Source organism: Cyprinodon tularosa, unplaced genomic scaffold (assembly GCF_016077235.1).
Source record: "Cyprinodon tularosa strain WSP-4 unplaced genomic scaffold, ASM1607723v1 ctg499, whole genome shotgun sequence".
In the NCBI taxonomy this organism is placed as follows: Eukaryota; Metazoa; Chordata; class Actinopteri; order Cyprinodontiformes; family Cyprinodontidae; genus Cyprinodon; species Cyprinodon tularosa.
The window spans coordinates 294,043-438,221 of NW_024039228.1; the positions used below are offsets into that span (position 1 = coordinate 294,043).

Consider the following 144,179-nt stretch of genomic DNA (forward strand, 5'->3'; position numbering starts at 1 on the left):
TATTGACAATTAGGAGGACCGCTTATTTAGATGATCCACTGGAAATAAAAGATCGTCCTCTATACCTTTAAGTCATATTCCAGATATTAAATAAAATAATATTTCCTTAAATTGATATTTACTCATTGTTTCCTAGAAATAAAGCAGTGTACAACAGAGAGCTTATGATTATATATGTTGTATTACTGGGGAACATATAAGCTCAGTTAAAACTAAGAATCGTCATTGAAAAATGTGATTAGAAAAGGTTTCTGTGTTGAAACAAGAATTCCGATTTGTTATTCAGCTTTAGCATGTTTAGCAGCAGTGCTAACGCTTATAATTAACTTGAATATCTTGAATATCTTAATTAAATTTCAATTCAGTTTATTTATATAGCGCCAATTCACAGCACATATCATCTCAAGGCACTTTACTCAATCAATTTTAGAGAAACATTTTAAATGCTAGCCTGTCAGAATTTATTCCAACATTTTAACGCCAAGTTTATTATATTTGATACTTGAGATTTTGAGACCTTTCATTATCAATTTTATATTTTTGTTCTTGAAAAAGCTGACAGATACAATCAGGCCCATGGTTAACCAGAAAATCTATAGTAAATTGTATGGAAATTACTAGTAACTTATCTAATTTAACTTATTAAAAATGTATGTTTTTTTCTTCATTTATCAATGTTTAATGACGACTAGTTAAAAGAAATTTGAATTTTCAGACAATTATTTAATGATTTATGCTCCCAAGGATTAATGTTTTATTGCTCCCAGAAACAGTTTGTTTGAATTCAAACTGTTTTTTGTTAGTGTTTTAACACTGAAGCACTATTAGGATAACCACGATGATGCAATTTAACCAGGAATTCAATGAATTTACTGAAGTGTCATTTATATACAATTATATCTATAAATAATGCACTTGCATTTATACAAAGCAACCTCATTGAATTGTTACCTTGTCAACTGAAACATCATTAGTTCAACTTTTTTATTTTCTTTAGTCCAACTGTTTTTAATGTTCTTTTTTGTTTCTGCATTTTTCCCCCTACTTGCTTTGATTCTGTTTTATTTTCCTATATTTTAATCATGTAAAGCACTTTGCATTGCCTTTGTACTGAATTGTGCTATACAGATAAATTTGCCTTGCCTCGCCTTATGTACCACTTTTGAAAGGAACGCCCTTGTAGTGTTTTGACTCCTCAGTTTGTTTCATTGCATATCTAAACTTAGACAGATTTATTTGTGATTTTGTATACACAGGTGTAAAACAAAAAGACATTTTGTTTAAAACAGCTCTCTGGACAATTTCATTTTTTTTTAAAGTGCAGCCTTGAAAAATAGTAGAAAATATATAAAAACAGTAATAATAAAAACATATGACTGCACATATACAGTTTTAACATTTCAGTTTTTTTTTTTAGCTTAGGATAATCATTTGTACTCTCTTGCTGACTCACATTCTGAGATTTCTCTCATGCTTTGAAGCTCTCCAGAGAGGCTTTAATTGTGTTTTTGATCACACTGAAGGTGGACATAGCTCCAAACTGGCTTAGTTTGACCTTAAATCACAGAAAATCCTACACTTATACAGCATTTAGACTTTCTATGCCTGCTGTAAATAAATTCCAATAAAATGACTGGTTTGGCCCAAATGTAAGGATGGATCAACAAAGTGGTTTCTTGTTAAAAGATAATGTGGGGAAAACTACCTTCATGATGCTTTTAAAGTTTATTGAAGACCAAGGGTTTACTGCTTAGTGTCAACAGCAAAAACTGAAAAATATGAAATTAATTTAAAAGATTGAAGCAAAATGTTTACATTGGTTTAAAAATAATGTTGATTTAGACAATTAATTAAAAAATATATACATTTTGCTCCTGGAATGGTGGACTGACATAGCCAGATCTGCACACACAGGCGGCCCCCCTGCAGTGTCTGTGACAGCTATTGACTTTACTCAATAGATGTTTCCCATTGTGACCCAAGTATAGAGGCTAAATGTCACAGCAGCAGGATTCTGGTCTATTATAGAGCATTATATGTCTCTGAATGGGGATGAGAGGCTAAAATTTGACCTCACAATTGCTCAGCCATTGTCTCTGCTCTCAAAGACTGATGATAATACACTGAGCGTCTCTGCAGCTGCTGCTTCTCTTGACTCCACTGGAGAGCATTTCTTCAAATCCTGGACAGGGTGTTATACTGTGGGCGGGGCCTGGCTATTAGGCGACGCTGCCATTGGTTCTCACGGAGTGTCATCAATGATGCTGCATTCAGCTTTGCTTTTAAATGAAAGTGCAATGAGACCCAACCTGTGGAAACCGCGATGAACAGCTGATCCTTCCATAGTGGATAAACCCTTCCACGATGGTCTCCGTCAGATCATGATGTCTGCTCCTACGCATGGCACTATGTGATTAGTTATTGGACTAACAGAGAAAGGAAGTTATTACAAGAAGAAAGATAATATAAATATATATTATATTGGACCTCAAAATTAAAGATAAGGTGTTTGATTTTCCTTGGATCGGACCGAGCCCACTGTGCGCTGTTCGGTGCGTAACCGACTCTCCATCATGATATTGCCAAGAGCGCTTCTCTTCATTTTGTCTTTCTTTTTGGCTACATTCCTCTGCTACCTGCCTAAAGTCTCAGCGCAGAAGTCTGGATCACGGGTGAGTGGACCCAAGCGTGTCTGCAGACTCGCACTCTGCATATTTTCAGATCATTAACTGGTAAAGCAGTGCGTAAAAGACGCGTTTCCGCTAATATTCATTCAGGTGACTTTTTTTATTTGCCGGTAATTTGAGACGTGATTTATCTTTGTTTTTGTTTTTGTTTTTTTTCTTTACAAAACGTATTAAAAGTGAAGTATAATGGCCCATCATATGATTTTGAACTGGAAAAAAATGAGTCACAAAAACCTCTCTTTTAAAAAATAAATTCATTTACTAGGTGAAAACGATATTATTTTCATTGGATGATGTGTTGGACGACGTTTTAACCCCGAAATCTGTCGCCCTGCGTCTCTTTCTTTAGGTAAGAAATTATCCCACAGCATCACTGGTCCTCCACCGTTCTTAAACCTGGTGTATCCTGTTTTGAGACACATTTATTTCTTGTTTCCATCCAAACCAATGAAGGGTTTCTTAGTCTAATAGAAGCATAAATAGATTAAAATAAGAGTTATTCTAAAATTCTCACTTAGGGTTTTTTCTATTCCGCTTAATTGTTTATTTTAACGCATTTTCTACATCTGTTCGGGCGGTCATTTTTGTAAATTTTTTTATCGGGAGTGGATGATTGCATTATCCACTATACTATTTGGAGTGTTTTTTTTTTTTTAAATATTCTTTTAGTTTTTTGAAACTTTTAGCAGCTGGTAATAAATTCAAGGTCTTTCCAGCCTCAGCCATAACATTAAAGCAGGCTTACCTTGTCGGGTAAAGAAATATGCTCCAGATGCACTTTGAAGGATTTGGAGCTTCAGTTGTTAAAGCTTTATTCAATCATCCTGAACCCGTCTGATTCACACACCCTAAAGGAATTTTTCTGTGCCAATTAGTTTTTGTTTTGGAAGGAAATGGGAGTTCTGAGTTTTTGTCCTGCAGTTTCCTTTAATTTGAAACTGGTTCAAAATCTGTGTAATCCACCAAACCGGCTAATTCTAGACAAGATTTTTCTCCAACATGGTGGATTATAAGGGGACAGCTCTGACCATATATTTCCCTGCTCTTTCTTCCCCCCACCACTCCATCCCTACTCCTGTTCCCTCCTTCTTTTCTCAGACAGATCTTTGTCACTGTTGTGTCTCCTGATCCTGTTTATTCCCCTCTCCCTTCTCATGCACACTGCTTTTCTTGTTCCCCCTCTGTGCTCTTTAGTTCCTTTCCAAATACCCAAGGCACCACCGAAGGCAAAGAGGGAAATACGTGATGCGAACTGGAGAGGACCTGTATTGTTTTGGTTTGCTGATGCACTGTAATATTTGCGGTTGTGGGGGAAGATGACTCATGGCAGGGGGTGAATATGTAATGCCCCCTCACATACTGGAACTATTTCACAACATCTTTGAAACCTCCTTGGGAATCTGCACAATGAATTTAGACTTTATCCATCTATGTTTCTCTTTCTGTAATGGTTTGCTTTGAGTTGTATAATTAGAGCGTCTAAGATGTATTTGATCCTTTTTAGAAGCTTTGGTTGCCCTTAATGTTTTCAGTGTTTTGAAATGAAATCTCATGTTATTGATAACCTGACCGGCCTTCCTGTGATTAGCCGCAACATGCGTTAATGCAAATGAAGCAAAAATAGCTGCCTTCTTCTGATGGTGAGATTCTTTTATGTCCAGCTTTGATAAAGCTTTCTAGAATGCACCTCAGCTAAATCTTAAAAACATAGTTGAGAATAGAGAAAAAAAAAAACTGTTATTAAGAAGGTTGTCACTATAACCATTGGTTGTTATCTCCTGAACTCCTTTTCATTGTAGCCATGCAGGTTAAAAACACACACTCTGATAAAAGGCAAGGTAAATTACAAACCAACTTTGGATTATTCATTCTTTCTTTTTTAGAAATTTCCCTTGAAATTGATGTTATGGCTCACTGCGCAGGGTGGCTTACTGTTTAGGAGAGGCACAAACAGTTATTTGAGTAATTGATTAATCCACTGATTATATCAATAACCTTTAAACTTTTTAAATGCAATGTCAATGCAAGAACCTGTAAGAACAATTTAATTAGATACTTAGAAATACACTTAAGTTCTTTCATAAGAAAGATTTTGTCTTGAATATAAATTGCTTATATATCTTTTACATTTTTGACTTAATTACTGCACGGTAATAAGCAGGTATAATGATTTAGAGTTTGTATACTCCAATTAATTATTATTTGATACCCAAATCAGTTGACATTATACCAATAATCACCTATTTTTATTGATTAAGCCCTAAAACACGTATACCTCATAAGAACGTCAGCATCCAAAATTATGTTTTTTCTTGTTATTTATCTGTTTTTCCATTTCTTTCAGGAAATGGGAAAGCTCTCCTCCTTAATATTTAGACAGTGCAACATGTAAGTAGGTGGTTAGTTAAAAAAAAAAACAATGTTTTATGCAGTTTCACAGTATTTGCAGTAGCATTTTAAAACAAAAAACTACAAAATATTCTCTTGGATCGTAGGAGGCTGTCTGCAAGATCTGGATTCTGTTTATGTTACACAAGTTCAGAAAAGGATCAGACTCATTGCCACGGAGCTCACCTACCAAGGCTATGAGTTGTTTTCCCTGCTTCAACCGGGAGAAATATTCAGGAACATTAGATTTACAAGAAATAGGCTTAAAAACATCTTGTTTCTCAGAACTGTGAGCCTCCCCACCAGACATAAAACAGTAAATTTCCTGACCAACATGTCTTTATAGCAGTGGCGCCTCCAGAAATTTTTCATAGGGGTGGCCAGATGAGGCCACTTAAATTCTTGGGGTGGCACACTGAAGCTAATGGCCATATTTTCAGGATTTTAAGACTTAAATAAACACCTATTGATATATTTTGGGTTATTGTGTGATTTTTAATGTTACTAATGATCTAATGTGCATAGATATAGACCAGGGGTCTGCAACCTGTGGCAAGTGGCTCTTTGGACCTTCCACAGTGGCTCTTAATAACTTTGGCTACACATTATATTTATATTGTGGTAATTAAATGTAATAATGATAATAAATACAGGTTTTAGCAGTTTTTTTTTCTTGGAATAATTGCTATTAATTTTCACAACAGAATGATGGTGAAAGTGCCAGTAATATTTAATTTTAAATAAATATTTTTCCATTATGTTGGAAACTATGATTTATTTTACATCCTTATCCACAAATGTCAGCATCCCATCCATCATCTTTTTTTAAACCTCAAAATAGACATAAAAGGGCGTTTCTTTAACAATGACAACATATTTCCTACAGTAGATCTTTACCTAAAATATAACTTGTCCTTTTTCAAAAGGCCAGGCAACATTTGGGGCTCTGAACAAGTTTAATACAAGTGGACTGAAGGCAAAATGGCTCTTTAGACTGTAAAGGTTGCGGCCCCTGATATAGACCAATAACAGTACAGTTAACATTTTGAGTTGAACAATAATTGCTTTGTATTTTCTAATCACATTAGGAATAAGGTGTTATTTTATTCATTTATTGAAAACTAAATTATACTGGGGAAAAGCAGATACTGGCAGATAAAAATAAGAAATTATATCTTTATTTATGTAACAGGAATTTCCCAACAGGGAACAACGGTCATATAATGATTACAAGGATACAAAAAAAAGATTACAAGAAACACTTATATGTTAACTTATTCTTAATATATGTCCCCATGACAGGTTCTAGGGAAGATGTTTAGTTGTGGCTGCTTGGGCTGTTCTGCTCTTGACTGGGAGATATCTGCAATGAAACAGGAGCAAAAGTCTGTTATTCTGAAATCAAAATGATGACACTAATAATAAATGATAATAATACCAGAATCTCCACCGTAATGAATAATTATAGCTGTATTAATGGCCTACAGGCATTTTGATTCAGAATGAATCAATGAAAACTAACCCATCAACATTTTTCTTTTTAATTAATCAAAATTAATAAAAAAAAAAAACTTTAAGTGAGTCCTTATTGATTTGTGATTTAATGGAAACACAAACAAAACATACATTTCTTTCGAGGATATTACTTTCTAGACAATTCACTAATTTCATTTATTTCATTTTTATGGCCACATGGTCATAACTTCACCTGTTGGTCCAGGAACACCTGCTTTTGCTGAATCCTGCCATGTTTCACTGATCAGTGGTGCTGACTGTTCCTGCTCTGCTGCCTGATGCTTTTCCTCATCACTGTCTACTATCTCTGACTCTGTTTCCTCGTCATGCTGCTCTATCTGTTGCTTCCCTCCATCCACCTCCTCTTTCTCCTCCTTCTCACTCGCTCTCTGTTGATCCCCTGTCATCTCTTTATCTCTTTCCACTGTTATTTTCTTCTTAAAATAAGAAGATATATCTCTGGACTTTCTCTTCATTGTCTGGAAATTGACAAACCATACATAAGCACAAGCTAACAACGTTAGCTACGTAACTCTGTCAAAAAGACACTCAAAGTCGCTGTAACAGGAGCTGATACAGTTCATTTATGCCCCTCTTCTTTTACAAACGAACGATTTGACTTATTTACTTACCGTTAGTCTTGTTCGCTTTCTCTGTGAGTTCTTTTAATCACTGTTGAAGGCGGGCACGCGCTAAACTGTAGCTGTCGGAGAACGCAACTGCTGCTCGATGGGACGGAGTGGGGGCGGGAGGGGGAGAGGGAGGGGAGCGGCTGGTGAGCTACGGTGCGCGAGAAGGTCTAGAAGAGAGGCAGTGTTGCTGGCTCTGCATAATGGGATAAACCTCTAAACTGACGCTACTACCATTTACACTGGCGAGTGGGGTGGCCAGTGGGGTGGCCAGGACATCGCCAGCTGGCCACCCCCTGGTGGCGCCCCTGCTTTATAGGCTGCTCTAACACAACCTGCACTTTATTTGAAAATATCCTCCTACATCCCAATGAACATATTTTCAAACATATTTTTTCAGTTGACGTGCCTTTATCATTTTTATGTGTTTTCTTTTTTATCTTTTACCTCTAAAGTGTTTTAAATTTGTCTGTGTTCTATTTATGTGCATTCTGAGCCAACTTTCCTCATTAAAAATGTAATTAAATATCCAATAACAATTCTGATTCCTATTTTAACTTCTTTTATTGAAAACAGAAAACCACCGCGTATTGTAGCTAGTACTAAAATCACTTGAAATATTCATCATTACTGCCTCAACAAAATATATATATATATATATTTAATATTTCATACCCAAATTAAGAGAAAATACAGAATGAACGTCTTTAAAATCTAGTAATACTTTTTGTGTGCAGAATAATAATAACTTTTTCCATCCTAGACTTCATATTGATGACTGGGCCTCCTTTTGCTTCCATGATATCGGTCATGCAGTCAGAGAGATCTCAAGTTACTGTTAGCACTTTCTTTGATATGTTGTCAAAAAGACTCCAAAAACATGACATATACTTCTGGGATCTTGAAAATGTAGCTATTTGAAATCTTGGACTTTCTTACTGGAAACTGACTGTAGGGATGTAGGTTCACATGTGGGGGCTTAGGTTAGTCATATTGCTAATTTCCTCCAAAGAAAGAAATGTCTGTTTATTGTTGGCAAAAGAGCAAATTTGAGAACAGAATATATGAGTCAAATTACCAAAATGTTATTGTTCACAAAAATACACACAATGTTTTCTTGATGAATCAAATTGTATTTTTTTATAGTAAAGACAAAAAAAGAATAAAAACCTGGCCAGTGAAGAGCCATCTAGTGACACAGCAGTGACTTCCAAAACTGTTTGAGGCTTTCGGTCATGGTCGCTGCAGCGCCAACCTTTTGCGACATGCACATTTCTGATTTGTTTATTGGCATAATTATGTTTAAATTCATGAATAAGCGCATTGCGTTGCTCCACAAGTGCTGGTTTGCAGCTCGAGCCACGTCCTGTCCCCCCCACCTCTGCTGCTCGGTCAGACAGCCCAATCACAGGAACATAGGCTGGGACATTCAATGTTTGCTGTTTACTGCTTGAGTAAGACTCAAACTAACAGCAACAAATCTTCAAAATTGCCAGAATTTTCACTGGTTAGAGCCACTGTTACTTTAAGATGTTCTAATATTTATGTACCGTTTTCAAGTGGTGTCAAAAGAACACAAAGTATAGATTCGGCAGTTTAAAAACACTCTGGTAAAAGTTAAAGTATAAGCTTTACCTCTTTACTCGAGTAAAAGTGAAAAAGTATGTGCTCCAAAAACTACCTAAAGTATAAAAGTATAAAGTAACCTAAAAAAAAAAACAGCCAGATGCCACTTTATGATTTGAAACCTCAATTTTTCGACTATTTCGACAAATTCTTTGAGATGGGCCAAGGATGAGGGAGGTCTTGTTGGTCTCCGTCTCCATCTCCTGATACGCTCTTGCCTGTGTCCAACCTTTCAGACATTTCAATTATTTTTTTCTGAATCCAACATTGTAGCATGGAATCAACAATTCCCATTTTCAGTTTGAAGAACACCTGCTTGCTTCTGAGCATTTCCCTTGGCGTCAGCACAAATTTGACGAATAACTAAGCAATGAGTGTTTGCGTTATATGTCTCATCCAATTACACTAGTTTTCACTAGATGTGGATGGTGCCATCTATCTGCATTGGATGGCGCAAACAAAATAAATATTTATAAACATTAATTCGAAGCCAAGAGTAATGAGTAAAAAATGTAATGAGTAGAAGTCAGAAGTAGGAAGAAAAATAAGTAATGGAGTGAAGTATAGATACCTAAAAAGTGTACTTAAGTACTGTAACAAAGTATTTGTACTTCGTTACTTGAAACCTCTGCCATCTTCATAAAGTTGTTGGAAGGAGCGCTATTGGTCCTGATGTTTGATGATGTTAAATGCCCTTTCTACACAACAACCTTTGATTGGAAAAAGGGCTTGTTTTTTTGTTCCAGTTAGAACATCTACTAACCAGTGTTTTACATATGATCTACATACGCACACCAGGCTAGATGGTTAAAAAACTGTCCTTTAACTGCCACACAACTACTAAGCAGTGTGTTCTTTACAATTCAACAACGTGTGCATGCATAAACACTCCCTGCTTAAAAAGCTGCTAAGCTAAGCATCAGGCTTCAGTATGCTGGCAGGAACTGTTTTCCTGCTTCTCTTGACAATGTAGACAGGGATGTTTTCTAATTTGTGTGACCGAGTGATACGTGTCAAATCTGACCACTTTCAAAAAATAAACCTTACCATTGTGGTGTACCAAATAGTAGAAATTTAGCTAAACTTTTCTTCTTAACATATTTCATTTGTATAGTAGGGTGCTACAAAAACAAAAAAAAATTTTTTTTTGTTTTTTTTTTAAAGAGGACTTTTGCAAGATTTAAGTTGCATTTTCCTATAAGTGCAAGAAGATGTTAAGCATTTTTCTGGACTTTGTTAACAAGTTTTACCCGGCTAATGAGACAGCTGGTGGCGAGTAACCCTGATGGAATGTATTGAAGAATTGGGGATCAAAAATGTCAAATACAGATGCCTATGTATCCCTAATCCTCCTCATCAAATCAACCTGTTAATGTTTGTTAAAAGATGCAACAAACAATCAGTGTGCATACTTTGGTGACAACATCAGTGAGCTCTCATAAAGTCACTGAGAAACTGAGATAAATAACCAGGCTTGGGTGGAAGGGCAGCCAAGAATGCATACTTTCATGTTAGGAGAGTAGAGCCGCAGTTCAGCAGGAAAGCCTTTTTTATTATCGTAATGTAGATCACAGCCTTGCAGGTGTGAAATGCCTGCATCTGTGTCCTAATGGATGTACAGTGTGTGAATATGGTCAGCCGGAGACTCTAATTAGGCTCAGAGCTCTTGTTTTCTATAAAAAAGGCCAAACAAAGATGTGCACATAAGTGAGAGGTTAAAGTTATTCTGAATTGAAAACAATAGTTAAAATATGTCCCCTTTCCAAACTTTACTTTTATAAAGCTTTGATTTGCTCATATAGATTTAAGTAGATTCTGAATATTTATTGTAAAATGTTATTAGAAGAATTTTACATTAGCAATTAGTGCCATTAACACCAATAGCCGGGCTACCTATAAAAGTCAATATCTGTGTATGTTGAACACAGAATAAAGGCCCATCCCTGAAGTCTGAGATTTCCAAAAAGGTGCCAAAATTTCTATATTTACAGACCTTCCTTTTCTGGTATCTGTTGAAATCAACTATAGGGTTTTTTTCTTTCCTTTTTATGTCTGGAAAAATTCAGATATGAAACAACTAAAACAATATGACATTTCGAAATGATCAGCACCTGCCAATGTTTAGCTCTCCTTTGAAGAAGCCTATTTGAATGGTTGATGTCCCTCTGTAGAAAAGCATGAGAGACAACTTTTTCCTTTCTATTACTACTCTTTTAAACACGTCACTGGTAGTTTAGTAGCTTTAGGGTCATCCCCTTGCAGTAACAAATTCAACACTGAAGAGTGTTCAGGTGTTCGGGATACCTGGTAGCATCTCATTTATAGTGTTGACTGATCAGAAAGTTGTTCTTTTTCTGAGTGTTTGATTAATTGGTCAGGTGTAACAGAAAGTTAGTAGTTTTATCTCTAGAAATATATTTATGGCCTGATTGTCTGAGAACTGAGTTCAATAGTTGTGAATCTTGAGTGACTTTAATGCAGTAGGAACTACGGAGTATTTTCAACCAATATGTTTTATTTTGAGGGTTTGTTTTTTCAGGACCCGGAAAGCTTGCTTGTCCAGAGTGTGTTAAATGCAGGACTTAACTGTTACATTACTGTGAAAAGGGGCTTACTTCTATTTGCATATATAAATATGGGTGGTGTCTTCAACTCTATTTTATCTTGTTAATGTAATGAGACTTAAATGATGTGCATCTCTGATTTGAAAATTGTGTTAAATTGCTCTTATACTGCAAATGCAACTCATTGCCTAGCCGTAGTAGGGTTAGGCAATGGGGGTTGGATTCCAGTTTCCTTCTTCCCAGAGGCAGACTGGCCATAGGGAAGGCATTATTATGAGGGGCATCATCAAATGAAAAATCTAATAAAAAAACCCCCAAACATTTCCAGTTTACTTCCGCCGCAAAGCTAACTCCGCTATGTATTTCCGGTTGAGGTTTTCTCTGATTTTACATGTGATAGTAGGGAGCTCATGCAGGTGGAAACAGCACAACTCTTTTATGACTTAATATAACCCTATAAAGAGTTGCTGTCTTCAATCACAACTCAGATCGCAAACCATTACATCTCAAGCTCTCTAAAGACACTTCTGGGAGTTGTTACTGTAGCAAAACCAACAAAAATGTTGGCCCTGTAGGTCTGGATTAGGAACTTGTCTATAAGTGAGATTGTTTTGAGCACCGATACAGAATCTACTCCGTTAACCGTCCATCCTGCAACCTTACAAGGACAAGCCAGCATAGACTAAGGCTGTACAGTGTTTAAGTCTACTGATAGTGTAAATATCATACATACATAAGCTAAAGACAAATATTAATTGTACATGTGGTTAATTTGGTGGAAACAATTTTTTACTATTTCTGACATTCAGTGGTTTTTATATTTTTGTCCTAAACTAAATCTTCAGGATAATCTGTGAAGGTACCTAAAGATAAATGAGATGGGGTTTATCCTATCTCAAATAAAACCTATAAATGCAAACATCCAACAATCTGTCAGGTTTATTTTCTGTATTGCCAAAACAAGAGTTTTCTAATAATTATTTTCAAAATGTGTTCTGAATTTTTTACCTAACATTTCTTATTAAAATAGAAGTGACAAACTTTAGGAGCAATATCAGACCAACATAATGTAGCCTCTTTTTTTTCTAAAGAAAACATGTCTTTTGTTAAGAAAAATGAGATGCTAAGAAAGTAATTTTCAACCCCAAAGCCCCAATTTCTCGTTAAACCTCATAAAATGTTTGCAAATATATCAAATACCTGAGCTAACTGACTAAACAACTATGAAATCCCCCCTAGACAGCAGGGCTCCACTTTGATTTCATTGGACTCTAACAAAGCCCTTGAAGGGCGATATCACCAGGGAACAATCATAATAATTACATATGTTGATTTTTAACGATAACTGCATGATTAGGATTTTATGCCCAATTTCAGGACTCTCTAATCAGACTAATGGAAAGCAGCCATCCTGCTAAGTCAGGCCAGGAGTTCCTGTCAGACATCATCACTATCTTTTCCGACATTTCCTTTCTCCGTAGATCTTGCTGATAGCTGTGGCTTGGTTGGTATTTACATATTTTGCCCTCAATATGAGTTTGAACCTAAATGCACGTGATCTTGCTTGAGAGTAGAAGTGCATGTTGAATGAATTACGTCTCTCTTAAATCCTTCAAATATCTGAAAAGGTTGCAAAGTTTCTGTCTTTTCATCGGAGTTCTGCAAATTAGCCTCTGTTTCAGCCTCATATTAAGGTTTGCTTTGATTTGGATGAGTGTGTGGTCTTAAGCAAGCAATTAGGATTTATAATTCTATGGTAATGTGTGATGGTCACACACACTTTTCCCTCTGCACTTCTTCCAGAATGACAGATACGGCTGACTGTTCTGTAGCCAGGATGTAGCATTAGTGACAGAGAAAGCCGTTAATGGGGGTCAGTCATATCTGAAAACCAAGAACATGTCTCCTCGCCTCTGGATAAACCTTTTTGATTTCTAATTTTTCTCACAACTTCAAGGAAAAATGGGGATGTTATCCAGCTCATTAATCCTATCTTCATCCTTGCATTATTATCAGGTTCAGAACTGTTTTCAGCGTGGCTTAATAGTACAGTGATGTAAGTCATGATTTTAAAACTTCAAGCCAATCGAAATTACATTGGCAAATACTAAGCTGTTAACACTAAAGATTAAAGTATTTAGATTTTAGTTTTGTCCATAACAGGGAAGACAAAGGCATTTTTGAAGTAATTTGAAACCAACTTAAATCCACACTTTTAACAGTCTTTTTTATCTTTGTATAAATGATAAACCTGTTTTTTTTTCATCGAAAACATAAATTTTTTTCCCCATAAAATACAAGCTTTAACTTGAGATTTTGTATATATTATATGATTATTCAAATAATCTGGTGCTTTCTTGTCTGATCTTAAGTTATAGTGGAAGATTTTTGCAAATTTTTGAAAAGATTTGCAGTCTCCACTTACAAAAAAAAAAAGTGCACATGCACAACACTGTACCCGAGTGGGAACGCCTATTGCGAGATCATGCACAAGCCCATTTCTCCTCTGTTTAAAAGTTGCTCTTTGCATTGCTCATACAAGCTTACCTTCCAAAAGAAGATTTGCAGTTTTTCCACTATGTCAGACTCACCACTGGTAAGAAAATGGGGATGAGCACATAGGATGGGCTTACATAAACATATCACCAGAATGATTGACAACCTGGAGGATCACTTATTTTAATGATCCACCTGGAAAAAGCATTTCCTCCTATATACCTTTAAGAAAGCATTTTACCATATTAACCATACAACATTACTCATCAAATCTTAGTGATTAAAATTTACAGTAAGACAGATTGAACGCTATCTACTTAAACACTATTAGTTAGTCAGATTTAATAATTTTCACCAGCCTATCTTCAAACTGTTCAGAGGTGTCCCACAGGAATCCATTCTTTACATAAAAGTCTAAAATCTATTCCTTTACATGAAAGATCTTTCATCTGAATGTTAAATATTGACATTCAAATGTATGCAGAGGACTTACTAATATGTATGCACAATTACAACATAGCTTAGGTCATTGAACAATTAAAAAAATATCCGCAGGATGATTTATTAAAACCTGTTTAAAATGTATTCTTTTTTATTCTTCCTTTGATCTGTTTATCATATCCACTTGCTTGTGATTTGAAGAGTTTTATAAACAGCTGGTGATAATTGGCAAAAGACGGGCCTGTCCAAGTATGCATTTGTTGTTGCATTGATTGTTTTTGCTGTCTTATGAGGATAATTAGTTCACACATTATAGCAGGGATATGGCATATAGCTCCAACTTATACGAACAGCCATTCTTACTGAATAGGGGGAGACTGTTAAAGTATGACAGAGAAACCACTAAGTTATCAGGCATTACAGCTTCAGTTTATTTGGTTCTCGTTCAAAAGACCTCGTGCACAACAGACAGGGTGTAAATAAAGTCATATTTTTGTGTGAGGGCGTCCACGTTAACAGGTAGGATGTGAGCTTGGTAGACGTCAGCTGAGCATTCTGGATAAAATGCAGACACACGATAGTAAAAAGCATGCATTTTGGTTTCTGATGAGTGTCATTCTCTCTGTAACATGAATAGAATCAATCTTGACAGAATTCACTTATTGAATGGAAAAGTAATGCAGTAACTACTGCCGTTACACTCAACACTGGTCAGTAGGCAGCCATTCTTTGTTTTTCTCCAGAAGTTTTCTTATATCATTTCTCTAGAAATACCTGTTCTCATTTTACTGTCTACATGGACACTTCTTTACGCAGGGACCATCCCCACAGCATGTTGCCACCACCCCATGTTTCATATGAGGAATGTGTCACATTATTAATGAGTTGGTTGAATGATTAGTCTGTCTGTTTTCTTATTTTGCATTCATGGAAAGGAATTTAGATTTTGGATTAATCAAAACAGATATTTCTGTTTTGCTTGGTCCAAGAATCTCTAGGTTGACTTTTACATGGTGAAATCTGGTTGCAATCTCTCTGTTCATCTATCACAATCGCGTTATAAGAGGTTGCATTAACAGAGGGTGGCTTGGAGCTCCTCTTAGGTGACAATTGGATTCTAACTCAACCTATGGAAGAAGCTTATCTGGACTGTCTCATGGTTGCACTTTTTATTTATATTTATTTATGTTTTGGATTGGCAAGACCTTTGTTTCAATATAATCTGGTTTCACGGGACTAGAAGTTGTGTGACTTCATTCTTGGTGCTTGTTATTATTATTCTCCGAGATCTTATATAGGAAAGTGTGTTTTACTCCACATTCAATTTTGACTGTATGAGCTGGTTGAATTGTCCTAGTAAAGTGCCTTGAGATGACATGTGTTGTGAAATGGCGCTATATAAATAAACTGAATTGAATTATGCTAGGGTAAAAGAGGTGGATAGTTAAGAAATGATTAAAGGGTAATCATTGAAACCAGATATAACACGCTACTTATGAATAATGTTTTTTTTCTGTTATTATTTAATTTTTTATGACTCTTTCTTTAGTAAATTAGCAAACATGTCTATATTTTTCATACTTTAATATGGGGTTACAGTTTTGTTTGTAAAAAATAATATAATCTGTTCTGGAATAAAGCTGTATAGTATAGGTGAGCTGGCATTTTTATAAAAAATGTAATTCATTCTTTATGCATCTCTGCATGGCCAGCATTGCTTTAAAAAGGTCACTTGACTTTACACTGTGTGCAGAATTATTAGGCAAGTTGTATTTTTCAGAATTATTTTTATTATTGAGCCATTCTAAATCAACCCAAAAGACTCCTTAATATCAAAGTTTCATATTTTCGGAAGTTGATGTGTTTTTCTTTATTTAGATTTGGCCATTTTATGAGGATGTCTGTGTGTGAAGGTAAATATTATTGTGCAGAATTATTAGGCAACGTAGTAAAAGAACAAATATATACCCATCTCACTTGTTTATTTTCACCAGGTAAACCAATATAACAACTCAAAATTCAGAAATATACATTTGCGGCATTCAAAAACAAGAACAAAAACAAATCAGTAACCCAATATAGCCACCTTTCTTCACCATTGCGCTCAAAAGCCTTCCATCCATAGGTTGTCAGTGTGTTGATCTGTTTGCGATCCACATTGCATGCACCAGCCACCACAGCCTCCCACACACTGTTCACAGAGGTGGACTGTTTTTCCTCCCTGTAGATCTCACATTTAATGGACCACAGGTTCTCAACAGAGTTTAGATCAGGTAAACAAGGGGACCATGTCATTATTTTTTGTCCTTTAAGACTTCTTCTGGCCAGCCACGCTGTGGTGTATTTTGATGCGTGTGGTGAAGCATTGTCCTGCATGAATATCATGTTTTTCTTGAATGATGGCGACTTCTTCTTGTACCACTGTTTGAAGAAGGTGTCTTCCAGAAACTGGTCCATCCATCTGGCCCATCAAGACTCACTCTCATTTCATTAGACCAAAAAACCTTGGAGAAATCAGTCTTCAGATATTTCTTGGCCCAATCTTGACATTTTGTCTTGTGTGTCTTTTTCAAAGGTGGCTTTTTTCACCTTTCCTTACCTTGGCCAGGTCCCTGAGTATTGAGCACCTTGTGCTTCTCGGCACTCCGGACATGTTGCAGCTCTGAAATTTGGCACAGCTGGTGGCTGTTGGCTTCCTGGCAGCTTCACGCTTCATTCTCTCAATTCATGGGGAGTTTTTTTGCATCTTCTTTTTTCAACACGCTTCTTGCACCCCTGTTGGCTATTTGCCATGAACCGCTTGATTGTACTATGATCCCGCTTTCCAAAGCTTGGCAATATCCAAACTGCTGCACCCCTTTGAAAGATGTTTGAAGAGACTCATGACCAGAGTTGTAAGGATCAAGTATGAGTCTCAGGTCAGGACAGGGTCAGCACAGGAAGACGGTGCACACATTAATTGGAATGATTCAAGGAGACTGGCAGAGAGAGGCAGGTTTTAATAGATATGATCATAGCTTTTTGGGGGGATGGGGGGTTTGGGTATTGGGGAGATTATAAAGTAGAGCCAGATGTTTCTGATCACTCTATTTGACAGAGAGGAGCAGAGCAGAGAGCAGGAAGCAGCATGTAAGCAGCCAGACAACCAAGCAGAGGCAGGCTGCATGAAAATAGATGCATATTTGACATATACATTTGCGGCAAGGGCTCTTGCCCTTTATTTTACCTGTGCTTTTTGAAAGAATAAACATCACCTCACTGGTTGTTACATTGTTTTTCTTGTATTTATAGACAAACACCAATTAAATGACTCTTAAAAACCTGTAATAGAGCATTCAGTAACCCAGAATATAAAAATCCAAATGGGACATCTTTGGTGTGTTTAAATTTGGTTTGCGCAACAAACCAAATACAAACTAACAGTCAACAAGTTAACCAACCAGTCTACCAGATGCCTATTTTTAGGCTTTTGATAGTTTTGGTGATTTCTTCTTTAGCCAAATGATGTTGTGCAATTTTTATTCTAACTGATAAAATAATATAACAAAAAATAATGGATAATAAACTATTTAGAATTATTATTTAATCATTTTGTGTAATGGATTCTTTCCATTAATTTTTGTGTTCATTGTTTGTACTTTGCTATGTGTATTTTGTCTTAAAGGAGGTAAACAGTTAGAAACTGCTCCTATAGTAGTTCCACTTTGAGTGGATGATGTGTTCAATGAATATCAGAAAATTCTGCTTCAAGTTTGAGGACATAAAAAATATCTGGTAAAAAGCATAAAATAACAAAAAGTAAACATCAATGCTTTTCTTTCAAAGTAAAGGAAAGTGCATTATTTGCAGTGAGAATTGTAAGAGAACTACTAGCTTTGATCCGTAAAAACAAAATAAAAAAATAAAAATAAAAAAATTGTAAAATAACTTGTCATCTCATTATTAAGATAAATCAAATTACAATTTAAAGTTAATGTTGAATATATATATATATATATATATATATATATATATATATATATATATATATATATATATAGAGAGAGAGAGAGAGAGAGATGGCAAAAGTACTTACTTTCCGTACTTGAGTAAAAGTACAGGTCAGTGGCGGCTGGTGAAAAATATTTTTGGTGGGGCTGATATAGCCTAGTGTATGTCTCCAACTAACCCGGAATAACAATTCAAATAAACAATTGGACAATACATACAATTTAACAGTAATGATTTAATTTACTATATAATAACAGTAACAGTGATGATTTGGGTCACTGTGACGGGGTTCTTTGGCCTCCAAGAATCCAGGCTCAGTCGGGTTACCGGTGTTGGTGATTTATTGAGCTCAAAAACTCAAAACAGGGTGCAAAAGAAACTAAACATATACAAGATACTCTGGGCCTCAACCTCCCTCCAGTTACCAGCAATGTAACAAAGAAACAGAAAACAAAAATTGCCGCTTTTCTTCCCACAGCCCTCATTAAATAGTTTAAGCCCCTCACCTCAGGCTCTCTTATTTCTGATTTCTTCTCATTAATCAGTTTTGTCCATATATTACCTCCACAAACAATTGATGTACAAAAACAAATAATTTTTACAACTTAATTCTTTTACACAGATTCATTGACTTATTCAATTACACCAAACTGGGTTTGAACCCAGCAAAGACGCAGCCAGACTGAAGATGACAAGTCCCCGCATAAACACGTACACACCCACACCCCCCCACATACCCACACACACACACACACACACACACACACACACACACACACACACACACACACACACACACACACACACACACACACACACACACACACACACGGCTAACCCCACTGAAATATTAAGTGTGCACCCTCAATACGCCAGCAGGTAACCAGGACAGCTTGTGTGTTTTAAGTTAATAGAGCTACTGATCTCAGCGCGAGTGTATTGGTCCTCACAAACACAGTATAACAGGAATGTGTGTGTGGCGCGCAAAGTTAGAGAGGTTGTTTTAAGCGACGAGGTGGATTCGTCACACTCACAATAACCATGAAATGAAATGTTCATATCATACAACAGGGATGTTCTTCTGGCAAACGGGTAGATAAATAAGGATCTCACCGAATTTGGTGGAAGCTGCATCTCGCTCGTTACATTCGCCATCTTCCCTCTAATTGTCTGCACCTGCGCTTGGGTTCAGAAGAGAAGCCTGTAAAAGCGCAGTATTTTCAGCGCCCCAATACCATAAAGTTCCGAGACGCTGATTGGCCATTAAATTCACCTAGCAATAGTACATGATTGACAGATTCTCTGCAAATGTGGGTCAGTCTGATCACAGCCCCCAGAACAGAGACGGTAGGAGTCTGTCTGTGGAAATCCACAAATTAATGACAGTAGATAGGGAAATGTAGTTTATATAATTTGTTTTGCTTATAGTTACACAGTCTAGAGAGTAAAACAGACATTTATGAGTTAATTTCTAAAAATATATTTTACGTTTCTCTCTTCTTATCAGGGAGGGCGGTGCCCCAGCGCCCCCTATGGGCCGGCCGCCACTGGTACAGGTACTTGTGTTAAAAAATACTCTGGTAAAAGTGGAAGTACTGATTAAACTTCTTTACTCAAGTAAAAGTAACAAAGTACAGGCTTGTAAATTTACTTAAAGTATGAAAGTAAAAGTAGAAACCACTTTTTTCATGCCGTTGCCTACATTTTAAATGGATGTCTGCCAATAGGACTAGATCTCCGTTGTGTTCATTTTCAATCATCTCGTCGTCCATACCTGTACTACTATGCTAACGCCACCGCCACCAAGCTGCAATGATTTGCCGTGAATGAATACCGCCGAATCTGTCGATTCATCTTGTAGTGGTGCGTCAAATGCAACGTAGATTCCCATCCAATTAGATTGAATTTGGTATTGATGACGTGAAAAATAATAACGGTAACTCAATTGAAATGATTCAAAACTAAGTAACGAGCCAATTTTTTAAAATGTAAGGAGTAGAAAGTACAGATATTTGTGTAAAAATGTAAGCAGTACAAGTAAAAAGTCGCCATAAAAATAAGTAGTAAAGTAAAGTAAAAATATCAGAAAAATCTACTTGAGTACAGTAACGAAGTATTTGTACTTCGTTACTTCCCATCTCTGTATATATATATATATATATATATTTATATATGTTGCTGAATATAAAAAGATACTGGAAATGGACATTTTCTTTATTGAAAAACTTGTTGAAAGTGGTATGATCAGGTTGACATAGCATCACATTCTTCTTTGCATCTCTAAGAAGTATTAGATACAGTTTTAGGTTGTTTATCAGACAGTGTGGTATACAAAATAGTTTGCTTAATCTTTACTTATCAGCTGACAGTGTTCATAAATGGTAGCGTATAGGTTGTTTAAATGCATCGAAAGTTTTCTGAATATAATTCTATCAAGAAAAAGCGAGAGTGTGTCAGACTGGCCTGTTGTTGGGAAATGGACTCTGTGTGAGCCATAAGAGTCCCAAATTAGTTCTATTAAATATTTAATTAACTCTCTAATTAATGGCCTTGATCTACCTTTTTATTTTTATAGTAGTCACATCACAGGCAGGACTATACTAAGGTGACAACAACCTTGATCCCCACATCTTCATTACTGGGATTAGTGGCCACAGGTTTTAAACACCTGATATTTAAATCACACAATATTTTTAATAACATTTCGTTTATAATGCCTGAAACTTACCTTCATAAGGAAATGTTTTCAAACATTGCATTCGAAATAGCTTTTAAAATCCTTTAAATATTCTAAATGATTTGTATTATTTCCAAATAATTTCAGCTTTCTTTTGAGGAATATCATTTTAATGTTATAACCTGCTCAAATTAATAATGCAAGCTTACAGGTTTTAGTTTGGATCACTCACTGTCCTGAAATAACAAACAGGTCACTAAAATTTGCTGTTTGATTATCTTGAAACAAATGGATGCTGGAACTAGACAATATACAACATGGATTGTTTACAAATTAAATAAAATTAAATTAACCAGAACATGAAAGAATGCATTTGTGAGGTAATTTCTCTTTGGGACTTGAGGGTTTATAGTTTTAGACTACTGTGAACAGTGGTGAAGACAGACACCATAAATAGCAAAGAACTGCATTCATATTTGAGATAAAGCTAATGAAACCAGTAAAGCAAAGTTTTGTCTATAAACCAATAATTCAGAAAATGAACATCTGAGGTAGCAGCAGACTCTATCCTGTAGAAATCTTAATTAGGCCTACTAAGATATGGAAAACCTATAGGAAGAATGGAGAGAAGATTAATCAGATAATCAGACAAGAGACTCATGTTAACTCTGGTTGAGATGCAGAGATCCACAGCTAAGGATGGAGACACTGAGTAGCATGGTAAATAATTTGCATGGGGAAGGGTTTAGAAAATCTGTAAAAACCGAGATTAGACCACAGCTTTACCTTTTAGAAGGAAAATGACCCTGAACCTACGCCTGGCCACCCAAGTGTTAGATTGGTCCAGTCAACATCCACACCTATGTCTCATTACTACTGTGAAAATACTTAAAAAAAGATGATGTACACAAACAGTCTCTCAAATTACTATTAGCTTCAGTTTTATAAAGAACAACTGGCATGATCTCAGTCTTTCATAAACTAAACCGTATAGACACATACAGTACCCCAAATTTCTACCCATTGGTGAGCTGGAGTTAAACAGAAAGGTGGTTGGAAAAAGCTTTAAAAGGGCGCCTTTATTTTCAACTCTATAGCTATTAGCTTCTAGAAACATGTGCACCGATGTTTGTTTAGCTGCCTTTCTCCATCTTATCTGGAATATACATCTGCAGACACTGTTAAATAAAATACTTTTATTTAAGTAACACCTGATAGGTGTGATAAATCAGAAACTGGGATCAATGGTTTAGTATGTGTTATGATTGTTTTATGGCTTAAAGCTTTCCAAAAGTGAAATGCACTCTGAAATTCTATGAAAATTTACAGATTTGGTTACTACCTGGGTTAAGGATGCATAGCTTTTCCTACCATTAGCCCCATAAGCAGGCATAATAAAATATAATTTTATAATGATATTTGCTTATTTGTCTCAATGCCAAAACTCAGACTCGAACAGATTTGCTGCCAGTGATGGCTACAAAGCCCTTTTTCTAAAGCTGTAATGGTTGCACAACAGGGGTTGCGTTTCACTTATTTTATGAGTGGTGCAGAGAAAGCTCAAGGGGTCTGTGTTTTTCTGGCTTAGATGTGTGGGATACTGTTCGTGCTGGGGGAATTTGGCTTGTTAAACGTGAGAATCTCATTGCTCATTGTTTCCCGGCCGAGACATCAGTACCATGGCGTCTTGATTTGATGTCAGGAAAAGGTGACTATCAAATCATGGCAGTGTCGGGAATCGATGCTTTCTCCCCCTCATGTTTCTTCTTCTGTTATATTTAAAAAGTACTGAAAGGGATGCGTTCATTACCCTCGTTGCTCTGACGTCTTTCATGTCCCGTTTGGCTTCCTGTGATGTTAACCCTAGCTTAATGATCAAGAGCTTAAAAGGTTCACCTTTACATGTTTGGGTAACTAATGTTTTCCTGGCTTCTCCCAAGCCAAATCAAACAATAATAGCTCTTAAAACGTTTTACTGTGTTTAATTTAAATATGTTTGGTTTTGATTATGGGTGGGACTGAACCTCGGCTATTGTTGGCAGAACTGGAGGCAGACCTTTTTTTTTTTTTTTTTTTTTTCCTGACAGAAGATAATACCAGGTTATTTCAGACTTGTTCTAAAGCAGCTGATTGCTGCCAAACTGTAAAGGCCAAGACTTTAATAACAGCTTTAGGTTCCAATTGACCTAGACAGGTGGGGTTTACCACATCAGAGCCTTTTGGAGAATATTCGGTGAGCCTGCAGAAAATAGTAAATAATATAAACACAGTCATGGGAAAGAAATCAGCGATGATGAGTGTTTTTATATAAAATTTAATTTATTAACATCTAATCTCTATTTATATCTCTCTGGAAAGAAAGCGTTTTAAATGCAGATAAAAAAATAACTACCGTACTAACATTTACTTACGTCAACATATTGTCTGTTCTAAGAAATACTTTCTGTTACATCCTACCATTAAGGCAGGTTTCTCCTCTTTGGTTAAAATAACCTCTGCATCTTGTACCAGCCTTGGATGTTAATCTTGGAAAAGTTGGTCTTACTCCTAATTTTTTTGCTGGAGAGGTTGTGTGTGCAGCTTGTTTCAAATCACCTCACATGATCTTAATGAGAATCAGATTTCATTTTTTTTACTTTGCCCACAAGTTTAAATTTCTTAACCAACTCATCCTCTTCCACTTCCACACAAATGAGTTGGTCTTCGTTCCACCAAAATGGCTGATATTGGTATATTAGCAAAGCATATTATGACACATCACTCCAGGCCTTCTTATTGTTTGTGTTTACCATGGCAAGCATTGATTCGGTCTAAATGTTTGTCATTAGGGAAATGTTTACTACCTGCACAACTCCATCATTTTTCTTTTTTCTTAAGGCATCCTTCAGCACCTTTGAAGTCAAACACTCTGGATGCTCAATGCCCCAGGTTATGAGCTGCTCTTTACTCTTCCGTGATAGAGTTTCTTGGCTTTATTTGCTTTAATTAGTTGGAATAAAAAAAAGGTTAACACCTTTTTAAGCAAGAAAATATACCTAAAATGCAATCTGTGCAGTCAGTTTATCAGAATTTTGGTTCTTCTTCAATATTCTGCTCTTATTCACAACTGCAGACCTCCCCATATACTGTACCTGCAGGCAGCGGTGCAGGGAGTTCCTGGTGAAAGCTGTCTGAAGCCAGCCAGGCTGTCAGGGATTTCCCGCTGCCATTTTTTGCGGCTGAAAGTTAATATAAAGTTTTTAAAAGTTTGCTGTAAAAACTGCCAGTACCAGAATATTCAATTCAGTTTATCTATATAGTAACACAATAATAATAACACATCATCTCTAGGAAATTTACAGAGACAATTTGACCAGTTTATACAGTCAGATTGGTTCAAAGTTTTCTATGTAAGGAAAACCAGTTGATTGCATCGACGCATTGACTCGAAAGCAATCCGTCACACCAAGCATTCATGTAGCAACGGCGGAGAGGATAAACTCCCTTTTAATAGGAAGAAAACCTCCAGCACACCCAGATTCAGTGTAAGCGGCCATCTGCCGAGGTTGACTGGGGTTCAAGGAGGCAGAAGCAGACATACAGAGAGAAGCAGTTGAATCTTCAGGTTTTTCAATTTTTATTTAATGTAGAAATTATTAATTTAAAAACTGTTTCCCCATAATTTTAGTGGATGTATAATGATCAAAGCATCCTGTATTTCTTTTTCATTTATAATGCATTATCCTGGCTTTTTAGTAAATGTATAAGGGATATATATATATATATATATATATATATATATATATATATATATATATATATATATATATATATATATATATATATATATATATATATATATATATATATATATATATATATATATATATATATATATATATATATATATATATATATATATATATATATATATCCCCCAGGTTATGACTAGATAGTACTTTTTGCAGTGTTAAAATAACACCTAAGTTAGATTTAACACCAATCCAAGTGCATTTGTTCCCGCTCTGGATTAATGTTAAATTCTTCTCTTTCCATATTGTATAGCTGACTCCTGCTGTTCTTGTAATATATCCGAGTCAATGTGCTTTGACACTGTGGAATTTATTGTGCTGCAATTGAACTTCTCCAACTTTTTGAAAACCTAATAATTCAGATATTTTATTTATTTTCTATTTTTGCACACAGTTTATGCCCCTTCCTATAAGCCCTACTGCAGCATCTTTACAGAGTCAAATAGTGTTACTCACCTTAGTTTGTTTTTTCCCAACCTTAGATTTTTTTTTTTTTCATTTGTATTTCAGAACCCCCCACCATGAACTGAAAAGCTTTTCCGATCCATTTGAGTCTCTAATTTCACTTTTACAGGCAACCGCGGTTGGGACAGTGTGAGTCAGAAATGTGGGAGACTTGGTAAGAGGGGTTTATTTCAACTAACCAGATAATACCGTCTCAAAATGTCACTCAGCACTTTGTTGTGATGAGGAAAGAGGCTGCATCCATTAAATGAGTCATGAGCATGGAGGACAGGTCAGTCTGTGGGAGGAGGACAGACGCCAAGGTTCTAAATCTGGATTTTTTTGTTTTTTAGAATGGCATGGTTTGGACATTGTTAGACCTATTTAATACTTAATCATATATACAAACCTCTTGCTTGGAGCAGTCAGTATATTTTTAGCCATTTCAGTTTTGGAAGGAACAGTTTTTCTTTCTTTCTCATACTCTTAAACAATTTGTTAAAAATCTGATAAATTGCAGATGCATTCCACTTTTCCAGCTGGATATTTCTTGTCCTTTAGCAGAGCCAAGAGGAAGACATATGAGTTAAAAATAAAATAATCTGCTGTGTTTCTCCATGTCCACACTTATTCACTGTGAAAATATCATATTTTAGTTTCACTCGGATTTGTTTGACAAGAGATTTTTTATACTCACTTGAATGCCAAGGCTGGAATCATGCTTAACAGTCTGGCTTGTTCTGGATGTACTATTCAGACAAAAGGTATTCTGTTCCAAACATTCCTCTTATTTAAATTTTTTTACATTGATTTTTTATATGTCACAAACAGAATAAATAAAACTTGCCATAAGGGGTCAAAAACACGGTAAAATAGAGATAATGTAAAGAACCGTTCCTTTTATCTACACCCCTAGCCACCATGCTACCATATCGTTTGATTTTATCTGGCAGATGCTGCACCTCTTGTATCTTCTTTTTATTTTTGAAAGAATCTTATCTATGTTTCAGCTCTTTAAAGTCATTGCACGAAGATTTCTTCCCAGCAAAAACAAAAACAAAAGTGATCCATGTCACTTAAGCTGGAAGCGTCTCAGTTTTCAGTCATGGTAAACGAAGCATCCAGTATATATATATATATATATATATATATATATATATATATATATATATATATATATATATATATATATATATATATATATATATATATATATATATATATATATATATATATATAAATTATTATTTTTTCTCTCTAATAACTTTGGTGTTAAGAACTACCATCAGTGTTTAGGTTGTTTTTTTGTTTGGTTTGGTTTCAACCTGGAGATTTTCGGAGCTTGAATGACATCTTCATTTGATATTTTTAGACGATGACTAGAAGGCTTCAAAACCTTCATTTTTCTGTTTTTAGCCATTCCCATGTGAAGTCCAGATTTGAGAACCATGGCTATTTAAACTTATTGCGACTCAGACATTTTCCCCAATGATTGGGTTGGGACGAGAAGTCATGATTCCTTTAAGGTGTGAAGGCCCTGAAGTAGCTAAGCAGTCTGAGGCCATCATGTTCAAATGTCACTATGATTGTACAACTAATCTTGTTGGAATGTTAAATTTTGTTTAGCTAATATCAAGATAATTTTGGCTAATATGAGATGAAATTTTGTTTTTGTTTTGGTTAGAAACAGTTCTAGCCTTGGGGACTCTCCCATGGATGCGGTTTTTGCCCTGTTTCTTTCTTATTGTTGAATTGTAAACAATGACCTTAACCGAAGTAAGTGAGGCCTGTAGTGCCTCTTAGGTTGTTTCTTGGCTCTTTCGTGGACTTTTGGATGAATTTTTTATCTGCTCTTGGTGTAATTTTGGTGCACCTCTGGGTACCTTGTGTATTCTTATCACCATTTGTAACTATCCCTCTCAGATGACAAGTACAAGTGTTGCCTTTTGAGATCATTTAGCGTTCTTTATGTTGTTCACTTCAGGTTCCCTAAAATTGATGGCTCCTGAAATCAAAACTGATTTTTGTATTTAGTATTTAGTATGACAAAAAGCTAATAGAAAACTTCATGGCAAAGCATAAAATCAGTTAACGTGCATCGAAAGCATGTAATTTACATTCACTTTAAGTTTGTTTATGCAGAAATTTCTCCATAAGTTTATTCCTTTATATTTTAAACTTATTAGACAAAAAGAAGCAGTGACGTTTGTCACGGACAAGTTTGGGTCACGGACCACAGAACCAGGCGCTGTGTCGCATACAAACATCCTCTATGTTACCAGACAGGAGCAAATATCTATCAATAACGGAATAAGGAACATAAAATTTTATTATTAAGTGGATGTTTGTAAAGTGTACTCCTGATTTTATACTTGAGCCAAGCAGCCATGTGCGTGTTAACTAATGCTTTGTAGTGGAATTTCTAAATGTGAAATATGAGTTGCTTATTTCAACAGCTCTATGCATTGCCTTTACAAATTGCTCACATGATTTAATCCTTTTCACATTCTGACACATTTTCACTATTCACTTAAATTGGTTTTATTTCTTTTTTTGTGTGTTCACTAGAGTTAACTAAAATAAAAGAAGGGCACAATTTACGTTTATTTGTGAAAGTAAAATAATTAAATTTAATCTGTGTTTAGTCTAAGAATCAGCCAAGAGGCCATTGATAGCTCTAGAGGTGATGTTCAGGAAGGGAAATCTTTTGACCGATAAACAATTTAATGATATAAAACGAACTTTACCTTTACGTAAGTGTGGCAAGAAGAGCTATGCCCTAACTGTGTTTGGATTGGAGGTTTTTAGTGAAACACGTGTTTTCCTCCAATCATCTAAGACAGAGTGTACAGCAAAGTGTTCCTCTCTATATGCTAAACATTGCCTTGCTAAATTTGCACTGCTCTCCTAATGAAATAGATCACTTTCTCACCACTGAACTCTGTTTTTCCAAAAGGTCAGAATAGGAAGAACTGCATACGCAGTCATATGAGCTGTCATTTCTGAACAGACTAGTTCACCTTTAAAAAGACTTCATAGTAACACTGAAGCAAATGCAGAGAAAAGACCAGATCATGCCTGAAAACTCCAGGTGATTCATCTGTGTATAAAACCCTGTCATGCGCCAACTCATTCGTGACATCTGTGGTTTGGCATCATTACGATCTAAACTGTCTGATAACTCTTTTATATGTTCAGAGAAAATCTGTCTCCAGGCAACATTTCAGATGTTTTCCAAAACACTGTGTTTTATGTTTGTTTGGAGTTTGGGCATCGAAGAAGGGGGGACCAACTCACAGCTAGCGCAACTTCACATGTACTCCTATAGCAGATCGTTTTGCAAGTACCTTGAGATTATCGGATAAGATAAGAATGTTACCCTTTTTTTCCCCTTTCATCTGTTTCAGATCTTATTTTCCATCACCTTCTTCCCTCACTACCTGCCCTTTAAAAGATCTACTGTTTCGGATCCAACCAGCAGTCTGGTTGCATGCAAAATAGTACAGAGGTATTCAAATGCACTAATTTCCCATGGGACAACCAGCTTATTTCAATTATATATTATTAAACAAGATTTTAAACTGCTTTAAAATTGCTTGTGTGACATGAAAGATCAAAGTCGTGTGAAACCTTTGAAGAAGAGCTTTTGCAGGTATACTAAATTCAGGTGCTGGTTGCTCGACACATGCAACCGTTTATGTTTGCCTTGCAAAGGTCTGCACCCCTCCTTAGAGCTTCACTATCTTGTGGACTGCTGGTAAAGCTAGAATGTTTTGTTCTGGCAGAGCGAGCTATGTCCTATCAGTAGATGACTGGCAAAGATCTTGAGAGAGGGAAAGTAGAGACTAAGACTTGTCTTCATCAAACCTGTTGATAAATTTGCCTTCAGGTTGATCCTCAGCACCGACCGGCTCGAAACTTTTTTGTAGTGGCCAAAACAAAGAAAATCATCTGTTGGCAAATGTTTAAGGAATGCAGACACGTTGAGGCATAATCGCAGATGAAAGTGAATGAGTTTAGACAGTAGAGAACAGAATAGAAATGTTTGATGTCTAAATATCTGTAGTTGTATTATTGTTTAATAGGAGTTCAATTAATTTATCATTTTGCTTAATTGGAATGTTTTTTTTTTCTGTGGAAACAGTGGCTGATTGGGGAACGAGACAGTCACTGCGGGGACTATATGCTCACGTACCCTCGGGAAGCATGTGTGTGGCTCCGATGGGCGGACCTACGAGACAAACTGTGAGCTACAGAGGGCCCGCTGCAAAGATAAAACACTGACAATGGCACATCGAGGAAGGTGTCGAGGTGAGAACTTCACAACGTACCTGGGCTGGGCTTTTTTGTTCTTTATTTCTGCAAATAAGGAACAAAAAATGTTAAAAACTCATCTTGCCCATCAATACAAAACCGCTGAAACTAAATTTGAAGATAACTTTAAATTGGTACTTTGTACTATTTAGTCCCAGGTAAAAATATGTAAAAGTCAGTCTATAGAAGATGACTAAGTTGTAGAAATCCAAACCTGAACAATTGGCATAATCTTTTTATTCAATATGTATGTAAAATAAATACATATGTATTGTTTACACCTCTTGTTGTTTTTTTTATGTTTTTATATACAAAAGTTGAAAAAAAATATATAAAAAAGGAAATAACTCAGTAGATGAAATGCCAAAAGCAACATTAAAAGAATATAGCGTTCCTATCAAATACTCCCAAACAGACAATGCAAATGAAAATGTATAGAAAATTCTCCACATAAACTCAAGATTTACCTGTAGCTGTCACAAAAACTAAACTGTATATTTTAAACTGTATCTTAAAAGTTTATGTGCATAAAACCATAAATGGTTTGTTTGTCTTTCAGTGAAGTTTCTGTTGCCGGCGGCTCCAGCGCCTACCTCCCCGTCTGACGGGAGAGACCCAGAGTCTAAAGGTAAGGATTGAGAAACCTCAGACCTTGGCTACTGTTATATTTTACCCCCATGTAGGGGAAAGGTTTATTTGGAGGAATGATGTTTTACTGAAACCCAGAGGTAGTTGGATATAAACCTTACAGAACCACAAAGAAATGTTTTAATGAGTCAAAGCTCCGTTTATTATAGTTTGTCAAACCACGCTCTATGATACTGCTTTATTCAAAAATAACTCGAACATCTCAGGAATTTTTAGAAAATAACATTTGTGCTAAGAAAAGTCCCTTTTCAATTTAGCAACAGAAAACCCATCAACAGAATAGTTTGACAGGTGATAATCTAATGTTACACTCGAATCTGGATGCCAGCCCCTCTCAACAACAACAACAGAGACTGATAGATTCAGATTCATTTATTCAGAGCTGGACCTTGGCATTTTCAATGTATTTTTTTTGTGTTGTGTTGAAGTAATTGCAACTAGTCTGATTAATCGTTACCTATTGTAGATTAATGGTACACAGTCTCTAAAATATGCAATTTGAAAAAACGACCTACGTTCAGCAGTAATTAAAACTTAAAGCTGAAGTCTGCAAGTTTTTAAAAATCACTTTTTTGTCATATTGGCTAAAACTGTCCCGCAGATGCTGTGAGAGGGGTGGGGCTTGGAGGTGGGGCATGAGTGAAGCAGAGAGGGTGGGGGAGTGGCGTGAAACCTGTTTTTCTTCAAATTTTCAGTCGAAGTCTGCTCTCTCCTCAATGTTACAGACTGCAGCTTTAACTCTAAAAAAAATACAAAACATTTTCTACTTTAGTTAAAAATTCTTCATTTCTTTATACACTGGTATACAGTTGTGCTTGAAAGTTTACATAACCTCCCATAAAAAATATAAGAAATTCACACTAGTCATCCAAATAACACAAAACTGCAAAAAGTAATAATAACTTGAAATACATTAAAGGATAACATAGGAAAAATTGAAAAACACAAACTGACCCAGAAAAGTATAGCTCTTCTGCAAATATTTGAACACGTGTCTATCAGCTAGAATTATTATGCTAAATTAGATGCACCTGTTTGAGGTCATTATCTGCATAAGGACACCTGTCCACTCCATACAATTGGTAAGAATCCGAGGCCCAATCCCAAACCAGCCCCTAAGCACTAACCCTCCATTTGCACGTTCCCGAGGAGCGTCCGCCACATTATGTGCCGTCCCAAACCATGAGTGTCCATAGTAGGTCTAACACACTTGATGGTTAGCTACCAGCATATTGTTTGTAACTAATTTATTGTACCACTGGGTGGGGCTACATCTTACACACTGTCCCTCAAAAGAGAAAAACAACAAATCAAACAAAACATTAACAATGGATAGAAAATTGAGGAAGCAGCAATGCAGGCATTTCAACTAATTTCAAGGCATGGCTGCTGAATGCACAAATGAATCTGCAAACACATGCATCTATTAGTGATGCAACACTATATTGCATGGAGCCCCAGTCTGAGGGAGATTGACAGTCATATTTAGCTTCTTCCATTTTCTAATGATTGCTGGACATTTTTTCACCAAGTTCTTCAATTTCGCTGTAGCCGCTTCCAGCCTTAAAGAGGTGTACAATTTTGTTTCTAGTGTCTTTGGACAGCTCCTTGGTCTTGGCGATGTTAGTTGTTGGGCTGACTCCCAAACCGCTCCTTAACCACAAACCCTTAACTATCAAGAGTCACTCTCAATAAAGTCAAACTCACAGCTGTGGAAGGTGCCTGGATTGTATGTGGGGAGTATAAACATGAATTAGATGGCCTCCTTCCTCCAACGAAAGGGAAAGCAGTCATTCCTATAGCAACACAGTGAGTTGCTATTTCAAAGAGGACTCCCAGTTAATGGAGTTCTTTTTTATATTTTTTCAAACTTTTAAATTTTCTTTAATTGCGACACAGATGTAGCAAAGCAGTGGAAGTTACATTCGGGGGGACAAGCTAGTTGCTTGACTGCGATGCCCTGTTCCTCACATAATGCCAAAACAATCTTCACTTGTTATCCTTCCAATTAAATAGTCTTAACCAGTTAAAAGATGAGCTGATGTCATATGGATGTTCGTGCATTGCCACAGAAGTAGAATGTAGATCCATATATGGTCTTTGCTTGTTTTAAACTCAGATGGAGGTAAAAATGTGTAAGGCTGTGAAGTTTGTCCCATTTCAGCTACTATGATGAAAAATAGGAATGCAAGACGGCGGTACACACTGTGTCATCTTCCACTGGGTGTACCGCCCTCTATCTACTTATAAACAACAAATTCTAAGCTAGGAGAAGGCTTTCAGTTCTTATGTGATGTTATTAGTCTGCTTTTAAAAAATGCCTTAAAAAAAGGCACTCGATTACAAGACAAAGTCCAACTGATCTGAGTTACAGTGGTCAGCCGAAACAGGGATGTCTGCAGCACCAAACCAACAACAGCGTTGATGTATTTGCATAAGCAGTGTTTGAGACCATACTGCCTCTGTCACTGTGTTACAGATGCAGGCCAGTCAAAGTGCCTTGTTGAGAGGAACCAGGCTCTGGAGCAGTCCAGGAGGCCTCAGGAGTCCACGTTTATCCCAGAATGCAATGAGGATGGAACGTTTGCCCAGGTGTGTGAGTCTCATACCATTCATACATTTTTCCTTCCTCTTAAACATTTCATTCTTCATCTTTTTTTATGTCATCATCTTCATATTATCAAGGAGTTTGTTTATTGATCTCATGTTCTAACCGTACAGTAAATGCAATTCTAATATAGAATCTATTTGTATCTGCATATGTTTGTCTTGCTTGTGCAGGTCCAGTGCCACACTCTGACAGGTTATTGCTGGTGTGTCACCACTGACGGCAAGCCAGTGAGCGGTTCCTCTGTGCATAACAGGAGGCCTGTTTGTTCAGGTACTTTGAATGGGTGGGGCGTTCTAGTATCAGCTATTTTTTGAAGGAAATGTGCGTTGGTGTTCCAGGTTCATCCTAAAATCCTTATCATTTAACATCTGAATTGATCTTTATCAATTTGATCTTCAAAAAAGCAGTGAGGCCTTGGATTTTATTAATTTTGGACACAAAGAATTTGGCTACATTAGCATTGGTGGTACAGCACATGAGCAATACTGCTTTTGAACTGAGGCGCAACTGAAACATTTGGCCATGAGCAGCTGATATCACTATTTTATAATATTTTACACTATGCAGTTGCTTTGACTGCACTAATGAAAGTCTAATGATGCTGGACTGTTGAATTCTCTGAGAGGCTAACGATTAAACCCTAACTAGGTCTCCAATTCAATCGGCAAACTCCTCTATCATTTGTCTAGGATTTGATTGGGTTGATATTTTTTATATTTAGAAAGAGAAAAAAGGGTGTATGAAAAAAAAAGAAGATACCAAAGACCCTGAGGTCAACAGCTGTACCCTCAAGAGTTAAATCTTTTTTTGCTAGATGCTTAATTTATACTTACAACATTGGACACAACAGGACAAAGTCTTGGCAAAACCAATATATCACTGTAAAATTAAATCAATCTTTACAATGCAGACACACACACTGTACAAAACAAGGCTCAGCAAAAACATGCACAAAAGAGGCAGATATGGATGATCAAGACAACGTGTTTCGCTTCCTTACACAATTACACAGATTTGCTCTATTTATTGTTGTTCTTTACAGAAGTAGTTTCCTTGCTGATCTTATAGCAAAGATCTTTGCACGGTCAATGTTCTGGTAAATTAATGATTAGCCCAGGTCTTCATTTTTTTACTGTTTCTTTTAACCCGGAGAATGAAATGGATAATTACGAAAACCATTTTGTTACATTTTCAACTTGATTTTTAAAAATAATCTGTCTTGTTGATGAAGCCTTTGAACCAGTTCCCAGACAACACTCTAGTAAATGTGTTGTACAGCAGGTGCAGTTCAACAAAAAATGCTAATGGCTGGAACATGCAGGGGCCTCTCCACTCCTTTCCTCTAAATGCTTTCAGCAGGACGGAGCAGGACTCTTTGCACTCATCCTACATGGGAACACTTTATGATAATAGTTTCCTCCATCCAGGGATCATTGCCAGGATTGGGTTGTAGAGCCACTAGAACGAGTGTCAGGTGGAAGTGTTCACATCTCCTTTTGAAGTCGTTTAAACATACTTATGGGTAATAAAAGAAGAGATTTGATAACATTTAACACAGGAAAGCTTAGAATACAGCTTCTATCAGAACATTAAAAAAGACAGGATCAATTCTCTAAATGGAGTCTTAACAGATTTTACTTTTGTGTTCATCTTACTAGTAAATAGTGGTGCAAGATGAAACCACGTTAGGTTTCTGAATACAAAGTCACCAACCTTTTCCACATAAAAAAAAATCTCTAAGTTTTATTTTTTAAATCCAATTATACCATTCAAGCTTTGGTTAAGATTTACCTCTTAAACAATTCCCCTCTTTCTTGATCTGAAAATATTCTTACTCAACTTCTGCCTTTTCAAACCCTCTTATCAAAGTCCAGTGCTTGCAACCATCTAAACCCCTCTATCTGGGTGCATTTCTCAGGAATTCTGTACCTGCTGGGAAAAAAAGGGTTAGGGCACATTTTAAACAAATGCAATGAAGGATGATACTTTGCCTGTTGGTCCTGGAAGAACAATGTTAACATTTAAGGACTGTTCCAAACAGAGCCTGAAAAACAAGCATATTTAAGCAAAACAACCTCAGGTGTGCAGGTGGCGCAGTGGTTGGCAATCATAACCCATCTACGGAGGCCTTAAGGCTGATTTATTCTCAGAAACCAGGTCGTCTGCTTGTGTGTCGCAGTTAACACAAATATGCCCCCGCCCCTTCCGAAGATACTCTGGTGCGCCTCTCCAAAATTGTAGGTGACCGCAGACAGTGCCGTAGACAGGAGGCCTCTGATTGGTTAAATCTACATCTGCTCTACACTATCCGTATTTCCTGTTCGGTACCTTACTGGCTTGTTTTGTTTGTATGACCGCCATTGTGGAAGTCGACTCATGAAGTTGGCCCAGCTTGAAGAGCAAGGTGCGCGAGAACGCTGGGACCCTTTTTCCACCTGGATCCCGGCTATTTTTCCCTCCTCAGTTGTCGCACAAACTTGACCCTTGCATTTTTCCTCTTCCTTACCGCCTTGGCCGTATCCAGATGCACAGATTGATTGTCCTTCATGCGTTGGTGTGTGGAATAACACAGTGCAGACCACGCTTCAATATTGGGCATAAATCAAAAATATCTGCGTCATACCTGCTACAAGTTCACTCTGACACACTGCTGCTGGAGTATAACCAGCCCTTTAGTCCTCGACGCAGCCGACCTGGGTTAGAATCCGCACAGAAAAAGAGGCTTGTCTCTCCCCCTCTCTCATTCCCCTTTTCTGTCAGCCTACTGTCAAAAAATGAGCCACTACTTACGTAAAAACTCAAACAAAAAAAAACTCCTGATTCTCCTGAACTAGGCCTTCAAATGATCAGGCCTGCACACTGACAAATTCATTGTCACTATCTACAAGCAGGGCAAAGTAGGTGACTTCTCTGGTTTGCTAAGAAAAGGAATTGAACTGGAATTGTTTGTCAATTAGTCAAGAGTGAATCATTACATTCAAGAGAATCAGAAGAATTTAGTAGGTCATGAAAAGAAAGCGAGGATCAGATGCATAATGAAAGATGAGTGTTAGTAATGATTAGAGGGGCAAATTAATACGATTTTGCTCAGGCAGTTTCCCAACGGCATTATATACACAGATAAAAATAAATTCCTGCAAATTGGCAGGAGCAGTTCACAACTGAGCTACAACAGTTACCCAACTCTAATTATTAGCTCTGACATGAGGTGAACCACAAAATGGCATATATTTTGTCGTTTTCTGTTTTGTCACATTACAATAAAAAAAATGAGTGTGATATGTGAGTTGACAAACTAATGGCATGAAGTTGAAGGGAAATGTTACAAATAGGAAAAAGTCCTAACTAATAAAATTCTAAAACATGTGGCATGGATCAGCCCTGTCTAACCTGATACCCTAGAAAATTCTGAGCAGCTAATTGGCATCAGAAGGCACCATCTTAAATATAAATTGAGTCCACCTGTGTGTAATATAATCTTGGGCTACATACAGCTTTTTGGTTCGATGTGAGTTAGACAACAAATTGCATCGCAGAGACCACAGAACAAAGCAGAAAGATCAAGGAAGTTTAAAGAGCAGTTCTGTTGTAAAACCAAAAATATCAATCATATTTTTGATGGCAGTGTGGCAGTATCATGCTGTGGAGACGACTTTTAAAAAATCCTCTTAATGCTGGTTCACACAGCAAGATAATTAGTGTGATTTCTGCCCCCATCCATCCCTGCCTATGATTACAAGGATTCCCTGATGATCATATGAGATATTTCAGCCATGTTTGGTGTGTTAGAAGTGACTTGTCTGCTCAGAAGGAAGTCCTGACCTCTTTGGATTATGCAGCTTAATGATGTGATGAGTAGCCTATCACAAAGCAGTTGAATGGTGAAGGAAACCAAACCAACAAGTCACCACTGTATTCTCTCCTTTAAGCGACAACCTTTTCTTTTTGTAATGTTTATTGCTGTTAATCTTGGTCCACAAATTGCTGCCTCCTCCATTTGGCCATTTTTATTTACTCTAAACTCATGTTCGATATTTAGAGGTTTTGTGAGATATTCCATCTGATCTGAACTTTCCTGAATTAAACTTTAGTTTGTGTGGTGTGCTGGCTTGCTGTAGGGTTCCACACCTTTTGTCGGTTATGTTTTCAATATCACCTGAGAGTTTTAAAATCTTGCCGTATGAACCAGGCATTAAAAGCTGCAAAAGGACTTCAGACTCAGGAACGGCTAACGAAGTCCAGATCAAAATCCAACTCAGAAGTGTCTTCAAACGATTTTAACAAATTATTTCCAGTTTCTACATCTGAAATATGAGTAGAGATTACCAAAAAAGATTTGACACCAGTGAAAAGTGTGCCTCAGGACACTGACTCAAAGATGCCCAATACAAACACATACCTACTCTTTTCATACTTAATTTGGTATTTTGAAGTATAAACATTTTGAAATATATCAATTTCCTTCCATCGGACAGTTCTGTACTACTTTCTGTTTGTCTTTTGTATAAAATCCCAACAATTTGTTTTAAAGTTTTTTGTCATAGCTGGACAAATTGGGAAAAGGTTCAAGGGCTGCAGATTAATTTGCAAGATCCTTTTCAGCCCTGTAGGCCCTCGATGACATAAACCACTGCAGACATAGTTCTACTGTAGTGATAGACATCTGAGTGGAAAAAAATAAAGAAAAACACATATTCTCTGCTGTTCACTGGAGACATTATTCCATCTTCTGGTTTAAAAAAAATCTTAAACAAAAACTGATTCGTATTGTGCAATGATGCCTTCATCCCCTCCCTCGCTTCTGCCTTGCATAAGGTCCAATATCTTCATGGTTTCTTGCAAAGGTATGTATGGTGCTGAAACCAGAATCTGGTTGCTGTTAAACTGATCTATAGGCCTCTCTGTCATGCTGGACTCAAACTTTAAATGATGACCCAAATGAATCATCTTGCATACATTTGCAGGAAACTTCAGTGAAAATATGGGAACTCATGCTGGAACGCGTGGATTCTCAGTTAGTAAGTTTTCTTCCAGTTGCTTTCACTCAGCACTCTCCACTTAGCCCTTCTTTTGTAATTGGTTGGGTCAATTGATTACTTTGTCTCTGCAAACAACCATGCATGAAACTGACTATCTGCATGCAATGGAAAAATTCTTTGAAATCAGAATTGTGTAATTTTGTTTTTAATTTTCCAGTAAAATGGCTATTTCAATTAGTAAGGCATAGGTATCAGGCCAGTGAAATAGGTGCAATGTTACAGTGGGGGAGGGGGCTCCAGTCAAGTACTAAGATTCTTCTACAGCAAGACATCGGACAGTATCTGTGACCAGTAGTGTTTCTGTTGGTGAATATCCCGTATTTGCCAACAAGCTTAGTTAGAAATATTGAAAAGAAACCTGAATCAAGTTGAAATATTTTAAGGTGAAGCTCATTTGTTGCTCCCGCTGTCTGTTTTAAGCTTTGCTCTTTGTTTGTGTCTCCACCCCTATCACCTCCCCGCCCTCCAAATGTCACAGGGTCAGTAACTGACAGACCACCTGGGCCCCCAAATGCGGGTAGAAAAGGTGAGTTGAGCTCTGTTGCATGTCCAGTGGTTCTGTATGTGTTGAGGAATGAGTTCAAAATGTCTTTTGACCCAGTTTTGAACACCATTTGTCCAAGTAAATAGTGCCACAAGAGGAAAAGGAATTCTCAGGTATTCACAGTTAAGAATAGTGATGGTAAGAGAACATTTTTGTTTGAAATTTTAACAAAAGAAAAGTAGAGCATCAATCAAGAGTGGATTATTTTGTGGCATTTGTGCACCTTTTTGTGTCTTTTTAGAGTAAAAGTGCCATTGAACAACAACAACAAAAAAATCTGTTAATTAATGTTTATGATGAGATTTGAAAGTAGATTTTCACAGTTACCATTTCTGTGCTTATATGAAACACTATTTATTTACAGTAGTAAATAAGCTAAATCTTTATCATAGTAGTAATAATGATAATAAATACATTTATTCTATTTTCCAAGTTTACTTTTTTCATCCAGGAGGTGCTTTTGGTCTTGTTTCAAGGGTACCTATAGCATGATTGTCATTTGATTAGTCAAAGCTAATTCTTTTGGTGTGTTTAACACTTTAGTTCGTAGCTACCCACAACCTGGAAGAAAGGGAAAGCAAAATGAATAACTATATAAGTATGATTTAAATCCTATTATTTTTTTAATTATGATTTTTACCTGCAAAAGATATTTTTTATGTATTAGCACTTGATCTCCTATGAAGGACTTAGATGTAATATTTGTAGAATGACTTCCATTCAAACGTTTTCTGTTGTTTGCTTTTGACCTAATTATTCCCTAAGCAATTTTCCAGATTCTACGAAACTGCACTGGGGTGGTGAGTATTCTAGGCAGAAAAATCCAGTTAAATTTGATTTATAACAGCTTGGACAACGGCTGTCATCAGTTTACATCAAATTGTCAGGGGTATCAATATTATATTAAAAAGAGACAGTATAAAAGACTCATTTAAATCATCTATTTTGAACAATACGCACCATGAATTTTTGTTTATTAGGAATTAGTATTTGGTACCAAATTTTAATATTTCATGAATCTAAAAGTCAAAACTACAAATGAATTAAGCCTCTTTATCCTTTCTAAACCCTGTTTTAATGTTGGCTAATTTTCATGCTGAAAATGCCAAATGTCAAAGTTTCAATCAACTGTGACCCAAACTGCCCCATCAGAAGAAATGAAGTTAGTTGAAGTTAAACAAATAATCCAGGATAAGAAAAGTGCCAGCCTACGATAAACTGAAGGATACTGAAACGTCATTGTTATTGTAGATCAAATGAGCATAAAGGGGTGCTACTGTCAGGCTCAGAACAAAAGGACTCCGCTTTCGAGGCTGAGAGACAGTAGGTTTCACAAAATGTTTTTTTTAAGATGGAACTGTAGAGAAAGGCATCTAAGGCAGGAATCTCTGCAAGGGGAGAACACAGGTTAGTGACCATGTCTATCTTGCTGAGGTTAATAATGAACGTATGAGTCACCAACCTGCTCTTATAGTTCAGCCCGTGCCCTGAAGACAAAGTTGGTTCCAGCTGGTCGGCTTCCAACAAGACGCAGCGGGCGCCGCCTAGAGAGTCTCAGACGCTGTAGTCCCGGATGTCGGAGAACAGGCAGGAGGTCAGAACCAACCATACGAAAGAAGGCAGGATAATCCAGAGCGTGAAACCAAATCCGGTATTGAGGACGTGCTAAGGATTCAGAACCAGGAGATCAGAGATCTGAAGAGGTACAGAAGGGAAAACCAGGACGGTGTCAGGAGACAGTTCCAGGTTCTCTACATAGGCAGAATCGAGCAGGAGTCTGAAAACAGATCAGGCAAGCAGATCAGAGTGGGAACATACAGGGCCAGAGGTCCAGAGGCAGAACGGGTCAGGATCCGGCAATCAAAACTCAATGACGCTAGAGAACTCACCAAAGGCTTGCATAATCTGCCACTGATGACTGTTTGTAGGATGGTTAAGAGAGGCTGAAGCAGTTGGAATGGTAATGAGAAGGGGGCAGAGCAAGGCAGGTGAATGAAATGGGTAATAAGGCCAGCTCCAAGATCAGGACAGCTACAAAAGAAAGAACACCGGCTTCTTCCACTTCAGCCACACCAAAGTCTGACTACCGTCATTGGATCATGCCAGTTTAAACCCAACATTTAGGCTATGATAAAGACCAAAAACCAGAACCATGCCTTGACATGGTTATAACTACCAGTATTCAGAGTTTATTAATCAATTCTTATCTGGACCCTGAAGAGAGTTGTTTGCACATGAATGCTCCAATCCTACCAGTTAAACTGCAAATTAAATACTTTAAAAATGTCTCATGATGCAGGGGTGAAGAAGTGCAGGTGCACAGCTACATGGTAACAGCAGACACCCTATGAGATGGATTTCTTTCTGCCTTTTCTTTTTCTCGAACGGTGAAAGACTGTAGCAATACCAAAACAGTCTGTCGTGATTCATCCCATAAAAGAGCTTGTAAGTTCGGAAAATTTAGTTCCCCTGAAATAATCTGTTGACCCAGTTAAACAGCCCCAGTGTTGCTGTTGCGTCACAAGGGTTGTGTGTTTGTCTGACACAAGTGGATCCTCCTCACCAGTCTGCTATGGGCTAACCCGAACCACACTGTGTTGATGCCTAAACCTAAACAAATTAGGAGTTAAGCCCTCTGTGGTCACGACAGAAGATGGCCATATAGATTACTTCAGATTACTTTAGGCGAAGTGAATTTAGTACAACTATTGATATTAAAGTACACGTGTAAAAGCAAACTGTGCCAACCTAACGTATGAATTTTCACACTTTTCTTATCTGTAGACTAATCACTAGTACTGGAAGAATGGTGTTAATTTATGTCCTTAAACGAAGAGCTAAATGGTTGAAACTTGGAAACCGTTTTGGTTTCAAGTGGCATAAACAGGTGAACATTGAAGTTGTAGTCTCAACACGTTAGCAAAGAACCCTGTTAAAAAAGCTGTACTATGCAAGGAAACTAACTCCCATTTGCAGTTTTGAAATTATTCAGATGAGATCATTCGACTGAAAATTTTCACTTACTCTTAGTTATCTGGGAAATGGGAAATGTTTATTATTCAGTAGTGCACACAGATTGACACTTGAGTGACCTAGGCTCAAAATCTCTAAGATAAATTATAGGATCTAGTAAAGCTGATACTTGATTTGGACTCCTGTTTGGGAGTCAATACTTCTAAAATCTATGGTTAGTTAGAAACATAGCCTCAGGTATGATCATGCCTTTACAATTAGCTATGAAAATCAGTACCAACTACTTTCCAAAATAGAACATATGGGTATCACAAAGCCCTATAATTATTATTACTTACAGAAACATTTAAAGGTTATATGTCTTTTAAATGTCAAAATTATCTGATTTGAGCTCTGCAAGAGACCTGGTGCAGTATGGGTGGCACCAAAGTTTCTCTAAATAAAACCATGTTACTTCAGAGAGTGAATGCAGCCCAAGTGCTTGCTGATATTTTCCTTTGCACTAGTATTTTTAGTCACCCAACCATCAACTGATTCTTTTATTGTGACAATGGAAGTTGTGTAAATCACCTGCAGCTCACTGTAGGCTGTGAAGAAAAGCTGAAAGTGTATTTGAAAGGAATGTTGAGGCAGTCTGCTGAGTGTGCAGCCCGTTCATGTTGGCGTGTCAGTGATTTATAGATACGGGCTTCCACAGGCACCCATGGGTGGGTGGTTGTCCTGAGATTTTCTGTTATTCCTTCTGTCTGTCTGTTTTTCTTTCTCTCACTCTCTCTTGGCCGGGCCATGTGCAAATCCCAACAATTCAACAGTTCTGGAGAGTAGATTGTATTAATCTCAATAATGGTAGTCTCCTTCCGTTTCTTTCTCACTCTCAACCCAGACGATGGCTCCAAGCCCACACCGACCATGGAGACCCACATCCCCCCCGAGGGTGAGGGTAAGCTTCCTCTAACAGTTCTTCCACCAGTAACGCGGTTTTGAGAGGATCACTTTGACAACTAATGTGCATACCAAAGATTTATAATGACTCTCAAGGGTTAGATACCGCTTCCAGAATTGTTCCTTTGTGTGCTTATGTTCATCATATTCCAGCAAATTGCTGCAGCCACAGCTTGTCATCAAGTTCATATCCAAACCTAAGACGTAGTGTATTCTTTTAAAAAGACACCATTAGATTTAATGCAAATGTGCACATGTTAAAAACTATATTTCATATTTCTGTGAATGCCAGGATTTTTATGCCGTTTTAAAGTTTGTGTTTCTAGGCAAAAGCCTGACTCCGTTTGTTGTCTTTTAAATTTTTAAAGCTGACTAAGTTAGACATTTTTATGTAGCAACCTCAGTTTGTGAGAACTGTGGACCTCTTTTCTGTCATGCTGTCATTGCAGAGATAACTGCTCCAACACTATGGATAAAACATCTGGTGTACAAGGAGAATAGGCAAAACAGCTCATCTTCTAGAAAGCAAGGTGAGATTGGAAAACGTACCCTCTCAGCTGCACAAGTTCTTTACAGAAGATCTGTCTTGATTTGAATGTGCTTATTAAATTACATTCTTATGAACTTTTAACATGGTTTGACAATTTAGATCAGTTTAAGGGAATCCGGAATATAGTTTTTTATTTCTATTTTTCACTTTATGTTCTGGATAATAACTAAAAATCCAACAGGTCTTTTTTCAGATCTTAAAGCTACTTTCATGAAACGTTCCTGGTACTTTATTGGAACTTGAAAGTACCTTTCCTGAGACTTAAGTTACTTTCTTGAAACAGTTTTTTAAACCTGCTTTTTTAGCACTTACCAGGTACTTTTCCAGAACCTTTACGTTACTTTACTTTGTTATTATGGAACGTCCCTGGTATTTTCTAAAACTTTAGTTTACTTGATTTGAGGTCTGAATAGTGTTTTCTAGCTTTGTGAAAGTTCTTGGTATGTTTAAGAAACATCCTGTTTAGGTCCATGAAAGTTCAGGTATCAGGTAAGTTGTGGAAAAAGGTCTTGGGAACTTTTGGAAAAGTAAAAAAAATATATCAGAAATGTTTCAAGGAAATTATGGAAAATAGTGGAATTTCTACTAAAATTCCTAAATGTATCATGTGCTTTTCAGTCATTCAGAGCTGAATGATAGATACTGACAACACATACTTTAATTGGTCCAACGGTTTTTAACGGAAGATAATTTTCTAATTTTAAGACAGTCCACTCTGTGATATCTCTTGATTCGATGCATGTTTCATCTGTTTAATCCCATTGCTCTTAAAACGTTTTAATTCAATTATGGTTCTGTTTTGAATCGAGCTAGGAATGAATATGAGGGTAAAGACAGGACAGATATGTTGGTTAGGCCCCTGTGGAGCCATTGTAAAGAATTAAACTGGTATTACTGAGGCGTGCAAGGAAGCACCACGGACACGATCAGCATCTTGTTATATGTGATAGAGATTGATTGTTCCTCCTAATGATGACAGTAGCAGAAGTGTGTTGATGATGAAGGGCATGCATGTTTCATCACTTGGACCTCAAACCAGACTGGGGGTGTGTCAATTTCAGAGGCTTCATCCTTCAAGGACCCGGTCTATCTGGACTGGATCCTTCGAGGTCCATGTAAAAAAAGAGGCCGGAAGAGTTTGGCTATGTATTCAAACAAGTCAAGCCTTCCCCCGGTTTTCACCGCCAGGGCACTCTGTCCCCTAGCAACTATTACAGTTGACACACAAGGCTGAATTCGAACTCAGCAAGTGTCTAGGTCAACAGTAAATGTTTGCGTTAAGATGTTGCTACACGTTGTGATTTCCTGTAGGGAGATTGTTGCTAGATGGATATGTTAAGAAAAGTGCTCAAAATTAAAGCTAAACTGGGCTTAGGAAACCTAGAACTGTTATAGTTTATAATATTGCTGTTAACCTGACTGGCGACCTGTACAGGGTGTATCCTGTCTCTCGCCCGTAGACAGCTGGAGATAGGCCCCAGCACCCCTTGCGACCCTGCTTGGGATAAGCGTGAATGGATGGATGGATGGATGTCTGTTAACCTTTATTTTCCTCACTCTTTTCTTCTCCTTTATCTTTGTTATGTTCTCACTTCCTGGTCACAAAAAGTATTCCAGCTGTGGGAATGAGGATGGTAAACATCCATCCAACCAAACAAATATGTTAATGGTTTGCAGAGCATAAGCACATGGATGTTGAGTTACAACTGCCTCCCTAATACTGCAGCTGTCCTCTGTGACTGGAGTATTTCAGATTATTATACTGTGATGACAGCTGCCTTTTAATATATACTGTGCAGCTCTGTTTCTAATACGCATCTTCATTTTCAGTAGACTTCAGAGATTTTTTGGAATGTATGCTACAAGCTTTGTTTTTATACAAACACTAAACAGTCTTCTTTTTCTCTCTGAATTTAGTTTTTATTTCCTTACCTTCCATTTCATGCACTGTTAAAAGCAACAGAGGAAACAAGGACTTGATCCACTAACATGTGTTTGTACATATTTTGACTGATCTGAGGAAGAGAGGAAACTGCGGTCTGGCCTGCTGTAAAGATCGTATTAATTCTGAGAGATATTTGCAGTGACAACTCTTTGAAACTGCTGTGGAAAGTCCAGCTTCCTGGTTCCAATTAACATCTGAGCATCATAAAGAGGGATTAAAATATCTAAGCCAGACTGAGGGGGGTTGTCATCGCTTACAAGACATAAATGAAGTGTGTGTTTAAATCTGTAATTCCATACCCTGTTTGTTTTTTTTATTTCCGATTGGAAAAGTGTGTGACAAAGGTGCAGAAGCCAAGTTCAGTGGCCACTGGAAAATAAAGCCAAGCGCAGAAATGGTTAAATATATATACAAAAAATAATGTGTGAGTTTACTGAAAAAACAGTGGCCTGCCTGGTAATCCAGAATTCTGCTTTCGGCATCTTTTAACTTGCATATGTTGTGGAGGATTTTTTGTTATTTCTTTATTAAGGAAAATTATGCATATTATTTTCACTAGTGTTATACAACCCAAACTTATGAAAGGTGTTTAATTTTCTGAGTAAGCATTCCAAGATGATCAAATGTGAGCATTTTTTAAGGGAGAAATTAGGTGAGAAATAACTCTAATCAAACATTTTCTGAGTAGTTTGCTAAACTTGGTTTATTTCTTTAAAAACAAATATCAGTAAATACTCTTAAAATGTCTTGGGGGTGTGGGTGGGTTCTGCATTATTCCAATTATGCTAATATTGCTGTTACACAATTGTTACACAAGTCTGAGATAACAGTTTATTACCAATTTATAGCATATAGAGGGAACGACAATGCTCTTCATGGCTCAAAGATCTGAGAACGTGGTTGCTGAATCCACCAATGAATCAGCATAAGCATGCACATTTTGGCCAATACTGATACAATAAATAGTACGGCCTGGAATATTGTCAGGTATCAGTTTATCTCTACTCCAAAGCTAAAGCTGCTGCCTTGTTGATGTAGTTTGTGGAGCAAAGTCTCTGTTGCACATTCTTTTTTTTTTTTTTTTTTTTTTTACAAACTGATTTAGCTTAAACTGCAGAACACATTCCATCTGGGTTTCATAGACAAATGTCAGAGAACATGATGCCTCAGTTTTTTTACATAAGTGCTTTAAGTTTTTTGTACTTATGCAACTAAACTTTAACCCCTGCCTACCTAAGCTTCGATAGTGAGTTTAAGATTACTAGAAGGGGACAACAGAGCAATAAAGAAAGGAGGTATAAAAGCTGTTTTAAGTGAGACGTGTACACTTTTGAGATGCATGTTGAATCTTTTTTTCAAACTGGGTGCTAATTCTATAAATTAGAATCAAGTTTAACATAGTTAAAAACGTTAAAACCAAAACGGGTTTGGAAAGCATTGGAGTGTTGCAAAACTAGACCTATTTTGTAATGAGTTGGGAGGTAATTCATAAGAAAAAAAGCTTTAAGCTCTAAGTCATCTCTGCTAGTTGAAAGCTGTTCAGTTTATGTTTAGCTAAATAAATTATCTAAATACCAGCCTGATCATTGCTGTGTGTGACCTGTGTTTTTATTGGAAGCACTTTGCTGTTCCCTGCCAGTGTTAGAGGCCAGAGAGGCTACGATTGTTAGCAGTCATCAGTAGAGATGATCTGATTACACAGGCTTTGTGACTAAAAAAAGAAAATGGCAAGTGTTCACATTAAGGCACAACAATCCTCTCTGTTTAAAGTTTTTAATCATTGCTTCTTCCCAATGTTTCTAATTTTACTGGAAAACTCTTGAGTTCTCACCAAGTGAGCTCATGAGTGACATCGCCCAAAAACCGGCTGAGAGGAGTGGAGTAAATGTTTGCTAACAGTGTTTGCTTAAGCAAACAAATGCAAAGTTCATTTTTAAACAGATGGGTCACTGCCAGACTTTGACATCCAAATATCTAATAGAAGTGAACACAGACACCTAAAAATGCACTAATCGTAAATTTTCCATACAAAAGCATCAACTTTTACTTTTATTACTGATCTTTTTTAATTTTATTCGAGTCATTTAGTCTTTTGCTTGTGCGGGATGTACATCTTTCAGGACAAAAAGTGAAGACAGAGAAGGAATAGAAATAAACGATGTGATGAAAAGCTCTAACGAAAGGAGCCGTTTCCGTGACTGAACCCTTAGTCCACTTAAATCTATTGATTTTAAGCTTCTTTTAATAAACCTACTGGCCTCCTTCACACAAATTCCTGACATTTAGAACATTTTAGCTGTTTTAACTGCAGTGGAGGCTTCCTAGAAACAGTATTGCAGTGATTACTGCACAGCTGAAAGCCATTGGAGTGAAGTGAAGAGGAGAAAGTGCTTGGAGATTGGGGGAGGTGTTCAGGTTTAAAGAGAGGGGATCGGGGGAAGAAACAAAGAGGTAAAGAAGATGAAGATCTGGAGAAGAGGAGAGCGCTTTATAGTCTCACCTGGATCTGAGTCTGGATAATCATGGCCAGAATGAATAAAATGGAGCTTATTAAAGGTACTTTAGATGTTCATCTTCCCTCCATTATTAACCTACCAGGATAGAGAGCAAACAGCTCCAGTGACTCCTAGTTGCTCTGGTGTTGGTGTTCCTTAGTGGGATATTTGTTTTCAGAGACTTTGTGTTTCATATATTTAGGTTCTGTGCAGGAAGGCGAAGTAGAAAACAAAAATATTTGGAAATGGAGATATTTATTACAGGCTTCCAGTATTTCCAGCATGAACTGTATTTAATTTATATAATCAGTTCAAAAGCTTTTTGTCTTTGACAATAGTTTTTCAAAAAGGAAAATAAAAAACAGATGAAATATTCTGTTTATATGTGTTATAAACTGAATTTATTTATATCAGGAGGATATATATAGAAGTTTTGGACATGAATGGCTACAGTAAATATTGAATAGATTATTACCTTTTTAGTCGCACTATGGGGAAATTCAGGTGCAACAGCGGCAAAACAGATAAACCTAATAAAGCTTAAGACTTGGTAATATAAAAAAAAACAAAACAAAAAAAAACAGAGACTAAACTTGGCAAAAATGATATCATAACAGAAAGTTTAATATTTTCTATATTTTTCATAAAGTTTGCAGTTATTTCCTGCTGTAATTAAACATTTGTCCATTCTAAATTGCCCAGCTTCTAACATGATGTATGTTTAGCTTCATCCATCTTCCTCTCAGCACTGACCAGTGTTTGTCCTAGCAAATAAAAAAGTTTTCCTCTAGAATAATGCCACCATCACGTTTCATGTTTCATGTTTGAGAAGTAAAAGTATTTGTATTAAAAATATCCAGTACAGTGCTGTCAGTGTGATGCGTTCTTGTACCAAGTGAATAAAGCCTTTTTGTATACAAATGCAGAATATTTATGCGCAGAACTAGATGTGCAATGGACTATTATTAAGCGCAACTTTTAGAAGTGAGACCAAAACAAAGGAGTACTGGCAGCTTGCTCTAAGCTCTGCTTATTTTGGAACATTGAGGTTTGTCATACAAAGGACAAAAAAAATGGAGTAAATCTCACAAAAATGTTTTTAAAAATGGTAATAGTGTAACTCGCTCAGCACTAAACGTTATCAGTTGAACATCACAAATGCTGGAAAATAAAGGCTACATTGAAGTACAGCTGGGACATTAGGTATTATTGTAATATAAAATAATGAAATATGTTTTAGATATGGGCACCTCATCTCAGCATCTCTGAGCTTCCTTTTGGACAAACCTGCTGTTTGCTGACCTAAGGGGCTGAGAAAGTGATAAATTGAATAGCTCTTTGTGAGACCTTTTTAATCCAAAGATTTCTCTGTAAATCCCTCCTTTATAATGCTGTTTGTTCAGTGATGTTCTCTAACAAATCTCTGAGGCCCTTTTGAGGATAGCTGCTTTTATAGTGAGATCCAATTACACAAACCTGAAAGCTGCTCTCTGAATAAGCAAACAGCTAGAACTGTATGGCAAGCCGACCTAACATAAATTCGGTTGTACCGCCTTTACATTCAAGATATCTCAAATAGTTTTATGACTAGACACTTTAGCGATTTAAGATATCTCTAATTATATTTTGACTAGTCAAAATTCCTATTTGGGATTTCTCTAATTACATTGTGACTAGTCGAAATGACGTCAGATTTACCATTAACTTGTATGGAGACGTCAATTTAAGATATCTAGAATGAATTACTGACTATCTGAAATACACATTTCAGATATCTACGATTAAATTATGACTAGTCATAAAGTAATTTCAAGATATCTCAATTTTAGTTTTGACTAGTCATAATTCTAATTAAAGATATCTCAAATGCCACCATAATTCATGATATCTTAAATGTATTTTAGGATAGGAGATATGCAGTTTTGACTAGTGAAAACTCAATTAAAGATATCTTAAAAGCAAATAATGACTAGACAAAACAAAATTAAAGATATCTTGAATTGTAATTTTGACTGTTTGAAATTCCTTATATCTCTAAATGAATTAAAGATATCTTGAATTATTCAGCTTTTCCATTAAAGATATCTTAAATTGACATTCTGACTAGTCAAAATGTGTCATGATCTTTTTAATGGGCTTCAGGGAGGATCATTCCTAAAAAAATCCTCACTGTCAGTTTAATCCAAAGGAGGAAAATCAGCGTGTGACGCTTTAAATGATGAATCAGGTGTCGTAATTTGAGATACAGTATCTTGAAAGGAATTTTGACTAGGTAAAATGTAATTTAAGATATCTTGAATTATTATTCTTCCTAATCAGAATGTAAACACAGATATCTTAAATTACCATACCGGATATGTGGTTTTGTCTAGTCAAAATGTATTTTAAGATATCTGGAACGTAATTATGGATGGTCAGACAAAACCGAATTTATGTTAAAAAAGCTTGCCATAAGAACTGGACTGTGTTTAAGGGCCTCAGAGGGTTCATTACAAATGCAAACATCATTTTTGTATCAGCAACCTTTAATTCTTCAATTTGGCACTAATCTATGTCAGTTTATCGCCCAAAATCTTGTTCGAATTTATCAAAAAATTATCAGATATGTAGGTTAACAGTATTGAAAGAGTATTGTCTGTTTACAGGTACAAATTTGGAGTTGGGTTTTTCTGAAATGTAAACATTTGGTTACAAAATTTTTCCTCGGGCTTTTTATTGACAAGATGAGACATAAATGAAGAATGAAAGAGGGTTGAGAAATAAAGCTCAGTGTAGTTGGAAGTTTATTGATTTCTGGGTGATAAAAAAGGTGAAGGATGAAGCAATCTCCGGGTCAAATACCGTAGGTCCTGATGGTGATCCACATTTGGAGGCATGCTGTAAAAGAAAAAAACTGTGAAAACATGCTGAAAGCATCAATCTGTGTTTGATTGGAAACCAGTGCACCGTACAATAGACGGATGAATGAAACACCACAGACTCATGTCACTTGTCTTTCATGCACGATAACATTGTTGGATTAAGTGTTTTTCATGTATTCAAAACATCCACCTGATTTACCAACTTTTTATCTCTGCCTTTTCCCTCTCTGCTGAAACCCATTTTTCAGAAAAGGTTCCCTCTTGTGACCAGGAGAGACAGAATGCTCTGACTGAGGCTCAGCAAAGTTCTCGAGAGTCCATCATAATCCCAGACTGTGGGTCTGGAGGCCTTTACAAACCAGTCCAGTGCCACCAGTATACTGGTTACTGCTGGTGTGTTATGGTGGATACAGGACGGCCGATCCCTGGAACTTCAACCTTGTAAGATTTATTATCAAAAATACATCGAACAAAATAGCGTTGATGGTTTGATTATTTTTCTTTGTGCTTACTAATGATTCATGTATTTATTTACATCCATAACTGTATAATTACTACAAATGGATTTAGATTCACTTGGCTTCTGTGAAAGCATGAGAAAGTACTGAGTCAGCTCAAGTTCTAATGTTAGGCAAACATAATTGTTGTGGTCCAGTTTTGATGACACAAAAAAAAGTGGAAATCCACAAAGGCCACAGATGCACCATCGACTAATTTTACGCAAGAAAAAAAATGTTCCAGGTAAACTCCTTTAGTTTTCTCAGTTTATTTTTTTCTCAGGCAAGCAAACAAAAAAAGACAAACATTTCCTCCATGTTTCTCTTGCGCTGGTAAAAAACCATAAGCCCACCCAGATGCATGCTGGTCCTACCGTTGACTGCCTATTTATAAAAAAGAATTCACCTAAATTAATCATAACTAACCAAAAACAAAGGAACATGACTAAATAACAAAAAAACATAATCTCATAACAGATATCAAATAATAAAGTAAAATAAACTGCTAGATTATGCACAAAAACAAAAAACATTTTTAATTATTAACAAAAAATAATTGGCTCCTACAATAATTGTAAGCTTAATTTCTCAAAAGAAATGACACATTTTAATGCTAAATTGATAAGAGCAAAAAAAAAAAAAAAAAAAAATATTTATATATATATATATATATATATATATATATATATATATATATATATATATATATATATATATATATATATATATATATATATATATATATATATATATATATATATATATAAAGCTCATTGTAAAATAAGAACATAATATGTATGCATTATGGAATTATCCAGACTAATTTAATCAATGTCAGCAACATTTTATGACACAGCGTCATAATTTAAAGTGTATGGAGTGAAGTTTGTCCCATTATTGTTGCAAGCAAAGATTATGTTTTGTAAACGAAAGAAAATGGAATCCAGAAAAGAAACGTTTAAAAACGTTTTAATCAAATCATACACTGTTTTAATCCGCACATTGACCACAAAAAATGTTGTTGCTACCCTCCATGCAGACCGATTTGAAAAAAGTGCGTTCCAAAAAAGAGGAGAATGTGATCTGTAAAACACAATTTTAAAAGAATGCAAGTCATAAAACTCAACCACTGACAGAGAAATCTGAAAAAAAAAACAAAAATCTTTTAGGAAAAAAATAAATATAAAAAAATTTGGAAAAAAGTTAATTGTCAAAGTTTCATTTCTCGATTGCATTCATTTATTATTTTTTTCTGATTTACAAAATATGCTCTATAAAGATGCCATACTGTATATACCACTGTCACAGAATCATTTAAGGGCTTTTCAAAAGATGTTTTTTTTTTTTTTTTTTTTTGATACTGTAAGAACAATACATACTTTAATATTATCTATGTAGACACTGTCTGAGTTGATGAATGTTCACTCACCAAATTCTGTGAGCAGGACAAAAAAATTCCAGCAATCATTTTTTATTGATTCAGCCAATTATTATTTGACCTATTTTAGGAGATTTGTAATAAATTAAATGAAACCTGGAACAGTTGCTTTTGTTCCCAGAAATCTTCCTTCTATGTGTTTTTTTTTCTGAGCTTCTCTATAACATGGTGAGTGGTTCTTCCTTTAATTAGAGTGGTATTTACTGTGGAGTCAGCCATTGAATGTGGGGTCAAAGCCACTGTTGTAAAAATTAAGGCCGTGGATTTTGGATTAAACTATCAATGAATTGGCAATGTCTATGGAGTCACAATGACTGCACTTTCTAATCTTTTCTAGAGTGACTGTTAAGTCACTGAATCTGAAAGAGCTTTAGCCCACAGGCATTAAGAATTAAAAAAAAAAAGTCTGCTTTCTGCATGCCTCCAGTTGTAATGCTCACAACAGCAAGGAACAAGAATGAACTTTCTTAACAGAAGCAGAAACACTATTCTCATCACAAAAAATGTTCCACTTTATATCTCCTTCTTCCAGACAAACTGATTGTGTTGTCTTTTTTAATGTATCACTTAAGGAATGAAGTTAAAAAACTGAAAACAAATCAAACAAACTAATCAAACAAACTCTCTAGTACACATAAAGGACATTTACCATGTATTTTCATAAAATAAAATGCATCACACAAGAATATGTCTTACCATGGTATTACAAGATTTCATTATAACAGGGTTATACGTGGGATTACATGTCAGTTTTGGCAGATATGGGCTGAAGGGGGAATGAACAGGGGGGATGATGGATGCTGGCCCTGGGTGGCTGGTACCGCCCCTTTGGTCGCCAACTCTACACAGTGGCAAAAAAGGAAATAATAGTTTGATTAAAGCAACTCTCCTTTATATTTATATTTATGCATTAGTTTTTTCTTACAATTGATCTACTCTTTATTTGGCTACTTATATTGTTTTATTAATATTGTTTAGCTTTTATAACATTACCATTTATCATAACTATTATCTTTTTTCTGTTTATTGTACTATTCTATTTTTTTTCATTTATTTATCACATATAACAAGCACACTCTTTCAAAAATATTTTTGCATGTTTTGTCTTGTCTTTTCAACGAATTGAATTTTTGTTGACTTCCTTATTCACATCTCTATAACAACCAGAGGAAAAATTAAATTCAATTCAGTTTATTTCTATAGCGCAAATTCACAACACATGTCATCTCAAGCACTTTACAGTTCACCAGATCATGCAGTCAAATTGATTCAAAGTTTTCTATCTAAGGAAAACCAGTTGATTGCATCGACTCATTGACTTGAATGCAATTCCTCATACTAAGCATGCTTGTAGCGACAGTGGAGAGGAACAACTCCCTTTTAACAGAAAGAAACCTCCAGAAGAACCTGGCTCAGTGTGAGCGGCCATCAGAGGAACAACAATAAATAACTATTTCAGAAGTAAACATAAAAAAATGTTTTCTGATCTAAAGATTTTTTCCATCGCCAGCTGTAAGCGGATTAGTAGAGGCATGCCCTCCACTGCAAACAAGTAAATCAAGAGTACTACCTACCTGCCTGCCTGCCTGCCAGGGCTCTACTTTCCAGTAAATTTCTTACCAAGTTCAAACGGCTCAAGAAAACTACCAAGAAATCCTGGTTCGTTAAAAGGTTCCTGGCATGGAAATGTGCTTGTTGATCATTGAAACAATGGCGACGGCTGTTTACAAGTAAAGTCACTGGTCCAGATATTTTCTAAAACTTCAACACCCTCCCAGCCCATACGCACCATACAAAATTGAGCAGTATGGAAAGTGAAAAATATGCTACACAGACATGACATGGTGGGATGTTCCACATAAATAGCTTAATTTCTCCCACATATCAAGTTTTTCAATACGCCAGAATGTTTTTTAAGGAATCTCTATCAATTTTCATCGAAATTCATGAAAGAAAATCAAAAAGTGCCCCAAGCTTTGGACCCAGGCGGCTCTTAAACGTTTACTTAACAAAGTGAATAATTTCAAGCAATGATGTAAGTATCGGTTAGCTAGGTATAAACACTTAGCCTCTAAAGGCCTTGTGTTTTCAGTTCAGCCTCTGCTGTTTACTTTGCTTTTAGCCATTGGCAGAGATCTATATTTATAGTTGGTGTTGGTCTTTGTCAGAGGGATCTCTAAAACCAGAAATATGATAAATAATGATGCTTTAAACTAATGTTTACTGAAGCAGTATCTTGTTCAGTTTGTGTTGAGAACATGGATATCAGACCTCGAACTGAAAACAAGACAAATAGATGTTTGGATAACTGAAACTGTGTATGAGCACGTAGATAAGAGATGGTTTATGTTTCAGAGGGTAAAATAAAAAGCAATATCCAATTATGCAAAAAGTAAACGTTTTAATAAACAATGTGTCAAATTACAGATCCATCAGATGCCATGCCGTTTTATACAGCAGCATGAAATGGAAACCGAATCCTAGCTGGACCAACCAGGCTGAACATTTTTTTTTTATCAAGAAAACAAGGAAAAATAAGCTTCAGCCGTTTTATTTTTTATTCTCTTACCTAAAAGTGTGTTGCATTTTGCATCTTTCCGATTTCTTTTCTCCATGCAGCAGTGTCCAAAGTTAGGTCACAGGCTGTGCAGACAGTGAAAACAGACATGACAACTCGCTGTTGACTTGAAAGAAGCCAAATGAGGCACACATGCTCCATTTCTCACTGCATTCAAGAAGCACTAGACCAGCCAGGAAAAAAAGGAGTCATACCAGATTTAAAGCCAAATAATTTCATAGGGGTCAGGAAAAAAGGCTCCCTGTTTTTTTTTTTTATTGTAAGATTTAATTAGAGGTTAAGTTAATCTTTGTCAGTTAGATCCATAAGACTATTTTAATACATCTATTTAATAAAAGCAATAGCTGCTTTAAAAAGGATCTGTTAGACTTGAGTGTTTCGCCAGTGATAACAAGAGAATTATTTCACCTTTAGTGAAAAAATCTTTGGTTTTAGGTTTGTTTGGTGTTGTTGAGCTCCTGGATATGATAAGTCACTCCTATTTACTGTGACCATGTTAATCTATCACACATATTCTTCTTTCCTTCTTAGCCTCTGTCTCAAAAATTCCCCCCTTTTTTGTGTCTCTGTAAAAGGTACAAGACGCCAGAGTGTGACGAAGGTGCACGGTCTCATGCCGCAGACACAGAGGATCCATTCAACGACAGACCCTTGCAAGGTTCCCTTCCTCTTTCACACTATTTGCTTTGAGCTCAGTGTTGGATTAACTTTTTCTGAGGTTTCAGAACTGATCAGGAGCCAGACTAAAATTTTAGATAGTAATCTACTGAGCAAAAGTATTCAAGCCCCTTGAACTTTTTCACATTTTAGATTTGTTCTGAGTCTGCCTTCCTGAACATCTTTTTCTTCAATACTTCTCAAAAACCTTTATCTACCTCGACAATCCCGACTTGCAGGTGTAGCAGAAAGGAAACAGAAGTTAGATTAGTATTAAAACAGACTTTTTAAAGACATAATTCATCACAGTTACGGTATGTAGGAAATTAGCTCAGAAAATAGATTTAAATAGTTTGTAATAATCCAAATATCTTAAATAACTGCGGCGATGTCTACTTTTTCTTTTATTCAGTTCAATTGAATTGATTACATTGCCCCAATTCACATCAGCTGTCATCTCAAGGCGTTTTATAGAAAAAATTCAATCAAATCAACCATTAAGATTTTTTTTTTCAAATTAAGATTTTTTTTAAGTATGCAGCCGATAGTTTGGCTGTTGCAGATTCTCCTACCTGAGCTGCAGATTTCTCCAGCTTCTTCGAGTTTCTCTTTGTTGCATCTGATTAATGCTGCTATTGTTCAGCCTGCTAGTTCAGTCAGATGGCCTGTCTGACTGTACATAACTGTGACCTTACCCTGTTCTATAATGCTCCACAACTTAATCCTTGACATTTTTTGTGTGCAGTTAACGACATTTCTTGTTCACTAATGTTTTTTTAGCAATCTCTTTAGGCCTTTACAGATCAACTGGATTTATTTAAGATTATATTAAACTCTGCAGAATTGTATTTCTTAATTGAGTGACTATTGAAGGCAGACGGTTGCAGCGTACAGTATATATATATAAAACAATCTAGTTAGAAATACTATAAATAAGGCATTTGCAAAAAAACGGCAAGAAAAATATCCAAAAAATAATTAAATACCAAAGAACAGTAATCAAAAAACTACATGACTAAATAATTCAGTGGCTCCGGCCAGTAATATGCCGTGCCATTTGCTGGCGAGCCACCGGAACTGCTGCAACGAGCCTTACGTGACGGCTTACGTGATGAAACAAGTTGGTTGCATTACCAGACTTTGTTTTTACCGGTTTCTTGCAAGTTTTACAAATCACTGTGGTTTATTTCTGTCAGACTGGCGAACTAGTAAAACCTTGTTTTGGGACCCTTTCCTCCGCCGCTCTTTGCTGCGACATATTCACCTGCCTTGTGTTGTGGTTTGAGAGGGCTGCTCTTTGTGACACCGTGCCTGGGTCCGCAATTACGATTGGTCGAGAGGAAGTAGTGACTGTAGCATCAACTAATATGACAGATCAATTTGTTAAATCTAAACATTGTGGTCTTCATTATTTCATAAAACCGTGTAAGATGTGAACCTTTAGGAACAGACTTTTTGGGGGAGTATTAAAGAGGTAAAATTAATAAGAGAAAAAAAGTCCTAGGTCAATAAAGTAAAAAAAAAAAAAAGTGATAATGTTATGAGAAAAAGGTCATTATGAGAATTAAGAGGGAACATTTCCAGAATAGTCACAGTTTGCAGAATTATTTCACTCCTGGTGTAATAAGGCCAGGTTAGATTATGTTAAATATTTTTATTCTTTAGGAGAATAAATTCAGGAGAATGAAGCTAAAGGGATACGAAAATAAACTTGTAATATTACAAAAACAAAAATACTATGAATACAAAGTATATTCAGAGATTAAAGTCCCTCTGATACTGTTTAAGTGACTGAGTAACTGCAGATTTGCCACATTTAAGATGGCGGACTCTCTGACGCATTGCAGCATATAGGCAGAATCCACCCAATGACGCATCTACTCTTATATTATGTCTATGATGTAGCCCACATTTTATTCTGACAAGCCATGAATAGGGAGGGAAAGTGAAAACCAGCGCCCCAAGTGGTTGCGCTCCTATTGAAGAGCAGCTCAAGTTATGTGAAGCCAAATCAGCGAAGTTATCCACCAAAAATATTTTTCAATGTGTATACAGTAATAATCTTCTAACTGTGAAAATGTCAGGCCCTATTTTGCCTTATTTAGAAAAAAAAAAAATCGAAATTGCTCCTTTTGTTTCATAAATGGACCACAAAAAAAGTCGTGTGACGTTACTCACTGTAGCATGATTTGTTTATTAGCCTGGTTAGCATGGACAATTACTGAGTCGAAGCACAACACCAGTTATCAGACATAAAGGTAATCACCATGCAGTTTACATCATGCTCCGTTATTACAAAAATATGCCAGATAAGCGCCCAAACCTGTGACGTCACATGCAACTGTAGTTCACCATGTTAAGACAAAAACGCCAAACCATTCAACTGATCCTAAAAATAAGGTATAACCACTAGAAGCAAAAGAGGTGACTCCAGTGGCGAACATATGGAAGGCACTAAATTAGATCCCCATATGCAACGAGATATAGTTTTTCTAAAAAAAAAAAAAATCCCATCCACTCACTGAGCTATATAATACACTGGAGTGCTGATTTTGCCGAAAAACTGAAGTCACTGGCCGCCATCTTGCTACTCCCTAGTCTCACAGAATCCCATAGGATTTGGTTGCAACAACAAGCAATTTCCTGGCTGTGTGAAAACGTTTCACAGGTAATTCTACAGTCAGTGGATGTACTAACACTATCAACTACTAGGAAATTAGGTTCTAAAATATTTTACATGTTATTCATATTAAATATATATATAAATATACAAAAATATTTATTTACATATATGTGTATATATATATATATATATACAAAAATATTTATTTACATATATGTATATACATATATATATATATATATATATATATATATATATATATATATATATATATATATATATATAATGCAAAATATTTCAGCACATGAATTTCTCAGTACTTGATAGTTTTAGAACATAACATAAAAGTATATGGCATTTGACATTTTAAAAGTTTTAAGCACCCCCTGAACATGAGAAAATCCTCGTTATTCGATGCTGTAGCGCACATATTTCCTAGTTACTGGGGGGAAATATGGAGTACCAATATGGCGGCTGGTGGCTTCAAAGTGACTCGTTCTAACAGCTGGCGATTAGCACTCCAATGTATAATATAGCTCAGTGCATCCCCTCTCTGCATGGCTTTGGATGAGGTTCATGCACTAAAATAGGCTATCATAGGCTACTGTAATGGCATAAACATGTTCCATTGATCTACGTTAACACCGCAAACGACATGACATCAACAAAACACATTAGTAGGGTTAGCCTATTTCTAACCCAGTCAGTCAGACCACCTGTTACTCGAATACAAATAACATTAATGAAGTTCAACATATTCTTGCAGCCCACATCACATAACATAGCCTACCTTTTCGTTTTCGAGTTTCTGAATAAACTCTTCGCTGACACCTCTATCTTTCAAGAAGTCCCTCAGGCTACTGTACTTTTGTTAAGGGTTGTAAGCTGTGCTGAATACAACAAGGACTCTCCAAACTTTTTAGACAGTTTTGAAAATAACTGAAAATAACTTTCATTTTCCTTTTTCTTTAATGCTATCTGCTACTCTGAGCTGGTCTATCACATAAAAACCTAGTTAAGGAGTATGTGACATCATGACAAAAAGTAGGACGTTCAAGTGGTATGAATACTTTTGCACTTACTTTTACCCCAAAGAAATTATATAAAAAAAACATCTAACATGAACATTCATGTTAGATGTTTTCTGAAAATAATTTTGGTTACATTAAATTTGATGCAATAGTTTAGAATCTTATGAGTTTAAGATTCATGTATAATTAACATGTTACATTGTCGTGGAAGTTTGGCATGCTGCCTAGAAATGATTTTGCAGATGAGCCAACAAAACCCCAAAGTGATTTCTACAGAACTCTCTCTTTCTTACTTATGCTGCTGTCTTCACTGCTCCGTTAACTTTCCCCCAATGTTTCTCCAGTATTTAGGGGATGCATTGTAACTCATATTTAAATACCCATCTGGTGAGTTTACAGAGTCGAGCATACTCCTGACTGTGAAGCAGATGTGTGGCAGGTTTTATGCAAGGTGCAAGTTTTGTGGGTTTGAGTTGATAGGGGCTGCAGGGCCAAGGGGGCGGTTGAGGGTGTTGAAGACATTTTTATGTACTGTAGAAGGATTTTTCTTAACCACCACAACAAAACCAAACTACTTTGCACAGAAATCCAAATATTATCTGATTTGTTTAAATTACAGTCACAAATTTCAATTGATTTTATGAATTAAATAAACCGATAGGAGGGGATAATTTTGCAGCTTACCTATATAAATTAAACTGGCAAGGAGAGCATCAGGCAGAATTGCAGCGAAATTAGGGAGGACAACAAATATATTAGAGAGTAAGATGTGGTTGGAAGAGACCACAATGAAACTTTTTAGCCTATGAGCCTAGATCCGACATTTGATTTATTTTAAATCATGATTTATTTTAAAACTTGCAAAATTGCACACCCTCCTAAACACACTTTATTTATTCAAATATAAGAAAATTTGATTAGGTCACTTTCACCATCATAAGAGGCAATGTTTATACCAATTTCTGTATGTAAAAAAATATATATTCTAACCTTGCCCAAGCTCAGAATACTCAGTAAGCATTAGAGAAAAAAAGGGGGTAAGGAGGGGATGATGTCCAGTTTAGTTCGGCCTGGGAAACCAGTCCACTCATCCAGGAAAGGAGGGGACAATGAGGGGATGATGTCTTCTTCAGGGAGACTGTCCACTCATCCAACAGGTAGCTCTTGGAGAGACTAGGTATTCTGACGAGAAACAACTGAGGCGGATCTGCAGGATTTAATTTGATCACTTGCAGCACCTTTGAGAGGACGTCTTCTCAGGGCGGCCGCCAATACAGTAGCTCCATAGCAATAGCAGTAGCTGCATAGCTTCCAAAACGCGACCTAACCAGTGGGGCGTGGTTCAGCACTTCGCAGTGACACATCGGCAAATAGTAGTGGGGCCCGGGCCGTTCTTTTGGTGGCAAATGAGGGTCAAACATTCGGAAGAACTGGATAGTGTCTGCTTCAGCATGCGGGTTCGCGATGAAAAACATTGTGTTCAACTTGGTTTGTCAGGAAGTAAGCACTATGTTCACTATGTTCTCAGTTCTCTCTGAATCTCTTGCCACTGAGCACAGACTTTCCCGCAGGAAAGGTGACTATGTAATGTGGCTTCAGTTGAAGACCGATGTGTCTAACCCTTTAGACCTGAGGGGCCAATGGGCAAAGAAAGAGAAAAATGGGGGAGTCCGATCCTTAAATAATCTCTGTCGCAGGGATGTGACGTTAGGGGGTAGTCGCTCTCACTTACATTATAAGACATTTGTTCTTCAACGCTCCCAAAGCTAGCTGCATAACTTGGACCCTTTAATATACAATGGTAAGACCATATCTCCTGGGATAAAGGGTTTTGATCTATCAGCCTTAGTCGGTTGAAAAGTTATTTTAACTTAAATCCAACATTTTAATACTCATAAGGAAGCAGTTAAGTGTACATCATAGAAATTGATACCAAGGACACAGTAGGGCCTGGCATGACGGTGCCATTCAAAGTGTGTTAAATACTGCCAGAGGTTCTTTACTGCCCCTAAACAGAACTATGTTGCAAAGTCATTGACATTTTGCCCCTTACCTGTAAGCTGTGTATATTGGTTTGTGCTTCATAACACCCCAATTTCATGCTTGGATTAAGGCACAGCAAGGCAGGACCTCTCAAAGCTTGTCCTGTTGTTCAAAATGCTAATTGGAATCACCTGGAAAGTGAGCAAAGGCATTGAATTCATACAAGTCTCAGTAAACGACACAAACCACTATGAATGACTGGGATGTCACAAACCCTTTGAAGTCATGAGCTTAAAAAAAGTCTGATAGCAAGAGAGATAAGGCTTAAAAGAGACTAAGAAGAACATTAGCTTACTGTGCAGCTGTGTTTGAACTTACCCTACAAGAGACACAATTAAGAGGGAAATGTTTGCACAGGTTAAGCATGCTGTTAAAACCATACATCTGGGCAATTAAAAGGAGCTAACCGAGGTGTTCGGAATTATGTCATAAAAGTTAACTGGTCTTCTCTGCTCAACAAAGCTCCCACGTCTCTCCATGTGCATCGGCTCTGTTTCTGTTACAAAACCTCTCAAAAAGAGCCAACAATGTTGTCTGCATTAGAGGCTATAGTTTATGAACCTTAAGCTCTAGCTGAGACCTGTACCCTCACAAATAGCATTTAACAGATGGGCCCTATTGTTGAGATCCGTCCTGCTGATTCACTGCTATGGAGGATTTAGAGGTACATCAATTTCGCTGCACCACAATTACTCAAATTAGTGGTAACTTTGATGCTTTGTTGTTTTTTTTTTTTGTCTTTGATTTGCACTAGGCTGCCCGGAGGGAAAGAAGGGGGAATTCATTACAAGCTTGTTAGACGCCCTTACAACCGACATGGTGCAAGCCATAAACTCACCAGCCCCCTCAGGTGGTGGGAGGTAAGACAAAACTAAGAGCAACATAATGATGTCCTTATATTTTGATGCACAACTTTTTGTATTTATACTGTTCGCTATTCACCTGTGTGTAATTCTATATAGATAATATTTTAAATTAGTAAATCATGTGCTCACCTTAAAATACTTAATGCTTTCATGTGTCCTTAATATGTTGTGATAATAAACAATAACTGCTTGCATGTTTTTAATTGGCAATCTATGTTTGAACTATATGTTCTGATTTGAAGAAAGGTTTAAATTTAGCCTTATTTGAGTATAGGCTGCCTTCTCAAATTGAGGCTATAGCAGGATAATGTAGTCAGTTGCCAATTAACCTAAAAGTTATGTATTTGGACTGTGGGAGGAAGCCACAATACTCCAAGAGAACCCACGCATGCACGGGGAGAGCATGCATATTCAATGCAGAATCTAACCTGGACAATCAGTGTTTAAAAATGTTATATATTTGTCTGATAACAAAATGTATTTGACACTGTCAGATTTGCCATAAATATGACAGAAAATAAACAGCAACAGAAACTAGTAGTTTTGCCTCATGTTTACATACAGTCCACTGTGTATTTCAAGTTCTCCCTCAATCCATTTCTAGGTTTGTTGAACCTGATCCCAGTCACACTCTGGAGGAAAGGGTGGTGGATTGGTACTTTGCCCAGCTGGATAACAACGGTAGCAACGATATTACCAAGAAGGAACTCAAACCTTTCAAGAGGTACCTGAAGAAGAAAGCAAAACCTAAGAAATGCGCCCGCAAGTTCACCGACTACTGTGATCTGAATAAGGACAAGGCTATTTCGCTGCAGGAGCTGAAAGGCTGCCTTGGTGTCAGCAAAGAGGGTAAGACTATAGGAGGTTTTCTGAGGAAGAGTACTTTGAGGTGTCTACGTTTTATTGATAAAGATTGTTAAGATTTAGTAATTTGTGTTAATATATATCCTATTGGAATTACTTTAGAAAAAAAAAAGCATAGAGTAAATTATTTCAATTTCAGTGGCTTATTCTACAAAAAATACAAACTTATTTGATTAAGTCTGTGGAGAGAAAAAAATAATGCTGAGAAAAAAACTTTTATCAATAGTTGCAAACTTATCGCAAAAGGAGTTAATTTTATCTTTTACTCCAATATTTGGCAAGACTGAATCATACAAACACAGAACACAGCTCTGTCTTATAGCATCATCTGTTTTGATCACCCAGAGCCCAAGATGCCTGATATACTCTTATCTTCACTTTACTCCACAGGATTTAATCAGGATTTACATCCAGAAAGTGTTGTGTTTTAGCCTTATTCCAAATGTTCTCAAAATTTTTAACCCAGTACCTCATTATTAAAATATGAAAAGAAATAGAGATTTTTTCAAAGTTATTGCAGAAGAAAAACTAAGAAATCACATTTATGCAAGTATTCACAGCCTTTGCTCAGTACTTTGATTACAGTATCTATCTTTGGTAGTAGTTAAGTTTTTCTGAATAAAATGCCATGGAAAACAATAATGATATGATGCCATAAGATTAGGGCTGCCATCTTTAGGCATTTAGGCCTTGTCTGCACATCTGAGGCTCCATAATGTTGGAAGGGAGACATCTGTGCTTAGCTCTTTCACATCTCTTCACAAATGCTCTTTGGGTCAATGTCATGCTTAAAAAGTTATCCGTCACTCCAGACTGATGTCAAGAGAGCTCTGGAGCAGGTTTTTTACTCACCGTGTCTCTTTGCATTGAGCAGTCTGCCACTTACTTCTGCTAAAAAACATAGCCATGTAGGGATGATGGTGGCCTGGTGATGAGCAGTGCCTGGTTTCCCTAAGACATGAACCCTGGCATTCACACCAAAGACTTCAATGTTTGACTGATCTGACCAGATGTTTCTCATAGTTGATGGACTGCCATGTGCCTTTTATTAAGGAGGTGCTTTTGTCTGGCCATTCTACCATTAATTGGTGGACTGCTGCAATGAATATTCTTCTGGAAGGTCCTCTCTCTTTACAGAGACTAAGGCCCTTCTGCTTCCTTGCTCAGTTTTGAAAAAAAGCCAGCGCTAGGAGGAGTTTTGGTTGTTCCAAACAGCCATTATGCTCCCTGAGACCCTCGAAACATCTATCTGTATGCATTCCCAGACTTGTTTTTTGCACTCTGACATGCACTGCCAACTGTAGGATCCTACAGTATATAGAAGTGTGTGTGTTGTGATTTTTTTTCAAAGTTGTACTCCAATAATTTGTAATAAAGCTGTAACATAACTAGGATAAATGAAAAATATTAGTGAAAAAAAGTGAATATCTTCCAAATGTACTGAAGTTCGATGGTTGATTCTGCTATGCACTTAAACAAGATGCCAGGATCTTTGGAATAGAAATTGGAAGTACCTTTTAATAGTTGTTTTTTTTTTTTCCTGGAAGTTATTCCTTTCACCTTTTATCAACCTTTATTGGTTTTCCCTGACCGTTTCCACAGCTGAATCAAAAACAGAAGCATAGATGATGAAAGGGTAACCTCTCACCCCACACTAGTGTCTAGCAAGCTCTCCTTTATTGGTGGAAAATGTCAAATACACTTCCATCAAGCTATAAACAACTGAGATTTCCAGCACCATTTCTACTCACACTACGGTTTTTTAGGTTAATAAAAGTTTAATGGAAATATGTTGCTATAACAGATTTTAAAGGGGTGTCCTCGTTATGCTCTTTTGTTTTTTAACCCTTCGGAGGTGAGAACAAAGGACGAGCAGCTGCGCTCAGCATAAAACCAGCAGTTTTTGCCATTATGTTAAAATAATTTCACAGTGTTTTGTGCTGTGAAACTATTTTACAATAAATTCAAATTTGGAGGGAGTTTGTAACATTTTGATTCTACTAGGAGTGGGGAGTCTCCCAAAGGAGCCTTAACTTTACAAGTAGCAGTGCCTTGTCTTCTTAAAATCTCTTATTAAACCACAATTTTATTTTATATTTTGGAATTGTTTCTTAAAGATCTCCTTCACAAGGGGCTGTTCCCCAAAGCTTCAAGGTCAGTGTTCCAACCAAGGCAAAGTTCCTGTTAAAGCACTGACAATATATTGTAAATTTCACATCTATACTTAAAAGCTTTTGTTTGGGATTTCTCCCAAACATCCAGTGTGTACACACAGTCATATTTGATAAATAGGAATCTGGGTTTCAAAGAGACTTGTCACATTAGAAGTACCCCTAAAAAATAACGACCTTTAAGCAGTTATTAAACACTTTTCATCAAACCCATTTTTTTATCTTTTTTTTATTATTATTGATCTGATGTAATGTTTTAATGTTCTTCGAGATGCAATGTAGTTTTATTAGTTGTTAATACAAAATCATCATAAATATTAGTAAAAAGCATTAGACTGAGGGACAAAGAGAAATTGAGCTTTATTTCAATTCATATTGACATTCTGGTTAACAAAAGGAGCCTGATCATTTGAAAGAAAGCTTGAAAAAACATTTCAAGCAGTTGACTGGCTAGATCATCATCAGCAAAATGAGCGACAGCAATGTTATGTCATGTATTTCACAATAGATGCTAAAGGCAAAGCAAGGCAAACTTATTTAAAGGTTCCCTGTTATTCTACATTTGAAAACACAAAATATTAATAATATACCCTCCAGACTATGTTTTTGTAGGAAAATTCTTCTCAGATTAGTCAGACAGCATGTACCAAAACCTCCTCATTCAGCCCTCCTCTGGACGAACTGTTTTGGCTTTCCACGACCCTGTCCTCGCGAAGGCCGCACCCCCCAACAACCCGCAACCATGACAACCACTTAGATTTTTTTGAAGATAGACTAGGCATGGGGAATAATACATAAGATAAAGACTGGAGCTTGACCGATGGGCTGTTAGATACTGCTCTGGACAGCTTGTTTCCCCTGAAGACATCATAATGGGCATGATTTTAGAACAGAGCATTTTGAGCACACATTAGCTAAGAGAGAAAGGCAGTAAGAGAGGGAAAAGTGTTTTTAAAAAAAAATCTATTTATGATCCTCATACAGAGGCTTCAGGACACACTTGAGTGTTACAAAGTCTTTATAAAGTTATTTTTGCATAATATGGAACCTTTAAATAACACATCTGAGTAGCAAGACTATTGAAAGTGCTGTAGATAATAGGAAAACTCACAGAGAACAGTTCATTGCAAGATAAGAAAAAATATATATATACTGTTTGTATGGTTAATCATAAAATGAAAGGAAGTTGAACAACAAACTAATAAATGCCACTCTCAAGAAATCTTTTTTTAATCATGATTTAAAGCAACTTACTGTAAAATCTCAGCACTTTTCAATTTGTTGGGAAATCCTTCCAGATTAGTGTAGCAGAATACTGTAACTAAATTCTGCTTTTCCATGATTGGTTCAGTTAATTACCGAGGCCTCTTAGGTCTTCTGGTTGCGGCCTATTTTGAATTGATACACTGACAAGTCTGTCATTTAAAACACATTAAATATTACAAAATAGATATAAAATTTTATAAAGCAACTTACATTTTTAAAACGCCCCAAATAATGTTATACCAAACCTTTTGTATTACCAACAATGAATGATGTTTGTATTAAGAACAACACTTCAGATTGACTAGTGATGAAGTTACTGAGTATCTTAATGTCACTAGTCAATCTGAACAAATACTTTGGAATAATACAGAAACATCATGACATCATGTAATCCTTACTGATGTTAGGGCTCATTATTCTTTTTTAATGCTTTTTGTAAAGAGCATTTCATATAATCTAGAACAATCCCACCTTCAATGCGTGTGGCAATACTGAAATTGCTAAAAACAATGATTACTTAACCAACTAACTAAAGGCCCTGGAATTAAAGGTTGATATTTCAATGAAGACAATATATAACTGTAAATTAAACTAGAATTTAGTTTGATGCTATTTACACCTTTTCAACTCTGGAGGTTTCCGCTTACAGACAGACGAGAAGTCAGACAGATTGATAAAATGCTCACTATGAAATAACAAAAATGTCTTATCTTTGCTTCCTTTTATTTTGTTATTTTTGCAGGGAGCTCATTGACAGCTGGCAGCCAAGGGACAAGGCAAGGGACAAAACTGTTCAGTAAGCAAACAAATATGCTATCATTAACACTGCTGAATACATTAAGCATATTTATACAGTCCTATGTGTATGTTCATATCATGACTTAACCCCCATTCAACTTGAATTGCAAGTATATGGACAATGAAACCACAGTGAACCCTTAGTACATCGGTAAATTAATTTTATTTTTTTTAATAATCACATGTATTCTAACAGTTTTTTGATCATTGTCATTCAGCTACACATTAAAACTGTGTGCTAATCAATCTTTGATATGACATAAGATTATTATGCCTTTTTTAACCATTTGGGAATGCCCAGATGATAGATTTAGCCTCTTATTGGTCAGTTAACAACCAAAATCAAGTAATCCTTTAGGAAGAAAAGTAGGGATCTTCACAATTCGAGTTAATCCGTAGAGACATTTTCAAGATGCTTAAAGATTCAAACTTAGGTTTTTGAGATACCTGAAGATGCAACATTAGTTTTTTCAATTAGCCTATATACTATAGGAATGTTAAGTGTTTGTCTTGTTATGGAAGCAGCAGCTCTGTGTTGAGGAGAAGAAATTTAGGTACTTAAAAATCCTAAATATATGTGCTAATCCTGGAACAAAGGCATGGGAAGATGGCAAGACACTGTCTTTATCCACACCGAGTACTGTACTGGAACAGCCTCACCGACCAATCAGCAAGGAAGAAGTCAGTACTTAAATCAGGGAATAACATTTCAGCATTTGCAAATGCCCTTTAGACACATATTATTTGGTGTGATGAAAATAGAGGTTTTTTTGTCTGGATATTGCGATCTTTGCTTCATTTACATGAAAAAGGTTAAAGCTTGAAAAGTCTGAGGAAACCATCTCAATTATACACTACAGGGGTGGATGCATCATACTGTGTTTTGTTCCAGGTGTGAGTGATACACTTCACAAAATAAATGTAAAGGAATGTTATAGTATGTGGAAATATTAAGGCAACAACTCAACATCAACCATAACGGTAAAGCTTAGGTATGTGGTGACTGGATCTCCCAAATGTATAATAACCATACAGTTAGATAAGTTATGAAGTGGCATAAAGACAACAATGTTCATGTTTTCAGTAGTTGTTTTCAAAGATGTGTGTCAGGCAACTTGCGAGCTTGATCCAGTTTTGGAAGGAGGAATGGGCCAAAATACCACAAATGAATTGGACAAAATCACCTGAGTAGGCTTGTTGAAAATGAAAAGAAAAATAAAATAAGTAAAAAAGAAAAAAAAATGTTTTCCTGAATTCAAGAGTTTACTTATCAGTCTATTTGTATTTTTGTTTGCCTTACTTGACAATTTCTTCTGTGATTATTACACTATATTTATAGAATTTATATGAATCTAGATATCTAGTTTTAATCTTAAATTGAAAACCATGTCTATTTTTACATACTTTTTTATTGTCACTCTTATGGTCATGTCATTGAGCACCTTAAAATATTGTGGAAAAAAACTGAAAAAAAAACACTTTGGTAAATCATCTGGTTTTTATTTACTAATCCTACTGTCAATCCGTTTGTTGTTTCCATCTTAAACTGTTACTACCGGTAATTGGAATGGTAGGAATTTTGGAAAATTCCCGAAAGAAGAACTGACAAAGGCTACAAACCAAAGAGGTTTTATTATCTTATTTCAAGCCAGTTTTTTTCCAGCTCTCCTACCGTCATGTCTTCATCATCTCTCAATTACTCACTCTGTTAGGATTCTGTGGAATTCATAGGCTGATTATTATTCCCGCCGGTGCTGCAGAGTCTGGCTACTGGGCCCACTCAGTGCCACAAAACACTGAAGTCATGTGTTTACCCTGGCTTTGGCCTGGATAGCATGGAGAACAGTGGTTCAAAACAGGCATAACGTCAGGGTATTCGGGAGTGAGCCACAGCAGCCAGAATAAACAGCCCCAGTAGTGTTGGAGCAGAGGAGTAGGCTCGGCTGGTTGTTTGTGCTATAGTCACTGAATCCTTCACTTACATGTTTAGGAGCTGGAAGTGAATGTCCTGACAGCTTTATATGGCTCTTATGGTACCACTCAGGTACACCGAGCTAGTGAAAGCTGTGGAGAGAGTGAGTTATGAAATAAGTAAAGGAGAGACAGAAAACGTGTGTGGAAGATGATGGAACATATGGCTCCACTCGAAGTTGACTAAGATAGACAACCATTGTGTTCAGGTATGCTTTGCTGCTCTTTAATGGCCTGGATCGCTTTAAGTCGAGCTGCTTTTACTAGGCCATAAATCTTTTCATGTCCTCTCGCAGCCTTTGAGATTCACAGCAGTGTTGTTGCTTATATATTTCCAATTTGCTCTGTGCTTTTTCCCTAAGATTTGCAATCATTTCAGACAGATTATCAGTACCTCCTCCCTCTTCATATACTGGCAACGGCAAAGAAAACAATCTGAATTCTATTAGTTTTAGTGAGGTGCCGGTACAGTAGGAGCTGACTTTAAAGAGACAGTATTCTCTTTAATTTTATCTTATGAACCTTGTAAATAATTAGTACAAACTAAAATGTGCTCATAGCATGTTTTCTGATTTATACAATGAATATTTCTGAAATGAATGTGTGGACTTAAGTAAAAGGCATTGCAACCCTATATTTTGACTTGGCTAAAGTTGGTAGAACTGCAGAACACAAACGGGTCTGTGCCAGAATTATAGTTTATCTTCCAGAACTAATCCGGCACATCCCTGAAACTTTCCCAGAATTAATCAGCTGTTTTCTTGGAACCTTTCTTGAATTTACTTTGTGAAACTTACCAGGTACTTTCCCGGATTTTTTATTGCACTTTCAGAGATGAAGAACCAGAGAAGGCTGTTTATTTTGTTTACCACATTTTAACAATAGGACAATCTTAAATGCTGTGGACTACAACTTTGACTCATAATCATTCAGTTATAGTTTAAATTAGAATAGTCAAAAGCAACTCTAAATAAAAAGAGTTTTAGGATTGATTTAAAGCAGTGATTCTTCAAATGGGTGACGCCTATTTTGCAAAGGGGGCATGGTATATTTGAATTGCATAAAGTATTACATATATATAATTGAATAAATTGAGATATATTACATAATAGAAAATATATACTGACAGTGATGTTGTATTCTATTACACAGTAGATTTAACAAACCGAAAATACTTATATCTTTAAGGTGGTAGTTTTGTTTTTTAAAGGAGATTGTAGTTGACTTGGGGGATATGAGGGATGACTTTTCGTAAACCTAGGGGGGCCCAGTAAGAAAACCTTGGGAACTATTTAAAAGAACTAAAGATTTTAGCACCTTTTGTAGACTTCTCTGAGGTTTTTCAAATATGTTGAACTAAAAACTTTCCTCCATATTTGGTTTTGTTATGTATATGCAGAACATAAGATTTCTAGGTGTTAATACACTGACAAAAAATCTGGCATGTTTTTTTTTTTTTCTAAGCCATTCAGTGATTTATAGATTAAAATAAGTACTTTAACATCTATCGTCTTAGATATGACGAGTTGGTTGATGGACTTATGAGCTGAGGTGATGTGCTCCACTTTCTACATATTGGTGAGGTTGCAGGCAGCACTCTGGAACTGCTGCTGTCTGAATGATTCTTTGATTTTTGTGCAACCCTTGAAGACATCGTTAGAGTAATCAGTTTGACTTAAAATAAAAGCATGGAGGAGTTTTTCAGGGTCCAGCAAGGACATTTATGCTTTAATTCTGGAACTGTTCTTTAGGTGATAAAAGGCAGACATTGTACATGTCCCTCTCATCCTCTGAAAGTTCAGGTATAGGTGGATATTTTCTACAATTTAACATGTAGTTTCCTATAACTTTCAAAAAATCCAACAGCTGGATGTTAATAAATCTGAGTTTACTTTCTGAAACATATGAGGAACTTGTAGAGCTGTCATGGCACTTACCAGATACTTTCACTGAAATTAGAGATCATTTCTGGAACATCAGCCAGGTACCTTGATGGATTTACTGGAAGTTTAGGTACCTGGATCTAGTTCAGTACTTTTTAGGAACTTGGAGGTAAAACTCCGGGAGTTGCCTTTTATTGTGGAGAACCTATCATTTAGTTTCTTGAAACCTCTTGAGAGAAGTAACCAGATGTTATGAAAGTTCATGGAAAGTTCCAGAGATGGCTCAGTAGGCTCCAGGGAATTAACCAAAAGAGTCCATAAAAATGTTACTGAAATACCTGTTAAATCCCAGAAAGTTCTTGGTAAGTTCTGGAAAACATCTTCTAAGTTCTGGAATGCAACCTCTGGAAATGTATTGTCCAGTCATTTTTATATAGATTAGTAAGAACAATCATTTTATGGTGTTTTTTTTATTTATTTATTAGAACTGCTGATTAAATGCTTTGGTCGTAAGGGTTGTGAGTGTCAGCATAAGCTCATAACAATCATTGGACACATCAAAGAAGGTTTCAGTGTGTTTAAGTGTGTTTTGTGTTCTCTCTGGCTCTGTCTGCAAAGTGGAAATAGAAGAATAGTGTTACTAAGTAGGCTTGGGACCTGAGCTGCAAGTCTGTTAGAGAGCCCAGACATGTCCTTTTAGAGCCAGAAAGCTCAGATCAACACATTCAAGGATAAATAGGAGCAGAAGTTGCAGAGAACATTTTAAGATGACAATTTTCTTTCTGAGATAAGTGCCTTAAAAACTAGTCAATTCTTTTTTTCACTAGCTATAATCTTTAGTAGGTTGTTGTCACCGTATACTGATGTTGTACAATTCCCAGCTCTCTAGCCAAGTGTTTTTACTGGCTGCTCCCAGGTGAGTCAGGACGATTTGGTGGTAGGCAGGATCTACTTTCAGGTCTTTTATCACAAGTGGGGCCAATGTGTCCAGGGAGAGGCTTGGTAGCTTTTTGTTGTTAATGGCAGAGATAATATCCTCAGTGACCGGGAAGAGAAGAGAAGGAGAAACAGTCAGAGCTCTGGAGCCTGGTAATTGCAAAGGCAATTCATGGGCACTAATATCACTCGGCCCTGAACAAAAGAGACAGTTATCTTAGCTAAAGAGAGAAAAAAGCATGACTTCAGTAGAAAGGGGTGTCAAAAATAACTGCATATTTATTATTATAACACAGCTTTCAATGTAAAAAGATCATGATGTGGATTTTTTAACTACATATAACAAAAAAAAAAATCAAAGCATCAAAGCAGAACTAGATACATCTTATACCTAATCATTCCAAAAATCTTTCCAGTAATTTCATTATTTAGATTTCAAGAAATAGCACTACATGTATGTATTTATTTGCTCAGTAAACTATTCAAAGGGGCTAAACTCTGACACAGCCATTTCATCTGTCACATAAGTAAAATAGCAGGCGCATTCCGTGTGTTTGCTTTTATGAATATGAGTTGATATTAACTACAGATGTTTATTTGGATCCAGTTACTTTTTTAATTCAGGTCGGGGGTATGAATTGGTTTAGTGTTGTTTGTTTGTTTAGTCTGTGAAACTGATAATATTGTAGCAAAGGATTTAGGGAGTTTGTCTGAATAAAGAAGCTACTTCAACACTGTGGTCAGTTAATAGTGTCCAAAGGGTAGGGATGCATACAGGATACAACATTGGTAATTATGGGTCATTAGCCATAACTAGCCTGGCCAGCCAGATGGACTTACACAGAGCATAAGTTAGTTTACTAAAGCTCAATACTCTCTGGTATACAACAGACCAGTTATAATGTGGGCAAATAATGCAACAGCATTTTTCTGTAACCATGACAGTCAAGATTACTGCTGCAAAAAAGCAATGTCTTAAATATGTCATTTGTTAAGTCACAAAGGTCTTTGTTTATATAATTAAAAACTGAACAACTGGCTGCCATAAGAGCTTTTCTTTAAAAACGGATGTTTTACTTCACGTACATGGATATAGTATCTTATTAGTTTTAAACAGATTTTGTTGACTGTTAGTTTTCATTACCAATTTTTATTAATTCTCCATATTTGGGATGATAGTAGATTAGGACCTAAGAGGGAAACTGGCTGGTTTGGTTTAGATTATTCTAATTCTGATTAACATATGTGTACTTGACTTCACAAACTAAGAACATTTTTTTCCCCCAAGCATTTTTGTCATTGTTGATTCATGAACTAGGAGGCTTGCAGTGGTTCAGATGAATGTAATGTCTTCTTCTTTTGAAGTGATGACAATATGTTGTCCAGAAGACCTTGGAAACATTAACTGTTGTTTATTCTATGTCCATTTTTGGATAATGGCTCTCGCTATGCCTTAGTGGAGTCTGAAGTTCTTGGAAAGGGCTTAATAAGATTCCCAACACAAGATCTTTCAGCCTTCTTCATGTTGTCAGACAGGTGCTGTCGAAATGACTTCATAATTGTACAGGCCATGCAGTAATTACAGTAAACCAATGCCTAAAACACAGTTAATTACAGGTAATTCATGATTGAACAAGGGATGCTATCCTTTTTCTGCATAGGATTTCCATGAACAGCTTTTAAATCTGTAGTAATTTAAAGCCACTGTTTAAATTACAATTTTGATGTTTTGTATAACTTCATTATTTTTTGTGGAATATTAACATTTACCTGGAAAAACAAAAAATATATATATTTTATGGGATTTATTATTTTTTATGCTCTGTAAACTTCATTCAGTTTTTTTAAATGTCCGCTACAGTAAAAAAAAAAAAAAAAAAAAAACGTCCCCCTTGTTTTCTTCATCTAACTGCAGACCACTTCAGTCCGAGTAACTCTTACTCTCCTTTGCCCGTTTCCTTCAAAAACTGGACTTTTTAGGAAAACTGCACAAGCACCACATCATTTTAGGGGAAATATTTTAAGTAATTATGGGTAAGATGCCAGTTGATGAAAACATCATGGCTGAACTTCAACTTACTGAGTGGCGTGAAAAGTGGTGTGCATGCAGAGAAAAATACAGAGGATTTCCTTTCTCTGCAGTTTGAAAAAAAGTATTATAACTATTATATATTAGAGTGACTTTGTGTATTTTGTTTGTGTGCAAATCATGTCTTTTGGTATTTTTATTTAGGAGTACCTGTAGTAGAGAGTCCAAAGGAACTGTGTAATACGTTGTTGGAGAATTAGCACCAAACGTACCAGTAATATTATTAAAATGTCAACATTATTTTTTGCAATGTATTCATTTTCTATGAGGAAACAGTTTGTGATCTTGGGGACTATGAGTTATTTTCTGTAAAGTAGAAACAACAACGATACTAAATATCATTTAAAGCCTCGGCTTGAAATTCTCCTGTTAAAGCGGTGGTATTGTTTCTGCTGCAGGATCTGCTCACATGGAGCGTAACCTCTGATTTATTGACTGTGAGATGAGATCTGATGCATTTAAGTTTAAACAGCAAACCTAGCTGTAAATACTTCACAGAAGCCTTTAGAGTAAAATCAGATGGACCTCTAATTCACTGCTTACATGACCATCACTGACAAGGAAGCCCACCTTTGTGACTCCGCCCTCACCAGCTCAGAAACCTCTTCCCATCATAAGAACACAACATCATGTAGGCCATAAAGTTGAGGAGATGGTCCTTCACTAGCCTACTCAATTTCATATGTATAATTTGAATTGTAGAGATGTGCGCTGCAGAGCCACACCTTTCATGCACAATCAGAGCTTTAACAGGGTTCAGATGGACGCCTGTTTTCATTTGACAGTCAGGCCATCTGTATGCAATCTGGGCTCCTTACCCATCCCCTTTTCTTCCAAACCCTTCCATCTTTCTTTCTTCCTTTCTTTCCTTTCCTTTCCACCCCCACCACCAACATTTCTGACTGATGAACAAGCAGTACACTTTACTGGGCAGTTTTGGCATGATTGCAGAACAGATGAGGATGTTTAAGGCTTGCTTTAATGTAGTATAATATGTATTATGAGACCAGATGCGGTGTGAACATACATTATTCATATTTATTTGACTTGGTCCCATTTGGTCACGTTCAAAGAATCTTCTCAGGAGCTCAGCTTATCTTTCCTCTGAGGTTTGTTACAGAACATTACTGGATTAATAGCAAGACCTGGGTGTTCTCCTAAACTGGCTGGATGGGAAACTGGCAAAAAGAAGCAATTACTGAAGGAAATTGCAGAAGGAAAGACATAAAGGCTAAATTTAAAGATTGCTTTAAACTATGCAAAGTGCTGGCAAGGGTTTTAGTAATAGCCTAGTAAATTAGCCCCACCCACCAGCGGCCAAAATAATTTTTGCCTGCGAGTGGTCTAGCCTCGATCAATGGCCCAGGCCCTAGAACTGGCGGGCCAATTACAACGCAGACATGTTTTTTGAATTTTTGGATCCAAAGCAGGCGGTTTTTGAGGGCGTGACGACAAAGCTGTGTGACGCTGGAGGAAGAACAACAAGGAAGATGGCAACTACCATTGAACAATTCTTGTTTGACTCAGCTGGAACCAGTTTAGGAAGGATTAGACTTGGGGTTTTTGCTGAAACGAGAGCAGGAAGAGGCGCTACGCTCATTCATTTTTGAGAAGGACATATTATCTGTTTAACTGACAGGCTGTTTGTTTACACTCCCCCACCAGCTTCCTGTCATACGTCCTAAGTCACAGTCAGTGGCACTCATTGGTCAGAGCGTTGGCCAAAAGGCACGAAAGTGGTTTGATTAACAACGGGTTGTTCTCATCAACAATTTTATATTTATAATTGTAGAATGATTCTGGTTTTGTTTTTCTAAATGATAAGGTTATGCCTAACTGTGCAGCAGAAATGCTGCTTCATCCGCTGTCTTTAACATGTTCTGCTCTTCCTAAAGTTACAGCTCAGCAAACAAATCCAAAAGGCAAAAAACATCTGCTTTCTGATTGGATTGTTAAATATGTGATTAATATGAGGCTGACCGATCAGATTAGAGGGAAAAAAATACAGTAAACATTGCGACTTAAGTTGAAAATTACAACATTGTTTTACGTTTTATTGTTATGCTTTGTTTCTGTAAACAGACCTTTACAAAAAAAGTTTGTAATGTGTGTAATTTTTCTTTTTTTTTTAACAAATTATATATGTTATACAGTACTTGTACATAAATCCCTATGGAGGTACAAAGATTATATTCTCTGACATTTTGGTTAACCTTGAAAACATTTAGAACCACAAATTCTAATTTACAAGCACAGCATATACAATATATGATTAAAATCTGTGCCTATACAAAAATTTCATTTCTAAATGGGTAACACTGGCATAAACATACCCAGACGACTTGCAGCTATTGTAGGGAAAGGTGGTTCAACAAAGTTTGACTTGATGTTATGTGAAAAATAGGTAAAAATTTCCTTTGTAAAATGTCTAAAAATCACTTATCTTTTTTCTTTCCTCTTCCTCTTATGCACTCTTGTGTTGTTTTATTATAATAAAATGAAATGAAAGACATTAAAGTTTTTTTTTTCATGTGAAAAGAGGTCGCTGTATAGAAAAGCTATGGGTTGATGTTCTGAAGCTCTTTATGATATAACTTAAAACGGCTCTTATTTATGTTTCTAAATTAAAGGAGAAGTTCGGTTTTTTACACTTTAAGCCCATTTTCTGTAGTGTCCAGGATGAAATCGAATGATCGACACCAAAAGTTTGACAATTGCTCCTGTCTCTGCTTTTTGGCTCATTTAGAATCAACCCCTGGCTGCTTTAGAATGGCTAGCATAGAGCATGTCCGATAATGTCCTTAAAACAACCTTAAACGTTCTTTTTTTAAAATATGCTACTCACCGGGTCGTCAGCGCTGTTCAATGACGTTCCAAAAAAAGTTTTGTGAAGAAAAAACGTTCCTGTAGTGTTTTATTTAGCATTTTGTAAATCCCATTGAGTTCTGTTGGAATAGTCAATATTCCCCTGCCACCGGAAACGGAAATGGGGCCTGTTTACACAGTTGTAGTCTTTTCGCTTCACTCTGTGTACTCCGACGTCGAGAATCAAGAATCCACCTTTCGTATTCCATTTTCAGAGTTTTTTAAAGTGTTTAACAGAGACGTTAGCACCTCGACGTCGGAGTACACAGAGTAAAGCGAAAAGACTACAACTGTGTAAACAGGCCCCATTTCCGTTTCCGGTGGCAGCGGAAAATTGACTATTCCTACAGAACTCAATGGGATTTACAAAATGCTAAATAAAACACTACAGGAACGTTTTTTCTTTACGAAACTTTTTTTGGAACGTCATTGAACAGCGCTGACGACCCGGTGAGTAGCATATTTTAAAAAAAGAACGTTTAAGGTTGTTTTAAGGACATTATCGGACATGCTCTATGCTAGCCATTCTAAAGCAGCCAGGGGTTGATTCTAAATGAGCCAAAAAGCAGAGACAGGAGCAATTGTCAAACTTTTGGTGTCGATCATTCGATTTCATCCTGGACACTACAGAAAATGGGCTTAAAGTGTAAAAAGCCGAACTTCTCCTTTAAATAAAATGTATTTTCTTTAATTGTATAACATTTCAGAATAGTAGTTGGTCTGGGCAGGAGGTCCACAACTGATTCAACATTTATTAACTGACTTATTAGATGAAATGGACATTTTACTTAAGCACATTTCATTCAAAGCTAGCATATGTCCAGTGTGTCATATCTTGCAAAATCTGTGCAGAAAATGAGTCTTAACGCTAAATTCAGCAACTTCTCCAACATCTTGTTTCTTTGTCTCAGTAGGCCGTCTGGTGTGAAGAGAGAAGGAGCGAAGCGGCTGAAAGGAGAGCAGAGGGGACACAGGCGAAGCACCTGCACGCTTCCTGACGGGAAGTAAAGACGGAGCAGAAAAATAAGGAAGTTTCTGAATAAAAAAAAAGAGAGAAAACAAGAAAACAAGAAAAGCAGCAAAGCGGCGCCAAAATATTTGCACTTTTTCCTCCCTATGTCTGACATATTTCTTGCTTTTACATGTTTTTTATTTTTTATTTTGATGTGACTGATAATTCACAAAGTAAGAATGAGAATATATTTGTAAAGAGACGATAGGCTCACCACTGGAAGAGCATGTATGAGTGTTTCCTCTCCCCTGTATGTTAAGTCTGCTGTTTTGATTTGTTCAGTCCATGTTCTAATCCGAGACCTGTCCAAATAAAAGGTACGCCCCCTGTCTGATGAGCAGGCAGATCAGTAGCAAATCTTAAAGTTCGATCTAACTGTTACCTGATGAAGACCCTGAACAACTAAAAGTGGTAAATTTAGTTTGCCTTAAACATGCAACTTTAGCTAAAACGCACACATGTTCAATGAGTGTAACTACCATTTAATAAAATCCAAGAATTCCCTTATGCTGCATGGATAATTTAAGATGCATTGGATTTTTGCCACAAGAAAACATATGTTTTCCATAAATATATTATGCAAGAACAAACTAGCTGTAATTACTTAAATATACCGCCCTAAAACTACTGCAAGTCAGCTAAGCTTTCTGAAAAAAAAAAAAACTTCACAAACAGTATGTTCTCCAAAAGTATAAATAGACAAGGTCAAGAAACGAGTTTTCGGGCACACTGGAGTTATTTAGACACAGGCGCTGTAGTAGTGTAGCATATTAAAATGTTTTTTTTTTTTGTTGTTTATTTTTCTTAGACCCAACAAGTGCAATGTTAAAGCAACATACCAACCGTAAACAGGACAAATGCCATTATGAAGGGATTATTTAAATTGGAGGACTGAAATTTTTTGTGTAAGAATTAATCCACACACAACAGCTGTAATATTTCACCTACTTCCATCGTCATTTGATTAAGTTATAACATTGCTGTGTATCATTGTGATTTAAAGACAAACCGACATGCATCACAAGGAAAATGATACATGATTTTACAATAATCTAGAAATAGAAATCGGAAAAGTGTGCATGTTTGCTCTGAGCCCCACTCCCTTAATTGAATACATTGTTGAACAACCTTTTTTCTCCAATAACAGCTGCAAGTCTGTTTCAGTTAGGGAATGGTGTTTACAGGGTGATGGGGTGCGGTTTTCTTGAACATATCTTCTTTAGCTATTGTTTTAACTATTGACACTGCTTTAAATAATTTCCTTGGCCTTTATGCTGTGGTCTTTATGATGCTGATGGTTCACTTATGTTCTCTAGTGAGTCCTGAGGCCCTCAAAGCATTTTTAAATGTTAATTAGGTGACATCTTAATCAGGATCAGAATTACCTTATTAATTGCTTGCAGAAAATTATTTTCCTGCAGAGCATCCGTTTACAGAAGAGATGAATAAGATTGTAAGTAAGTAAAGCAAACCATTGGATTTTTATTCAAGAGTATAAGGGTAAAGGGGGGATGAATATAAATGCAAACCACATTTTTCAGTTTGAGAACCGTGAATCTTTTTTGCTTCCATTTCATGCTGATGCAGAACATTGTGTTGGTCCATTGCAATAAAGGAAATTGAAATTTGAGGTTGTTAAGGGTGAAAACTTTGAAACATTTAATTAATATAGCGAGACACCTGGGTTCGTTACCTTGGTGAAATTTCAGCATAATTTTTTACATGAAATTGTAATTTGTCCAGTATTAGGCTAGGTAACATCAAATGATTCCTTGTCCATTTATTGATTTACAACCTTATAAAGTAGAATTTTGAACTAATATGAACATCAGGTTTTTGAGAAATGTTCGTTTAAAAATCAAAATTGCTGATCATGGTTTACAATAATTCAAATTTATCAGCTACCTCTGGAAACTAACCCTGCCAGGTGATTGAGTCTCTTTCAGTTGGTAATGATTTAGGGTTTTCACAGGTGCAGAAATAGATTTTATATATTTGTGTTATTACTAGAGGATGAAATAAAGGTTCAGCTAACAAGGTTAGTGAATTAAAATCAATTACACCAAAAGTAAAATCTGGCATGCACAGACTTCACTTCATTTTACAAATACAAACACATTTTATCTGCAGTGATAAAGTTATAGTTTGTCCCAGAAGCAGCTAATGTCTGTGTTTGTCCTACAATCAACCAGGACCCTCAGGATCAAATCTGTCCCACTGTAGATATAAAAGCAGGAACCTATGATTGGGAAAAGAACAGATCAGGGAGGGGAAGAATCTTTCAGGAATGTCAAGTATAAAAATTCCTCTCCGCATTTGGGAACAATTGGGTTTCAAAGTTGGAGAAAAAAAATAATAAATGCCTTCACTGCTGAGTTCTGAAAGCTTGTGTATTTGTTTGAGTTGTGCTTTTTTTTCTTTTTCCCACGACTCTGCAGCGTCTAATGAACATGAAACAGAGCAGGCTTTTGTTGTAAATATGTACGATAACCTTTGTTTGACAGTTTTACTAAATCTCACTACAGTGGCATAATTTCATGTACTCCACTGTCCGCATAGCTTCTTGTAAAACACATCCTTTTCTGTCTGTTTACCTCATGTCAAACATTTGGCTTATTGAGTAACTCATTCACATTTAAATCCATGGACTGGTCTGTTTATTTTATCTCTGCTTTGCTTGTTTTACTCCTTCAGTTTGTGTCCGTCTTCATCACTGCTCACCAACAGGAATGTATACAGCATCTGGTGCTTACTTCACTACAATCATAATTCCAGTTATTTTCTAAGCTGAACTGAACCTAATGCTCCAAGAATGATAGAATAATTATCTCATCCTTCCTTGAGTCCTGTGCAATCTCTTGAATTGCCTTTCCCCCCCCCCACATCCAGGTTAGAAACACAAACCTTTTGTATTTCTGCTGAAGTGGTTCCAGACGCCAGCAGGCTGCAGATTTTTTCGAACATCCTAAACAAACCAATGAGCTAATAATCAGCATCGATGTCAATGGCATGTGTGTGTGTGTGCATGTGTGTGTTGGTTGCTGCTCTTCAACTTCAGTTTTAAAGATAACTCTCACTCAAAGCTAAAGGATAAACAAAAAAACAATTGTAAGTAAAACCCCTTTTTGGAGCTGGTCATTAAAGTTTGATTTAATGAGAAGAGGGTTAAAGCCTTACAACAGGAACAAACACCTGTTCTAGTGTGTTATCCCCAAAGTAAAAATAAAAATAATAAATACAGCGTTGGTTCAATGATGTTCATAAATTAAATATTTGTTTCTATCATGCTTTGTCAGGACAGTGGAAAGAGGTTTAGAGATAATGGACTGCAGCAGTCGGAGGATGAAGCGAAACACTTCCTCCTAGTGGAGAGGATGGGCAACTGCACTCCTAAAACAACGTACAATTTCTAATATTCTTGCAAAGTTTCTTTCTTTTCTTTTTCACATTTGAATCCCAGTTTCTCGGTTATAACAAAAACCCTAATTATGTTTTTTTAAACAGTTACACATTTTTCCTACTTTACCAGTTTTTAAAATACCCTTACTCATTTAAATTAGTTGAATTACATCTAACTTTAACATTTATTTCCTAATTTAGGTAGCTAAACCATGTTTAAAAAGAGGAGACATAAAATCTGATTTGTGATGAGGTTAATAAACAAGTGAAATAGTAATAGTGGAATTATTTTGAACATGTGTCATGGACATATTTGTAATAACAACCATAGTTCAGAGGGGCTGTTTATTGAATTGACAATGTTTGTCCTGTGGAGAAGAAGCAAAGCTCTAAAATATGTTAGCATGCTTCGAAACTTGAATTTAGGATGAATTCTAGTGTTAAATGAGCTAAAGATGGATAAAATAAATCAATAAATTCCTGTTCCAACAGTGATTTATTTATGTCCTTACTGTTCTCTGCTGAATTCTAAACATTACAAATGATGCTAAAAGTTTCCTCAATCATCATTTTTGAGATGTATTTTTTTATATAATCATTTTGAACATTTCTTCTCTAATTCCAGTAGGAATACATATAGTAGCTAATAGATTACAAAATACAAATAATACATATGTATTAAGAAAAAAACCCAGAAAAAAAACAAACTTTATCCATTTTCACTAGGCTCTTTATAACAAAATTCTAAAAAAACAAAAATGCAAACATTTACCGACAACATACTGACTTATATACTTTGAATAAGCCATAGCTGCTTTTAATCTCTCTGCTTTGCTACTATGAATTCCCATAAAACCCTCTCTCACCCTTTTCGTAAAAATGAAATACAATAATCTGCTGGATAATTTTTAGGTTGTTTTATTAAAAAAAGCCACGAAACTTAGAAATAATGTTATAGATTGCTAACAGTAAAACATTACTCCTTTATTTATTTTAGCCTTAACTGGTCAGAAGTGGTGATTGCATTAGTAACGCTTAAAAAAAAAATCAAGAGGTTAAAAAATAAATTTCTTTTTTTCACGTATCTAATTCAGATATATATACAGATCCCACATTAAATATAAATCAGATCTAATCTTATGTTTTTTTTTTTTTTTTGTGAAGATCCAACTCACCAAATGCTGCAAAAATGATTAAAAATATAAAAACTCATAGCTTTTCTTTTTTCAGTCAGTGAGCTGTTTGAGATGTATTGTATTGTCTAAAAAGTAAAAATAGAGGCTAAAATCATTTCTAGGGTTACTATAACCTCTCTGGGATAATACCAATTGAGCAAATTCTATTTTTGACATTTATTTGTGCGTCTGATTTAGTGACGAGACTTCAAAGATGCGGATGCTGTCTGTGTGTGATGGAGCTGAGGTTGCTGTGATAAGTGTGGATTTGTGCATGGGGGGGGGGGGGGGGGGGGGAGAGATAGGCATCATAGCTGAAACTGGAGCCAGCTGCAGTACATCTGTCTTGGAATGACACATGTGGCATTTGACTTCTAGTGTGAGGTTCAAAAGAGTTTTATAATGACCCAGCTGTTTAAGACTGTTTGTTTCAGTGGGAGTGGTTTTGTGGGGGGTAGCTTTTCTTGAGAATGGGTAGAGTGTAGGTGGGTTGCCGTCGGGTTTCACAATTGACGGATGGATCAGAGCGTAGAGAGGGGTGTGTGGGCAGTCCAGGTGCAGGATGATGTTTTAGGGAAATTTAATTGTTTGTTAGCTTACAAACACTGACCACACCAGCAAAAAAACAGGTCTGCAGTTATATATCAGCACTGAACAACTATAAAATAAATTTATGTCTGTATGATTATAAAAATTGCTCCACTTGCTTGTCCTTTTACGATTTTAACACCATTTTCAGCTTCATACCACAAATTAGTATTTGATCAGAAATCGTATGGTAGACCTACAGTTTTGTATTAAAACTAATAATGTGATAACTGTGAATAAACTTAAACTGTGCCCCCTTTCCATTAATATCCCTAAATAAAACTTCATGAGAGTGTTAATCACAGAAGCATGCAGATAACTCAGAAAGAGCTGCAGAGAGTTTCAGCTAAGTGGGAGAATCTGTTTAGGAACAGCCTGTGTTTCTGCTGCGTACTCACAAAATCTGGCTTTGAGAAGTGACTAGAAAGTCAAAAAAAAAAAAAAATCTTTTAATGTTTGCCTCTGGCCGTGTAGTGGAAAAATCTCAGAAAAAAAAAAGAAAAAGCAGATTAATCTGATGAGACAGATACAGTACAACATTCTGTGTCCATGACACAGCTAAGCATGGTGGAGGCAGCATAATATTGGATGCTCTTTATCAGCAAGTAAATTGAAGCTGATTAGAGTTTTAGGTTATCTTAAAATGGAGACACATTTATAGAATCATGTGAGAAAACCTGTTAAAAGCTGCAAAAGACTTGAGACATCAAGCAGGTTAAGACCACTGAATAATCTGGATGTGCAGGTGCTAAACAGCCCAAATAATCTGTGGCTGTAGAGTAAAAATTATTTTAATGGAATATCTAAAAAACAATGATTCACCATGTATAGGATATTCTAGGATAAAATATAAAAACCTGTAACATACATTAAAGTTTGTGGGTTAATGTTGCAAAATAGGCTTTGAATGCTCACAATGTGCTCTTACTGAACAAGACTCAATAAACTGGTTTCAACAAGTATAACAACATGGCAAACTATGAAAAGGATAAAAAGCTATAAATAAACAATTTGTTCCTTTTAACATGGTTTAGAATTTAGTGTTCATTCCAAATAGGCTCCACCAACTCCCCAGATGTTCTGGTAGGGATGAGCAGAACTGCTTCATAATTTCCTGTCTTTTTTTTTTTCTTCTCTTTTTGTGCATTGAAACACTTAGAAACAGATGAAGAACCCTATTACAGGTAATTGAGAGAGAGCCATTAGTTTGTACTGTGTTTAGGGTGTGGGAGGGTGAGTGGTGGGCTATGCACTGCTAAAAATCGGTGTCTGGTGCCCTCTGCGCCCCTTTTGACTGCAGCACCTGGCCAGCTGTCGGAGCGCCAGGGGTCATGGCGAGGATCCAGGGTCGCCTACCAGGAGGCCAGTACCAAGGGGTGAAAGGTCACATTCCAGACAGGCGTATCCATTAGCTGATTACAGACTCAGCTGCAGGAAAAGAGTCTGCAGGTGGATGATGGATTAAACCACATAATGAAAAGTACTCCTCTTTCTTTTTTTTAATTAAAAATATAAAACTCTTTACAGATTTAACTCAAATGATTAATTCTTACATCATTACTCAAGAGACTTTCCAAAGTCTAAAATGTGCACTATATCTTATTTAAAAAAAAATAAAATATAAAAATTTAATTATTAATTATTATTATTTTTTTTTAGCAAATGCAAAAACGTGAAAAAAAAAATTAGATTGAATATGTCAAAAGTCTTAATGGGTCTATAGAAAAACTTGCAAATCATATAAACTAAACTCACATTGGCAACAAAAGTGTGAATATTTACCAGTGAGAAGTGAATCAAAAAGAAACCCCAATACAGAAAGTGGCACAAACGAAAACCAAGGTGGAAAAATAAGCCTAGTCAGGTAACTGATGCATGACAAAAAAAAAAAAATTATATATATCTATATATATATCTATATATCTATATATATATATATATATATATATATCTATCTATATATATATATATATATATATATATATATATATATATATATATATATATATATATATATATAGATATATATATATATATATATATATACTAAGAATAATCACACAAAGGAAAAAAATAAAGGCAAAGAAAATCTGAAAGCAACTTTTTTAACAAAAGCTGCTTTCGAAGGAATATATATTTTATTAAATATTCTATATAAAAAAAATAAAGAAGCCCCACAGATTAGAAAAACCTAGAAAATATATAAATCTCACAAATGCAAAGTATTCAATTGCTGTTTAAATGTCAGAAAAATTAACATCTTCTCACAAAAATTTTCACAATTACACTTGTAAATGGTTTATGCTGATCCTCTTATTTTGAACTTTATCAGGAGTTTTGTATAGCAGCAGAGAAGTAGAAAAATAGATACAAAGTCAGTAATGGACCGGCTAAAATATCTGCCTGCTGTTATCATTTCTAAAAATATAATCAAGACCCTTGGTTACATTTTTAAGGCAGATTATTTACACTATCAATGACACAATTAACATTACAACCTAAAGAAATTTAAAGCATTAAAAAAAATTGGAGGAATAATATGTAGAATTATTATAACAAGAAAAGTAGATAGCCTTTAGATGTGGATTTTGTAGCCTAATCTGGTTATTATTGGGTTATACTGAAATATGTTTGATTAACTAAAGTATTTAACTGTGACAAAGCAAAAAATAAAACAAATTGCTGCTATGACAGAAGTCCATTCAATATAAGAATATAAGAAGATGGGTATTCACAAATCACAGGCTAAATGTTATTGTTAGAGGGTAACAAATCTCCAAGCATGCTGTACAGAGCAGTTTGCAAGGTATAACAAATGCAACCAATGCATTTCTATTTAATTTGACCAATATTTTAAATGCTCTAAGAATTGCAACAAACAGCCTGACCTCACCCGCACAAGCCCAAACACACCTTACCCTAATGGCTATTTCTCTCCCTTTAAAATGCCTCCTCTGTGCTTCAAGTTCATTTTCAGCTCAGACCAAAGCTGCTCGTTTTGATGCAGACAAACAGATCCTCTGTCAGCTGGAAAGCAGAAGAGGCCCTCCTGAACCGCTTTACCAGGTCGGCTCCAAATACATCGGCTGGGTGTGACTTTGTAAATGTACAGGCTGGTCCAAAACGTCTGTGCTCCAATGTTCTGTCATTTCTGAAGCTCAGGGAAAAAGAACGGATTACTTCCCTATTTTGACAGTTATGAAAAGTTTTTAAACATTATTTCTTTATGCAATTTGGACAAAAATTAGATCTTGTTCATCAGTTACAATATTGTTACAGAAAGATTATCTTTGGTCTTCAGGGTTAAACAAGAGATTTTTTTCTATCCACCATCCAGGTAAGTTTGCTAAAGATAATGTGTAATTCTTCAAGTAAATTTTTATGTACTTAGATTACAATATAGATAAAATCTGATTAGAGTGTTTAATATTTTTAAGTAAAAGATAAATCAGTGCTTAGTAAGTTTTTTTCTTATTTCTTAAGTTGATTTACTGACATATAATAACATGAAAAAAAAAATCAACTACTTGATATCAGATCACGAGTCACATCTTCTGCTGTTATCTTTTGTCTTTTATTTGCTTACATTTAATGAAATCTTTTTTTTCTAGATAAAGAAGCTTAGATTGAAGAAGAAGTTGAAAGAAATTATAAATATTTTAATTTTTTGGGATTGTGAATTTCTTTTTCCCCTTATATGAATCAATGCTTCGTAGAGCAACAGCTGTACATCTTTAGGTATATACTGTAGCTTTGCACGTCTAAATACATCTCAGTCAGATTTGCTGAAGGCTGTCTGTGAGATGCCAAAGTCTAGGACCATATTTAGGTATAAACCATTTTGATACATGAATATGGTGTAAACTAAATAGTGTCCTAATAGTGTCTATGGGCTGGCATGATATTCAGGTTGGTTGTCCTGTGGGAAGGCGACCCCAGTAGAAAAAAAAAATGTAACCCATAAAAGGTCTATTTACAGAAGAGAATAAGGCCAGTAAAAAAAATAAAAAAGTCAACTGATTTTTAGATTTTATTTCAGTATAATATGAGAAAAAATCTCAGAATTCTGACTTTTTTCTCAGAATTCTGAATTTTTTGTCAGAACTCTGACTTTCTTCTCAAAAAAAAGTTTACAGATTTTTTTATTTTATTTCTGTTTGGGGAAAAAAAGTCAGAATTATGAGATTAAAGTCAGAAATCTGAGAAAAAAGTCAGAATTGGGAGATTAAAGTCAGAATTGTGAGAAAAAAGTCAGAGTCCTGAGATCAATAGTTACCCAAAAACTTAAATCATCCCAGAGTACAATGCTGCCACCACCATATTTCCCTGTAGGAAGGATATGAAAATAAGCAAGCAAGTCTAAATTCAAACATACACTGCTTTATATTACTGTTTGTAAAACATTTTGATAACAAACAATAAGATTTCCCAGAGGTTTATAATATTTCTTTAAACATATTTGTTTGTCACATAAATCCCATAAACATTTTTTCATCTGCTTTAGGGATCTGGCCAGACATTTTAACCAAAAACTGTACAATATGATGCAGATATATAAAAAAAAAACAGATTTCAAAAACCAAATCCTAAAAAAAAAAAAAAAAAAAAAAAAAAAGAAAAAGAAAAAAAACCCGAAAAAACTTTAAAACCTTGCAAGACTAGGAAAGCACTTGGAGAGCCCAGACTTCCGCCATGTTGCAATTCTTGCCCTAAATTGTGACTTACACCTACAGTAGCTAAAACAGTAGCATGCACCTGTGGTAAAAATGTCCATAAAATGTGTTCATAAGTATCCAATTGATCCTACCAACATTCTTTTTTCAGTTTTTTTCTTTTTTTTTTTTTTTAAATCTTTTTTTTTAAATCTTTAGTAAAATTAATTATCTGGACTTTTTGAGTCCAATGCAGAGGCTGGTAATAATCAGTGCTGCCACCCTCTGTTTTAGTGGGGAACTGCTTGTTCTGCCAAATATCCTGTTCTCACAATGTTGGAGAATCTTTACAAAGTAAACTTATCCAGATTATTATCTGGATCATCACCAACATTTAATATATTATTCCTTTGCATGAGGGAAACCTCTGATAAAAATCGTATTAGAATACGTCAATAACTTTTCAAGTTATCCTCTACAGACAGTAAGACAGACACAATCATCTCCTAAAACAACCTGCTTGGCATTTTGATTATTAAAAATTGTAGATAAAATCCTTTGCATTATTTTACTTTCAGAAAACCAAGACCAGAAGGCAATAAATGCACCTGCTTTCCAGGAGAGATTGTTCATTTTACCTTACAGATGACGTCCAAAGAGGTTTGCTTGATATGCTTCTTTAACTTAAATACATGTTATGAATTAAGCGTTTTTAGCTTTTGCCGCCTGACTTTTACAAAACCACACTGAATACTCTTCCAAATGCTAAATGAGGAAAACTTGCTAATAGTTAAAAACTCGTACTGTTCACAAACTGGCCTTGTTGAGTTGTGTATCTGAGTGATAATTTTTTTTCGAAATATGGGTTGATATCATTGTTTTAAATTTATATTTTCAAAAAAATCTAGAATGAAAAATTATTAAGAATGAAAAAATATATTTAACAGCTGCATGATAAGAAATTATTAAAGATTTACAGTTTTACAATGTTTTTTGTTTCAGAGCCATTTTACAGCAACACTTCTGACCTCCATCCTGGGAGCTGTACTCGGCCCGCTGCAGATTGGCTACCATACTGGCAACATTAACGCACCAGCTAAGGTAACTGACCTGCCTCCAAATCTAACCTCCAGACCCATTCATTCAAAAATAAATGTCCCTTTTTGTACTTTGATATTTCATTTTAAACTGTTTGTATCTGTCTTTGTATTATGGTGTTTTCTATTTTTTTATTATCTGCAAAACACTTTGGACAACACCAGCTTTGTTGGAAACTGTTTTATAAATAAAGTGTATTAGACTGATTGATCACTCCTTAAACAAACCCTTGGGATCTCCACAAATTTTCAGTAAAGACCACCTTAGTTAGACAACACCAGCTATTATACTCCTGCTTTTTTTGTGTTAAATCAATAAAAATGATAACTGCTTTGTTCCCACTAAATTAAAACCCATTCATCATTGACAAAAAAAAATAAATAAATAGAAAAATAAACTTGATTGCCTATCCAAGAGCAGAATAACACAATCGCTATACTTTTTTAGATTGTCAAGGTTGTTTGGTTGTTTAACTATTTATTTAATGCCAAACAGGTATCATTATTTCTTTCCTCCTGTATCTTATTTTTAGAATATTCTTTATAAATGTGATTTTTTTTTTTTTTTGCATAAGTCTGGCAAAAAAATGGCAATGAGCCCTAGAAAAAAACAAGATGGTCAGACAGTGGTCGCCTAGGTCTTGGAAATCTAAAAAAAAATAAATAAATAGATCAAATGGACAGCAGGAGGAAATCAAAGAAAGACAACACAGGATTGTGAATCTAGCAATATCCTAAAAGCTCTATGGCTCAGCTCCACAGGTTGCTCCCCCAGTTGGCAGATTTCTCTCTCCATCCATACATTTTCTGTCACACTTTATCCCAAGCGGGGTCACAAGGGGTGCTGGTGCTTATCTCCACCCGTCTATGGGCGAGAGGCGGGGTACGTCCTAGACAGGTCGCCAGTCCATCACAGGGCAAATTTTCTATCTACTAAACATAAACCAAGCAATCTTTGTAAAGCACATAACTTAACCTTTTGACCAAACTGGAAAATCCACCTTACCAGAAGGTTTCCTGCCTTAGTGGAAGGCAGTAGGACATTAGATTGCTAATGTTCTACTGTCTACTGATATATAGCCTCTTCTTTATCACTTATCTTTAGATCATTGAAGAGTTTTTCAACAGCACATGGCGAGCCAGACACAACCAGTCAATGACAGATCACAGCCTGACTCTACTGTGGTCACTTTCTGTCAGCATGAAGGACTTTGGAGCTTTGCTGGGGTCTCTGGGAGTTAAATACCTGGCAGATTCATACGGCAGGTGGGAATTTCAGAAAACAAAAATAAGAAGTAGCAGGATGTCTGTGGTCTAGATGAATATTTGTTTTTGTTCTCCCTATGCAGACGTAACTCCATCCTGATTGCTAACTGTCTGTCCGTGGCAGCAGCATGTATTATGTTTGCGTCTAAGGGCAGTGAATCATTTGAAGTTCTCATCCTGGGACGAATGGTGTTTGGTCTGTTCTGCGGTCTTGTGATGAGTCTCAACCCCCTTTACATCCAGGAAGTGTCCCCAACCAATCTGAGGGGAGCCTTTGCCACACTTAATCAAGTGTCATTAACCTTCGGGACCTTAATAGGGATGGTAAGGAGGGTACCACTTTTCTTTTGTTTGGGTGTCTTATCTTGTTCTTAAAAATCAGTACATGAAGGTTACATAAAGTCTTTGCTGTTTGCATCAGGTGGCTGGCCTGGAAACAACGCTGGGTACAGAGAGTAACTGGGCAATGATGCTGTCCCTGTCTCTAATCCCCGCCCTAACACAGTATCTGATCCTGCCTTTCTGCCCTGAAAGCCCTCGCTACCTCCTGATAAACCAGAGAAAGGAAAAGAAAGCAGAAGCTGGTGAGTGAGTCCCACAATATGGGCGGCTTCTTCTTCTTTAGGAATCACCGGAGATAAATTCAACTTCAGAGTTACAGAACAGCTGTTACAGGTTTCACTAGTAAAAATACCCTCACCTTTATTATTCTGCATTTTTTTGTATATGACAACCTAAAGAATTAATATATTGATAGTCTTCATGCAGTGTTTAAAATATTCATACACATTTAAGAGTATGTTGCATGCATTTGAATATTAAAAACAGCTTAAAGGGACAATAATGAGAGAGTAAGTTGAAGTTAAGGAAACCTCAGGTGTTGTTAAGTTTGCATTTGTTGTAACTTCACATGGAATACATTTTATTCACAGTAGAATCAGGAGGGAATACAAAATGGCTAACTGATTCATATTTTAATAATTTTTTTGATGACAGATTAATCTGATAACAAAACATGGTTATTAGGAGTTTTAAGTGAAGCTAAATCTATCCTTTTTAAGGATTGAGCCAATATGGTTTGGTTGGTTGCACTAACCTCAGGTTAATATTTAACTGATCACAAAATTAGTTAAAGATTATTTCAGTCTGATTCTAACTGTATTATCTGGTTGAATTGCAAACTGCCTTAAGATGACATGTGTTGTCAATTGGCACTATATAAATAAACTGAACTGAATTGAATTGAGTGATTCTTTCAGCCCTGAGGGAGATTGGGATGGATGGTGTGATTTAAATCTAAATTTTGGTTTCAATATATTAGCTTTGTCCTGCCAAACACAAGGAGAATTGATTCCTCTGTGTAAAACACACCTGAAAACTGTTTCTAGGAGGAAACAGTACCTTTTAAAGGCTAAATACAGAAATAATAATAATAATAATTATAATAATAATAATATTAATAATAATAATTTAGAAGCAGAAGTTGGCAGTTTCCCCTTATAAAATACCATAATTTTAGGAGAAAATATATCTGTGGGAATATTTTGGATGCAAGTTGCACCCTTAACAAAATAGAAGAAATCATGAGGAAAGAATATTGTGTGCAAATATTGAAGAAACAACATAAAACAATCGCCAGAAATCTAAAACTTGGATGCAAATAGGTAAACCGAAAGACTTATAATATTTAACATAAATTCAAATTGGTTGCAAAATGACTTAAGGTAAAAAAAAATCAGTATTCAGGAGTGACCATGAAAAAGGACCTAACATACAACCTAACTAGATTGAGGGTAGGTTTAGAGATTATTGTTATGAACAGAGTTTAAAAAGGCCACATCTTCCACAATTTATAGAGCCATATTGTTTTAGAATCTTACTGACCTAAGACAGAAAAAAAACAAACAACAAAAAAACATTTAGTCTAATTTAACTCGAGGCAGCAATGAAAATTATTTATTTAAGCATCTGGTTCACTTATATGTGACCTCCACTAATTACAAAACAAACTCTCTGTAACCCCAATCCTTCCTATTTTAAATGTAATAATCAATGCAAGTGGCTGCATGGTGAAAATGGTGCATTATTGCAAGACAAATTTAAATCCCTGCTTGGGGTCTTTCTGTGTGGAGTTTACATGTTCTACCTGTGCATGAATTGGTTATCTCTGATTACTCCACCCACAGTCCAAAAATATGCATGATGGGTTAAATATTTCCTTTCTAAGGCGTAGCTCATCCTCTCTTGGTAAGATCACTGGAGACAGAAACCTCTGTATTACTAATAAAGAAGCAGATATTGCTGACCAGGGTTTTAAAGCTGCCCTTAAATAATTTTGTTCTAATCATGATATTTCAAATGGTAATAGTTTTCTATGTCAAAGCAAGTTAAAAATTATTTCAAACTGCAAAGAGGAATTTTAAAAACCCAACAGCTACTTGTTAGACACCACAGAAACCATGTTAAATATCTAATAGAACTGTTAGAAAAAGCCTGAACAAGTAATGCTTGTTTGTAATGTTTGCCAGAAGCTGCCATTGGATCAAATAAACTGTGAAAAAAATCTACACCAGAGTGAATTAAGATGATTTAATGACATGATGTACTATCTTTATTATGTTGAAAATTGTTAAACTTAGCTAAATGGTTTTTTTTTTTTTTTGCTCTTTGACAGACGTTAATTTATTGGACTTAGGTTGTTTTAATAGAAACTTAAAACTATCAAAAGACAAAAATGCAACTAAAATTAGATTGAGTTGAATGTTTGGTGTTAAATTCCATAAGATCTCTGATATATCTTCATCCTTAAGCCCTGCTGAGACTGAGAGGTCATCCTGACAAAGTGTCCCGTGAGCTGGAAGAAATAAAGGAGGAGGCTGCACACACACAGACTGGCGTCACCATCCGCGATTTCCTCCATAAACGGAGCTACAGGAAACCAATCCTTATTGTTCTCCTCATTAACATAGGAAGCCAGCTTTCTGGATTCAATGCAGTAAGTCACCATGGAAAACACCTATTCCTAACTTTCAGAGATTATACTCAAAAATATTATATTTCATAAAAGGCAACAGTTACCAGAAAATAGGATTTTACCTGCTTTATTTGGTCTTGAAATTAATATGATTTATCTTTTCTTTTTTCCCCCAGATTATCAACTACTCTACTAAGATGTTTCAGGCCAACTTTGATGAGGCCAAATATCTGACTCTAGGGGTGGGAGCTGTCAATCTCATCTTCACTTTAGTTGCTGTGAGTACAAATTGACTCCAAACGTAGTGAAATTACTCCAACATACCTGAGAAATAAGCCACAATGCTACCTGAGCACATATGGACTAGTAACATCTAAGTTTGGGATAAACTGACTTGTTATTTGGGGTTTCAGGAAAATAAATAAATAAATGCATCCTATTGAATATTGCAATATTTCACCATACAATATTTGTGGACCTGTCCAGGCTGTTCCTCTCTCCTATAGATTGCCTGAGACACCGGCTTAACTACCGACCCTGACAAGGACTAAGATTCAGCCTACTTGTTATCACCACCATATATTATTTTGAAGATTTAATTTCTGCAATGAAATGCAGAAACTTGTATGACGTCAAGCAGAAAAGCCTGGCTGAATCAAAACAAACATGGCTGCACTGGTGTTACTATGTAGAATCTGGTATTCAATCTGCATTAGCTGGAATATCCGCTTTCCTTTTTTCAAAGCGAGCAAAACAATGTGAGTTGTACCTTTGTGGATAGAATTTTGGTTTTTTGCGTGTTCTTCCTGACTGGATTTGATCAGAGTTTGATTTTTCAGTAAACTCTGCTGGTTGTGAAACCAATCAAGGATGTGATACATCACTGCTGCAAGTGCTGCTGCAATGGGCGACATGAGAGCCAGATGCCATTTGGTGATTTACCCAATCAGCTTAAAAAATGTTACTACCTTTTTTGCGAAGACTTTCCACAGGAGCCTTTCCAGATTGATACTGTGGAGAATTCAAATTGAACTATATGTATAAATCTGGCTTATGACAGGTGTACTGAATACTACTCATAACAAATATATTAAAATACTTTTAACATCATATATCCACACAGCCAGCTCGGTTGAATCTCTGTACATGATGGTCTTGAGTTTTTTGTATTTAATGTTCTACATAAACTGTCTCCAGTTAATCACACGCAGTCCAGTTTCATACAGTATCTCCTCAATTTGATAATTATGATTGGCTGAATAAAAATCAATAATTAAATTGACCCATATTAAAACCAATGGACCCAGATCCCCATATTGTGCTTATATGAAAAAAGCTGACATTTACTGCTGCACACTCCAACATAAACTTTCATGCCTGATCTTTAACTTAAATTGAGATCAGAGCAGATCCTGTCTTTTGTTTTCCATTTTAATATACTAGGAAGTCATTACGAAGTAATGCAAAGCATGACAAGTTTTGTTAACATGTATTTGGTTAATGAGAATTACTGTTCTTATTTATCTACAGCTCTTCTATGTGGAGAGGGCAGGAAGGAGGAAGTTGCTGCTGATTGGCTTCCTCTCCATAGGACTGTGCAATTTACTTATGACCATCATTGATTCTGTTCTGGTAAGTCTATTCTAGTTTGATTACTTGTGTGCTTGTTTAAGCACACCATTAAAATAAAACACTGACTAGGTTAGGTTTTAATGAAAAAAAAAAAAAAACTTTCCCTGAAACACTGGATGTCCATGGGCAACTTTTGTTTTGCTACCGAAGACTGATCTGCCTGTGATTTGAATAAACACAGATATTTAAGAAAAGTCTTCAGTTGTCTAATTGTTAGCTTTTGTCTCTAGAACAGCTCATTTCTGAACTTTGAACGTCCTCAGACATATGATTGGTTATTTAAGGTTTGCCAGTAGGCTACTTTTTATTTATTTATCCTGAAAGAAAAGGTTAAAATTTGAAGTAAACAGGTTGTGAACTCTGGATTTTTGGGCTCGGCTCAACAAAAAGTCAGCTTTTCAGATATTAATTGATACTATTGATAATACTGATGTGTGAGCCTTACAAAATGAAAATGTTAAGAAGACCAAATGACAAACACACTTGTTTTTGAAATAAATCCAGCATTCCTCAACACTTAGATTCTTTAATATTGAACATAAACCCAAGCTGCAGTATTGAGCAAGGGTCACTAGTAGCAGCCTTGTTTATGCTATTCCTCATATCCGCTGCCATATAGTCACCTTTACATATGACTGCTGCTCCAATAGAGACAATCATGCATTGTAATAACTAGTTATGTGGGATTAAAAAGAAAAAATATGAGAGTAAGAGAGGAGAGGAAAAAGTGGCTCCTAATCAGGGCTTGGAAAATCGTTCATTTGAAAGATCTGATTCATTCTTAAATAAAACACCAGCAGCGCAGTCTGTAGGTCCAATTCAAATCAATCCTAAACAGCAGTATTGGTTTGTCAATCTGAGCCCAAACCAACCTTTATCACATTTAAAGACCAGTTAGAATACAATAGAAATTTGTGTGTGAGAGTGACAAAAGCATACAGCCAAAGATTTTCCTTTTATTTATATATATATATATATATATATATATATATATATATATATATATATATATATATATATATATATATATATATATATATATATATATATATATATATATATATATATATATATATATATATATATATATATATATATTCCTATTGTCCAAGTGTGGACCCATATCCATGTCCAGCCAACAAAACCTGGCTAGGCTATTGCACATCATAGCATAACGGAACGATTGTTTGTGCTTGTCGAGTGACTTTAAGTGGTGGCCTAGTGGTTAGAGCATTGCATTTGGATCCCAGAGGTTCTGAGTCCAAGCCTCACTCCCACGGACTGCCACTCAGGGTCCCTGAGCAAGACCCTTAACCTCCACACTGCTCCCAAGGCGCTGCACAATCGCAGCCCACTGCTCTGCAAAGGGATGGGTTAAATGCAGAGAGTACTTGTGACAATGTAATATAATAAAGTAGAAATCTATTCTATTCTACAAAACTAAATCCAAGCCATCTGTCACTTCTAGCGTAACATTTACTTCTATTGCACAGCACCTGGTTCCAGAGCTACGGAACCTGCAGGTCCTGCTGGTGTTCTGTGTGGTATCGGCTTACGAACTGGGTCCTGGTCCCATCTCCTGGTTCATTGCTGCCGAACTGTTCGACCAGCCTGGAAGACCTATAGCCATGGCCTTCACCAGCATGGTCAACTGGGGAGGAAAGTTTTTGCTTGCGCTTCTCTTTCCTCCTTTACTGGTAAGTTAAACATCCAGGAGGACCTAACCAGACTAAAGAGAGCTGAATGTCTTGGACTTTATTTTATATATTCCACCTTCCACAGTCAAACACAGTCTATCAACATGTTCAGTCTGTTTATACTAAACACATACTGAAGTTCAGCCTGTATTTGAGAGCTTAGAATAAAACAATTTACTTATTGAATCAGATGTTTTATAGCTTTTTTAAGTTTTATGATGTTAAATCCTTCAAGACCCATTAAGTTATTTAAAGTTGTAATCAAACTCAATAAATGCAGTAACAATGTCATTTTTTTTTGCAATTTCTTACAGAAGCTCTGTGGGTCATACGTCTACTTGATTTTTATGGCCGTGGCTCTGCTCGCCTTCGCCTTCATGTGGCTCCGCCTCCCAGAGACAAAAGGCCGTACGTTTGATGACATTGCAGAGGAGTTCAGAGGAGCAGAAGGAATCCCACTTCACAACAGCAGCGGGTTCAACACTTTTACCTGAAGAGCCACTCATTTATTCTCCATGATGATCCAGGAAAAACCGATAGAATTTTAGCTCAGCCTGCCAAAATAAGAAATGTTTCTCATATGTTAATAGAATTTTATAGAATTAATTTTAATTTATTCATGTTTTGGATATTCTATGGAGGTTCACCACACCTCAAAAAAAGCTCCTTTTCATCAAATATCAAATTTTCACTTAAAGGGATAGTTCGGTATTTTTGACATGAATCTGTATGGCATCCCGATCACCAGCGGCATGCAATCACACTGACTTACCCCTGGCAGCGTCCTGTGAGCAGAGTTATCGTCCAGTTTTGGTCAAGCCGAAAGTAGTCCTGCAGGTTTTTAGGAACAGCGAAATAAAACTTTTCTCTTCCCAAAACATTATGTGTCCAAAAGAGTGATATTTTCGCATCCCAAAAACATTGTAGTGGAAAAAGTCACACGTCGTTATCAATTGGTCCTATTTTCTCTCTGTTCGTATCAGTGCGCGCCGTCATTCAGACAGCGAGCCCAACAACAGCCATGTCTCCCTCCGCCGCGGAAGGAGACATGGCTGTGGCATTGTTTTAAAAATCAATGCCACATGTTCTGCCAATCTTTATGTCTATTGAAGTTCTTATTATTACCTCACCAAAGATATTTTTCCTTGACATTTATAACAGGAGCCTCTGCAGGACAAGTAGTAATATCCTGCTCCTATATGAGATTACCTGGGCTGAGAAAGCTTTTGTAATGTTCTCATCCAATGCAGTTAACATACAACGTCTTGCTTGTTTTTCAAAACATTTATCATATCCCTTATTCAATACATACAAGGGAGTCACTTAAAGTCATCTCATTTATTTGAATGCCTGCCAGTTTCCAGTCACTTTCCATTCAAATGCTATTCAGGTACTATTCATTAATGAATTAATATGTGTGTTCTTGAATTGAAAGGGACATCAACTCTTCAAACTTCACTGCACTGTGTGTGGATTCTTGAGACCTGATGTGACTTGATGCACAAAACAATTTTTTACAAGCTTTGATTTAGATAACTCCATTGTTTGAGCTAATCACAAGAACGAACATACTGTAGGCAAAGATTTTATTATAATAAAATAAAAGTAGGACCTTACATCTCCTGCTGTTAGCTTTCTTTCCAGGGTGGGGTACTCTGTCTTGTTCAACCATAGTTAGAAAACATAAATAAAAATGCATGAAGGTATCCATGAAGGTTAACTTGATCACAAACATGTCAGTAGGGGGAACCAAAGTACTATTTTTATCCATAAAAGTGTTGTTTAAAGGGTGATATTCCACAGACTCTCCAACATGTTTTCTGTGTAACTTTTTAATTAGACTGACACCGTCTCTCTAAAATGATATGGTTACCTCTTTCTATGCCAGAAAACAGAATCTTTACAACTTCCACTGACGTAGTACTCCACATGAGGACTCTTATTCTAAGATTTTCTTTCTATAAAGTTAGCATAATTTTGATAGACGTGATGTTAACAATGTTCTATTTCTTTGTGAAAGCCAAGGGGACAACACAACAATAGACTGTAGCCATACCAAACGTTCTTCTCGTTAGATGAATGGGAAAGGCCTGGAGTTAAACGAATCGTATTTGCCAGAAAAGCTTAAAAGGAAGATGACTGGTGATTCAAGATGACTGGTGATTGAAAGTACTAAGATTTTCATTAACTAAATAAATGTCTTTAGTTGGTCAAGTGGATTGTTTACTGAGACGAATCTGGAATATACTGTAATTGCTCAAATATTTGTGAGAAAAAAAACTTAATCACATGCATATTTACCAGCCATACAACCAAGAGCTTTTGTTCTCCTTTAGAGTCTGGGTCTCACCACAAAGAATTTAACAAACCCCACCTGCAGCAGTCTTCCTCTAAATGTGTCAGTTATGGGTTTGATTATGACGCTGAGATATTACAAACTACAGTTTGAAATATATATAATGGGGGAAAACTAAGTAATAAAAGTAATAACGTTCTAAATCCACTTGTCAAGTGTTTTATGTCTTGTTAACATAATATGTTAAATGAATAAAATTGTAGCAGTAGACCCAGATTTCTTGTTTCTTTTAACTATACCTACTAAGACACAGTGATACAGAAGTTTTTTTTAACACCTCCCACTGTCAGTGGGTTTAATACTGATGCTGCTGCTATACAAACAGGACCTGAATTTAGATTTAGCCTAACCGGATCACATCTCCGATTCTTCAACATGATCTTTATCGTCTGCTTCTTTATTTTTTCACTTACACCTGAAATTTACGGTAAGAGAAACACATTTTTTTTTTATATTACAACAATACAGTTTGTAAAAGTTCCTCCATTTGAAAGAGTTTTCTGCTTCCCCACAGGCACTTCTGACTCCAAACAAGTTGACCAAACCCCTCCTTTCATTTTTAAGGAACCTGGCCAGTCTGTGGATGGAGAAATCATATGTTCACACAACATACCAAATTATGCGGTCATTCTATGGTACAAACAAGACCAGCACAAAGCTCTGAAGCTCTTGGGATATATAAATCTGAGATATCCTAGTGTTGAGGAAGCTGTTAAAAGAAAAATCAACTTTAATGGAGATGGCAGCAAACAATCCAGTCTCAACATATCTGATCTTACATTGAGTGACAACGCAGTGTATTTCTGTGAACAAACTAAGATAATCTCAGCAGTATCATCCTGTAGTCAGCAGAAGAATACATTATTTACATGCAATAGATGAAACATATTTGAATCTACTTTTGCAGTTTACATATATGCAGTACAAGTCACCTTAGATTTGAAACCAAAATCTAAAAAATGTAAATAAATTCCTAAATATGTGAAAAAGAAACTAACGACTACAGTAAATGATGAGTGTGTTTTCTCATTTGAACTGTTTTAAAGTCCTAATAAAGTCTTTGAAATGACTAAAAGGTTTTAATAATGAAAATAAATAAAATTGTGCTTTTCATATTGTCGTTTTAATTTTTAACTAGAAAATCATTAATCACTTGGTTTTTTTTCTAATAGTATGATGAAACATATGAACAAAATCCACAAAAAAAACAACCTTCTTCAATGCAAACCTGGTATTTAGAACAAAACTTAATAGAAAAGCCATAAGAAATAAAGAGATTTCACAGCAGAAGAGAAAGTGCTGTCCTTTTTCTAAAAGTAGGTTATACAAAATATTAATGGCATCACAGCAGCATACCCGTTACTGTGACAGGAAAAATACTGCAATAAGAAACTAGTCTTAAATAAGTTACTGTAGTGAGTATTTCCACACCAATGATCGGTCTAAAAAGTTTCAATCAAGTTTTAGAGCTCATCACAGCCCTTAGAAAAGCACTGGTGAGGATCATTAATGATATGTTGAGGCATTGTGACTGTACTTGTCATTATACCAGTAAGATCTCACAGTTGCATTTGATGTAGCTGATCACAATTTATTTATAAATATTTTATTTATTTATACATAAATACTGATTAATCCCATCAACTAGATTAGTAGTTTCAATCTTCCCTATGTGCCTGGGCGAATTGGCTAATGCACACATATAATCTGGCCCTAGAATATGCTGTTTGCATGTTCAATTCAATACAGTTTAAAATCAGTTAACTTCTACTGTACCAATTCACAACACAATGAGCCAATATTTGAGTCAGGTGAATTGAGGCAAGACACAATACATTGGGCCCCCCGATAACTAAGACTTGGCAGGTCTTTAAGGCATAGAAATTTAAATTCCTTGTAAAATTTCTCTCTGAGACAAAAGTTGTGGTCTTTTTTGTCTGTGGTCTCTTTATCTCAAGAATTCCCAAATCTCACTGTGTAGGATTGCAATTTGAAAACTTAACTGATATTGTGTATTTTTATTCCAATACAGCTATAAAGCCCAAATATATTCTTTAATATGGAAATAAAACTAATATAAAACATCCATATTTGCAAATCTTCAAGTAGAAACAATATAAAACCAGTGACTCAAAGTCTTGCAAAAATCTTTTCATCACATTGTTGTTTTGCCCATTTCATAAAATATTTACCAATAATGCAAAACATCAGGTATCAATAGGGCACGTAGGAACAAAGGTGGATCTCTTTAACCATGTATTCCATTATGTAGTTTTGTTGTTGATTGGACAGCAGCTAAAAGGACCATGTCGCAAACTCAGCCCTCCCCTTTTTGAAGCGTTTGTATTTTTGTAACTAGATCAGAGAGGGGGATTTTCAAACCTCCCAGAGATGAATAGGTTCATCATAAAACAAGCTATCTTCCAATTATTGGCATCATTATTATGGAGCTCAGGTAATTAAAAATAAGTATTCGATTTAATATATCTCAGAACTGCAGTAGGCTAATGGTGTGTAACATTTTTTGTTATACTCAGGTTTTACTACTGGGAGTGATGTCACCCAGACCCCCTTTTTGTGGAAAAATATGGGTGAAAATGCAACAATAGACTGTAGCCACACCAAGGGTGACTTATACTTCCAGATGTACTGGTACAGACAGCTGCCGGGAGAAACTATGAAACTCATCGTTTTCACCACCAAAGGCCAGATCAAGCATGATTTTGGAAGCTTTAGTGAAGAGAAATTTTCAGCCACCAAAACTGTTGCTGAGAGTGGAACGTTTACAGTGAAGAACCTGGAGCCCCAAGATGAAGGAGTGTATTTCTGTGCTGTGTGTCACCACAGTGATCGAGAGAGACAGGAAAGCTTTACAAAAACCCACCAATGTGATATCAACATAGGTTGATGATCTGGACTGTAGGGGGAGTCCAAGTATCGTGTTCTTTCTCTCACAACTACAGGTTCTACACACACTTTGTTTAATATCACAGGAACCAGAATACTCTGATATTTGTGCATATAGTTTATTTTAGACAACACCATGTTTAAAAAAAACCCAAAAGATTATTCAAACCAACAAAACTTTTTCAAAATCTTAATAATCTTTTCCATCCACATCCCAGGTAGTCTTTATTTGGAATAAGCGTGTTAGAAAATGGATGGATGGATGGATGGATGGATGGATGGATGGATGGATGGAATGATGGATGGATGGATGTGAAGCTTTTCTCTCTCTGTACTATTCAGCTAAATCCAGAAGGTGGCAGCAAGTCTTCAGGAAGATTTATGAACTGCTTTTTTAGTGTTTGCTACATGAGGGCTCTATCTTAGAAACTAAAACGATTCCACTTGAGGAGTTCTGGGTAGAGCACATTGACAGATGAACAAGGTTTTTTATTTTAAATGATGCAAAATGATGTTAAAGTCTGTCAGGATTCAGCACAGCCGTCCACACTTTCTCTTCCAGCTGAGCTCTTACTGTTGACTTCATGAAAGGTGTAGGAACAGGAGCTAGGAGCTCAAATTTGATGCTTTAAGATCTAGCTGAGGAATGTGCCTTAAGAGGAGGAGGAGGATCATTTGACACTCCCCACTATAGATGATGAACAAGGATGCAGCACAATCAGAATGGTTTCGGATCTGGTAGGGAAAGTTTAATTTAACTAAATGTTTGGACGACAGAGAATGATCATCTTTTTGATTTGCTTAAGTTTAAACAATTTCCAGATTTCAGGTAAATTATTTATTATAATTTCAAGGTTTCTACACTTTAACTTAATGACTGCATTATTACATATTTCTTAATTGACATCTCATTTCATAAATTTCTAAAAGTGTCTTTTAATTTTTCCACAGTTTCCTCTCAAAATGACAAAGTACAGCAGGATCCATCTGAAATGGTTAAAACTCCTTCTGACAATGAAGCCGAAATTCATTGTTCACATAAGGATGATAGCTACAACCAAATCCTCTGGTACAGGCAATCAAACTGAGACCTTCAGCTCCTGGGATACATGTATGCAGGGAAAGAAACTCTAGAGAAAGATGTGAATGTGGAAATCAATGGAAATGCAAATAAAAATGACATTTGCAAATTAAAAATTAAAGATCTCAACATCAAAAGTAGTGCAATGTACTTCTGTGCTGCTAGATACCACAGTGCTGCATATCTCTGCTCCTTAATACAAAAACCTCCTGCTTTCACAGCTGTGTGTTTTTTATACCGTGGAGGTGCATTCTCACCAACATTTAATCAGGGATTGAAATGGGAGGTTCCTACTACATGTACAGAGCAGCAGCTTAAATCCTCCTACCATCTTCTGTAAAAATTAAAATTACCATTTAGAATAACTCCCATATAAGTTCTCTTATAGGCATAGAACTGTTGTTGTGGCACACTGGTTCAAGAGATAGACACTAATATATGTTTTTTATTCAACAATCGTCTCATGAAAACCACAATTCTCCTTTATTATATATATTATTCAATGCTTGAAAAGGAAATGCCACACAACTGACTGTTAATCCTTGATTTGCCATTATTTAAGGTAACCTTCCTAAAGCAAACCTAACACAATAAGTACTTCATAAGTTACATACAGTATATCATGGTTTTTGTCATTCTAATGTGCCCCTTCAAGACTCACCATTATCTTTTGTGCCAGCTTGATATAACCAGTGTTGGGCATGTTACTTTGAAAAAGTAATTAGTTATAGTTACTAGTTACTTCTTCCAAATAGTAACAGAGTTAGTAACTGAGTTACTCCACAATAAAAGTAACTAGTTACTAGTAAAAGTAACTATTGCGTTACTTTTGCGTTTCTCGCCCCCGTAACCCTCACCAACCGGCCCCCGCCATCTCGCCGTGTGTTACAAAAGTCAGCTGGACGACAAAGACAAGTATCTGCAGAGAGTTTTGCATTTATTGCAACTAAACGTAAATTACATCAGGGGGGAACGCTATCTTCCCCGGGCGCCGCACAATGGCAGCCCACTGCTCCCCAAGGGGATGGGTTAAATGCAGAGAATTCATTTCGTTGCTCTGTACTTGTGACAGTGTAATGACAATACAATTGAATTATTATTACTATTATTATCTGATGGGCCTCTAAACCCCGTCAGATAGCGTTCCTGCTGTTTAACATGGGGGGACGCTATCTGATGGGCTTCTAAACCCCGTCAGATAGCGTCCCTGCTGTTTAACATGGGGGGAACGCTATCTGATGGGCTTCTAAACCCCGTCAGATAGCGTTCCTGCTGTTTAACATGGGGGGAACGCTATCTGATGGGCTTCTAAACCCCGTCAGATAGCGTCCCTGCTGTTTAACATGGGGGGAACGCTATCTGATGGGCTTCTAAACCCCGTCAGATAGCGTTCCTGCTGTTTAACATGGGGGGAACGCTATCTGATGGGCTTCTAAACCCCGTCAGATAGCGTTCCTGCTTTTTTAACATGGGGGGAACGCTATCTGATGGGCTTCTAAACCCCGTCAGATAGCGTCCCTGCTGTTTAACATGGGGGGAACGCTATCTGATGGGCCTCTAAACCCCGTCAGATAGCGTTCCTGCTGTTTAACATGGGGGGAACGCTATCTGATGGGCTTCTAAACCCCGTCAGATAGCGTTCCTGCTGTTTAACATGGGGGGAACGCTATCTGATGGGCTTCTAAACCCCGTCAGATAGCGTTCCTGCTGTTTAACATGGGGGGAACGCTATCTGATGGGCTTCTAAACCCCGTCAGATAGCGTTCCCCCTGCTTAACATGGGGTTAAGGTATCTGATGCGGTGTCAATATCATCAGGCTGCATTACCTTTACTCATGGGTGTGAAGTTTTTTAACAGGGCGTTCAGATCTGGTGAGTGTATGAAATTAATTACTGGGGATGTCTAATTCTGAAATCCTGTGTGTTTGGGTTGTTATAGATACTGCAACATCTATCTATCTATCTATCTATCTATCTATCTATCTATCTATCTATCTATCTGTCTGTCTGTCTGTCTGTCTGTCTGTCTGTCTGTCTGTCTGTCTGTCTGTCTGTCTGTCTGTCTGTCTGTCTGTCTGTCTATCTATCTATCTAGTTCCCCTGTGGCGCGAGCACAGGGCGGCTGTTACGCGCCTTTAGCGAGCATGCGCGTTTCCTGTTGCTTACGCGGTGAATCATGCCGCCTGCGCTGTGTGGAGATGCCGGGGAAACCGTATCTGATGGGGAAACGCAGCTCGACGTAACACCGGTATTTCCATCTGGAAAACGCTCTTTTGCTGCTGGAGCCCTCCTCACTCTCCAACTCTCTGTGTGTGCTGTACGTTAACACCCGTAACAGCCAATCTCATCCTCCCTTCTCTAAGGACAAGGCGCGCACGAGTCCCATCATGAAAAAAAGGTTCATTGTGCGACCTGAGTAACGTGCAGTAACGGGGTGTCGGCAATGGGAACTGCGTTATAGTTACAGTCAAAGTAATTAGTTAGATTACTCGTTACTAAAAAAAGGTAACGGCGTTAGTAACGCCGTTACTTTCAACGCCGTTAGTCCCATCACTGCTTAGGAATAACGTTTAACAAAAAACTGAACACTAAATGTAAACAAAACATGGTCTCTACCCAGTAAGTATTTTCTAGTAAACAAGGTTAAAGAGGGTTCCTTTAAGATTATTCATCTTTGTTATCCAGTTCATTTTTGATTAAAAATAGAAAGGATATTGATACCACCTGCACTTTCTGTAACAGTTACTCTGAATCTGTCTCTCACCAGTTTTTTACGCTAGTCGACAAATTTGAACTTTATTTTAAGGATATTTTAATTGGAATTACAGAATATAGAAAAAACTCTCTGACCATTTCTTTTTATGTAATCTTTTGCTTCTATTGGCCAAATTTTATATCCATTAATGTAAAATTACTATGACTAAACCCTCATGTATCTCTTTTTTAAAGAAAGCAACAATTTATTTCTCTACATTATGCTCTTCCAATAACAAAAAGTCTGTTAAAACTTTATCTCGATGCTCCTAAATATTTATGTAATCCCCTTATATGCTTTTATGTCTTCTATGTGTAGCTTTACCCAATTACTTTACTATTTTTATGTTCGTTCAATAATTTTTTATTTATAATTACTATTTTTGTTCAAACTAGTTGAAACTTCTGGCGACTGTTCTTTGGAAAATGTACCTATAAATTCTTGTAGTACAAAAATATTTTAATAAAGCTTAAAAAAAAACAAAAACCTTAATTTGGAACTTCCTAAGGACACATAACTCCGCCCTCATAGAATGTGGGCGGAGTTATGCATAGACCTTCCCTTTGTGATGACATAGCCCCCATTCCATTGTGATGTCATGCATATGGTATAGAACAGCCAAGCCATAAGCACATTTGTGAATCCCAGTGGTTTGATCAAGAGCTCCACGCATTTCAAGTGGTGTTAACAGGAAAACCTCTTTGGAAAAACATTTTAGAGACTCATTTTAATTCTTCAAAATATTCTTCAACATTTTTTTAGAACAAGATATGGAAGATATGAAGAATTATTCTTTTTTAGAATCCAAAACAAGCAAATACTGCATTGTAGAATATCTTGGCTTAGGAGGAACAGCAGAAGTTATGGAGTATAGAAACAAAGAAACTGGAGAGATTGTTGCAATAAAAACAGCAATAGATAACAATGAACTCCGTATACATGAGGAAAAAAAGGTCTTAAGGAAAATCAAGGCGCTTGGATCGGAAAACTACAACATAGTCAAGTTTTATGAAGATTTTTACTACAAAACAAAACAATTCCTTGTCTTTGAAAAGCTGGATATCGATTTAGAAAGGTTTACAGAAGACATTGTAGATGGTGGGCTACATTTGAGTGATATTTGTGTTATTGCTCAACAGGTTCTGGTTGCATTAAATTTTCTACATAGTAATGGAATGGCACATAGAGATCTCAAGCCTAATAACATAGTGCTGGTAGACCGCTCGTCATTAAAAGTAAAATTAATCGATATGGGTTTCACTGAGGAGATAGAAACAATGGAAAATAGTAGGTGTAATCCTCTGCTTTACATACCTCCAGAGGAAATTTTGCTCATAAAGCCAGATGCAAGTGTGGATATGTGGTGTCTAGCCCTCACTTTGATCTATCTCTACATTGGAGAAAACCTGTTCGACTATAACACCATGGAAGAAACATTGGCAGCAATTGTTAAAATGTTGGGTGAACCACATTGTAGTTATAAATGTTCCTCTTCTTGTCAAAATGATTTCAGGGATTATGATCCAGAGTTGAAGCTGAAGTCTTTGGATGACCTGCTGAAAATCCGACCACCAACACAAGACCCCATTGAAAGGGAGGATTTACTAAGTTTCATCGATCTTCTAAAACAAATGCTAGTTACTACACCGCAGGAACGTATTACATCAGCAGCCGCACTTAAACACAGCTTTATTACAATGAACCATTTTTCTGACTTTATCAGCAACAGTTCTTATTATTTTGAGGCCTATGAGGCGATGAGAAATCACAAATCTTTGACGGCAGAAAGGTTGGGACCCGAATCATTATATCCCAAAGGAGTTATATCCAATTCTGATGAATCTTCGTCCTACAGCTCTGAAACTCAAAGCTCCCCTTCTGACAACAGTTACAGTGTCACTTCAGGCAACTACGACCCACCCAAAGGGGATTTGTTTCATGCTAAGACTGGAAAAACCCCAGAAAGCTTGTCAGTGTGCTCATATGACAGGACCTCATCAAGTTGGTACAGCAGGACCCTCTCTCCTCAAAGACACCCAGAATCCCTTGCTGTGACATCCCAACTCTCCTCTAAAACCTCTGATCTGGGAGATGAATCAATGACCTCCTTAAATCCTGATGGTCAACAGCCAACTGATTGTGGGAGATTTTTTACAAAATTATTCTTAGAGAATAACTTTGTTTTGGAATCTGAAACAAGCAAATACTGCATCGTAGCAAATCTGGGCTTAGGAGGAACAGCAGAAGTTGTCGAGTGTGTAAACCAAGAAACTGGAGAGATTGTTGCAATAAAAACAGCAACAAATAACATGGAAATCAATTTACACGAGGAAAAAATGGTCTTACAGAAAATTAAAGCGCGTGGATCAGACAACTACAACATAGTCAAGTTTTATGAAGATTTTTACTACAAAACAAAACAATTCCTTGTCTTTGAAAAGCTGGATATCGATTTACGAAGTTTTACAGAAGACATTGTAGGTGGTGGGCTACATTTGAGTGATATTCGTGTTATTGCTCAACAGGTTCTGGTTGCATTAAATTTTCTACATAGAAATGGAATGGCACATAGAGATCTCAAGCCTGACAACATAATGCTGCTAGACCGCTCGTCATTAAAAGTAAAATTAATCGATATGGGTTTCACTGAGGAGATAAAAAGAATGGAAAATATTAGGTGTAATCCTCTGCTTTACATACCTCCAGAGGAAATTTTGCTCATAAAGCCAGATGCAAGTGTGGATATGTGGTGTCTAGCCCTCACCTTGATCTATCTCTACATTGGAGAAAACCTGTTCACTTATAACAGCATGGAAGAAACATTGGCAGCAATTGTTAAAATGTTGGGTGAACCACATTGTAGTTATAAATGTTCCTCTTCTTATCAAAATGATTTCAGGGATTATGATCCAGTGTTGAAGCTGAAGTCTTTGGATGACCTGCTGAAAATCCGTCCACCAACACAAGACCCCATTGAAAGGGAGGATTTACTAAGTTTCATTGATCTTCTAAAACAAATGCTAGTTACTACACCACAGGAACGTATTACATCAGCAGCCGCACTTAAACACAGCTTTATTACAATGAACCATTTTTCTGACTTTATCAGCAACAGTTCTTATTATTTTGAGGCCTATGAGGCGATGAGAAATCACAAATCTTTGACGGCAGAAAGGTTGGGACCCGAATCATTATATCCCAAAGGAGTTATATCCAATTCTGATGAATCTTCGTCCTACAGCTCTGAAACTCAAAGCTCCCCTTCTGACAACAGTTACAGTGTCACTTCAGGCACCTACGACCCACCCAAAGGGGATTTGTTTCATGCTAAGACTGGAATAACCCCAGAAAGCTTGTCAGTGTATTCATATGAAAGGGCCTCATCAAGTTGGTACAGCAGGACCCTCTCTCCTCAAAGACACCCAGAATCCCTTGCTGTGACATCCCAACTCTCCTCTAAAACCTCTGATCTGGGAGATGAATCAATGACCTCCTTAAATCCTGATGGTCAACAGCCAACTGATTGTGGGAGATTTTTTACAAAATTAGTCTTAGAGAATAACTTTGTTTTGGAATCTGAAACAAGCAAATACTGCATTGTAGCAAATCTGGGCTTAGGAGGAACAGCAGAAGTTGTCGAGTGTGTAAACCAAGTAACTGGAGAGATTGTTGCAATAAAAACAGCAACAAATAACATAGAAATCAATTTACATGAGGAAAAAATGGTCTTACAGAAAATTAAAGCGCGTGGATCGGACAACTACAACATAGTCAAGTTTTATGAAGATTTTTACTACAAAACAAAACAATTCCTTGTCTTTGAAAAGCTGGATATCGATTTACGAAGTTTTACAGAATACATTGTAGGTGGTGGGCTACATTTGAGTGATATTCGTGTTATTGCTCAACAGGTTCTGGTTGCATTAAATTTTCTACATAGAAATGGAATGGCACATAGAGATCTCAAGCCTGACAACATAATGCTGCTAGACCGCTCGTCATTAAAAGTAAAATTAATCGATATGGGTTTCACTGAGGAGATAAAAAGAATGGAAAATATTAGGTGTAATCCTCTGCTTTACATACCTCCCGAGGAAATTTTGCTCATAAAGCCAGATGCAAGTGTGGATATGTGGTGTCTAGCCCTCACCTTGATCTATCTCTACATTGGAGAAAACCTGTTCACTTATAACAGCATGGAAGAAACATTGGCAGCAATTGTTAAAATGTTGGGTGAACCACATTGTAGTTATAAATGTTCCTCTTCTTGTCAAAATGATTTCAGGGATTATGATCCAGTGTTGAAGCTGAAGTCTTTGGATGACCTGCTGAAAATCCGACCACCAACACAAGACCCCATTGAAAGGGAGGATTTACTAAGTTTCATCGATCTTCTAAAACAAATGCTAGTTACTACACCGCAGGAACGTATTACATCAGCAGCCGCACTTAAACACAGCTTTATTACAATGAACCATTTTTCTGACTTTATCAGCAACAGTTCTTATTATTTTGAGGCCTACGAGGCGATGAGAAATCACAAATCTTTGACGGCAGAAAGGTTGGGACCCGAATCATTATATCCCAAAGGAGTTATATCCAATTCTGATGAATCTTCGACCTACAGCTCTGAAACTCAAAGCTCCCCTTCTGACAACAGTTACAGTGTCACTTCAGGCACCTACGACCCACCCAAAGGGGATTTGTTTCATGCTAAGACTGGAATAACCCCAGAAAGCTTGTCAGTGTATTCATATGAAAGGGCCTCATCAAGTTGGTACAGCAGGACCCTCTCTCCTCAAAGACACCCAGAATCCCTTGCTGTGACATCCCAACTCTCCTCTAAAACCTCTGATCTGGGAGATGAATCAATGACCTCCTTAAATCCTGATGGTCAACAGCCAACTGATTGTGGGAGATTTTTTACAAAATTATTCTTAGAGAATAACTTTGTTTTGGAATCTGAAACAAGCAAATACTGCATCGTAGCAAATCTGGGCTTAGGAGGAACAGCAGAAGTTGTCGAGTGTGTAAACCAAGAAACTGGAGAGATTGTTGCAATAAAAACAGCAACAAATAACATGGAAATCAATTTACACGAGGAAAAAAAGGTCTTACAGAAAATTAAAGCGCGTGGATCGGACAACTACAACATAGTCAAGTTTTATGAAGATTTTTACTACAAAGCAAAACAATTCCTTGTCTTTGAAAAGCTGGATATCGATTTACGAAGTTTTACAGAATACATTGTAGGTGGTGGGCTACATTTGAGTGATATTCGTGTTATTGCTCAACAGGTTCTGGTTGCATTAAATTTTCTACATAGAAATGGAATGGCACATAGAGATCTCAAGCCTGACAACATAATGCTGCTAGACCGCTCGTCATTAAAAGTAAAATTAATCGATATGGGTTTCACTGAGGAGATAAAAAGAATGGAAAATATTAGGTGTAATCCTCTGCTTTACATACCTCCAGAGGAAATTTTGCTCATAAAGCCAGATGCAAGTGTGGATATGTGGTGTCTAGCCCTCACCTTGATCTATCTCTACATTGGAGAAAACCTGTTCACTTATAACAGCATGGAAGAAACATTGGCAGCAATTGTTAAAATGTTGGGTGAACCACATTGTAGTTATAAATGTTCCTCTTCTTGTCAAAATGATTTCAGGGATTATGATCCAGTGTTGAAGCTGAAGTCTTTGGATGACCTGCTGAAAATCCGACCACCAACACAAGACCCCATTGAAAGGGAGGATTTACTAAGTTTCATCGATCTTCTAAAACAAATGCTAGTTACTACACCGCAGGAACGTATTACATCAGCAGCCGCACTTAAACACAGCTTTATTACAATGAACCATTTTTCTGACTTTATCAGCAACAGTTCTTATTATTTTGAGGCCTATGAGGCGATGAGAAATCACAAATCTTTGACGGCAGAAAGGTTGGGACCCGAATCATTATATCCCAAAGGAGTTGTATCCAATTCTGATGAATCTTCGACCTACAGCTCTGAAACTCAAAGCTCCCCTTCTGACAACAGTTACAGTGTCACTTCAGGCAACTACGACCCACCCAAAGGGGATTTGTTTCATGCTAAGACTGGAATAACCCCAGAAAGCTTGTCAGTGTATTCATATGAAAGGGCCCCATCAAGTTGGTACAGCAGGACCCTCTCTCCTCAAAGACAACCAGACATTTGCTACAACTTATACCTAGAATCCCCTACTGTGACACCCCAACAGGCATCAGTTAGTGTCTCTGACCAGAAACAAGCATCGCCACCAAGTTCCACATATAAGGTGATAAATAAACAAGGAAATTCTGAGGAACTGCTCCTAAAAGGATCTGAAGACACCAAATCGCCTGGCTTATACCCAGAATCCCCGACTGTGACACCCCAACCACCATCAGTTAGTGTCTCTGACCAGAAACATGCATTGTCACCCAGTTCCAGTTATATGGTGATAAACAAACAAGGCAATTCTGAGGAACCGCTCCTAAAAGGATCTGAAGACACCAAATCGCCTGGCTTATACCCAGAATCCCCCACTGTGACACCCCAACCACCATCAGTTAGTGTCTCTGACCAGAAACATGCCTTGTCACCCAGTTCCAGTTATATGGTGATAAACAAACAAGGCAATTCTGAGGAACCGCTCCTAAAAGGATCTGAAGACACCAAATCGCCTGGCTTATGCCCAAAATCCCCGACTGTGACACCCCAACCACCATCAGTTAGTGTCTCTGACCAGAAACAAGCATTGTCACCAAGTTCCATACATAAGGTGATAAACAAACAAGGCAATTCTGAGGAACCGCTCCTAAAAGGACCTGAAGACACCAAATCGTCATGTCAAGATATCAACATCTTAACAACCTGTGATGATCCCTCACAGCTAGCTAAAGATAAAACCCAAAATAGTTGTTGGGATAGAGTAAAGACATTTTTCTCCAACATGAACTGGTGTTGCCTTCGTTCCCAAGAATAAAATAATATCAACAGCCTTACTGGAATTTAAATGAAGTTAACGGATTAACTTAAGTCTGTGGACTTAAGTTAATCCATTAACTCAGTCTCTTCCTCCCTACACCCCCTCATTCCTTTCTCCATTTATCCCCTCATCTCTCATCCCTACCTCCCTTCATCCCCTCACCCCTTCTCCCTTAATCGCCTGATCTCTTCCTCCCTTCACCCCTCTTCCCTTCCTCGCTTAATCAACGGATTTTAAGTTTTGCCATATTCCTTTCCGTGTGTGGGTTTTCTCTGGGTATCCCAGTTTCCTTCACACGTAAAAAAAAAAAAAAAATAAAAAATTCAAAATTAATATCAAACATTTTACTGAACAAGTTTTCCCCTTGTTCTGGTCTGTATGCAAGATACCGATTTTATTTTATTTATTTCTATTTTATATTATTTTATTTATTTTGTATTTTAAGTTTTGCCCTATTCCTTTCCATGTGTGGGTTTTCTCTGGGTATCCCAGTTTCCTTCCCACGTAAAAAAAAAAAAAAAAATTCAAAATTAATATCAAACATTTTACTGAACAAGTTTTCCCCTTATTCTGGTCTGTATGCAAGATACCGATCTTATTTTATTTATTTCTATTTTATATTATTTTATTTATTTTGTATTTTAAGTTTTGCCCTATTCCTTCCCATGTGTGGGTTTTCTCTGGGTACCCCAGTTTCCTTCCCACCTAAAAAAAAAAAATTCAAAATTAAAATCAAACATTTTACTGAACATTTTTTTTAATATAAAAAAACCCCGACTTAAATTATGCTTAATTTATAAGAAATGCTAAACTAGTAGTGATAGATGATGGGATAACATGATAACTTGGAATATGTACCCCAGGTATATCCATGTATAAGAAAGAAATGTCTGGGTTATTTTGCATTTCAGAATTTGAAAGCTGCACTTTACATTTAACAAATAAGGATACCACAAACCTTCAACGCAAGAAAGCGAGTTGTTCTCCCATCCACAAACATTAACCTGCCTTTAGAATGGGTATTTCTTTCATTTCCAATTCCTTGATTAAGTCTTGCATTGATAGATTGTCCCGTATTGTTAAGAGATCAGGCAACAGTTATGTAGGAGATTAGATCTGGAGAGGTGGAAGTAAAGACATGCAGGTGAAGGCTTAATCTCTCTTTATTTCAAAAATAAGTATTAAAGAAATCTTACATCACATGACTTGATGTGATGTGATGTAATGTGATGTAATTTTGATGCCTATCTTGGCCAGGTCTCCCTTGCAAAAGAGATTTTTAATGGGTATTACCTGGTTAAATAAAGGATAAATACATTAGAACATTAAGTCCATTTAAAAAAAAAAAGACACTGATCCATTTAAAAATCTGTTACAGTTTGATACTATCCAACGTGTTGATTAGGAGCTAAGTTGTAGCGATTTCTAGTCAAAGGAAGAAAACTGTGTAGCATTCAAGTGACCATAGTAGAATCACATTTGAAAGACAAAGAAAGCAGTGAAGAAACTCGTGGATACACTCTTATATGTTTCTCTATTAGTTTTCTATTTATTGCTGTGATTATTAATGTTTATTATGTTAAAGTTAAAACTTTAACACAAACCCGATGGCCCAGTCCTAATTTCAGCATGTGAGGGCCGGCCCTCCTTAAATTATACTGGCACCAAAACTTACTCTCCAGTCGAAGCACCTACCTATGACAGTAAATAACTCAAGGAGCTCAAGAAGTAATACAAGGTTAACTATTTAAATGATGCATGCACTATATGTAGCCCTTCCTTGTTATTCCCAAAAGCACTAATATTGACATACCTCGACTATTGCCCAGCAATTTTGTCAAATGCCACTGAGGAATATATAAATAAATTACAACTTATACAGAATAGAGCTGCTCGTGTAGCACTCAGGTGCAGCTACAGGAGAAATATAACATTAATGCACAAAGATCTTAATTGGTTGTTGGTCAAAGATAGATTGTTGTATTCATTGTTAATTTTCATAAGAAATATTTCTAATTCCAAATTTCCTTCTGTTTTGTCCAAGCATCTTTCTTTCAGTGTAGTAAATCATCAGTACAGTACTAGACATGCAACTAAAGGTAATTTCACTTTACCCATAGTGAGAACAAATGCCATAAAAAAATACTGTTGTGTTTAGAGGTATGAAAGAATGGAATAATCTGCCAAAACATATCCTACTTGCTAATAATGTCAATAAATTCAAATTATATGTAAAACAGCATTTATCAAAATAATATAACTGAATGTTTATATTTATATATGTGTGTGAATATGTATGTATATGTGTATGTATGTTTACAGGTGTAAGTGTAGAATGTTTTTTATATTTGTCATATATCACATCCGCATGAGGGTACATATGTACGTTAATATGTGTATATATTGTATATGTATTTGTATATGTGTTTGTGTATTTCCTTTTTCTTTCAAATATTGGTTATATTCTTGGTTTGGTTTTTAATGTATATATTTTTTCAGGATCCCAGGAAGAATAGCTGCAGCATAGCTGTAGCTAATGGGGATCCTTTCAATGAAACTAAAACTAAAAAACTAAAACGGTTGGCATATGGTGCAATTTTCTATTTCTTCAAACTGTAAAATCCTTGCAACCAAATAAATTATAATAAAACTAAAATCTTTTCTTTAAACCAAACTACAATGTTCCTCCTATATTTGGCGAATTTATGAATCAAATATTTTGCAAAAATACGTTGCGGTGCATGATGGGGTTTTGCATCTAAAGGCTAATGTTTCCAGTCTTACATGTATTTTTGCCAGGATGGGATGTTTCCCAATCTGGCAGTTTAGGTTGGCCGTCTATAGGTAAAAAATGTTTTTCTTTAGATTTAGCCCTGGTCTTAATCAGAATATAGATTGCGTGGCTGTCAGTACGCCAGAAACCTGCCAAAGCGCAAATGTATGTTTACCTACGATTTAAAAAAGAGTTTCCCCGCTTTCACACCGGGTCGAGAAAAACGGGAGGCCTTGTGCACAGTGTGCAAAGCAGGCACATATGTCTCTGTGTCCAATGGAGGTGCAAGGGATCTGAAAAGACACCTGGACACCAAAAGTAAAGATAGTCTATTGATATGTTTGTTCGTTTTTGGTACATTTTGAGTTATTTTTGCTACACAAGAGGTATTTTTTGTTAATTAGCTCATTTGTTAATTTATTTTTTCCAATAGCCTACAGAACAGACATTATTTCGTTCATTGCTGAGGCTGAGTATCATCTGTTATTGGGAGTTGAGAGTTATTGTTAACTTTTATTGTTAAGTGAGGGATGTTTAGATGAGACATTATTTCTTTCATTGTGCTATTCATTCATTACAGGATTTGTTAAGCATTATTAATAAATACATTTTGAATAAAATTATCATTTGTTATTCGAGTTATTGCTTTTGACTTTTACTGAAAAGCATTTTTTAATAAACCAACTGTAAATATCATGTTATTGTAGGATTACGTAGGCCTATGTTAAGTGAGTGCATGCCATAGACATTTCTATGCATGGGAACAGAGATCCCCCCTGCCGCCGCCCCCCCGCTCCAAGGTGTCCTGGTTTTACCAAATGAAAATATGGTCACCCTATCATAACCAGCAGAATGCACCAGATACTGCCATTATATCGTTCAATGCACAGAAGGCATTCAACCTTATGACGTGGCTTTACTTATTTGATTTATTTACTAAATTTGGTTTTGGGGAGAATTTTTGCAAATGGGTTAAAATTCTCTGTAATGACCTAGCAGCTGAGGTACTTGCAAACACTACAGTGTCAAACCTTTCAACATATCGAGGGGATATTAGGAGGGATCGCCTCTTTCTCCTCTCCTCTTTGTAATTTCTATATAACCCTTTGCACTTGCAGTTAGAAATCATTAACTGGAGTTAATGTTGGCCAGATGGAACACAAATTTGCTTTTTTGCTGATGATGTTCTTCTTTTTCTTAAAAGTCTTACCGTTTTTTTTTTAGAGCTCATCGGAACATTTGGGAAGATATCAGGATATAAAGTCAATTACTCAAAAAGCATGTTAATGTTACTAGATGATAACAATAGGGTACATTTCCAGAACAACAATACAAATTTTCATTTAACCGATAGCTTTACATATCTGGGAATACAAGTTTTACCAAAGCTAGAGAACATAGTCTCTATTAAGCTAGAGAACATAGTCTTTATTAATCCCTTTAGGACTAATAAAGTTTTTTTTTTCATTGAATTAAGTTCACAGATAAATTGAGATTGAAGCTCTTATTGGAATTATAGGTAATAGAGATGGGTGTTAATGTGCTGCCAAAAAAAAACACATTAGTGGTTTAACAAACACTTCCCGAAAGTGTATCTATTGGAAGGTTGGAGAATTAACTATGGTTTTTGTTTCCAGTAGATGGCACTGGAGCTTCATAAAGAAACCTGAATGTTTTACATGTTTAAGGAGGCAGGTAACTTTACCATAACATTATTTTCTTTCAATATATATATATGGAAAATCATCAAGTTGATATCTCCCTCATTGTTTTTATGAATATTAATTAATTAGTTTGTTTAAGAATCAATTTTCTATTTATTTATTTTCATAAACCTAATCCCTTGGATACCAATGAAAACCATTGTTTGAAGTGTACTGCAAATCCAAACAATTGAATAAGAACATTGCACATTTAGCTACTATGTGCAGCTAGCAAGACTGCAAAAATTCCCTTTATATCCCTTTGAAAACTACTTTTCTTCAAATGTGATCCACACAGTCACGGAAAGCTAGTGATAAAAACTAAATATAAAATTTGCCTTGTAACAGGTTTGAGTTTTCAGCCGCTCAGTCATCTTATTGTTTGTATTCCCAGTTTTATATTTTCTCTAATAGCTTACCAGTTATTTCTGCATTAAACAGAGTAACATCTAATCATGGAAAAGCTATTCGGAACAATATCCTGTTCCAGTTAGAGTTTTTGTCTCACCCTTATGATCCATTGATCTCAGTCTGATTTAAAAGCAAAATCTGGGGAAAATGTTCAAATCTTCCGCACTCAATGGGCAGCCATTGAGGTCTTTAAAGATTTAAAAGATGAGATGATGGGAAATTAAATGAATTTAAGTTATAACATCTTTATAGATTAGAGGTTGGTTTACCTTTGTCATCCTTGGTTTGTACTAAAAAAGTTGTTAAACAGCTAATTATATTATTATTATTATTATTATTATTATTATTTTCAGTTTAGTATAATAAGACTTTTGCTGGCAACACTGACATTTTCTTTAATGTTTTTGGAATCTGGTATTGATGTAGTTTCAATAGCTAGGTTGACAACTGTATTTTGTTTTCCCAATATCAACAATTATTACATCTCCACAAAGTAAAAATTCTGGATACCATTTTAAAAAGGTAGATATGGATATCCAGATCAGCTATAGGGAAACCCTTGGATAAATTCAATTTAGAATGAAATTGTGGTGCACAACCAGTGGAATGTAGGTTGCTGTTTTGGTATTAAGGAGAGCTTTGTAGATAATTTTATTCAAATTACTGTGAAAAGAGAAGTGAAAATGGACAAAAGAAGTTCAACATCTGCTGTGACATTGCAAGTTGGAACTTTTTTTATGAAAGCGTAAAGTCCAACATGAATGTTTTTCTGTTCTGTTTTAAAACTTGCCAGAATTGTTATTGACATGAGCTTGTTTTATGTGAATGTCAGCTATATTGGATTTGAGGTTGTGGATAATAAGAAAAAATCTCTAACTGTCTTAAAATTCCAACTCTGATGCTAATCTATTTTTCATTCCTGACCACAAATTAGAAAAAAAATGTTTATCTTTGAGTCAAAATGTAACAAATTACTGTATCTTATTTCATGATTATAATTTGTCTTTCATATATAAGCTTGTTAAACCCTAATATTACCTGCCTGTTAAAGGGGAACGCCCTATTAATATAATAATAATATATTATTCTCTTATCAGTTCTTCAGTTTGCTGACACAGTTTTGTCTTTTTTTTTTTTTGTACTTGTTTACTGTTTTGCTGTATTTTATTTTATTTTTTCTCTTTTTTGTCTTGTCCGTTTAACTCTGAAAATGCATAAATAAAAGAAAAAAAAAAAAGAAAAAAAAGGGGAACGCTGTTTTTGTGTTTTACATTGGGCCCTTGATTTTACGCTATTAAATCATGTTCTACTCACCCATATGAGTTTTGCGTCATTTGGAGCTGTCCTGAAGATATTCCGTTAGGTTATATCCAAGTAACGTCTTCCTATGGGCAATGAATTGAAGGCACAAACTAAACTGTTCATAATTTATTCGTTATGGTACGCCAGCATTCATAGCATGTAGGCGAATCACTGTCCACCAGAAATCTGCGGTTATATTTTTTATTTTCATATCTTTAAAAAACAAAGCGGAGTGTGTATGACGTCATCCGGGCGCGCCGGCTACCGTTCATTCATCCTGTCCGCTGAACTGCTGCTAGTTTTACTCACATGCCTGGAAGATGTCTAGTGCTACTACCACAGATGATCTCGCTCTCGAAATGGAATTAAACGATTCAGATTAGCTAGCCGAATGAATAGAGGGGGGTAGAGCTTAGGCCCGGGCTGCCTGTCACAACTCCAGTCCGGTGCGCGGATGACGTCATACACACTCCGCTTTGTATATGTATATGGGTATATGTGCTGCCATTTGTTTTGACCATATTTATCTGAATTTATAGATTTTTATCTCCATGATAAAAATGACACTATGATAAAAGATGTTACACATGTCTCAATTTAAACAAAAAGAGACATTTGTTGAAGAATAAAACAAAACGTTAACAATGTATTGCAAATAGAGGGAGTGGAAATACATGCAGCTGTCATTATCTTGGCGCTGATGGCTGGCTTAATTGCTCATTCCATTCACCTGTCAAACTCTGCCTGGTTGCTCATCACTGCTCATCTGATCCTCTTGTTTCTATTAAAACTGCTCAGTCCCAGCTATCAGAGCCAGATTATTGCTCCTGTTCTAGTGCTTGTTCTCTTTTTAGCATTTCATAGTGTTTCTGATTTCCTGATCCTGACCTGTTCTGCCTCTCATCCACTGAGTGTGTCTGTTCCAGTCTGATCTCAGTGGAGAGAGTAGTTTTTAACGTACCAAAGTGTTTCTGATTTCCTGATCCTGAACCGTTCTGTCTCTCAACCACTGAGTCTGTCTGTTTCCGTCTGAACGGTTAGCCTAAACTGCCTTTGGACTCCTGGACCTCTGAACCAGCCTGTTCCTATTCTGACCTGGCTTCAGACTCCTGGACCTCTGAGCCTTACTGTTCTGGGCTGTCTCCCTGGCCTGGTTTTGGACTCCTGCATGTTCTCCAGGGCTGCAGCACCTGGGACACTATGTGTGCTGAACCCCCTGTTAAAATGGAGGTTCTCTTCTCGACTGTCACTACAAGGATGCTTGGTGTGAGGGATTGCCTTCCAGTCAGTGAGTCTATGCAATCAGCTGGTTTTCCTTAGATAGAAAACTTTGGATCAGTTTGACTGTATGATCCTGTTGAATTGTAAAGTGCCTTGAGATGACATGTGTTGTGAATTGGCGCTATATAATAAACTGAATTGAATGATTACAAACTGTATATCTCTGCAAATATTATATTGTTTGATTTGATAACATTTTTAATTGGTTGCTGCTTGTGCTGTTACTAGGTATACTTCCCTCTTTTACTGGCCTATTAGAAATCTTTGAATCCAATGATGATAAGAAGAACCTTCATGACCCCACCCACTGTCATCATAGTATATTCTAACACTTCTGCATTCTTCTCAAGTGGTGCTAAACAAACAGGATCTGAAATGAAAGCTGCTTTTGGAGGATCAAGTTCTAATATCTTCAACATTATAATGATTGTGTTCACATTAATCTTCTTTTATTTGCCAGTAAATAATGGTAAGGGGACGAGCACACCTAATATTACAGATCTAATTTGAGCATGTATATATTTTAAACAAATTTCTGCTTCTCCACAGGTGCCTCTGACTCCAAACATGTTGACCAAACTCCTGCTTTCATTATTAAGAATGTTGATGAATCTGTGGACAAAGAGATCAGATGTTCACACAGCATACCGAGCTATCAAGTTATACTGTGGTACAAGCAAGACAAGCACAATACTCTGAAGCTGCTGGGATATCTGAATCTGAACTCTCTTAGCATTGAAGAAGATGTAAAAGGAAAAATCAGCTTTAATGGAGATGGCCGCAAACAATCTAACTTGACTATTTCTAATCTAACACTGAGTGACAATGCTGTGTATTTCTGTGCTGCTAGCTTGGCACAGTGCTGAATGTAAGTGAGAGTCAATGCAAAAACCTATTTTATCTGATTGTCTCACCACCTGCAGCCTGCAACAGTTTATACCAGGAATTTGATTTTCTTCTATGTCTTCATACTTAGAATTAGAATTTCATTCAGAGGTACCTTAATGCCAAGTTGATTGATTACTGTTGATCAATTATGCTCCAGAAGATTTGTAATACTTAAATAAAACCTTAAGAAACACAAAATCCTCTATCCATAATATAATAAAGGGAAATTAAAATATAAATCTTTTTGTTTTTGTTTTAAACTTAGCAGGTGTTAGAACACTTGCTAAGTTTAAAAATACCTTTGAATGTTTTTATTTGGGTTTTGAGTCCAATGTCTCTTTCTGCTCTCATTACAAAATTATAAAACAATTTTAGCAGGTGTGCAGACATGGACAAGGTGACTAAAGATCATTTAGTATAAGAGGTTACCTGCAGAACCTTCCTTTGATGTCTTCATACTTAGAATTGGAATTTCATTCAGAGGGACCTTAATGCCAAGCATATATTGATCACTTAAATTATGTTCCCGTACACACAGAGGATTATATTGTTACTGTGGTTTGAAGTGGATTGTATTTTATTTTCATGTGGAGGTTTGAAATTATAGGAGTCGTATTATGCATATTCCATTTTTTTCAAATCCTCAACATAAAAATAACCCCAAAAATCAGTTTTTTAATTGTATTTCTATAATTCCACCGATTCAAGTAATCATAATACTTTAATACTGTAAAGGAAGGTTAAACATAAAGCAACAAATATTGCACAGCAGATTAGTCACATGGTGTGTCATTTTCTCCAAGAATTGCTACAGGGGAAATAAACATTTAATCATGAATGCTTATTATGTATTTAAGGCTATTTATTAATTTTGATAGTGGGCTAATATACATGTTCAGGAGGCTTATATAAGTCTTTTACGTTTTTGCAGCTTCAGACTGATCTGTTTTTGTTTGTTGTTTGGTCCAATATGGCTCTTTTGGCACATTTTGGAATGCACCTGCTCTAAGCTCTTTACGAGACAATTTAATCAGCCTATACAGTCAGATTCGTTTAATGCTTTTAATCTAAGGGAAAATCAGCTATTGACTCATTGAGCATGTACGCAGTGACAAGAAAAACTCCCTTTTTACAGGATGAAACCTGCAGAAGCAGGCAAAGTGTGAGAAGCCTTTTGCCAAGCTTGACAAGGGGTTTAAGAGAAACAGAATTACAATAGTAACATAAAAGCATTGATCCATGGCTACTTTCTATTTTAGACTTCGTAAAGGCAAACTAGCTCCATAGATGGCTCTATCTAACAAAGTAACAATAATGTAGATAAGCTCAGAGAGACTTTTCATGACTAAAATAAATAAAAGAGAGTGCATACACTTAGTCTCAGTAAAAGCTAAGCCCATAGATATGCCCAGGAGGAGAAAAAGGACTATCTACTAAATAAAGGGCCTGTGCAAACAACTCAACCTAACTGTCTGTCAACTCAGCCTGTTTTGATCTGTTTGCCTGATCTGTTTTCGGACTCCTGCTGGATTCTGCCTGGATCTGTCTTCTGACCTCGACTTGGGTTTCACTTTGGTATCTCTTTGGATCTCTTATCTTGTAACCTGGATTCCTGTTTACCTCATCAACACTGGTTCTGGCTTTGCCTTCTGGAAACTCTTGCTTTCATTTGTCTGCTTGCTTCTGCTCTTCAGCCAGTTCAGGCGCCTTCTTGGCTTTTTCTCCTGGAACTCTCTGAGCAGCGTTCGCCACGTGCTGTGGGAAATCCTCCAGCTGGATTCCACTTCGTGCTCTGGGCTCGGACTGAACTTTAAAACCAGGTTAGTTACTCACACACTCTTAATCGTCCTCCATCAGATTTACAGCGTCACTAACCTGAGTTTTCCCCTCTACAGAGATTCCAGCCTTTTTCGTCCTAGCTGCTGAGTCGCAAATTTGACGTGTTGTCAATAAACGCTATCGTAAATTGCATAAGTCTGTTAACCTGAAATTCTTGGTCCAAAGTTCGGAATTCTGTCAGGCTGAATGCAGGAGTAGGTTTAGACTTCCCCATAGTGGTGGATGGAGGTGGGGGGACATGGTGGTCTGGTATTGGGTATTACCTGGTTTGGCTACAGTCCCCTACTGCCCTCTATGTGTGGGGATGCGTCCATCTGGCTGGCAGGCTTTGGCCTCTATATTGTGTCTCTTAGTGTTTTGAGCAAGTGGGGTGGTTGGCCCGCCAAGTGGACTGCTTGTGTCATGTTGGCTAGTCAGCTATTTGCATATGGAGGGGGCCTCTCTCTGGCTCCTCTTTTCCAGGGACTGGCAGCCCCTATCTTGGGTGGGGAATTTTATGGTCGAGGGTGGTTGGGGATTGAGTTTGGGCATCTCGGTTGTGGTTATCTCCTGGTGCTTGGCATCTCACTCCCCTGGTGAATGATGGCGGACAGGGTGCCTATTATAATGATAGGTGACGCGATGCAGGCATGAGTCTATCAATCCACCAGAAAAGAGTAACAGGTACAGTTGGGACCGCTGCTAAGGATAAAGGCAACGAGCAATTGGGACTTAAACTCTGGAGCGCCTTGTTGTTGGAGAGGGTAGCCAGCGATTTTTCCATTTTTCCTGACATATGGACTAATTTTGGACGGTTAGCATAATCAAATTTGTGACTGGGCCAGGATGGCATCCTATGAAGATTAGGATGAAATGTAGAGACATATGGATGGGTAAATATTTTAAAGTATATCAGTTTTGATGGAGTTTAAAGTTACAGTATTCCCAGAGCCGGTGAAAGTAGGTTGTATGAGCTATGGTGTAAGGGGGGGTTTCCTACCTCTGCTTAGTTGTTATAACTTTCAGGGATATAGCCATGTAGCAGCAGCGTACATAGGGAAGCAGGGGTGTGCTTTTACCAACAAATGTCCAGTTTAAAGGGATAGTTCGGGATTTTTGACATGAATCTGTATGGCATCCCCATCACCAGAGTCATGCAATCACACTGACTTACCCCTGGCAGCATCCTGTGAGCAGAGTTCTCGTCCAGCTTTGGTCAAGCCGAAAGTAGTCCGGCAGGTTTGCTAGACCCAGCGAAATAAAACGTTTCTCTTCCCAAAACATTATGTGTTCAAAAGAGTGATATTTTTGCATCCCAAAAACATTGTAGTGGAAAAAGTCACACGTCGTTATCACTTGGTCCTATTTTCTCTCTGTTCGTATCAGTGCGCGCCATCATTCTGACAGCGAGCTCAACTTTGAGGAGGGCAGGGAAGTCGCTGTTGTTTGTGATGCAGACAGCAGCTGCTGCAACTCCGACATCCTCATCAATGGAAAGGTTCTGTATCTCGGGCATTACTAAATCCCACTCGTGGCAACAGTAGCATCCACCTCTGTCTGCATTAATTCGCACTTGAAACAAGTGCACCATGATTTGTCGGCCACCCTGGATATCGCAGCTCCAGCTGAGGCTCCTGCGGCTCCGGCTTCAGCTTCCATCACTTCTCTGTCCACCCTCTCTCTTTCTGCCCGATCTAACTCCATTTGTCGAAGTTCATCGTCACTGTACTCGGGTTCATAAAGATATCCCTTTGGCTCTAAGTGGAAGTCGATGTTTTCCTCGTCGCTCTCGTAGTCAGACATCTTCCCCAGTAGTAAACAATCGCGAATCAAACAGGTAGGCCCTTAACCTGACAACAGCCAGATGCATGCCTCGCTCCGCCCAGCTAGGAGCTAGGCGGAGCGAGACATGCATCTGGCTGTTGTCAGGTTAGTAGGCCCTAGCTGTCAGGTCATGGTGTCGCGCGCACTGATACGAACAGAGAGAAAATAGGACCAAGTGATAACGACGTGTGACTTTTTCCACTACAATGTTTTTGGGATGCAAAAATATCACTCTTTTGAACACATAATGTTTTGGGAAGAGAAACGTTTTATTTCGCTGGGTCTAGCAAACCTGCCGGACTACTTTCGGCTTGACCAAAGCTGGACGAGAACTCTGCTCACAGGATGCTGCCAGGGGTAAGTCAGTGTGATTGCATGACACTGGTGATGGGGATGCCATACAGATTCATGTCAAAAATCCCGAACTATCCCTTTAAGTGCTTTATTTGTGGAGGGCCACATACTGTTACATATGGGGGTTGTGAAGCAGTGGAAATTTAGAAAGTCAAGACGGTGAATAATATTTAATACGCAGAGATGGTGAAAAAAGTTCTATAAGACATATGAGGATCTGTAGCAATAAGAAAGAACAGGGGAGAGGCAAGTTCTAAACAGTAGGGAGAAGGTGCCAAACTTCCAAACTAAAAGGCATTCAAATACCGGTACCCTAATCTGCCGCTAGACCACAACCAATGGCCACAAACCCCGCAAAAATACAGAAAAAAACCACAACAAAAAAACAAAACACAACTATATGCATACTATTTACATGCACCTACAGTAGTGAAAAAGATAGAAAAAAGTATGAAAAAAAACACTTGACTAGTTATGTTCCATGCGCTCTCTCTTCTACTCGATCACTCACACTCCTCACAAACAAAGAACAAGGTTATTTTAGATATGTGTATGTCTGTATATACAGCATTCTTTAAAGTTTGTCTAAGTCTGATTCTAAACAGACTGTTCTGACTGCCTTAAGGTGAGTCTCTCCCCCAGCTGCTCGGAGAACAGAACCTGGGTATTTATCAAGGTGGAATTAGGAAAAGAAAAAGAACAAAGTTAACATAATGTGGCAGTCAAAATTTAACCAAAATAAAATAAAACAGTGGTTTTTCCTAGTACAAAAGAAAATATATGTCCTGAATTCAGATAAAGATCAATAATTGTAAAAGAATATGCAGCATAAATCCAGAGTGGATGCCAGGCTTAAACAAATATGTTTAAATCAATCTTACCCTAAGTGCAAAAATGTCAGTTTAACCTTTTCTTCCTTACTTAATTATAGCCGTTAGGTGGCAGCATGTCCTAACCTAAAAGTTTAAACCAGTTCTGGTAGATATGAGGTTTATGACTTAAGAGGAGGAGATTCAATTATGACACTGCCCTGTGATGTTGACTTAAATAAGGATGCAATAAACAAACTACACACTCTTGTAAACGCATGAAGATATTTTACAGATTAAAACTGTATTCTGACTGATTTTAACAACATGTTTGCTGAACAGATAAGGCTTACCTTCTTTATTTGTTTTAGTTGTGGCAATTTTTTGGTTTCAGGTAATGAAACTAAGTTAAACTTTCTGATTTAACGTCTTTTTGAGCCAATGTTACTAAATTTGTTTTTCCCTTTGCTTTCTTTTCTGTCTTGTTCTTTCGCAGGTTCTTCTGAAAGCAACAAAGTTAAACAGAATCCAGCAGAAATTTTAAAATCCACCTCTGATAAGGAAGCTGAGATGAGCTGCTAACATACTATTAATTTCGGCTACCGTATCCTCTGGTACAAGCAAACGGCCAGAGACATACAGCTCCTGGGATACATGCATGAAGGCACTGAAACTCTAGAGAGTGGAGTAAATGTGAAGATTAAGGGGAATGCAAACAAAGGTGATAGCTGCACATTAACAATTAAAGAACTCAGCCCGGACAGCAGTGCAGTTTACTTCTGTGCTGCGTACAGTATCACAGTGCTGCATGTGTCTGCTCATCACTACAAAAACCTCCTGATCTTGAAAACTCTATTCAACTCCATCTTAATCCACATCCCCTTGCACCTGCCTTTGCTTCCTCTTCTGATTTCCTCAGGAATCTGTTAATGTCTGTGCTTGCAATGCGTAACAAGTGCAGACATTAAGGCTCAATCAGAATATATCAAAATGTTCCTTCACCTTTCATGGGATCAACAGTTCCATGGAAAAGGAACTCTGGACTACTGTGCTGTATCCAAAATTCATAATGCAGATTAATGATGCAAGTAAAATTAGGACTACAGCCGTCTGAAGAACTACAGCAAACAAAGATTACACAAATCATATAAACCCCAAAATACATAAAGATTCATACATTTGCTTGTGTAAAACTAAGGGGAAATTTTCTGTTACCAAGAAGTAAGACACTGTGTCAACAAAAAGAAAAGATTAATTTCAAAGGCAAAAGCAGCATTCGAATAAACATGTTCCAAGGATCAGTGATCAATCTGCTCAGAGCTGAAGCTTGACACACCTTCTATAAGGTTGGGAGCAAACACATTCTGTGCAATTTTGCCAGATTATGAATATATTAAAAAAGTAGAAGTGGAAGTTAAAGCCAATTAATAGGTAATTTGAAATGCAGCTAAAACCAATTAATGATTATTAGTTGAATGATTATAACTGTAATTTGGTTATTCACCAGGGTTCTTATTCTTTTATATAAGGGTTGGACTCCTGGATCGGCTGTTTAAATCCACTCACCTTCACCAATTGAATTATTTAGACTATGGCTATCAGTAGAGTTATTAATCACTGACCAAATATATTGTCTCAGTTCCTTCAGATGATATTCAAAAGGAGGGTGGATCTGAGTGATAAATTGTTCATTGCATAAAATAACCACAAAAGACCACGGGTTAAAATACAATTGCACCTTTAATAGCTTATAATCACAAAGTATTATTGTATCTAACAACTATGCAAATACTAAACACTACAGAAAATAGGCACATATAAATAAAAGCAAACAAAAAAGGGGAAAGGGGATCTAAAAGTCCATCAAGAGTCTGAGGTATGTTCAAGTTTTAAGGCTTAGTGCATTTGAGGTGTCCTTTGAAATAGTAACAGATGAATGGGAATAACTCTAATGTAGAGACACAAAATGAAATAGAAAACAGTGAAGAATGAAAATGACTGGGCAATGCATTTAAATATAGTGGTGCTGAAAAAAATGGGTTATTTCAGCTGGTACCTGGTGGTTTGGTTCGAAGTCGGACATCTAGAACAAAGAGGGATTATATCGTTGTTTTCCAACCTTTTTTGCCTTGTGTACCCCTTTGGGCATTTTTACTTACCATAAGTACCTCTCTTAGTTGAAAGTATTTGTGATTGTGCAAAACTGGAAATAACTGAAAAATAAAAGCTCTTTCACTTAATCTTGCAATTTGAGCATTTTATTTGTTAGGTTTATTATTTATACATCATGTGCATTGTTATTCTGTTAGCCAGATTAAGAGTAGAAGGCCTTCCTTCACATTGTGGATGTCACTGTGTGTACGGAGGTCATCTAATCAGGACAGCCTTCGTGTCTTTAAGAGTACACAGGATATGGACACATCTTGGAGCCAGTCTGATAGAGGATAGCTATCTGTAACCCTGAGGCATAGAAGCAAGCTGCATGAAGTTCAAGACATGGATGGCGTGTCAGTTTCTGATACGGACAGTTAAACATCAACATGATGCAACACAGACTCATTAGCTATAAGAAGCAGGAGATGACCTTGTTCAGGGCTCAATCTTTGTCGGACGCTCTCAGACGTGATTTTTGAGACCACAGCTGTGCAAGCTCCAAGCATTTTTCTCTATCCTGTAACGACCTGATTTGGAATAAACTCTGTTATTTTTTACTCCTGTTTTATAGTCCTTTTTATATGGTTTTACCCAGTTTGAGTTAAAAGTAGTAAATAACTTGCTCCCAGGAAAAGGACCGTGAGGAACCCCCCCGAGGCGCAACGGCTTTTTATTGGGGACATAACTTCCTCATTTTAACATATTCTTAGACATTTTATGATTTTAATAGCAAATAAAAAACAACAAATATATTGCCTGAAAATTAGTAAGGAATCGAAATAAATACAAAATAAACCACATTATAAACCTGTATTTAGAAAAAATGGAGCACCTCTGAGTAACTCCCTTATAATCACCTTTAAATCTGACGAATTGGAAACCAGACTTATAGTCATATTGACTTAATTCATTTTACTTTATTATCATCAAGATGCCTGAGCTGCTTTGATGAGCTCCAATAGCTCAGTGAAAAAACAGCTGGTACCACGGCGTTCTCCACATCCAGTCTGTTCCTCTGCCTGGTTTTGTCCAGAAAACACATAAGATCCTTGCTCAAAGGGCTGCTTTTACCAATTTCCACATTATAGCGAATGTAGGGAAAGTTCCCTAGGAACCACCAAGAACTGCAAAATTCTGTAATGTTCTGAGCATTGCTAAGCTCCCGCTGGATGAAACTCAAGCCTTCCAAATGGACATGGACAAAAGGTTTGCAGGTCTGGCACAATTAGGGACAGAACAAACAATCCTTTCATTACAAACAAAACATTCCAATTGCTCTATATTAGAGAAAAGCTAATTTGATCACATCCCAAATTCTTCCAGATACTCTTGGGTTTTCAAACACAAAATTAATCTTAAACTGCAATATGGTTTTCAACCATGTTTCGCCTTTCTCTTTGTACATAGTAGAGTTGTTTAGTTGAGTTTCACTAGTTTTTTTTAAACTGAAATATGTTTGACTTGGAGCTGAATTATTTTTGTTAATAAACTCATATTTTGAACAGAGGTTCTGGTGAATTTTTTTTCATGTATGTGCAGAATTAACAGTTTCACCATGATTCGAGCTTGAATCACTCTTTCACTTATTATTCTAACACATAGCTAGTACGGCGTGTGTTCATAAACAATATATAACAGCCAAAATAATATCTGATTAAATAAGATATTTACCACCCCTACCAGGGAGGGCAATGAACATCTTAAAGTATCAGAAATATAAATTCCCAGCTGGCTGGGAACTGAACATAACAGTTATTCACAACATAGATATAGCATCCAAACTGGATTGGCATTGAATATAAATCCACAACAGGCAATTTAGGAAATAAAACAACAACAAAATATATAAGATCATTATTAAGTTGGTTTTTTTCAACCCTAAAAGGCAAGTGAAACAAAATATTTAGAGACAAAATCTGCAGTCTTTGTAAAACTTTGTGTTGATACTAAAAGGACTGAAGTAAAACCATAGACATTTACAGATTTTTCTATAAGCTGAGCAAAGCAACTGAAATACATTCTGCTGAATGATACATCCTGATCATCAGCTATGCTGCTCTCTGTCTTCTGTTTCTTCTTCTTCTGTTTTATCTTCTTCTTTCCTATTTCTGCTGGATGATCACAGAGGACGGTTACTGAACTTAATCACATGGGATAGAAGCATTCTGCACGTGGGTGTCTTCAAGGGTTTTAATTTCATAAAGCAACATAACATCTTCAGACAGTGACTTCTTTTGATCCGGTGCAAGACAAAGCTCTACAGAAGATCCTTTCTGCTTACAGTTATCAACATTTAGAACTATTTGAAAGCCAATGAGTTGCAACAATATTTACTTTCACTTTATAAATAATACAGAATTTTTTAATTGAATAGAATTTAGGTGACAGATATATTGAGATTGTAGGTAATATTGTAAAATATTTAACAAAAATTGCCTGCAAGTGTATCTGTTGGAAGGTTGAAGAATTAACTAAGCTTTTTGCTTCCAGTAGATGGCACTGGAGCTTCATAAAGAACCCTAAAGGGTTTCCAGGAGACAGCCAACTTTAACATAACTAGAGATTAAATCATCAAGCTGACATTTCCCTTATTGTTTTTATGACCATTACTCTTTGATTGTTTAAGAATCATACAGTATCTTCATCTCTTTTCATACTTTTAATCCCCTGGATACAAATGAAAACCATTCTCACTGTGAATCCCACAAGAACATAGTGCAGTTAGCTACTTGATGCAAGCAGCAGAACAATGCAAAATTCTCTTCAGATATCATTAAAAATGACCCTTTACTAACTGCAATCCACAGAGAAAATGAAAGACATTCATAGCAACAAAGGAGAAATATAATCTGTGCATTAACAACTTTGAGTTTAGGTCTGCTCATCCTCTCTGTGTTATAATCTACCGTTCTAGGATTTTTGGTTCTGTTTATTTTTCACTTTGATTTTTCAGTTGTGCTTGGCTTTTTATTCTGTTTTCATTGTTAAGAATCATGTCATGCTTTGAATTATTACTTTTCCTACTCTTGTTTAGGTGATTTTGTCATTTTTTCAGTCCACTTTCCTCTAGTTCTCTAAAGGATTTTCTAGTCATTGGTCTTATTTTCTTTTTGCTTCATTTAAGTTGTTTTTGGGGTGTTTCTGTATATTATTTCTGAATTTGGGCTTCTGTTACTATCTACCTCAAAATTGAATCTGCTATAAATCATCTTTGCTTCTATGCATTTGGGTTCTCAACTAACTTCCACTAAACTTGACACGCTGTGATCTTGTTTTTTTTTGTCCAGTTTGTAAGTTTTTCTCTTGCTGCTCCAAAAACATGTCTATACTGTATGCTTACCAGTTGATTCTGGATTAAACAGAGAAACTTCTAAACATGGAGAAGCAATGTTGTACCATAATCTTGTTTTTGTTTCAGGCTTATGTCTCACCGTTATGACCTTTTAGTCTAAGTCTGCTTTAATACCATAATCTGTTTAACTTTGTTCAATTCTTTAAATCAAGTTCACAAAAAAGAAAAGAAGACTTTTCCTAATAAATCTAAAATTTTCTATATATTTTGTTCTCTGGTATTCGTGTATTGGTCACATAGAAAATGTTTGATATTTTGTTGGTTTGACAACAGTTTTTATTTTTAAATCAACCACTACTATCGCTGAACAAAGTTCAAATTCTGGATGCCATTTTAAAAAGTTAGACATGCCTATATAGGTCTTCTTTGTGCTCAATATTTCTATCATTATTTTATTATAACATCATTTTATTTATTTTATTTGTGCACTGCTCTTAATGCTAAGGCTCTAAGTCAGTGACTCAAAGCTTGAGTCAAAGACCTCACAGTGGCTCACAAAACAAATGGTAAATCCTCTGAATAATAAAAGGTATAGTGAAGGATGTTCTTTTCCTGGGTGCATCATCAAATTAAGTGGTTCTCCTAATTGTCAATCAATCTGGTGTTAGCTACACACCTCGTCCTCATTTTTGCTTACTGGTGGTGAGTCTGACATAGTTAAAAAATTGCAAATCTTCTATTGGAAAATAAGCTTGTATGAGTGATGCAAACAGCAGCTTTTAAACAGAACGTGCACAAGGAGAAATGGTATCATGCATGCCAATCTCGCAGGTGTTTAATAGGTGTTTCCTTTTGGGAGCAGGTACAGGGTTATGCATGTGCATTTTTTTTTAAGTGGAGAGGGCAGGTCTTTTAAAAAATTCTCCACTATGCCTTTATTATAGAATCAATATAGAATCATCTCAAACATTAAATATCTAAATATTGCTAAAAGCAAGTGGTGTGAATGGATAACATCTTAAATTGGTTGCTGCTTGTGTCACTTGGCCTACTTCCTTCCTTCACTGGCCTATTGACAATGTTTGGATCAAATTATCTTAAGAACCTCCTTGACCCCGCCCACTGTCCTTATCTCTTAACGTTGATGCATTCATCTTCAGTGGTGCTGAACACACAGAATCTAAAATGAGAGCTGCCTTCAGAGGATCAGCTCTTACCAACTTCAACATTATAATGTTTGTCATCACACTAATCTTCTTTCATTTGCCAGTAAATAATGGTAAGGGGATGAACACACTTAATTGTACAGATCTAAATTGAGCATGTATATATTTTAAAAATTTTCTGCATCTCCACAGGTGCCTCTGACTCCAAACATGTCGACCAAACTCCTGCTTTCCTTTTTAAGATAGTTGGTGAATCCGTGGACAAAGAGATCGGATGTTCACACAGCATACCGAGCTATCGAATTATTCTGTGGTACAAGCAAGACAAGCACAATAATATGAAGCTGCTGGGATATCTTGACAATGATAGTCCTCGTGTTGAAGAAGATGTAAAAGGAAAAATCAACTTTAATGGAGATGGCCGCCAACAATCTAAATTGAATATTTCTGATCTAACACTGAGTGACAATGCTGTGTATTTCTGTGCTGCCAGCTTGGCACAGTGCTGAATGTAAGTGAGAGTCAATGCAAAAACCTCTTTTATCAGATTGTCTCACCACCTGCAGCCTGCAACAGTTTATACCAGGAATTTGATTTTCTTCTATGTCTTCATACTTAGAATTAGAATTTAATTCAGAGGGACCTTAAATCTAAGTAGATTAAACACTGTTGATCACATATGTTCCTGAAGATTTTTAATACTTAAATAAAACCTTAGAAATATAAAATACTATATCCATAACATAACAAGGGAATTTTAAAATATAAATCTTTTTCTTTTTTCTTTGAATGTTTTTTCTTTGGGTGTTCAGTCCAGCGTTCCCCTTTGCTCTCATTACAAAATTATAAAACATGTTTAGCAGATGTGCAGACATGGACAAGGTGACTAAAGATTTTTTGGTATAGGAGGTTACCTGGAGAAGAGGCTCTGATTTTCATTAAATATAGATATCTACCTTTGAAAATGAAACAAAGCTAAAAATAACTAACTTTCCATATATAAACTGAATACATTTGAATACTACAAAATTTCTCTGCTTCTAGTAGATGACAGTACATCAAACATCCACCTATTTGATAAAAAAAAAAACATTTTCTACATTATTCTGAATTCAATATAGTGGAGTTGCCTTGAATGTCTAAACAGCCCATTTTTATTGCACTTGTTTGTTGATAGTACATGCATGTATTTTATAATAACCTGCAGGAACCATCAATGCATGAGTATTTAGTGTCAAATAAACCACAGTATATAAATGCTAACTAAAAAAAAACTACATCTAATAATGATCCAGTGTTTTATAGTTTGAAGGGTGAACCACACTGCATACAGGATCTTTGAATGTGTATGGTTAGAAATTGAATAATAACGGCAGAAATGTCATGAGGTGAACAGTGGAACACAGAAAAACAAGAGTGGAACAAGCAATGAACAATCAAAACAAGCCATCCTATATAATGTAAACTGAGAGAAGTTTGCAGAATAAAATTAGATTCAGATCAGATGCATGGGAACTTAAAACACCTGGGGGAACAGAGTGCTTGGTGAAAGTAAGGGAAGCCAACTAATTAGCAAATATGGAACTTAAAATACAAGGTTATCCTTGGCATGGACTAGTAAGCTAGAGCTGATAGGAGATGGATTGAACGAAATATAAACAGTTGGAGACTGTAATGGACATGAGACTTTTCATTTTGCAAATGCCAAAAGCATAAAGCTAGATAGAAATATTTACATCAAAGCATTTTCATGTGATTGAATGGCCTCTAAATCTGAAATGAGAATCCAGGTATGGCAAAAAGTACGAGTCATGCAGGTTTTATAAATGCACACCACACAGTTAGGTTTCCTCTGTTTTCATAATGAAAATCACGCATGATGTTCATTATTATGCTCTACAGCATTACACAAAATCTAGCTGGAATACAATAGCTGTAATGTACTAAATTTAAAAAAGGTTGAGGTGACATATATACTTTTATGTATATTTAAGATTTACATAACTATTAATTGAGTCATTTCCTGCTCCTCCTCCTTATTCACAAAAAAGCCCTGCAGAGACTTCAACTGACTCCTCAGTTACATCATGAGGCTTCATCATCTCATCATCACTCTTTGCTGGATTGAAGGTATTCCTACAATTTTTCCCTTTTACAAATCCAAACTTAAAAAACTATGTACAACATGATTATTGTTTAAACAGCTGCTTCACTTGTCTTCAGGAGTTTACCTCAGTAAAGAAGATCAGGTATTTCAGTCTCCAGCCAAACTTCTGATGAAACCGGAGGGTGAAGCAAACCTGAACTTCACACACAAAATCTCATCTTATAACGTAATCCTCTGGTACCAGCGCTCACTGGGAGACACCTCTCTAAAGCTCATAGGCCACATATATCATCAAAACGCAAAGATTGAAGACCCATTTGAAGGCCGCTTCAAAATAACTGGAGATGGAAAGAGCACAGCTCATCTTCTCATTCTGAACCTGACTCACCCTGAGGACAGCGGAGAATATTTTGGAGCTGCAAGTAGCACAGTGAAGAAGACAGCAGCTTTTTCATACAAAAACCCCTATAATGATAGCAGCACAACAGGAAACCTCTAAAACCATGTGATGCAACATATATTTGACATAAGGAGAAAAATTCAATAACAATATAACCAAAGACAGGAAAAAAAGCCTAATAAAAATGTGCCCTTCAATCTATTTAAAGTCACTGAAAGAAAAATAAAAACTTTATGCTAAAGAAACAATCAGGCCTCTCAAATATGGGATTCTTTAATGAAAAACTGAAGTCACCCAAGATAAAGTTTTAAAGAGCTTTGACCCATTGCAGGTCTTTCTGTTTCTTAAAACAACAATAAGTAACCTTTAATCTTCATGAAATATATTCATAACTATTGTGATTACACGTCGACTTACAACTAGTTGAATTACACCTCCTTCATGGTCTGATCCATATAATTTTCCCCAGCACTAAGCGACTTTGAGGAGTGTGGGAGTAAACCTGCCACACATAACTACAAATTTGCAGGCTCCTTTAAGGCATACTTCACTTCCCCCTTTCTATACCTGTACATGTGTTTACTGTGAAATTTGGAAACATAACATGATATTTATATGTTTCAGGGCGCTAAACTTGTCAGTACATTAGCTGCTGATGAGGGGTGTTGCAGAAATACGGTACAAAACTAAAATGAAACGTTTCTTATGTTCAACATCGTCATATGATATTGTTTCAGCACAGTTACATTCATTACCTCATCACTATTCATCTTTCACAGAGCCACAGGAAACAGAAAAGTTTCTCAGTTCAACTGCAGGTGACTGAGATCAGGATTTTTCAACACAATATGCTGCTCCTCATGGGAAATGGGGTCTTCTCTCCTAGGAGGAGCCAAAATAGAGCAAACCTGAAAGTTCTTTAATAGTGCTTTAATGGCGGTCACTTCTTGTTCGATTTACTGATATGTTTTGGATTGCTGCTGGTTCCTCTTCTACTTAAATTACAGCTCAACTCCGTTCTAGACTTCTCTGCCTACATCTAATATTTGAAGCCTGGCATATCAAGGGACATAAGGGTGGGTAAGAGCTGGGCATGGTCTCAGCTGTGAATGGCAGATAGATTGACAGCGACAACTGGCAATGATATTCGAGGAAATCTAACCGACACTCTCCATTCACAACTTTTGCTATGCTCATTAACAGGGCAAAAATATTTATCCTTCTATTTTACTTACCCAGCTATGTTACTGTACTTACTATGCCCAGGAAAAAAACAACCTCTTGAGGTATGAACACTTGCATGACTAAAATAATTAAACAAAATGTGACACACAGCACAGGGCTTTGACCAGGATACAGTAATAATAAACATTTTATTTTTTTTTCTATAAAAAAAACAAAACAAAAAAACACAAACAAAGTTGGAACAGTTAAGATATCCACCAGCTATCACACTCTAATTGGCATTAGGCAAAGAGCCCTAAGTTCAAATACTTCAAAAGAAACGGTGTAATGACAGTTTTGGATATTTCTGCACTTTGTCAGATTATGTGTTGCAAGTGTGTAATATTTTAACCCTCCTTTTGATTTTCCAGTAGATGCTGCTTCATGGTGTCATGAATTTGCTGATGGTGCAGGAGCCAAAACAGCATTGTAGGCGTTTAGCTTTAAGCTGATTCTTGTGCAAAAACCTTCAAAACCAAAAGGGAAAGACAGTGTGCTACAAAACATGTAGAAATGTTACAAAACAGAAGGAATTGGTTGATACCACACACTAATAATGAAAACATACAACAGAAATTGTTGTATTAAAGGCTACCAAGCAGTTGTTTAATGCCCTTTACCATTCCTTACAGAGAGATCAATTAAATACCAGTTCACAGGCAGCTGCTCCATAATAGGATATTTATATTTGACCACTTTAGAGTTTGTTGTTAGTGTTAGAAACCAAGTTGGAAAATTCAGAGGTGTACAAGCAGATCTGGTCTTAAGGACCGGGGCCACCACAATCAAGTCACTTTCTGCCCTGTTTAATGTGTCAAGTATTTGGTTGCAATTTCTCCCCTGGAGATTTCTTCAAGTACTTAGGCTTCCTCCTGGACACAAAAAACACAGCTGCAAGTTTATTCAGTCTCTCTTCATATCCCTGATGAATGACTGTGCCTGTTTGACCTGTCCTTATTGGTATCCCGCATCAACAAATGCTTAAAATAGACACCCGCTGGCGTGGCATCTTTCACTAATAACCAATGTATGTAATGTATATAAAGATATCATATGAATAATCTAGATTACTGCTGTTTCATGCAAAGAAATAAAATCTGATACATTTAGTTGAAAAATAAATTTCTTGAAAAAGCATATATATACATATATACACATATATATATATATTATTACAGAGATATTACTATCTGATTTATATAATAAACTTTATTAGAGTGAAAATAAAAAAAACTGCTTCTTTCATTGTGGGCACTTAAATCACACAATCTTAAAACCACCATGTACTGTAGTCTCTCCCCTTGTTTTTCAAACACTGCTGCATTTCTCCTCCCTGCTGGTGCTGAGCAAGCAGGATATGAGAAGCGAGCTGCCTTCAGGGGATTCAATCTCAACATTGCTACCATGCGCTTTTTGCTCTGCATTCTTATTTTATTTAGTTTCAATGGAAATAATGGTTAGAGGACTAATTAATATTTCAGAAAAGATTTAAAGATACTGTAAAAGAGTCTCAATTTTAAAATATTTTTTTACCTCTCCACAGGTGCCTCTGACTCAAAACATGTCAGCCAAACTCATGCTTTCATGATTAAGACAGTTGGTAAATCTGTGGACGGAGATATCAAATGTTCACACAGCATACCGAGTTATCAAGTTATTCTGTGGTACAAACAAGACAAGCGCAATGCTCTGAAGCTGCTTGGATATCTGAATAATGATTTTCATAAAATTGAAGATGATGTGAAAAGAAAAATCAAATTTGATGGAGATGGCAAAAATCAATCTAGCTTAACTATTTCTGATCTTACTCTGGATGACTGTGCTGTCTATTTCTGTGCTGCCAGCTTGGCACAGTGCTGAATGTAAGTTAGAGTCAATGCAAAAACCTCCTTCATCTGATTGTTTCACAACCACCTGCCACAATCTAAACAAAGAATGTATGTCATACAGTAAATTAACCACTTACTGATTCAAAAATTCTCTAAATATTTCACTGCAGAATCCAGGAACTGAAAAAAAAAAGATTTCACTTAAAATACTTTTCTTTGAAAAGAATCATAAATATTTGTTATTTATGAATCATCACAATTATTGAAACCAAAAAATAGATGAGCTGTAAATAGAAGAGGTTGTAAATTTGCTGGATATTGCAAAGTTACATCTTAGTAAACTACAAGATCTGTAGAGCAGAGTCCTTTGGTCAGATTACCATAAAATAGTTAATGGCCTTCAGTTTTTTTATTGTTTTTTTTATTTTTTATTTTGAACCTTTGAGCATAATCCTCTAATTCTATGAGGAGAGTTAAAAAGTTAAAAGGGAGAATGAATATGAGACATAAAGAATGATAAAGAAAGTGCAGACAAATGACAGCATATTAACAGCTGAGTTAAAGCAAATCAGAGACCTTTACCTTCAAAGGTAAAGGTTTGCAGTTGCTAAAAAAAAAAAAAAACATCAAAAACAAAACAAATTCAGCAGGAATTTTGACCACCACTAGGGGGAGACAAATCCTCAAACTTTAAATAATAAAAAGGAAAGAAATTAACTCCTTTATATATGACACCTCCACAGATTCATGCGACTAGTGATGAACTGTAGGCCACAGCAATGGAGAGGAACTTTCATCTCATGTTGAACAGGATCTCACTGATCTATTTATTGGTTCTTTCTCAACTACCAGATAATTATGGTGAGTATTCCTGAGAAAATCAGACAATGAATAATTATTAATACTGATTTACCAATGGGTAAATTTATTTCGTTTGCCAACAGGAGCTTCTGAAGCTTACAAGATCTTCCAAACACCCCATACCATCATTAAAAAACCTGCTGAATCTGTTCTCAATGAGATTCACTGTTCACACAGTGTACCAGCTTTTGAGCATATCCTTTGGTTCAAACAAAACAAACATGGAGCTTTCCGGTTCCTTGGATACCTGAACAGAGACTTTCTTTTCCCAGAGGACGACGTGAAAGACAGGATCAGCTTTGTTGGAGACGGCAGCAAACATTCGACCCTGAATATTGGTAATCTTTCAGAAGATGACAGTGCAGTTTATTTCTGTGCTGCCAGCAGACACGGTACAACAGAACCCTCCTAAGTAATACAAAAACTCTGAGGAAAGATAAAGATCTAAACACCTGCAGCCAGCTTCCATGTAAAAAAAACCCCATCTAGTTTCTGTCTGGGTTGGCTAACCATTGATCAATAAGAACTTTGTAAATCCAAAGTCTCTATTAAGAGTTTAATAGATAATCAGCCATTGAATTAAATTAAATTGAGAAAAAACTGTCAGTTTTTCTGAAAGTCTCTTTAAACTTTTATATACATACTTCGATAATCATGAGTAAAATTATTTTACTCATGATATTTTACTATAATATTGTTTCTTATACGGATTTTCAACATAAAGTACACACCCACATTGTGCATTGTGGGAATGTTTATTTTAATCAAGGTATACTTGTAGATCATACCTTTGTTGCCTGTAGGGGGAGCAACATTGTCACTTTTTTGCCATCTGTGCTTCAATTTGCACCGACACTCCCATCTTTATTTACTCTGCACGCTTTTTAAACCTCAGCATTTTCTTCCACAGAACACGGATGTCACCATCAAACAAGGATTCATCATATTAGTACTCTCTTTGCTGTGGACCACTGGTGATTTTCCACTTTTATACATATTATTATAGATTAAATACATTTGTTTGATGCTAAAATATTTATTTCTCATTTCTTTATTTTACAATCTTAATCAAAAGCTGTAACTGATCACCCTGTACCTTTCCCCCCCCTTATAATTAGGCCTAACTGCTGAGAATGACGTCCAACAGCCACCCATGCTGTGGGTAAACCAGAATTCAGATGCAACATTTGAATGCAGACACTCCAAGGGTTCTAGCTATTACCAGATGTACTGGTACAGACAGCTGCCAGGAGAAGCCATGAAACAAATAGTTTTTACCCTTGCAAACTCCAAACCTGATTTTGAGGCCGAATTCAAAGGAAAAAATTTGCAGCCACCAAGCCTGATGCTCTCAGTGGGACATTAACAGTGAAAAAATTGGTGCCAGGCGATAAAGGGATTTATTTCGGTGCTGTAAGTGAGCACAGTGATACAAACAACATAAAAGCCTGAAGAAAAACCTCTGTGCTCTTGGCACGCCTCTAACTTCTTATCTTCTACCACAAATATTTACTTGGCTTTCATTCATCAAGGAGATTTCTGTTTTATTAGATAACACTGCAAAAGAAAAGAAAGGTTCCAAAGCAACATTTTGCATTTCTCCAAATCTCCTATTTGGAAAAAACTTAATTTTCATAACAAAAATATTAAAAGTAAGATCAGTTATGCTTTATCAAGATTAAGCTTTTGAAAAAACACCATTAAATTTTTAGTATCCTGTAAACCCATTGGCATTATCTAACTATTGTCTCAAAGTATTGGAGCTTAAAACAATTTTTTTATTATGACAAAATTACACTAAATGAACCTCTAAATGTGGTGGCAAAACTAAATTTTAGAAAAGACATAATCAGTTACAGAACATTTTTCACACCCTAAGAACCTTTTTATGATGTATCACATGACAAGATAAAGAGTTTATTTTACTAATGTCACTAATAGTTGAACTTTAAGTAATGCATCATTGTAAGTTGGGAGAAAGACTTTTTAAGATCTTTTATTGTTATAAGGTTGAACTTATAACTTTACAATGAACAGCCTGCACTCCCAATAGTGGTGGTTCTAGATTAATTTCACCTCACTGTTTTTCAAGGGGGGCACAGAAAACTGTATAAAAAAAACAAAACAGTAGTTTATCTTATTATATATAATAAGTTAGCCGTGGAAGCATAGACCCACTTGCAGCTCTAAACTGAAGGACGTGAAATGTCCACCTATTTTGGTCAGATTCAAATTTACAGTTGTTAAAAAATAAGTACTTGTGTTTTAAAACTGTTAATTACACTTTAACTAAAATTGAAAACCCCTTACTATGCTAAAAGAAACTGAATAAATGTTTTAAGCAACTGTTGTTTACTGCTGCACAACATCACAAACTGAACGTTTTATATTATTTAAAAGAACAGTTAAAGGATTATTATAATTGTAAGACTTGAAAGGATATTTATGATGCAAGTCCTGTTTATGGTCAGAAAATAATAATAGACTAAAGATGGATAAATTGGTTTTACAAAAATATTTTGTTTGAATAAATGTACATATAAATGAAAGATGGAAAGTTTTTTCAATGTACTTTTAAGATTCAGCAATAGCACATAATTCTGACCGATTGGAAATGAAAATAATTAGTTTTATTCAATTCAGAATTAGAACCTGAGTAAAACCAATTAAAGGAAAAGTCACGTCAGCAAGGAATATCCAATGGGTAACAATACATTTGTAATTTAATACATAATTTAATGAAATTAGCATTAATCAGTAAAAAAATAAAAACAGTATTTTGGGTCGCGATCACTGAGTCAGGGACCGGCCATTTTTGCCCAAATATAGTAACACCTCACTCCTGACATCTCCGGCAGTGATGTCACGGTGCGGTAAGCCTAGCGCTATTTTCCCCGCTTTACAAGCAAAATCAATGGGAACTACTAGACACATCTGCAATCAACAACAATTATTTAAGATTTTGAGAGGACACACATCTTGAGAGCTTTAATTAAACTGACAATGCCCACATGATGGCATTGGATGCTGTAATACATCTTCTAGCAAGAGAAAATAACACGTTATTAATCCGTTAATCTCTGATTCGCATCGTGCACTGATTGTCGCCATCATTGATAACAGCGTGTTGTAACAAACACCAGATACAACACTGGTTCTTGCTCAACAGCCGATACCGCACTGTGACGTCACAAACTGGTAGGTGGTAGTAGTGCTCTTTGACAAACATGGATGTCTCCGGTAAAGCACATTCAAATTAAATGACTCTTCATTAAAAAGTCTAAACAATTTATTGAATAGTATGTAATGATTTCATACTTAAAGTACTTTCAGAGGTTTGACTTTAATAACTATAAAGCCAAAAATAATTGTGCAAGGAACCAATCAGTTACTGTATGGTGTCTGAGCTACTGCATATTTATATATACATTTATTTAGTGTTATGTCTTTAGAACAGGGGCCATAGCAGGGGCCAAAACCAGTTCTACAGGGGCACGGGCCTTTGTTGGCCCCCGTCTATAGCTGACCATGACTATGCAGGTTGTAATAATGTAGTTATTATGAAACTGTATGAAAAAAGTTTGTTTAGAGAAGCATGTAAAAATAATGGTAAAACAAATGAGGAGTAAAATGCTTAGTTTCAAAACTTAAATGAATGCATGTTCAGTAGTAGATCTTGAATAAGTAAGTTGGCCTGAGGTGGTGAAAACCTTATCTAGACTTGCTACGCATATATATTCTTCCTCATACCTGTCCAAGTGCTTTGTGAAGAAAACAGAAAAAGCACAATAATGGGTCTAACCCCACTGATAATGTGATTTTTTATAAAATGGAATTAAGTGACACCCAGGAAAAAAGTAGAAAGTCATGAAATATTAGGATGACTCATATTAGGATGTACGTGCCCTTCTGTCTGTTCTACATTCACCTATTTATCAATTCTTCTAAGCCTTCCCAAAGTCAATGACTTAAGAAAGTCCAAACTATTATGAAAAGAAAAACATTAAGTGCATTTTTCAGATGGATAAAGCATTTGATTATATAAAGCACTACCAGTTGATAATAACCTCACCTTCAATTTTTTGTCATTTCTCTTTAACTATATAGCGGGAAATGTTTGTTTCATTATGTCTTGTCAATCGAATAAATAATCATTAATAAATATAATTAGCAATAGATTGATTATTCTCTTTTACCTAGATACAATCATTTAAAACTGAAACAATCATTTTTATTTTATTTTATTTTATAAATTTTTTTAGCCTCCTGTTTTGTTACTATAGTTTTGGGAATAGATTTCCCAGAGCTAGATGATCGCCCAACAGTTTTGCTTTCACAAGCCGACCATTATGACTGCCACCATAAGGTTCCACAATGATAAAACCTTATTGTAGATAAAACTGGAATAAAACGAACACAGAGACGGAAAGAGAGGTGAGCAAGAAAGAGGGTATAAGAACTAAGAGGAGAGAGAAAAAGTACACAAATAGAGAAAATAAAACAAAACAGCAAAAAAAAAAAAAAAAATTGTTAACTTTACACAAAATTGTGCTGACAACAGAATTTTAAATTAACTTCTTAGAAACATCACAGTCAAACCAATGGGCTAGAGATTAATTGTTGGCTAATACACATCTTATGGTGTTTTATTGTAAATCAACACATAGATCCATCCAGTAAGGTCCCACTTATTTATATTTCATAGGAGGCAGCATGTCTTCACTCTGAACTATAAACTGTGGAGGTTTAGATAGAGATGGGGAGGATCCACTTTAAAACCACCCTGTAATGATGAGTTTTACAAGGATCCAACCAAAGCATTAGAGCCTCAGATGCAATGAAGAAGCAGCAGACTGTCTTTGTTTAGTTTGTACCAAAATAATTATTTAGCTTTCCAAAGGTTTTCAGGAAGATGAAGGTCTTTTGTATTTGCTTTAGTTGTATTACTTTCCTAATTTCAGGTAATGTCTTCAGGAGGATTCAATTTACTGGGTTTCATTTTTCAGCCCTAGTAACTAATTTATAACAAATGACAAGTATGTTTACAATTCTTTACACAATTGTCTTTTTGCTGATGTTAATGATGCTTTGTTCCTTTTCTTACGCAGTTTCCTCCAAAAGTGACAAAATCCAACAGTATCCAGAGGAGCTTCACAAATTTCCTTCTGAAAACGCTGAAATCAATTGCTCACATACTGATGATTCCTTCAACCGAATCCTGTGGTACAAACAATCCACCAATGACTTGCAGCTCCTGGGGTACTTGTATGGAGGCACTGGAACTCCAGAGAAAGACGTGAATGTGAAAATAAAAGGGGAAGCAACCAAAGGTCGAAACTGCACATTAATAATTGAAGGACTAAACATAAGCAGCAGTGCTGTTTACTTCTGTGCTGCTAGTCTACACAGTGTTTCCTATTGCTGCTTCTCAATACAAAAACCTCCTGCTCTTATGGCTATGGTTATCATATTACTGTTCCCCTCCCATTGCACCTGCACTCTCACCAATGTTGGTATTTTCTCTGATTCAATCAGAGGTTTGAAAATGAAGGTTGTTACTGCAGAGCAATGGCTTTAACCCTCACCTTCCACTTTCAAATGCAGCAAAACTTTGGAATGATACCATGCTACCAGGCCAGCTAACAGCC

At 36.3% G+C, this 144,179-nt stretch overlaps 2 protein-coding genes, 1 long non-coding RNA gene and 1 gene segment (V, D, J or C); 3 read left to right on the forward strand and 1 right to left on the reverse strand.

The window, feature by feature from the left end:
• Positions 1–2,298: 2,298 nt before the first annotated feature.
• smoc1 (SPARC related modular calcium binding 1) lies at positions 2,299–80,398 on the forward strand. The gene is given in 16 exon segments (XM_038302708.1): positions 2,299–2,672; positions 29,393–29,422; positions 29,424–29,559; positions 30,122–30,190; positions 32,690–32,802; positions 32,992–33,091; positions 37,786–37,839; positions 38,339–38,386; positions 42,261–42,317; positions 42,769–42,849; positions 50,419–50,611; positions 55,259–55,341; positions 61,792–61,897; positions 62,508–62,752; positions 66,947–67,000; positions 77,658–80,398. Coding segments are annotated over 16 exon segments (1,485 nt in total). The 5' UTR covers positions 2,299–2,573; the 3' UTR covers positions 77,675–80,398.
• Positions 6,232–7,471, reverse strand: LOC119794933. Its single transcript, XR_005282274.1, has 2 exons — positions 7,223–7,471; positions 6,232–6,438 (listed from the first exon to the last, which is right to left on the reverse strand). It is a non-coding gene; the product is annotated as an uncharacterized LOC119794933 (long non-coding RNA).
• Positions 80,399–85,946: 5,548 nt separating the features above from the next.
• On the forward strand, positions 85,947–96,932 carry LOC119794950 (solute carrier family 2, facilitated glucose transporter member 1). Of its 4 annotated transcripts, none has more exons than XM_038302734.1 (11): positions 85,947–86,257; positions 88,151–88,234; positions 88,569–88,673; positions 89,775–89,935; positions 90,019–90,259; positions 90,357–90,519; positions 92,746–92,930; positions 93,086–93,187; positions 94,440–94,541; positions 96,035–96,238; positions 96,553–96,932. In XM_038302734.1, the coding sequence occupies exons 2-11, from the start codon at positions 88,175–88,177 to the stop codon at positions 96,730–96,732; spliced, it is 1,503 nt and encodes a 500-aa protein (XP_038158662.1). In that variant the 5' UTR covers positions 85,947–86,257; positions 88,151–88,174; the 3' UTR covers positions 96,733–96,932. The 4 variants fall into 4 exon arrangements, with proteins under 4 accessions (XP_038158662.1, XP_038158664.1, XP_038158665.1 ...); XM_038302736.1 differs by having other exon boundaries at positions 88,151–88,232; positions 88,588–88,673; XM_038302737.1 differs by having other exon boundaries at positions 85,951–86,257; positions 88,151–88,232; positions 88,575–88,673.
• Positions 96,933–138,393: 41,461 nt separating this feature from the next.
• LOC119794942 lies at positions 138,394–139,065 on the forward strand. The segment is given in 2 exon segments: positions 138,394–138,531; positions 138,615–139,065. Coding segments are annotated over 2 exon segments (411 nt in total).
• Positions 139,066–144,179: the final 5,114 nt, after the last annotated feature.

Bases quoted from the DNA above. Each gene is read 5' to 3' on its own strand.
- LOC119794950 (XM_038302734.1), top strand. From the start codon at position 88,175: ATGCACCTGCTTTCCAGGAGAGATTGTTCATTTTACCTTACAGATGAC. The intron at 90,520-92,745 runs GTGAGTGAGTCC...TTCATCCTTAAG, and splicing joins GGAAAAGAAAGCAGAAGCTG to CCCTGCTGAGACTGAGAGGT. The intron at 92,931-93,085 runs GTAAGTCACCAT...TTTTTCCCCCAG, and splicing joins AGCTTTCTGGATTCAATGCA to ATTATCAACTACTCTACTAA.